Below are 144,179 nucleotides of genomic sequence, written 5' to 3'. Positions count from 1 at the left end.
CTAGTGGTTAAGGCACCGGCGTTCAAAGCTGTGGGCCCGGGGTTCGATTCCCAGCAGAGACATTTTTTCGGCATTGCCAATTTTTCAAAAAGGGCAGATAGCTCTGGGGAACCTTGATTTAAGCTACGCCTACCATTGTTCTCTTTATCCATTTCTTTCACAAAATATTAAAATAAAAGGGTTGCCAAATAAAGCTGTTTTACATGTATATTTTCACACATTTGTATACCCTCTCCTATACGTGTGCTGTATAAAAGCAATATAGCTTTGGTTCAGCTGAGGCATGGCGGCTTGTCATTGTTCAAAACCCACCTACACCCGACAAAGGAAATTATAATTGGTAGAGTGTCGAAAATCTGTCTATCTGACGGTTAATCTGATCGGGGTAGCCGTGGTCTAGTGGTTAAAGCACCGGCGTTCAAAGCTGGGAGCCTGGGTTCGATTCCCGGTAGAGACACTTTTTCCGCATTGCCAATTTTTCCAAAAGAGCAGATAGCTCTGGGGAACCTTGATTTAAGCTACGCCTACAATTGTTCTCTTCATCCATTTCTTTCACAATATATATATATATATATATATATATATTCAACTTAAATATTCAAAACCCCGCATAGATTAATTCTTTTTCAGACCTATGCCGCATGCAATTATCCGAATCGTCGTGTCGCTTATACGATCTGGAGAATTACTTCAAAAGTGCATAACGGAAAAGCTAAAGGTCTCCTTTGAGATGACACATCTCTTACCCTTCGGGAAAGGACATAGTTTTTCCACAGTGGGTACCACAGTGTGTGCACACAGTGGACTATGTGAAATCACCTTCACACCACCATATTTAAGCATTTCAAAAGTGTGAATTACATTTTCACGTAGTCGACTATTGAGCACACTGTGTACAGTCACGCTGTCGAGGTGTCCACAGTGTGAAAATATCTTCACACTCTTGAATTTGATCATTTTAAGAGTGTGAATGTTTTCACATATTCCACTACATGAACGCACTGTAATTACACTATGTGACTTTTTGTTCTTTCTATAGCATCAAGAATGAGAAGTAATGTTACAAGAGATCAACATACGGTATTTTCAGTTTGAGTGGTCTAGAACTATACATTTTAAGACATACAATAATTAAAAAGACATTGAAAATGATGTACTGCTAACATGATTTGTATGATTTTATATTTATTTTATATTATTTTGTAGCAAATGTACCCTACAACAAACCTTTTTACTAGTGGCTGTCTCTTTCGTGTGTATAATGTTACCGCATTGTAAGCGAATTCATGATAGACTCATGGGGGGGGGGATCTGCGTCTCCTCCCTCAGTTATTAACCAAATCAAATCATACCTGTGATAAACTGATAATAGATTCGGTAGATATGAAGTTGCAATTGCTACAAAGTGTTACATTAACATAAAGTATGAAGTACAAACTATAGCCAACTAATTATTGCAAAAAACTTCTTTTTAGGCATTTTCTTTTTCATTTTTCTATGTATTGCTTTAAATATCATTCCTCCTCGTCGTCTCATATCATGGTATAGGGCTGTTTTATCCTCTTATCATTGCAATCACATATTGAGTTCGAGTGTATAGTAGTCCGTAATACTAACCTCCGTTGTAAAGCCCTTTGTCATAGTATACGCTCCCGGTGTAAAATCCGGACGCTCTTTCCAGGAGATATCGCATCCAAGTATTTCCAGATCCAGGAAAACTAGCCAAGGCAGTCAGGGGATGGGAATGTGGTGTGATTAAGGTAGCTTTTTGACATACATCGTACGAAACATCTAAAAAAAAAAAAAAAAAAAAAAAAAAAAATGAAGACCGAAAAATATGGCCTGGGGGTGTTTCACAAAGATTTAAGTATGACTTAGATACCGCGTTTACATGTGATCGGCTTTTGGTTCAGAACCAATGCAGAATCGGCATTTGGTTTATCTTTCACTGCGTTTACACGCTGTTACAGCTCCTTGTTCAGAATCGGCTCGCGTGGCAAAAACCTGAAATGATCCGTGCACCAACAATATACCTCATAATAAAGACAACGCTGCATGGATCCGTGCGCTTTGAAGTACGTCATAAGTGTAAAGTAAATGAAATTCGCATCAATTGCCGATGCAGAATCGGCTTTCTGTTTGCACGCATAGGCAGCGGAAGCGGGGACGTGTCCCTCCCTAAATTTGAGGTGGGGGGGGGGGGCGATCCCCCCTAAATTTGTGGTTGACAACTTTTTTTTTGCATACGTCCCCCACCCCCCCCCCTCTATTTTTAACCTTTTAATATTTTTTGCTTGTCAATTTTTTTTCTTTGGTTGTGCAAAATTGCAGATTCTGAACCGAGAGCCGATGCAAGTTAATCGCGTTTACACGCAACAAAAAAGGCCGATTTTGCATCGGCTCCCTGTTCACACGGTAGCACCTTAAGATAAATTCCAGTTGTGGTAACGATCTCAAAATGACTTTTTACAGAATCCAATATAATGACCACCCCAGTGTTTGTTTATATGAATAAAAAAATATGTGCCGAAGGATTCTGGAAGAAATTGTGTATTTGCTGAGAAATAATAAGCGCGGATTTGGGCACCGTGACTTCCGTCGGGTCTTTATTCCAGCAATATAATATACACTGTCCCACGTGTGCCTATCTGTGTTGGCGAACTTCAGTGTGATTGTTTTTCAGCTTAGATATTATGATTTCACAAAGTTCAGTTTATTTAACTGTACCAGATCTAGATCGATGATATAGTAATACTTAACCTTGGTTTTACAGACTTTCTCACGAAATCAGTGTTTTACTGCAACTTCTGTCATTTAGCTTTAAAGGCCGAGTTGCGTGCGGCATAAAATGCATTACCACATTGGTCAGATCATGCAGAGGACACGCACTACATAACTGCGTATCGATCAATTAGATTGCGCGTTGTATTTCAGATACTTATATCTTTGTGAAACACCCCCTGTAATCCTTTGTCATGAACCACCATTATACATCATTTCAGTCTGTCTGCCCGCCATTGTGCATTGGTGATACGTATTATAGCATATCCAATTAGCCAGAGCTTCTGAAGGTTTTGTTGCATAATCATCAAACATTGTAATTCATTCTTCAATCTTGTGTCTCATAACGTGAGAGATCTAATTGTTAGGTATGAGCAATTCGATTGCCCAGTAATTGTTTTTTGCGTTAATTGCAATTTTGAAAGTAAAATTGCAAAGCATCACTACTGAAGTGTTATCGCACAGTAGCAACTATGTTTAATAACTGGATGTGGGTATACTTGGTAAATGTATTCATCACTTTTCTTTACACCCCCATTCCACAGAGAACAAGACCGCTGAAACACCTTTTAACCCTTTGCGTGCGACGGGCTTCCACAGAAGCCCAGCGAGTCGTTCACTTAGCTACGACGGGCTTCGACAGAAGCCGAGATATGTTTGGTTTAATTCAATGAAGTTTTTCAGCTTTTTCGTAATTGTTATGTACTAAAACTTCTGCCACTATTTCCTTTATAAACCTATTACGATAACAGATTGAAAAAAATATACAGCTACGTGGGGAAAAATCCTGAAAATAGGAAATCATTTCAACTTTACCCGATATTTCCGTTGGAGTCTGACGGGGAGGATAAAATTTGTGACGAGCACGTACGTGCGCGCACAAGGCCTGATCACGTGATTTGTTAATTCTGATCACGTGATTTGATTCATATCGTTGTTCTGATAGATATACGCTATCATCTTTTCTGCAAGATCGTCACGTAATAAGCTACGAGTTTATTCACCATTTTCGTCTTATTTGTTTAATCAAGAAGATATCACTGTAGATAGAATGATATCTCCTTGGTTTCATCGATCGATTGTATTTTCAGAAAAAACATAAAGCTTGAAATGTCTTAGTACTTTGAGCTGATCTCGGTGCACTTTTTAACTTTTTCCCTCCCCATCATCCCTCTTCTTCTCATTATTTTTGTCTAAAATTAATACTATTCTGAAAAAAAAGAGAAAAGAAAGCAGTTTAGCACACCATTCATCTTCTGCTCTTTTCAAAAGGGAAACGTCCATGTAGTTCATGATATCGGCACTACCCGAACAAAAGAATGTCTGGGCGGCCACTCAAACAAATTCCTTCCGAAAAGAGCAGGATACAGATGGTCAACGCCACGAACAAAAGGAAGATTAGTGTTTATCGGCAGGACAACCCATTGAATGCTTTTCGTACTTAGCAATACAAAAAGCTTTTATGAATACTTTTTTTCGACCAGCATACCGTATCTAAAAAAAAAATTCTCATTTACCGACAACACAGGTGCTTATGACATCCGTCAGTGATTCATATTGCATAAAAGCGCTTCCCCTGGGTGATGATGCATATAAGGATGAACGAAGAATCATTTAGGGAAATTATAGAAAAAAATATGTTCAGATGTCACGGAGAACGAGAGAGAATGAAAGACTGAGATAAAAGGGGAAATAGACAAGTGCGCTTTTGCTAAAAATCCATGAATATCTACTTAAACGAATAACAACATGGCTTTATTTTTTGGTTAGATTACTTTTTTAAAAAATCCCACAACGTTTGTTTGTCGCAACTCGGTCCTCAGACCCTTGCCAAACTGATGACTTTTTATCAATATTCTTGTTTGACCTTGCCCCCCCCCCCCCAGATGGAAATGTTCTGACCTACACTCTAATATTGCTTGTTTGTCTCCTCTCTCCGATTTTCTGTTTTTATTTGCTAGTAACGCGATAGAAAAGACAAGAATTGCTATCATGGCTCTTTTTGAGGGAATAGTAAGATAAAGAAAGAAACGTAGAAAGTGACAAGATGAGAGTTTGGAGGTATGATTTCAGACTTACAATTTTAGTCACTTTTATCGTTTAACTCTTGAAATTATTTCAGGATATTACAAATCGAATACCGGTGCGCAAACTTCAGGAACAAAATTATTTTATTATTATGATTGCTGCGTGGAAAATCGAATTAAATGAGACATATAATTTATGAAAAAAATCTAAAAAAGAAAATTACTTTTAGTGAAAGATTGAGGCCTCTGTCTTGCCATAATCCTAACTCCCAAGTTCACAAAAAATAATTTAGTCGTGCATTTTTATATGATGATGATCATCATCATATTGTCTTTTGCGAAAGATATCTACCCACGTTATCAATATAGAAAATGGAAGATGATATAGAATTTATTGTAAAATGACAGTTACAATAGTAATTTTAAAAGGTTTTCGGGACATTATTAGAGAAACTGGGGGAAAAAACCCCAAAATTTTCGACATGATGACCACAATGCAATAGGACGAGAGGCCCACAAATGCAACCATCTCCGATCAATACAAGTTGGCAAAAACGAGGCATTTTCTCGGAACCGTTTCCGATGAAGAGAGAGAGAGAGAGGGGGGGGACGTTAGATGTAATGTAAAATGACAGGTACTGAGAAGAAAAAAATCCGAAAGAAAGGATTGAGGGGGATGGGGGCGGGTATATATACCTCGTAATCCAAATCGGGAAGAATGAAAACGATACGGATATAATTTAAATGCGAAGAACTCAGATAAAAAAGGTATAGAAGGGAGGGGATATAGAAAGACGATATATATAAGGGAAGTGAAAGCGGTAGATAATACATTCAGTTACAGGTTAGAAACCAGAGAAACGGAAAACCAGGAAATCCCTAATTGGTACCGTTTTATAAATACATTATACATGTAAACTTTATATTGACAAATGCGCAATAATTTAAACAAAATTTACCATCCGCCAGTCAAATAGAAGGATTTCAGTAGCTTTCAAGTGTTATTGAAAATTTGTAAATTTTTTTTATATAAAATGGGCCCCTGGTAAACTTTTAAACCCCCCGCTTTCTCTCGTTCTCTCATCTGATATTGCTCTTATTTTTGTCTTCTATTTCAAAGGAAACAAACAGAAAATAAAGGAATTTAGAACACCGTTTATCCCCTGCTCTTTTGAAAATGAAAACGTCCATGCAGTTGTTGGTCTCGGCACTCCCCAAACAAAAGAAAGTCATGGCGGACGTTCTAACAAATTCCTTATAAAAAGAGCAGGGGACAGATAGCCAACGCCCTGAATAAAAGGAAGATTAGTGTATTTCGTCAGAATGACCTACTGAATGCTTTTCGTATTTAGCAATACAAAAAGCTCTTAGGAATACTGCTTTTCATATTACGACAGTAACATTAAAAAAAGTAAATGTTTACTCATTTATTGACAAAAACATGCAGGCGCTTAAGACATGGCAAGAACGTTTTCTTCTTGAGCATGACAGTGCTTTCTTCACAAAAAAGACAATTTCCCCTATAGGGATGTAAGAAGATGCAAGTGAGATAAAAAAAAAATAGAAAATGAAAATCGAGATACATATATAGGAGAATGATAAAACGACAGAAACGATGGAAGGGAAAAAAGAGGAAATAGACCAAAAAGGTATAATGTAAACCATAATGTGCGCTTTTGCTATTGCATGAATATTTACTTATAAAGAATTATAGAATACTAGTCCCCCACCTCAATTTGTAATTCACGCCATTTTATAGAATGAATTTGTCATGTTAGGTTTTGGAAGCTCTTCATCTCATTCTCTCTTTTTCTCCCATATGAAAATTTTTGCACTGAAAATTCGACAAAAGCATAATCAGTTCAAACGCTAAAAACTAACAATGAACTAAAAGTTTCCTTGCTGGAAATTGAGGAAATAGAATGAGAATTTACGTTGAGGCATCCACCAAAAAAAAAAATCACGTTTGTTTGACGTGTCCCGACAAACCCCTCTCAATCTTACACCTACCCCCCCCCCCCTCCCCTAAAAAAATAGTTTTCCTACTTTTTCGCCAGTTTCTTCCTTTTTTTTTTTTGTCTTTTGTTTTTCTGGCGAATAGCGTAGCAGAAAAGGATCCATATAAAGAAAAAACAAAAGACAGGTTGACCTTATATTTTTTTACGGCAAACATACTATTGGGGCGCTGACCCTGGTGAGCATTAGCAAATATTTGAAAAAGATGTAAATAACAGAATAACAGGGGCCGCTGAGCGTTTTAAATAATGGAGGGGTTGAGCTGAATGTGGGAGGGAGTGATCCGGCCCCTAAAAATCACAAATTTATGGACTTCACGTTTTTGTATACGTTTGCTGAATGGAGGGGGGGGGGGTTGGACTGACGCCTCCTACCGACCCCAACGAATCTGTATTTAATTGAACGATTAAAAAGATAGAGACAAAACGGGATACAAATTCTTTCATGGTTTATTTCTTACTTTTGTTTTCGGTTGTGAAAAAATCCAGAACGGTTAAAAAATGAATAAAATGAAAGAACAAAATAAAACACTTTTAATTTAGATGCTACAATTTCAATAGGTAAAAATAATTTACTTTCTCTCATTGTGACGAACAGTAATCGGTAGCATGGTTATTTTGGAGGGAAAAGGGAGATACAAAAAATGAAACGTAGAACGAGACGAGGAGAGCGTTGGGAGGTATAATTTCAGATCCACTATTTGAGTCACATTTACCCCCTTCGCTCTTTGAAATTGCAACAGGAACACAAATCGAACACTGGTATGCAATCTTCAGGAACAAAATGATTTTTTATTACAAACTATAATTCATGAACAGAAGAAACCAAAGGCGATTTTTAGTGAAACATTGAGGCCACCGTCTTGAAGCCCAGAAGCCAAAAATCACAAAATAGTTTCGGACTTTTGTTGCGCAGCATCATCATCGTACTTGCAAGGGAATATTCACCCTTTTTTATTCATTCTGGAAAATAAAGATATTTAGTATGCTGTGATTTCACCCAAAACGGATTATCGTCGTAATTATACACTTTGCAAATGATCTGTATACAAGGGGGAAAGAGACCATTCATGAGTAGCGTGACAATAGGCAATGATAAAAGCACCAGAGCAGACAACAGAGCGGTATTGATCGAACCCGACCTGTCCGCGCGTGCTGATTGCCCTTACGCATTTTTGTACACAGTGCCTATTGACTTGGGGAAAAAGCGAAGAATTGACAAAATAACAGGACTTTTTCCTCGTAAATTTCTTAACTATTCTGTTGATTTGAGAAGCGAGACCTTAAATTCTAGAAAGAAAAATGTCTGATCTTTCATCTTTACATTTACTAAAAATCCTGAAAATACTTCAGTTTGGCGCAATTAGCAATAGATTAGGAAAACACCGCCTCAGATCCAAATACCAGCAATGTACAAAAACGGCTCCGCCGCAGGGAGAGGTATCCGGTTTCGCGGGCCCGCACGCAAAGGGTTAAAGACCATGAATTCTGGTTGATCTTTCAGAGGTCTCTCAATGAATCTACAATGGTCTTTGAGGTCTTACACGAGTCCTGACCAATCTTTCAGTGATCTTCGTGGTCTTCATGGGCTCCAAAACTTTTTGAAACGGTTCAAAACAGTCTTACAACGGTCTTACAGGAAAATGGTCTTTCAGTGGTCTTTCAGCGGTCTTGAACTTTCAAAGGTCTTAATAGTCTTTTAACGATTTTTCGGCAGTCTCTCAAGATTTTTGCAGAGATCACTGTAAGGCTCATGAGAGATCATTGAAAGATCATTCAGAGATCATCGAAAGACCAGGAAAAGTTCATGGAAAGAATTCTGAAAGATCACTTGTTGCATAAAAGATCTCTGAAAAAACAAAGAAAGATCTCTATAGGACTAGTCTAAGACCAGTATTAAGGATAAATTCCAGTCTCAAAATGACTTTTTACAGAATCTAATATAATGACCACCCAAGTGTCTGTTTGTATGAATAAAAAATATGTGCCAAAGGATTCTGGAAGAAATTGTGTAATTGCTGAGAAATAAGCAAAATAAAGCGCGGATTCGGTCACTTCCGTCGGGTCTTTATTCCAGCAGTAATAATACACTGTCCCACGTGTGCCAATCTGTGTTGGTGATCTTCAGTGTGAACATGTTTCAGCGTATATTGAATCGATGCGTTGTAGAGTCGCTGTGACAGTACGTCCATTTCACTCAAAACCAATTAAATATTGTAACCTGAATGTTGTTACCTAGCGACAGCTGTTGCTTCATGCACCGCGCTCGGATGATCGCATATAGTAGTCATGCTTTGCTGCATGTATCTCTAAAGTGAATCAATGTCGCATACGAACCATGCAACTGAAGTAAACCATTTTAACACTTGTAATTTCAAATGTCTTGTAGCTTAGTCAAAAGATGGTCCTATTAAAGAAGGAATTAACGCCATCATTTCTTTGATTGAACGAGATCCGCCGCCTTGCGATTATGAGCATCTTCACGAGAAAATACAGGTGTTTTTACGATAGCGACTACCAAGGCGTATCTGATGATTTACAAACATGACAAAGGTACAACTTTCTTGGTTTTGGTTTTGTTCGCTGATGCCTTGTGTTAGAAATGCTTGTCAATCATTGTGCTTTAGATTTGAAGCAGCAAAATTAAGAAGCAGACGATTTTATGACATAAAATATGTTATTATTTGATCCCCACACTTCCGCACGCACATACTGACTTCAATAACACGATATGAGTCGCCTATATCTGGAATATCAGGAGGAAAATTGTAAAAATTTATTAAAAATATTTAAAAATATTTATCTTAAAATATACACATTACATACATACATTATTTTTTCCCAAAATAAAAAAAAAATGGAACTGAGATTGGCAAAGGAAAATCAGAACTGCACATCGAATTTTCACGATTTTAGTGATTTATTATCTGCTGCGCATACAGTTTATGCAATATCAATGTCTAATCACGAATTGCTTCTTTCAACTCATTGCCTGTTTATTGACGGCGGAACACGGTGGGATTTAAGTAGGAAGATATAAAGAGAATGTCATTCAGAACACAATGAAAGTAACGCGTTAGTGAAACCATGGAATAGGTCCATGGTTTCACTAACGCGTTAAAAGTAATAGGTCCATGGTGAAACTATTCGATGAGTGTCCATCTGTAATAGGTCCGTGGTAAAAATAACGTTCATTAACGAACGAGGCTCAAATAGATTTCTCTAGAAAACCAAAAGAAAAAGAGTAAGCTAATAAGAGATAGTTAAATCATAGAGCTATCTCAAGTAATAGCTCCATGGTTAAATGTTGGGAACGTCATGACACATCTTTATTTATTAATGAATTAATGTTGTTTTTACCTACATACAACATGACTTTCTTGTCGCATTTTTGTTTTCTATAACGGCGTGATTATTTGCTACCTCATAATCAGCTGCCCGACTTGAGCTAATAACATGGGAATTCCTGATCTTCATGTTTTTATGTCATCGTCTGTATTCTGTCTTGAATTCCTGCGCAATTCCTATTTTATTACCGCTTAAAGAACGTGATGCAAATTAATTGGAAATATATGTCAATTGTATTATATGATATGAAGTAATGTTGCATATACAATATACTGCTAGAGTTTTTTTATGTTATCATTTTATGTATATTATTAAAAAAAGGTTCGTATCAATTGAACGTGGTTTATTAATACATTCAAGTTAAAAACGTTTTTTCCATAAAATCATTGACATGATTAATAACTTTTTGTGCAATCATTTGCTTATCAATGCAGTGTTTGTTAGACTGAAATATGACAATTTCTAAAAAACATCAACACAATTTTTTTTTATATTAAAGTCATAAATGGATTCTACCTTTCTCTGAGGATTCTTTCGGAAGGCCTGCTAACATCCTTGAAGCATTTCTCACATATGAAGTGACCATATGATCACGGTTAAAATCCGTATGATTAAAGGGCCTAAACTCTAACGACCTGGTCATCATTCTGCAAGATCCTCTCCCGTAAGCATGCAACAGTTTCCGACTCGTACTGCATGGTACTACTTCACCATTAGTACTGAAATATTCCAGAAGTATTCCCAATACCGTTACTGATGCTACCAGAATGAAACATCCCGTAGTCACTTTCATCTTGGCAAAATAGATGTTGAAGTATTAGTTAAAAGAAAGGTTCGAATAGCACCGCACGGACGCAACCACTCTATGTTGAAGACGAATTACCCGATGCGGATGATATGAATGGGAATGTATCCTCTGTATTAGAATCTCTCTCTCTCTCTCTATACGTTTATATACATGCATACAGTATAATATGTAGACTGATAAAATAGTGCGTAAGTGAACGATTCATCATGTAAAGAGCTGGGTATGTATTCAATGAGTGATATGATTGATCGTGGAGATACCTTATAGTCAAATGTGACCGTTTGTTTTGTTTATAAAAGGCGCCTAGCAACCCTGTTAGCAACGTTTGTAGGCATCGTTTTGCTCAATCTCCATAATGTCTGCGAAATTAAAATCCTACAAACCAGTGGAATCGTTAAAATTTAGTATGGTTACGAATGTTTATTATTTACATTGACTACCGGTGTACAAGCTCATATCGAATTTAAAGGCAAGTGTCGGTTATATTACGAATTATCAGTCATTTTGATGAGTGATACAAAGTGCCAACATTTATGAAAATATAGCGTAAATTTAATATAGCATTTCGAAATCCTTATTTTCAATATCTTCATAATTTTTCATTGTTTTAAAAAACATCTTATTACATTTACTATAATTTATCCGAACTGATAACGTTCATAGATTAATGTTTCTCGGCTTTATGAGGAAATGACAGGCCTTCAAAATCAGGTTAATTTTTGTTATATTTCTAAAAGAAAATTGCTAGATTCGAACTACTATACAAACTTTTCGCCCGAAGGAGGGTTATCATCTCATATTGTTGTGTAAATGATACATAACAATACATTTTAGGAGTGTAGTAATCCATGTTAGATAACATTTTTCACGATGAGTTTCGGAATGAAGAGAAAAAAATCAAGTTCATTCTTAGCACGCGAGCCGCAGAATGATAGATTTTTAGCGTGTGCAGACAGGGCTGATCGCCCTGGCTGTCCGTTCAGATTATCCAGTCCGATACTGGAGTCGGATGGTTTATTCCACGTACCTTTTCCCCTCGCGATGACCACTGTGCAGTTACGGTGTTTAATTTTGATACTCAATCTGTGAAATTAATAGTTTAACGATATCTAAAAATAGGGCAACAATGCTCATAGACTTTGATATATTGATACATAGGGCAACAATTGAACGGCCAACAGTAGGCCGGGGCGACGGAAACCAAAGTGCGCAAAAAGTCATTTTGGGCAATTTCAGATTTTTAATATTTGTCATGCCCAGGGGAAAGACAACCCTTTGAAAAATATTTTTTGTTATTTCATTTCAGAATTTGCATTAAACCTAAAAGGAACGGGCTATTTGAGATGTTTTGAGGACTGGGGGGGGGGGGGGCATGATGCCCCCCCCCCCCTTCTGATCTCTGCCGTCATTCGCGCGATCACGCCGAAATTTGGCACGCACATTCTTTACCACATAAACTACAAGCTAGTATAAACAAAAATCTGAAAATAATTATTGTTTTTAATCATTATGAATAAAATATGCAAATTTATTCATAAAAAAATTATATGCATATTTAACACCTTATTTCACTTCAAATTTTATTCCCTTTTTGCAGATGTCATCTTTTTTATCTAATTCCAAGGTTTCCACAAAGAAAATTAGCAAAAGGCAATTTTTTCCTCATGTATTTCTTTGTTTTTTCATCTTTTGTTTTTCATTGTTTCTTTTCAATGGAAATTATTACAGACCATTTAACAACTTAATTAAACCCTAACATAATTTAGCATACCAATTAAAACGAAAAATAATCACCTTTTTATGAATTTCATCGCCCAAAGACTTTGTACACAAAGTATAAAAATGAGCCATTTTTCGGCATGACATTGCCCCATAAAAAGTAATGTGACGTCGCGATGAGGTACCTGTATGTCGCGAATTTGGTCTCAAAAGTTGCGCGAGAATTCAAAAAGTCATACAATTTTGCGGCGCTATCTTTTCCGCGTTTTGGAAATATCACGCGAAGCGTCGAGAGAGGGCATCATGCCCCCCCCCCCCCCAGTCCTTTTAAGGTTAAGGTTGTAAATTTCCTACTTCAAAGGCATCGGCTAACATTGATTTGACTGTATTCATTTTGTTTAAACAATAAAATTCTCACAGATTCACAATACGGGTTTAGAAAAAAATCACTCTACTGCACATGCTCTGATAGAATTACATGATAAAGTTTTGACATCCATTCATACTAATGAATTTTGCATAGGAATTTTCATGGACCTTTCAAAAGCTTTTGATGTTGTCGATCACAAAATATTTCTTTCCAAATTAGAACACTATGGGGTTAGGGGCTTACCACTTTCTTGGTTCAAAAGTTATCTTTCTGATAGATCCCAATATGTTGTTCTTAAAAATAGTTTATCAGACTTTTCCAGTATCACCCATGGTGTACCGCAAGGTTCCACTCTCGGTCCGCTATTGTTTCTAATTTACATCAACGATCTCATATATTCCTCAAATAAATTTGAATATATTATGTATGCCGATGATACTACTTTAATATACAACCAACCTTATAATCTTAATATACAAAATGATATCAATGTTGAATTAGATACAGTTACAAAATGGTTCAAATCAAACAGGTTGTTAATAAATCCTAGTAAAACTAATTATATTACTTTTTTCCATAGGCAGTCTTGCATTTCTAATTCACTCAATGATTTATTGCTTGAAATAGACAAAGTTCCAATTAAAAAGGTAAATAGTGTTAATTTTCTAGGTGTTTATATAGACTATAATATGCAATGGGACACTCATGTTCAAAAAGTCACCCAAAAAGTATCTAAATGTGTTGGTATCATATATAGGTTAAAAGACTCCCTTCCAACTTCTGCGTTGTTACTATTATACAATTCTTTCATGTTGTCATATCTTAATTATTGTGTTGTTGTTTGGGGCAATTGCAGTCGAACGAAATTAGAAAAATTATTTAAATTGCAGAAAAAAGCCCTTCGCATATGTATAGGATGTCATTATCAAGCCCATTCTGCCCCACTGTTTCGAAAAATAAAGTCTCTTAATATTTATGATTTGTATTAATTTTCTATTGCATTAATTGGTTTCTTTTATTTCCAGAATACACTACCTCTTAATATCCATAAAATGTTTACCCTTAATCACCGGATACATAATCGCAATACTCGTTTTAAAGATTCATTCCACCTATGGCCAGTTAAAACTTATAACGTATTAATGAAATGTGTCAGACATAATTTCCCTGTAATTTGGAACTCCATCCCAAGAGATGTAATTGAAAGCAAGTCTGTTAGGTCATTCAAAAAAGATTGAAGCAGTTTCTATATCTTAAATATGTATAGTTATTTTTGTCTTGTAGATTGACACCTTTTTATGTTTTTTTGTTTATATATCATGTTTAATTCTTTATCTTATTGTTTCTCTTTACCATGTCATGTTATTAATGTTTTGGGAACTGCGCTTACACAAGGCCACTTGGCTTGATTTAAGCAGTTCCCCATTTCATTTTAATTTTTACTTTTGCTTGTAAATATGTTGTTTCTCATACCTTGCTTTATAATTGTTTTTATCGAGAATGAAATAAATGCAAATCGAATTGAAATTGAATTGAATTGAATATATAAACTGGCATGGGTTCCAAAAGAAATCAACTTCACAAGCAAATAACACAAAGTCTACTCAGTCAAAGTGAACAAAATTTTTACACAGGCTAGCTTCAATGAGGAGGTTGTAGCCCCTCAAATCACTTGGTTCCGTAATCCAATGTCACAAAATGGCAAAAAAAAAAAGACCAGTGAAAATGACATGGGATTAAACCAAAATGGTAATTCTTTGCTTGACTGCTATTGAGTCCATGCATGCTTATGCTTTATCGACCTCAATAGCCGCCATTTTACACGGAAAAAAAAAAACGTAATTTGAATGGTGATTCCAGTGAAAAATAGGCCAATGACGTATATTTAGCACTAGTGAAATCAAACTACAATCACGAATTCAAATTTTACTCCAGAGGTGAATTACAGTAAATTTTCATTTAACCGGGAAACATGTATTTACGTGATTAACAACGGGGAGGCAAAGATGTTCATTCCAGCCAACACATTCTCGTTTTTTTTAATTTAATTATGATATAACTGATTGGGAAAGTGTATGAATATGATTGTCCATCTAACACTGAATCTATGGAGGGTACCGATTAAACGTATTAAAGGGTCCTTATTTTTAATAATCATTTTAGAAGTGCCACTTACTACACACACGAGTCTGTGTGAAATGTTTTATGTCGCAATGCGGGTAAATCATTTTTATCATCATTATTATCAGTGTTATAATTGTTAATTAAATCATTATTAATATCATTATTATTATTATTATCATTAGTATTATTATTATTAGTAGTATTATCATTAGTATTAGCATTATTATTACTATCATTATTATTTTTTCAATATTCATTATTATCATCATTATTATTATCATTATTATCATTTTATTTTGCGAAATTGGAAAGAAGTCACCTGGGTCATGAATAAAACAGTACCCGGTAAATTCACTTCTAGTAATAGGCATACAAGTTTCTTGAACTCGATAGATATACTTAATAGGATATTCAATACTGAGGTCACTAATAGTCTGTTCAGATATAAATTGATAATTAACTCCTACAGAGATTTGAAAGCAATGCATTGCTAATTTTTGGGTAAAACAGTACCAGGATATACACGTATATAGTATCTTGTTCTATTTTTTTTTGCAGTCAAGTTTGTAATCATATCTATTTGTTTTAATATGTAAATGTACATGTATATTACATTTCAATATCTCTTTATTCTCACCGACAGATTTGGCGTGAAGACGTGTTGAAAGGGTATTGAAACAATAAATGAACAAAGTTGGATATGAAGCCGTCTGTATATAGCTTATGGAAATACTAATTAATTTTCTGTGATTCATAAACTATCAGAAAGCATAATTTTTATCTAGATATTTTTCCCAACATGTGTTTACTTTTCATCGTTCCGGCAAATTAGATAATTTTTTACCGACATGCAATTTCATAAGTCAGAGTGTGGAACTCGGAAAAACAAACCTCTCTGTTTTTAGATATGCATATGTTTTGACACCTTAAAGATCAATTAGCATATCGAATCTGAACACCATAGCCACGGTGAGCTAAGCAACGTGGTGTAGTAGTTATCACTCTCGTCGCACGCCATAGCTTAGTTTCGAACGTGGGTTCGAACCCAAGCTATATCGTGTTTTCATTCAGCTGCATCCTCAACCCAGGTGAGGCGAATGGGATATACACGTATAACCAGTGGCGTACCTAGGATTTTCCACAAGGTGGGCAAATTCGTCCGCCAAAAAATTTGACAGAAAAAAAAAAAAAGGTCTTCAACCACAAATAAAAGATCTCGTCTGCCAAAAAATTTGACAAGCAAAAAAAAAAAAAAAAAGGTCTTCAACCACAAATAAAGGATTTCGTACCAGAAAAAAATTTGACAAGCAAGCAAAAAAAAAAAAAGGTCTTCAAGACTCGTCAGGTGGGCAGGGATATGTCCCTTGCCATGTGTTGTGACTCGTCAGAGGGGCAGTCCATTGGCGGTGGAAGCCAAACAATTTAAGGGGGGACCACCAAAATTTTTGACAAGCAAAAAAAAAAGGTTATAATATCAACCAAAAAAAATTAGGGGGACCGACAAAATTTTTTGACAAGCAAAAAAAAAAAAAAAAAAAAAAAAAGGTCATCAACGAAAAATTTAGGGGGGATCGTCCCCCCACCTCAAATTTAGGGGGGACACGTCCCCCCGCTTTCGCCGCCTATGGGGCAGTCTGCCCCCCCGTAGGTACGCTAGTGCGTATAACGGAAAGTGAAAGTAATATTTTAAAGTTACCTTGCAGGAAAGGAGTTTGCTGTGTGGATTATGTATCGTCTATTTTTTCCTTCTTCCTGCCTATCCAAGGAAACTTTACAATTTTTATTTTATTTTCCCTTTTTACATTTTTTCCTTTATATTGCAGCAAAGATGACCGTTTCCTTTTATATTGACGTTTGGCGTGATGTTAAAAAACTGTTTTTTGTTATGTATCTATCCCATGCTTGTTTAGATTGCGTTTTTGTTGCATGCCTTCGTTATTTTCGTTAAATTATTCTATATTTTTTATGTCCCAAAATACATGATGAAGATCTGTTACAAGGCCAAAAGTTTGGCAATAATAATAGTGATGAAAATTATAGAGATAATAATGACATGCTATTGCTTGCTGGGACTGACCTACCGATTCCCTGCTTTATAAATAGCAGGTGGGCGATACAATCTAAGCCGGAAAGCTGATTGGCCTAAGCAAAATGAATAGGTATTGTTTAACTTTGTGAGCAGCCGATTTAAAAAATTCTCAAACCAAGATGAAACATATGTACAAGTGCATGTATTAGAACTAATAAACCCTGAAAACAACCAGTATTGAGAATGAAAACCTAAAACTACAAGGCGAACCCCGATTTTGTAAATAGGCGTCTTATAGACGCCTAAATAGTACACATAAGTGTATGGGATGAAATTAAGATGGTGTTTTTGGTCACCTTATATTTCAATTTTTTGAAGCACTAAATAATTATTTTCGAACGCAATTTTTTCTGGACTTCATTTTTGTAACATATCACAGACACAGGTGACAAGTGTGACCTTCTAGCTCAGATTTTTTTAAAGTCAAACCAATGTTTAACCAATCACTTTAACTAGTTTAGTATACCATCCCCCCAAAAAAAAAAACGCAGTGTGTAATTGATAGGAACAGAATGAATTTCAACCTACATATTTTCATACATATGCGATTCAAGAAAATATGTCACAAGCTGCATTTGATTTGGAAATCAATTATTTCTCTGTGTAGGGCATGTTAAGAAAGTATCCTTTTGTATGGTTCAGAAACATGGACAATTAATAAGTCCTCAAAGGATAGACTAGATGCCACATATATTCGACTTTTAATGAGGTATTATAGTTGGAGAGATCACGAAACAAAAAACATAAAAATGTATGGAGATCTTCCACCTGTCTCCACCACGGTAATTAAAAATGAAATTTGCTGGTCACTGTTTCCATAGTGAGAAGGAAGTTATTTCTGATGTACTTTTGTTTCGCCCCTCATAGAACAAGAGGACGGATACCCTTAACTGTTGTTGATTGCAATTAATATGGAGGGGTACAAATAATTTTTTACATGATTTACCAACTTTTACGTCATATCGCAAAGCCTGGCGTACTATTGTTAATCCATTATCCGATGCGTCCAATTTGTAGTGTAGTAAAACAAAAAGTGTGATTCGAGACGTTCGACATAATGTTTGGATAGGGCAGATATGTTGACTTATCATAATCTTTAATCTGGCGGTTTTTCTCGAATAAAATGCGACACATGTGCCTCATCCTCATCTTAACAATAGTAAACCGTTACTAACATTCCCCGTCTTACAAAGAGTTACGGTTGATCCGATCAACCACAGCTATGGATGGCCAGCAACGTCAACATCTAATAGATTTGTTCAAAATATTATCTAGATATGATGTTTATTCATACATTCATCGTTTTCTTGAAGATTAAGTGTGATCATCACCTTTGTTTACTAAGGACATTGTGCAAATTTCCTGTAGAAAAAAAAATTGGCATGGATGGATTTCCATACAGTTGATATTGATTTGATAAATCGTCACTGTTTGTAAGACGGGTCCCTGATGAACAATGATGAGTCTTTGTAAGACGGGACCCTATTGTTTAATACCATGGTCACAAATATCAACTACAAAAAAGATTGCCTTAAAATATATTTATCTGTAATTTATGCTTTCCATCACTGATTAAAGGGATGGTCCAGGCTGGAGATATTTATATCGCAATGAATAAAGTAAAATTCACAGAGCAAAATGCTGAAAATGTCATAAAACTCGGATTACAAATAACGAAGTCATTCGATTCTAAAAATTTGCATTATTCCGGTGAAACAGTTCTAAGCATGTCTTTAGGAATATTCATTAGGTGGGCTGATGATTTCATATCCCCACTTGTTCTTTTGCATTTTATCATATGAAATAAGGATTATTTAAACAAATTCTAGTAAGAACTAAAACAATTGGATTGACAACTGATTACTTGCATTAGTTATTTATTGCCACAACTTATTTCATCATAATTGAGACACATCATTAACACATGTATGAAAAAATGAAACATTTATGATTTCATGTAATAACATAAGAAAGGGAAACATCAGCCAACCTAATGAATATTCATGACGACGTGCATACAACTGTTTTCACAAAACATTGATGAACTTTAAGATTCAATATAACTTTGTTATTTGTAATCCAATTTTGAGAAAAATTTCAGCATTTTGCTGCGTGAATTTTACTCTTTTTATTTAGATATAAATATTTCCAGCCCGGAACATCCATTTAACAACAGTCAATCAAAGGCTTACACATCAGCATCGTTTAGCGGTTTAAAACAAGAAAGTATAGTAAGTGATTGTATGACCGACCAGTCTTGTATTACCGAACGGTCTTGTATTACCGACCAGCCTTTTATTACCGAACGGTCTTGTATTACCGACCAGTCTAGTATTACCGACCAGCCTTGTATTACCGACCAGTCTTGTATTACTGAACGGTCTTGTATTACCGACCAGTCTTGTATTACCGAACGGTCTTGTATTACCGACCAGTCTTGTATTACCGACCAGTCTTGTATTACCGACCAGCCTTGTATTACCGACCAGTCTTGTATTACCGAACGGTCTTGTATTACCGACCAGTCTAGTATTACCGACCAGCCTTGTATTACCGACCAGTCTTGTATTACCGAACGGTCTTGTATTACCGACCAGTCTTGTATTACCGAACGGTCTTGTATTACCGACCAGTCTTGTATTACCGACCAGTCTTGTATTACCGACCAGCCTTGTATTACCGACCAGTCTTGTATTACCGACCAGTCTTGTATTACCGACCAGCCTTGTATTACCGACCAGCCTTGTATTACCGAACGGTCTTGTATTGCCGACCAGCCTTGTATTACCGACCAGTCTAGTATTACCGACCAGCCTTGTATTACCGACCAGCCTTGTATTACCGAACGGTCTTGTATTGCCGACCAGTCTTGTATTACCGACCAGTCTAGTATTACCGACCAGTCTTGTATTACCGAACGGTCTTGTATTACCGACCAGTCTTGTATTACCGAACGGTCTTGTATTACCGACCAGCCTTGTATTACCGACCAGTCTTGTATTACCGACCAGCCTTGTATTACCGACCAGTCTTGTATTACCGAACGGTCTTGTATTACCGACCAGTCTGGTATTACCGACCAGCCTTGTATTATACCGACCAGCCTTGTATTACCGAACGGTCTTGTATTGCCGACCAGTCTTGTATTACCGAACGGTCTTGTATTACCGACCAGCCTTGTATTACCGACCAGTCTTGTATTACCGACCAGTCTTGTATTACCGAACGGTCTTGTTTTACCGAACGGTCTTGTATTACCGACCAGTCTTGTATTACCGACCAGCCTTGTATTACCGACCAGTCTTGTATTACCGAACGGTCTTGTATTACCGACCGGTCTAGTATTACCGACCAGCCTTGTATTACCGACCAGCCTTGTATTACCGACCAGTCTAGTATTACCGAACGGTCTTGTATTACCGACCAGTCTTGTATTACCGAACGGTCTTGTATTACCGACCAGTCTTGTATTACCGAACAGTCTTGTATTACCGAACGGTCTTGTATTACCGACCAGTCTTGTATTACCGACCAGCCTTGTATTACCGACCAGTCTAGTATTACCGACCAGCCTTGTATTACCGACCAGCCTTGTATTACCGAACGGTCTTGTATTACCGACCAGTCTTGTATTACCGAACGGTCTTGTATTACCGACCAGCCTTGTATTACCGAACGGTCTTGTATTACCGACCAGCCTTGTATTACCGAACGGTCTTGTATTACCGACCAGCCTTGTATTACCGAACGGTCTTGTATTACCGACCAGTCTTGTATTACCGAACGGTCTTGTATTACCGACCAGCCTTGTATTACCGAACGGTCTTGTATTACCGACCAGCCTTGTATTACCGACCAGCCTTGTATTACCGACCAGCCTTGTATTACCGACCAGGCTTGTATAACCGAACGGTCTTGTATTACCGACCAGTCTTGTATTACCGAACGGTCTTGTATTACCAACCAGTCTTGTATTACCGACCAGCCTTGTATTACCGACCAGCATTGTATTACCGAACGGTCTTGTATTACCGACCAGCCTTGTATTACCGAACGGTCTTGTATTGCCGACCAGTCTCTTATTACCGAACGGTCTTGTATTACCGACCAGCCTTGTATTACCGAACGGTCTTGTATTACCGACCAGCCTTGTATTACCGACCAGTCTTGTATTACCGAACGGTCTTGTATTACCGACCAGTCTTGTATTACCGAACGGTCTTGTATTACCAACCAGTCTTGTATTACCGACCAGCCTTGTATTACCGACCAGCCTTGTATTACCGAACGGTCTTGTATTGCCGACCAGCCTTGTATTACCGAACGGTCTTGTTTTGCCGACCAGTCTTGTATTACCGAACAGTAATACTCTTCAGTCTACATGGTCTATGCTTAAAACTTTGCAAAATCCTGCCAAAGGGAATTTGAATAAAAAGATGATGAAAAGAGGCATAACCTTTTTTAATATGTTCAAAATAGCTGATCAGTGATGTTGTGAATTTCCCAGCATTTCCCACAGAAAACACACGTTTGTTAATAGGATATCATTTTCAAGTGACCAAAATATTTCACGCGCGAAAAGCGGTGCGACCAGAAGCTAATATTGAAATAAAGAAAACCGATCTTTGCACCAAATTTTACAATTCATATGTATTTTTTTATTCGTGGTGAAAGTTTGATAAATTTAAAGAAAATATTTCGTTTGAAATCCATTATTCCCACATAATTATTATTAAATAAAATGACGAAGAAACCCGTGGTAGACCCACTATTCATTCTTTCAAATGTTTGTCTTTTTATTTCAGATCATCTTCAGAAAACGAGTTATTTACATCAAAACAGGCTCTATAAATATATTTGGAACTAAATCAATCAAATAACAAAGGTAAAATAACTCCTAACTTACTAAATGAAAAGTAGTAAAAGGATAAGTCCACCCCAACAAAAAGTTGATTGGAATAAAAAGAGAAAAATCTAACAGGCATAACACTCGAAATTTTGTCAAAATCGGGTGCAAAATAAAACAAAGTTATGACATTTCGAAGTTTCGCATAATTTCACAAAACAGTTATATCCTCATCCTGGTCGGTATGCAAATGAGGGGACTGATGACATCATCCATTCACTATCAATTTTGTATTTATTATATGAAATATGAAATATTCAAATTTCCTCATCATTGTCATGTGAAACAATGCTTTATTCCTCCCTGAATATGTGATGTTACCATTGTTTTAAGATTTTATGGTTCTGTCAAGTCTGCAAAAACTGAAATATTGTATAATTCTCAAACAATAAAAAACAAAATAAATAATGAGTAAGGGACATCATCGACTGTCTCATTTGCATGTCACTGAGTTGTGCATATAACTGTTTTGTGAAAAATAAGCGAAAATTTAAAATTTCATAACTTTTTGTTTTACATCAGATTATGATGAAATTTTCAGCATTATTTTCGTCTCTATTGATTCAAATAAAAAAAATATGGTGTTGACTTGACCTTTAAACCAGAATTAAGAGGCATAAGGTTACACAACATATATGAAGCTGATAAAATTATACAAAATAATGGACGGGTAAAATTTTAAGATCAGGTGATTGAGGGTTAAGAAATCTCTAACTAAACCGAAAAATATGTACTTAAAGGAACAATTAAAAATGTGGTAAATGAGAGGGAAAGAGAATTTAATTCAAAAGGGAAGTTCTTTTGCTGTAAATAATTCAGTTTCTGAAGATGATCTGAAATAAAAGGTCGAAAATTTGAACTCGTATGGCTCTACTCGGAATTTTCTTTTTGTCATTTTATTTCGTTTGATATGTTCGATTTTATGATAGGTGTTCTGTAATACGAGCCACTGACATACTACATGAATATTATGGAGGAAGAGTATACCAGTATCAATTAATGACAACTTCCCTGGATAAACCAGGGAATACTTAGTGAGCCCCCGGATAAATGATAACAAGGTTGTGCGCACTACAATTTCAGCGGCCGTGGTGAGTATACACTGTAAACATGTTAAAAAAATGAAGTGCTATTTTAGCACTTCCAGTGCTTGTATAGTGACTGCACTACGAGTGCTGATTTTCTAGTTTAAATTTGAACTAAAAAAATCAGCACTCGTAATGCAGTCACTATACAAGCACTGTAAGTGCTAAATTAGCACTTCATTTGTTTACAGTGTATATATATATATATATATATATGTGGGGGGGGGTGGGTGTGCTAACCACATATAAAATCATAATCAGATATTGATTCTCACGTTTATTGAAAAAGCCCCCCCCCCCCTTCCTGCTCTACGGCCTCTGAGTTTGCATTCATTATTTAAGTTTCATGTATATTATATTCCAAGAGCCCAGTAGTAAAAAATGTAAAAAAAAATTAAACTACTGTGATTCTTTTAATAGACTAATTAATGTTTACAGTGACGTACAAATAAGGAAGGGGGGGGGGGCTCGGGGTGCTTGCCCCCGGAAATTTGCTACAATCAAGAAAAAAGAGAAAAGGAAAGAAAAGGAAAGATTAGATGGTGATCGAGACATTATGTTATTTTCTGACTATGGCGTCAAAATCTATCTTAAAATATTTTTGTTATAAAAAATGCATAAATCGTTGCTCGCTCGCAACTTTTTAAATAGATTTTGCCCGATAGGCCTACGCCATATCTGCCCCCCTCAAAATTTTGGGCTCATGACGCCACTGGATGTTTAGATAAGCTAATTTTACCTCCCTATAATAACAACAATAATAATGATATGCAACATTGAAATATAGCGCTTAATACCCATGTTTCTAAGCCCTGCATAGCCTAACATTCCCCGGCTTTAGCACAGCTATCCCGATCGGACACTAGAGCAATCAAGGAATTCCTTTTTATCTTTTTTTAGAAACCATTTTTTACACCTGGATGGAGAGTGGCAAATGCAGATAAACGTATTGCCAAAGAATGCTGCGGTGGGATTTGAACCCTGGACTTTCTCGTTTAATGTTCGGTGACGTGTCCACTGAGCCATAACACCTCTACATTTGTGACTAGCTACCCCAAAGTTTTTTTCTGAGAATAAAAAAAGGTGTTTGGGTCTTCAAAAAAGCTAAAATTTGAAAATTAGATCATCTTAAAAAGTAATTCTTTTTATTCAAGCTTAAGCATGTTAAGTGAACCTGAAGTTCAACTTTTTTTTTCTCCTTACATAACGTGGCTGTAACAAAAAATGACACCTCCCCAAGTCAAGAAAACATATGTCATGTACGCATAATAACTATAAGTATATGGCTTGAAAGAGTGCATGTGTCTTCTCACAAATATTTTGACACCATAGTTATGTCGTATGTCTGCACGCTTGGATAATCAGTATGCATTCTTTGCAGTGATGTAAATTTTGATTTGCGTCAAAGTAAGGAATGAATGCAATGAATAAACCCCAGAGGCCAATGATGTCATAATCCTGCATGAGTTAGTAAAACATATTTTCAAATCCCTTTCCAATGAAATTAAGTCGAGAATTGCTACTAAAGTTGTTCATTAAACAATTATGATGTAAATTACCGAACCAAATGTATGAAATAGATTTTAATGCAACCCTTGTAGGATTATGACATCATTGACATCTGGATTCATTCATTGCAGTCATGTCTTACTTTGACATAAAACAAACTGAAATCAGTGCAAAGAATACCTCCTGATCATCCTAGCATTAACACATACCAAAGAGATCAAATTATTTGGGAGAATGTACTCTTTCAGGCAATAGATAGTAATTATGTGTTTCATGATATCATTTTTTTTTCTTTAAATTGGGGATTTTTGAGGTGTCAATTTTCTTACTCGCTCGGTACACAGGTATATCAATTGAATGACTTTTTTTTTTTTTTTTTACATACAATCAAGTCCTTATGTTGGTTATGTTTTTATCAATTTTGACAAGGTATATATCTCCTTAAAGTTTTGGATCTGTTTTCCAATCTTAATAAAAATTCTCAAAATTAATTTTAGGCGATTTATTGTTGGTTGTGTGTGGTTTGTCACATGTTTTCACACTTAATTAAGGAGTGTACTTCAGATGATTGGTGTTTAGATTTATGAAGCTGGTATAAATGAATTATTAAAATCTGTATCCTGGCGTCTTTCTCCAAAATGACGCGACACCAGATGGTAATTATAACAATAGCAACAAATCAAAAACCATGAAATGAAAAAAAATAAATTGACTAGATCTATGGACAAATTTTTAGTTATTCGAATATGATGCTCAAATAATTAATGCTTTTAATTATTGTTGGTGTGTTATTCTACCAGTTTGCTGATTTGGTTTGATTTTGAGATCTTTGTTTTTTCAATCTTAAAAGCTGTTTGGATGATATTGTTTTTTTTTAATTATCATTAATGAATGTAAAAAAGGGAGTAGCATAGACAGAGCAAGCCACTGTATTTTTGTTACTCCCTCACATCCCATATTACTTTGTTTCTTTGTGTCTAATTTGCACAACTGTCGTTGTTGTTATTATTTCATTGCATTAATTCACAATGCAATGTATCCTGTTTTTAAGAGATGTGAAATAAGGGAAAATGAATTTGAATTACCAACAGCAGATCTAATCAGGCTGTCAATAAACTATTTAGTTACATCAGCGTCTTTCAGCGGCTTGAAAGCAATACATTAATAATTCACTGGGGAAAAAGTACCAGTATATATAATAATTTGTTATAAGTTCTGCTTAGTGAGTTTAAATCCATTATCTATCTGTCGTGCATAATTTACTACAAAACATCGTCATGGAGAGAAGTTTAATGGGTATTAAACTAGATAAACGGACGGAGTATGAATATAGATATGGAAAGATCCTAAATCAAATAATATATAAATTATGCGGCGCCATATGGTTATTACCATAATAAAAATATATCAAGTTCCATTAGAATTATCAATGAACCTCGATTCTGCACAAGCAACTCCTCCTTAGCATGCTTATTGATGCTCCAATGACAATGATTATAAACTGACGGCATGCAGCAAATCAAACACTTACACGTCACTATTTTCACGAAAACTTAATTTATCTTTGATAAATCTAATGTATAAATGCCCGTGTACTCTCGTCAACCGATCACATCTAACTAGCCATCGGCTAACGAGAGTTTGCTCACTGAACGCAAGTCGACAGGAAACCCGACATCACCGCCTTCATCATGAAGCTTTTGCTCCACTTCCTCATCTTAGGCCAGGTTGGTCTGATATCACTGATGGCAGTCTCTACCAACGCAAACCGATGTGAGGACATCCACGTCGAGGGGACCGGGACCAACCCATGGGTTACCATACCTGGTGTAAGCAGGTTCTGCTATGCTTATAGCAGTACTCCTTTCACTTGGGAGGCGGCCAATCAGCACTGTAAGAGTCTTAGTAGTCCGGGTAATGAAGAAGGGGATCTGACATCACTGGACAATCCCGAAGAAGCATCTGCCATGTTCAACTATTGGAGCAATGCCGGAACCAATCTAGAGTCGGTAAGATAAAACTTTTTTTTCTTTCACCCATCCCACAATGATTGATGGGAATCAGGAAAGCAGTTGGGTAATTATATAGGGACAAAAAAGCCAAAACGAAAACAACATAATCGAGGTTCGGTTTTTTTCAGGGCTATTCGTTGTTTAATTAAATAAAGTATAGAATCTGATGGAGAGTAGCTGCGTCTGGTGTCGAAAGACTTCGTTCAAGGGCTGAGAATCAGCGAGCGTTTGAAAAAAAAAAAAATATATAAATCTGGCGGGGGAAAATGGTGCCTTTTCACAAGTTTTTTTTCAATTTCAATTCATTTATTCTTTTCCATAAAAACAACAAAATATGTACATTTGAAATACACATGTATATACAAAAAATTAGATCAAATACATAAGCATAGTAAATTAATATTGTAAGTGATAGAAAAAATGGAAAATGGTACACCTGTAGAAAGCCGTTTTCTAAAAAAAGCCTGTGCATAGTATTTTTTCAGGAAATAGAGGAAATTAAAATATTTCCCACATACTTATAATAATAAAAATAATAATAATAATAGTAATTTTAATAATAATAAAATGATAATTATCATAACTATTATCTATTAATAATTATAATAATAATAGTAACAATGATAATGATAATAATAATAGTAATAACAATAATAATAATAACTAGAACTGCAATCGTATCAGAACGATGTGCATACATTGACGCCTGTGATTTAATATAGCGCAAGAAACAGAATGAGATAGAGAGAACACTCTAGATGATAAACATTTTTGAAATATTAGAGGGCGCTATTTCTGAAAGGAATGGTCACTGATGCGTAAAACGCAGTTGGATTATGTGAAATGATACAATTGGCAAATCCTGAAAATATGAGACCAAAATAAATTAAAACAAGGGAGTAATGGCAATTTTACTATTTTCCAACTTTGCAATAGAGGGTGCTATTTCTAAAGGTAATGGTCACTGATACATACAAAAACATTTGTCATTTGAGGGATGATACCATAAGCAAACCTTGAAAATATGACACCAAAATGAATAAAAACAAGAAAGTAATGGCCATTTTACTATTTTTCGACTTTGCAATAGAGGGCGCTTTTTCTAAAGGTAATGGTCACTGATGCGTAACAAACTAGGGAATTATGAAGGATGTTACCATTAGCAAACCCTGAAAATATGAGACCAAAATGGATGAAAACGAGGAAGTTATGACAATTTTACATTTTGCGACTTTTCAATAGAGGGCGCTATTTATTAAGGTAATGGTCACTGATGCGTAAAAAACGAATAAATTTATTTATTTCAGCAGGGTAGCCCTTTCAGTTACAAAACTGCTCTACCAAGGGTCCTGCACAATAAAAAAACTAATACATATAAATAACAATTTGCACAAAAAAAACTATATACTTAACTACAATTAAAGGAAAAAAATTAAAATCACATACAAGCAGAGTATTTATATTAATTTTAAATTAAATTAAAAACAACACAACTACATGTATAATATTTACATTAAATCAAAGTTAATACTGCTTTTTTTTAATTCGGAGTTAAGAGTTAAAATTCTAGATTGTTTCTTAGATATGGGTAAATATGTTACATTTTGCATATACTGGGGTAAACTGTTCCATATATTTGAACCATAAAAATGCAAAGATTTCTTGTAATACTCTGTTCGAGGTGTTTTGATTTTTAATGGGCAAGAATGTGCATATCGAGTTTGAAAGTTAATATCACGATAAACATTAATTTCCTTTAAATATATTGGAACTAAATTATCAATTGATTTAAACATGATGAGGTAGGTCTGATAATGTTGTCTTTGTACAATGGTTTGCCAGTTTAATTGGGTGCGAAGAACATTGGAAGGTATTGAAAAATCAGCATTAAAAATCAAACGAGCATATTTGTTTTGGAGTTTTTGTATTTTCTTCATATTGCACTTACTAGTTCTGCCCCTCCCCCCCCCAAAAAAAAAAACGAGGAAGTTACGGCAATTTTACATTTTGCAACTTTTCAATAGAGGGCGCTATTTCTAAAGATAATAGTCACTGATGCGTAAAAAAAACGTTTGAATTATGAGTGATGATACGATAAGCAAATCCAGAAAATATGAGACCAAAATGATTGAAAACAAGGAAGTTTTAGCCATTTTTACAATTCCCCGACATTGCATTTCAATAAATATGAGGTTTTTTTAACGTAGACTATTTCAGATTTGAATTTTGGACTTGAAGATGGCATTTTGAAGGTCAATTCATGTTTGGAGATGAAAGGGCAACTCGTAGGCAATATCCGGCAATTTGTGAGAAGTCTGTAGCATGCAGGATAAGGGAGACACGATAGGATTAAGAATGGTATGCAAATGGACTTGAAATATACCAAATGGCGCCTGAATGGTCAGGCATGAGTGATTTTGGAAAATGAAATATAAGGTGCACAACTAATAATGCTGGACAACACGTCTACCAAATTTGGATGAATTTGGAGAAGGGACGGAGCCTGTGGGCAGGGCTCAAAGCAACCACGTGTTAAACGAATGGGATTTTGTGGAAGAAGAAGCAGAAGAAGAAGACGACGGCATAGGAATACGGAACAACAACAATACATTGTCGCCTGCGGGCGTCAATGCAATAATAATAATACTTATTATTATAATTATCATTTTTGTTGCTGTTGTTATTTATTTCGATATCACCCATGGTAGCCAGCAGCTCTTAGCAGAGAGATGCTAACTGGTGATATTGGTCCTTGACTACACAGTATGTCTTTCTATGTATGGAACCTAATTCTCGCAGCAGGTGTTTTGGAATATGTCAAGTGCTTTTATTTTCCCTGTCATCATTTTGGACACAGTTGCATAATTTCCGAACGAAACTGAAACGTTTTTTTTATATCTTTGATCCTTTCGTGGCCACCGCCAAACCCGTAGCCTTTAGCATATGCAACAGAGACGGGCTGACCAAGCAGACGACGTTTAAACAAGTGGGGGGGGGGGGGTGTGCAAATGTATGCCCATATCAAAATGTTTCGCACTGTGACGTTTGGTCGAATTTGAGTTCGTTATTATTTTTTATCGGGGCCTATACACGATTCAATCTCCACCAAAAACCTCCTTTATTAATAATTAGGTAAAAATGTGATTTATTTAGTGCGTTTGGACTCACTCTCCACACTTCACTTTACCTCCCGCCATTTAGGCTATGCGATTGGTAATTTTGTTCAAAGTCTCGCCTGAATTTTTGTCAAAGACTTTTTTTTTCATATTAAGCTTTTGCATTAAAATATACATTGGGTATTATAGATTGTAAGATTTGTAAGATTTTAATGACTCTATCGACCCTCTCTCGATGTACGAGTGTACGAACATTATTTACAATACATGAATACAGAAACATAAGTGATAATTATACATGTATGTGAATGTCTTCTTGTATAATTATTTGGAACCTAATTCACGCAGCATAGGTATTTTGCATATGTCAAGTGATTTTATTTTCCTGTCATTATTTTGGACACAGTTGCATAATTTCCGAACGAAACTGAAGCGTTTTTTTCTGCACATGTGTAAATAACAGATAACATATTTACAAGTTAAGGCGTTTAGGATGTTTGACTATATATTTTCTAATTATTTGTTATAACATTTGCTTAATTTTTGTTAAACCGTATAAACATGATACATGTGCAATAATTCTCGTTGAAGCTCTCGAAATTTAACAATTTGTAAGTGGTCAATATACGCAGGTGACTGCTCTAGAAAGGTTCTTAAGCACAGAATATGCCTCGATGGGAATAGGTTTAAGAGGTCACTGTAGGTAGGTGGCTCCTATAGATATGTTTTTATACACACAATCTGTCTCCATGAGAATCGGTATTACTGGTCAGTATACAGTGCGTTCTACACTTCTACACACACACACAAAAACACAAATCGAAACTGAGATTTACCGATGATATATCATAACTTTAATCACAAATACAATAGACAAATGACCTATCACTGTAAAGTTCCTTTATTCATGCACTGAATGAGGTATATCAATTTGAAGAAAGGATACCAACACGTTGAGCTGGTGGTATCTGAATTTCAAAAAGAAAATCACATGTCGAAACAGGTCAATATCGGCTCTTTGATGTGATACCTCAATCACAATAAATGGCCGAGAAATAACAAAGTTTGTATTTCCATAAATTCATAAAGAACGTGATTCCATCGTTTTCCTACCGAAGCTGTCGCACGATTAACAAAAGGCTTTATGCATGGCTGATCGTCAACAAAACGGGGTGTCGAGTATTAAAGTCTGACCGGTAGACTATAATACCTCTTCATTTTATGAGATTATAGGAATTCAAGTCTGATTTCGAATAAACATACCTTAATTATTTGTGTACGATTTTCTGTGATTGGTGTAACAAATTTAAGAGTAGATATTGAACTCTAAAAATCTATTTAAAACTCTTTAAAAATGTGATTTTCTTGTTGAAACTCGGATATCGCCCACCAAGTGACTCTTGGTATCCTCTTTTCAAATTGTTTTTGCTCAGTCATGCGTGAATGAGGAATAATAAAAGTTATTCCAGGGGCCCCGTTGCATCAATCTTTTGCCATAAAAAAACCCTGCCATTTTTTTGCCAGAGTTTTTTTAGTGAGTAATTTTCAGTGGCAAAACTTTGTTTGCCAGAGTTTTTATGGCCAAAGTTTTATGCAACGGGTCCCAGATGGAACAAAAAAGTGCCTCGAAGTTTTACAATTATAAGACATTGTCTATTGTATTTGTGATTAAGTATTGATAAATCATCGATAAATCTCGCTATCGTTTTCTGTGGAACACACTGTTTATTATGCACGCGGTTCCTATAAACAGGTGGCTACTAACACCGTGTAAACTGTAATTGTTCTTGTTTATTTCATTATCGGCAGGATATGATTTTTATGGTAAATTTTGTCTTAAAGATAAATTCCAGTTGTGGTAACGATTATAAATGAGTTTGTACAGAATCCAATGATCACCAAAGTGTGTGTTTGTATAAATAAAAAAATATGTGCCAAAGGATTATGGAAGAAATTGTGTAATTGCTGAGAAATTAGCAAATGGGCACAGGATTCGGGTCAAGCGTCGGGCCGACATTCAAAGCAATAATAATACACTGTCCCACGTGCGCTTATCTGTGTTGGTGATCTTCAGTGTGAACATATTTCAGCGTAGATTTCAAGATTTCCCAAAATTTAAGTTTATGTAACTGTACCAGATAAATCCTTGATGCAATAGTAACAATGAAGCTTGGTTTCACACACTTTCTCGTGAAATCAGTGTTTACTGCAACTACTTTCATTTATCTTTAATTTGTAGGGCTATTGGATTGGTCTAAATCGAGGCGACGTCACCGGGCAAACTAGGAGGTGGACAGATTACTCAAGGTTGAGGATCAATGACCAAGCCTGGCAAGAAGGAGAGCCAACCAACAACTGTGCGTATGTGGCCAATGAGGGCGCTACTGACGAAGAAAAGATGAAATGGAAGACCGCATCTTGTTCTACAGTAACTAAACCGTTCATCTGCGAGAGGAAGAACTACTTATAAATTGAGTTGATATTGAATAGTATCAATTAAAACTAAGTAATAAAATCGAATTCTGCATGATAATGTGACAAAGCAAAGATATTGTTTAATAAACTGTGACTGCAATTCTTGTAGGGAAATATCACAAAATGACAACTCCAATTATTCTCCACTGTCAGAAATTACGTTGGCATATTTTTTGTTACATCACAGCCAACAATACCCCTGATTATCCAGGCGTAATAATAGTTATACAAGGCCTATGTACAACGGGTATCACATTATTTGGGAGAAATTGCTCTTCTTAGGTGTGTATAATGGTTGTGTGTTCATACCTTATATTTCGCTCATTAAATCAGAATTTTCGAGGAGTAATTTTACTCTCATCCTTTCGGTATATAACCCGTTATAAAGTATAAGAATCTCCCCCTGACATTTAAATTTTCTGACGACGGAAATAGGGCTATATTTGTTTCAATCATTTTAATCACATAAGCTACACTTTCAGTTAGGATTGGGGGCTCTACACGCTTATAAGTCTTAACACACTGCCCTATTGATAGATATGGGATACAATGATAGCATATGAATTTATTTAAAACCCTCTTTACTATTCGAATTCCAACCGTAGGTTATGTCCCTAAAGGTTGTTAAATACAATCGTCCTCTTAGTTTCAAGCAGGTTGATTTCATTAAACTATAGAAAATAAAGTTTTTATGTCAGTAGATTCTGTTATTGATTTGTAAAAATGGTAAACGGTTCCAAAACAAGCTCTATATTTGGGTTTTCTTAAGGACAATTCCATCAAAAGTGGATTTGAATAAAAAGAGAAAAATCCAACACAACACTGCAAAATTTCATATTGGATATAAATAAGAAAGTTACATAATTACATATGACATTTCTAACTTTCAGATAATTTTACAAAAAAACAGTTATATGCACATTATATTCAGAATACAAATGAGGGGACAGATGAGGTCATCCACTCGCTAATTATTTTGTATTAAATTATATTATTTCCAATAGTCTCCTCATTCTCTGTGAAACAAAGTTTTCTTCCTCACTGAAAATGTGAAATTACCAATGTTTTATCATTTCATGGCTCAGAAATACTGGTCCGTATTGTCAAATCGATAAAAACATAATTATTGTATAATTCAAACAATGAAAACAAACATAAGAAATAGTGAGTGAGAGACATCATCCATTGTCTCATTTGCATGTCACTGAGTTGTGCATACAACTATTTTGTGAAAAATAAGCGAAATTTTAAAATATCATAACTCCATTATTCTGTATCCGATTTGAGGAGTTATTCTTGTTTGATTTTTCTTTATTAATTCAACGTTTTTTTTTGGAGTACAATTGGTTTTTTAATGGTCTGTATTCTTTCCAGCAGATGGACCGCTTCAGAGATAGGTCTGGTCTAATTGTTGTTAGGTGAACACTACTCACAGGACATATGAGTATTACACTAAATTGGTATAATACTCACATGGTCTGATTTCAGCATCGTCTATTAATAATATTACTTTCCCAAAAGATATCGCCAAATCATTTTAATCAGTGTGAAAAATTTCACTCATAAACCTTTATTCCAAGCTTCTATTCTCTGATTCTAGTTAAAAAAAAACGGTTTCCTCTTTTAACATCAGATGTAATTAACGTTTTCAAAAAGTGTAGGACATTGTTGGATATGATATGTAAGATGCTTGAATAGCGTAACGCGAAAAATACATGCTAGGTTCAGCACCCAAGCACTTAAAAAATTCTGTTCAAATCAAATATCAACCATTCAAACTCCTTCCTTCTATTATTGGACATTCTCAATTCATAAACGGGAATAACGTGTGCTACCATGGTAACAGGGCCTAGAGACGCAGAAGTAATATAACAACAGTGATGTTTACATGTCAGCAACGACACCTCAAGAAGATTGGGCAGACGCAAAGGCCAGAAAGTAGATCATTGTGTGTTTATTTATGAATAACACATTTTATGATATTATGATAAGTACGGACGCAGAGAGCGCATGCTTTTTGGGGGTACCAGCGCAATTGATGAAGGGTCCGTTTCATCATGGACCTATTATGGTTTCATAAACATTTACAACTATTATAATATTAATACCAACGAACGTAGAGGGCAGCAACACACAAGCGTGTTGCTCTAAGGACGGTCAACTCCGCTCGAATTTTGTGACCACTTTAAAAAATAAGGTGGGGTTTTGGGAAATTTGTCGAGTTGATTTTTTTTCATTTGCTAATTTCAAATATTTTTTAATGAACAATTATTAGATCGGTTATTCTGGGTATAAATATTAAAAATATTACTTTTATTTTTAAAGAAAATATTTAGCTTAAATAATCATGATTTTGACATTTTTCCTCATTTTGGAATATTAAGCCTGTGACGAGGATACCTCATATCTCTTATTTTCTTCTGCTGAATTTCGCTGCACCACTAATAAATGCATAGACAACCACCGTAATAATCGAGGTCATTTTTCTGGCCTGGGTGCGCCGAGTCTGGGCCGGTCGCGCAGCTAGCTAGTGACGTTGATGATGCGCTGGGGCTTCAGGCGACTCGTCATAGATCTAGCAACTTAGACAATGACGTCTAATTTGCCTGGCCTGATTTGAAGTGTAATGGCTTCAGGGCTGATGTTTATCAACGATGATTGTTCAAGGTTAGATTTCAAATTTTAAATGTCATTTGACTTTTAAGTCTATAAATCTGAAATAAAGGCGCTGTATCCCCGAAATCCGGGTCTAAATTTCAACTCTGAGTCCGAGACCATGGCATGGACGGCGAAAAAACAACCCATGCATCGGATGCATTGCATTGGCTGCGCGCTGCGCTGCAGCTGCACTGTGATGATGGGTTCAGCGAAGAGCTCAGAGAAAATAAGGTGGTTATATTCAATCCCGAAATGCTTTGCGAGTGGTCACAAAATCGTCTCGACGCAAATCACCTAATACAGCCGTCTGGTGAAATCGCTGATATCAACAATCACCGATTTGGTAATGATTTTAGTTTCCTGAAACTTATATTTGTAAAGTTTTAAATATCAAAGTATGTTTTATATGTATGTATATTCATCAACATATTTTTTAAGTTATCTTTGATATTGTTGTAGTCATATTCTTTCATATTCGTTTTTTGATCGCTACTAATTTGTTGTTGTATTTGATCGGCATTTGATTTCGTTGGCATGAACAATAAAATACGCGCGCAGCTCAGCTGCATGCGCGTATCGAGTTGACCTTCCTTATAGCAACACGCTTGTGTGTTGCTGCCCTCTACGTTCGTTGGTTGGCATGAACAATAAAATACGCGCGCAGCTCAGCTGCATGCGCGTATCGAGTTGACCTTCCTTATAGCAACAAGCTTGTGTGTTGCTGCCCTCTACGTTCGTTGATTAATACCTTAAGGACGTTCCACAGTTATGTTTGTGCGCATTATGATATGCGCATAGTTTACACTCTGCGCGCTGACGTCACCATGGATGAACAGGTGATTAATTAGCTGCGGGTATGAGCTGATTTTTCTCATCTTCTGCACTTTAACTGCAGATCCGATGCATTATTTCATGAAGCTAAAAAATGGAATTATTCCATGGACCATTCAAAAAAATATTCTCTACAATTTCAAAATACTTTACTCTGCAGTGCTGCCAAGAATCACGAATTTTACCCCGAGTTTGAATAAATGGTAGAGTGGTTTTGATTTTTTCTTCACATAGATACAAAGCATTGGGCGCTTTTTTGGTGTTTTAAAAAGCACATTTGCTCTAATAAAAATGCAGATAGTTTAAAAACAAGCACATGAACCCCTATTTTTTAATGTTTGGACCTCTTAGGTATACCTTTCTGTACAACTCTGCAAATTTTGGTGAAAATGACATGGATTTTGAATAAAGTGCAGCATTTATCGTACGTTTGTAGTTTGTGACTGAAATTTTATATTTTTTAGATTGGGATTTTGTTATCTTTTACGCCATTTTTAAGAACTGACAGTGCTGTTCAACTTAAAATTGCAAACAAATAGCACTATAAATAGATTCTCAATTCTAACGATACAATTATTAACTCTCTTGCGAAATTTGATGTATTTTGACTGAGTAATAGAGGTTTAAACTCATTGTAGTAATCTTGGTTTAAGTGTGAATGGTTGCTATATTACCTTGGTATTTGTCATAATTGCAAAGCTACCATTTTTTTTTTCTATTTTTTTGAAACTGACCACTGATATGATTGGAACCGTGGCTTGATTTGATGATAGAAATACATAGTTGATTCGGTTACACTTCGTAATTCCGAAGGTTCGTAATTCCGAAGGTTCTTTATTCCGAAGGTTCGTAATTCCGAAACACGTAAATTGCCTATAGCTCGATGTTCGTTAATCCGAAAACGTAAAAGGGTTCGTTAATCCGAACATTTGTGGCGTAATTCCGAAGGTTCGATAATCCGAAAACGAAATAAGGTTCCATGTTCCGAAGGTTCGTTAATCCGAAAACGAAATAAGGTTCGTTGTTCCGAAGGTTCGTTAATCCGAAAACGAAATAAGGTTAGTTAATCATTTAGTTTTCGGACTAACGAACCTTCGGAATTACGAACCTCATTTCTTTTTCGGATTAACGAACCTTCGGAATTACGAACCTCACTTCGTTTTCGGACTAACGAACCTTCGGAATTACGAACCTCATTTCGTTTTCAGACTAACGAACCTTCAGAATTACGAACCTTCGGAAATACGAACCTTCAGAATAACGAACCTTCGGAATATCCGAACCTTCGGAATAACGAAGCTTCGGAATTACGAATGTATACGAGTTGATTCAATCATACCATCATTTGCGAAAGCTTAAGACCACCTGAAAAAAATTTGGGGTAGCACATGTTTATCACAGTTTCATTAAAATCTGACCTGTATATTATTCGTTGGTGTTGATTACGTGTATGATCTGAATGGTTAAAGGGAAATTTGTTAAAAGAAATTATCGAGTACCTTGACTAATCATTTTTGGGTTTTCTTAAACCACATTTTGAAGTAAAGATACCTTTGAAATAAAAATAATAAGTCCTTTATCCAAACCAATCATATATAAATCATAATAGGCCGGCTTGTAATGAAACTAGTATTCAAGTATACTTTAGGGCAGCTGAAACAGTGAAGAGGGGGGGGGGGGTGGGCTTCAGCCCCCTCCCAAAACTTTTTTTTACAAAACCGTGTGCAAAAACGCAAAAATGACCATCTTGTAAGTTTTTTTTTATGGTCAGCTCCCACTACTTTTGGCTCGGCCTCCCTTTGAAAGTTTTTTTCTGCGGCCTCTGCAATTATGAATATGTGCTAATCATACACATTTTCAGGTGGCCTTAAAATTTTGCAAAAGGTTTACTGATTTATTGGTTATGAACCTGATCCTGATTGATATGTTGATTTTATCATGATTGATTAGTTATTGATTGATTCTTCGGTTTATGAACTAATTGACTGGATGGTTGATTGATTGACTAATTGATTGATTGCTAGATTGCTTGATTGAGATAGTATCGAAAAAAGAACACTTGTGATGTCACTAAACTACAATTTTAGAATCCATCACTATTTTCAATTAATAAAAAGGAAAAAATAAACGTGGAACAGTTTATTGATATTACTTAGAGGCCATTAGTGTACCTACTGGGGGGGGGGGGGGGCAGTCTGCCCCCCCTGACGAGCCACAACCAATGCAAAGGACGTATCCCTGCCCGAGCTTGAAGACCCTTTTTTTGCTAGTCAATTTTTTTTTCTGGTATGAAATCCTTTATTTGTGATTGAAGACCTCTTTTTTTTGCTTGTTAAATTTTAGGCGGACGGTTTTGCCCCCCACCCCTGTGGAAAATCCTAGGTACGCCACTGTTAGAGACTAGACCATCCTGAATTCCATGCTTGTTTTTATAGTTTTTTTCAGCAATTACTCAATTCCTTTAATACCAAATTATTTGGCATATAAACTTTAATTATATATATAATTTTTTAGTGTTCATTTTATCTAATTTTGTAAGAACTCATTTTGAAATCGTTACGACAAATGACACTTAAGAATATTTACCCAGAGTAGCCACTTAAGCTGTTCTTCCAGTGGGCCCTTCATGGATAACATTACATATTAATATCACTCTTTTTTAAGGATGAGCGCCTAACAAGAAAGCAAGAAGTCAGTTCATGACTCGGCGAGGGATACTCATCTTTAATATTTTGATGGATCTTCATTAAATCATAAACAATATGCTTATTTTGTTGATCTCCCTTTACTAAAACCAATTTCCTGTCAGAGAAAACTACCTCTTTTTAACATACAAACAAGTTGAAAAACCACCCGACGACCAAATCACCCATTTTCCAATGCTTCAGAATTAGTTTATTTTCGCCTAGGCCTAAGAAAAGAAAAAAACCTCCAGTTTCGTTACAGAGTTAAAAAATTGCCTACATTTTCGCACAATAGCATCATAAACCCAACAAAATGTAGGTCAGTAGACTTCTAACACCCCCCACGACGATTCAGCGGAAGTGTTTCTGAAATTTCAGAAATCTTTTACGATCTATACATTTATAAAGGAAAGATATTTCTCTTTTCCTCCCTTCCCTGAAAGTAATATCTAGGCCGATGGATATAATTCCAATTCGGATTAAACGTGCAAAGATAATACTCATTTAGCATTAACCAAGAGATCAGTGTCTAGTCCACATCTTGATCATAACCGACACTGATGTATAAAATTCGGAAAGTGACAACCAATTCTAACAAGTTGTGTGTCCACATAGGTTGTATTAGGGTCGTTTGTATAGGGAAATTGTAAGAACATCGCAACCAATGATTCATTAGTTGACTGTCAGATAATAATATTTTATGATGTATGACTTGGTTATAAAATCGAGAAAGAGAGAGAGAGAGAGAGAGAGAGAGAGGAGGGGGGGGGGAGAAAAGAGGCATATATAATAATAATAATAATAATAATATAGTATATTTCTAAAGCGCCAAATCCACATTGATTATGTGCTCAAGGCGCTGAAATATACTTGGTATATTATCATTACCCTGGCTGTAGCTGAGCTGCCATATAGGCGCCAAAGCATACAAAGAATTAATCCTACCGGGTGCCCATTCACCTCACCTGGGTCGAGTGCAGCACAATGTGGATAAATTTCTTGCCGGAGGAAATTACGCCATGGCTGGGATATACTCAGTACCCATACTCCCCTTACGGTCACTCAAATAGATAGTACAAGGGACCGTTTCATCAACATTTTTCTCTGCCAAGTTGTCAGATCTGAGATCTTTCCTCGATTCTGCTTCGCCGAGAACACAAGACACACTGTTACTATGGTAACTGTCATATAAAATGAGACTTGTTGGATGAAAAATTCCGACACGTCCTTTCATGAAAAGCTCTCCTGATCTACGCAGAGAGGATGTCCATTCCTCATTTTATCGAAAGGAGAATAATTAAGAAAAAAAGGTTAATACTGAAAGTAATGATAATACTAATAATAATAACTGATAATAATGATAATAATAATAATGAAAATCAAAATGATAACAATATTATTTTTAACAATAACGTCATTTTTTACCCAGGGTAGCCACTTTAGTTCTATAAACTGTTCTTCCAGCGGGCCCTGCATACCATGATAATGTTTTTATCACCACGGCTATTATTATTATTATTATTATTACTTATTATTTGTACTGCACTTTTCCCATTAGGCCAAAGCGCTTACAATGAATTAATTAAATGTAATATTTTAAAAACTACAAAGTACGAAAGAGATGAGTTTTTAATGACTTTTTGAAAATTGCTAATGTTGGAGACTGTCTAATTATTAGTGGCAGGTCGTTCCAGGATTTTGAAGCCGACACCGTAAAAGTTCTGTCACCAGCTAATGTACGAGTTAATGAATATGTGAGGCGAAGGTGATCACTGGCCGACCTAAGTGCTCTAGTTGGTGTATACAGATTCAAGCAGTTACTTAAATACTGTGGAGCCTGTTTATTCAGTGTTTTGTAGACAATCAAGAGTAATTTGAACGTAATTCTCTGTTTAAAAGGAAGCCAGTGAAGAGAATTAAAGAGTGGTTGGGAAGGATGATCTCGGGAAACCTGTAAAATTATTCGTGCTGCCCAATTTTGTAGTCGTTGAATACGGATTAATTGATTAGAGGGAATTGTAGAAAGGAACCCATTGCAATAGTCGATACGAGACAGAACCAATGAACGAACAGCATTGTGACAGGCAGACTGGTAAATGAACCTTCTGATTCTAGAAATGTTCCTTAAATAAAAAGTGAATGTGCTACAGATATGAGAGATATGGTACGACATTGACATGCGGGAATCAAATATGACACCAAGGTTTCGTATTTTTTCTGATGGTCTAATGAGTGTACCATCAACATCAAGTTGAACATTTGGAAGATTGCGCAAGTTATAAGTAGAGGCCGCAACAAAAAATTCATTTTTTTTGTCATTTGATTTTAGCTTATTCACTATCAACCACTGTCTTATATCTGATATTATACAATTCTGGAGTTTAACCAGTGCATTATTGAGAGCTCCAGGAGTCTTCGGATCAAAAGAAACGTATAATTGTATGTCGTCAGCATAAAAATGATAATTGATACAGTGATTTCGGATGATATCACCAACTGGAAGAGTATGTATTGAGTAGCCTATGGGTCCGACTATTGACCCCTGAGGGAGTCCAAATTCTAGAGTTATGGGATTTGACAATGTGCCATCAATATCAACTTGCAAAGTCCATCCAGACAGGTATGATTGGAACCAGGATAAGACTGTGGACCTAATGCCTATTCTATTGAATAACCGAGACATGGAAATGTTATGATCTATTGTATCAAACGCGGCAGATAAATCTAACAGCACCATAAAAACTACATTATTTGAGTCGAGAGAAAACATGATGTCATTTTTTACTTTGATCAGAGCTATTAAAACGGGTTAGGATTTTTTTTCTTCTAGTTTTGCCTAGACTCTTTGAACAGCAATATAATTGTCGGTAAATAAATGAGGAGCCGATGACATCACGCACTCGCTATTTATTTTGTGTCTCCTAAGACTTACATTAAATATGAAAAATTTATTTTTTCTTGTAATTTTATCATAAAATTTTATCATAAAATATTTTTTCATGTCTAATTGTAAATTATGCCCCCCCCCCCAAATCTCGATTTTTTTTTTTGCCCCCCCCCCCTCCCCGGGGTCAAATCTTTTCCCCAAAAGAATAAGAAGCTCACTAAACGAGCTAGGAGCGACCATTCAGAGCTTGTCATGAGCTTGTCACACGGTTTTTAATTTGCAGAAGTGAATTTGAACGATAAATATAAACACATTAATAACCGGAGATTAGTTTACCGGAGGTGTACAAGACATATTACTTTTATTTCAACTTTTTTCTTCTATCATCGGTCAGGGGTAATATATAGTTTAACGATTTATTTAAATTTATTATTTTTCATTTATTTTCTTTATTTACTATTCTTATTATTATTTTGGGGGCCCATACGCTAGTGATGAGCGATACAAATAATAAAGTAAAGCAGATCACCTTAATTCTATGAGACAGGTGAAAGTCCTTGCGAACAGAAGCTTGTTTTCAATAAACCACTTTAATCTTTATACTGTCTAATCACAATACGTTGAACATTGATATATGATATTCTCATTTTACTGCCCGGTGAATATACTGGTTGCTAACTTGTCTCTTCCATTTTCAAACACTCACTCATCCACACCCACCTTCACACACCCATCCACCCTCAAACACACACTTTTTTTTTCAATATGTTTTTATTAAGGATTTCATTCAAATGAATTACATAAACGGCAGATAAATACAAAACAAAATACAAATCTTCATTTCATATCAACAAGGATATGCAAAAAAGTACATATATATTTACCAAGAACTGAAGCAAATAAGGACGGAATGAAACTCCTTAAAATTATACTTTTATATCTGAAAAAAAAATAACTCAACTGAGTCCCCAACCCTCTATGTATTTCAATAATAATTAATGTTAAATGGCTATATAAATGATTTGCACAGAACAGAAATCAACCTAAATGTATTATCATTGCATCCCATTTTAAATCAAGCTTCAACATAACTTTACATAATTATACACACATACACACACCCACCTTAACACCCATACACACATGCACATACCACGCATACGTAAACAAACATAATATATACAAATCTGCATAATGAACGTTTAACATTTTGGCGCAATAGGATACAGAAAGAAAAAAAACCTGCAAATGATATTGATACAAGAGAAGGGGAAATTGAAAAGAACTAGTAAAAAGAAAAAAAAAAACATCAACATACACACCAGGATTCACACTCGCACCACACTAGACACATCCCACCTGTTCACATTCAAATCCCTTTTCACCTTCAGTTCATCCCATTTCTGCAAATGTAAACTTAACTTGCCTGACTTCGTTGCCAGGCGTCTTTCTTCTTCTATACAACCCGTTATATATTTGTGTATTTTAATAAATGACGGTACCCGGCCTTCAGCTCTGGAATTAAAAATTGCATATTTAATAAAAAGAATAACAGAATTGACACATTTAATTCTACAAGAATTTCCAGGTAACCCTAAGAATATTTCCCTCCAATTCAAAGTTCTTAATTCAGCTAAACAAAAATGATCAATACAAAATTGCCAAAGAGGTTTAACTTTTATGCAATCCATGAGTATATGAAAGTACGATTCAGTTTTTGTACAACCAAACGAACAATAATTATCTCCCACGAAACCAAATCTCATCAAATGCTCTTTTGTATATATTGCTCCATGTAAAAGCATAAACTGAAATTCCCTTTGTTTTCTTATAAGAGTTGTACTCCTGGGGGGCGTTTCATCAAACAATTAGTCGGTGGTTTTCTCCGACTAATTGTGATTTTCACCGACTAATTTCATTTTCACCGACAATTTTGCCATCACCGACTAAATTCCATTTCATGAAAATTTGTCGGTGATTTTCTCTGACAAATTATTGGAAACCACCGACTAATTTTGTCGGTAGCCTTCACCTACCGACAAAACTTATTTTCACCGACTAATCAGCCTTTTATGGACTTTAGCAGCTAAAATCGATCAATTTCAGTTGATTTTGAGTATAACATTTTAATAAATTGCTTATTTTTCATTTCATTAAGAAAATTCAAAGAAAATGTATTCATTTTTAGTCAATGACAAATAAAAAGTAGACATTTCAAGCATCATATTTTTATCTTTAAAACTATATTTTCATAAATTAATCGATACAATTTGATAGGAAACACCTTCAAATGTACACATTTTTTCAAACATTCATGTTATTTTCTTCAACCCGAATAAATCATTGTGCATTTTTTAATCAATAATGTCTGAAAACTGTGACCTCATTGACTTTTGTACAAGTTTTTCAATATTCATTAGTGTTGTTGGTGTTGCTGCTGCTGTTGTCATCGTGGTTGCTGGAATTTCTGTTGTTTTTGCTGCTGCTCTTGTTGTTGTGGGTGTGGTTGTTGCATCTCTTACTGCAGTTGTGGTTTCGGCTGCTGATGATGTTGTTGCTCCTGCTGCTGTTCATGTTTATTGAAGTAACTGAAATGGAATTGATTTAAAGAGCATGTGATATTTTACTAATAAACATATTAATTCACATCATTATTTATATCAAAGTCATTAATTCCTAATTTAATTGTCATTGTTAAAACTTACATTTTTTTTTATGTTTCAAATAATAACTTTAAATTCTAAATGGTTAAAGTATCGTCACCAAAGCCTTATTAAACAACGAAAACAAACAAGTTAAACAAAGAGATGCATAAGAAAATGATTAAAATGTACATGTATACACAATTGATTTTAATGACTTGGGTTTTTCTCATTGGTTTACCAAAGAAAGGGAGTCAAAATCCAAAATTATCACATTTGGTCTTTATTTCTTGATTTAGAGCAAAATGCTGATTTCATGCAAGAGTCATGTTATCATAAATAAAAAAAAAACCAACATCAGGAGCAGCAGCATACCTGCTGATTTCTGAAGTGAGTGCACAATCAACAGGCAAGATCCTGAGGCACGCCCCCCCCCCCCCCCCCATACCAAGATCATTTGAATTAGTGAGGTTTAATGACTGCTTCTGTAGTCATTACATTTATCTGATTTATACAGGCCTACAAGAGATATAAAAGAAATTGTGTTCTTTTTGGGGTAATCTTCCGGTATTCATCCCTGACAAAGCAGATGGTGATGGTGTGTGTGGGGGGGGGGGGGGTCTAATATGAATGCAGAACAATGGAACATTCATTTACTACTTTGGCAATAGAAAGCAAGTCACACAATCTAGCATTGATTGATATTGTTGTTTTACAACTGTCCAAGAAATATCACCATTAATAATTTAAGCATCTAAGCACTTATATATGTCATTTTTTTCTTCAAATATTGACTGGTAGAAGACCAAATAATAAAGAGAACAGTACCGGTAATTTTTTTTTTTAATGTGACTTTATTTTCTTCGCCAAAATGAGGCAGTAATAATTAAGAGTGTTTTACCTTACAATTGACATCACATTTCCTGCCTTCTTGTCTGGCTCTCCTAAACCTTCAACCATTTATACTTGGGTAACTTTGTATCTCATGTCTGTCTGAAAAGTTTGGGTGAAGCCTCCACCTGAAGGAAAAATAGTATTGAAATAACTAATTAGAATATTTGCCATAATCTTGTATTTCTTCTCACATTTATATGTACATGTCTAAAAACAGGAAATAAAACATCTTTTGATAACCATACAGGTTTCATATAGAAGGGGGTAAATAAAGGGTTCAAGTTTTTATTATGTTAATCAAAAATACAAACAATAATAAATGACATGCTCTGGCTGAGAAACTTAAATAGAGAAATTATTCCTCACAATGTAGCTTGTATGTACATACACATGAGAAAGTAGTGATAAATGGATTGAGGGGTGAGAGCAGGGGCTGCGGAAACGGGGGGGGGGGGTGGTGCATGTTAGCTGCAGGGTCAGCGGAACAGTTTCTAAAGTGAGCGAGCTCACCATGCAAAACATCATAACCAAATGGTCATTTCCAAAACCATGTACAAAAATTTAAAATTGACCATCTGCTAATGATTTTTGCATGGTCAGTCCCCCCCCCCCCACTTTTGGCTCAGCCCCCTCACTTTCAAAACCACTCTGCTGACCCTGCAGCTAACATGCAAAACATATTGATTATTTTATATGTCTTTCATGTTTATGTAATATTTGCATTACAAACTGACTTTGAGTAGAAAATCTGGTCAAAGTCTGATTTCATTGTCATTGATGTGGGTTTTAATGATTCAACATTCTGCAACCCCCAAAATATCCTTCATTATTTTGTAATCATTATCGCATTTACTAGTCTACATGTTACCTGTGGTTGCATTTCAATCTCAGTATTTCTTCACCCATTGCCAAATCTTCTGCCACATGTTCATCAGATTGGCCGCTGGCACATTCCTTGCTGTAGTAGACCAGTCAGAGCCTAGCTTTCTAGTTCCAGACCCGTCTTCTTCTGCATATTGTTAAAATGTCCATAGTCTGAAATTAAAATATTAATAATATCACATTGATATACATGTAGCAAAGAAAATATGTAGATTTACACAGTGATCATTGAAAAATACTGCACTTTCAATGAATATTGTTGACATTTCATAAAGGGGAATGATCAAATATACCAATCATTTTTCTTCTTTTATTATCCTGAAATTTATAGAATTTACCAACAAACGGTCAACAATTTATCCTTGTTAATTCATATAATTTTCAATTGATTATAAACAAGACGGTCATTAACACATTAACCATACAAATAGTAAACCAGTTTTTTCAATAATTTTTTTAAATTCAAATATAAAAATAATTTTTTTTCTAACCCAATAGCGCTTGGATACCTTGCCGGTTAAAAGCCACAATCAAATTAATGAAAAAATATGAATAGGCTCCTAATTCATAACTGCAGCAAATTGCATCCCCATCAAACTGTCAACTATTTCTGGACTGTGACCTTTGTTCAATGGAACTTTAATGAGATTCAAGACAGAAAAATACTTGGGATTGATGAGATCCATTACATATTCTCCTATAAAAAAATGTTCTAGTGAAGAGACCTTTAACCTTTACATGCTATTTAAGGTTAGGTGTGACTAGACTCTTAACATTATGTGGTAGGACAATATTTTTCAAAAAATAGATTAAGAGACATTATCAACAATAGTTTAATTTATTTACCCCAATAACACTGATGCTATTGCAGATTCAGTGTCAAAATTTATAGGATGCTATATAGTAATTTGTTTAAAAAAATGACTAAGAAAAATAAAAGCAAAACAAACTTCATAATCGCACACAAATGAGGAGCATTATATCGTCTCTCCCCAATTTGGACAATCAATCTTTTTTAAAAGGGAGCTATGCAATGGCTCTTTTCACGTGGGTGCGCAAAGTCACAGATAATTAAAGATAGATCTAGGTCTATATAGGCTATACCAGTACGGCCACGGGCCGGGAGCACCATTTAAAACATGGATCTAAATTCTAATTTTATTTAAATTCTTATTGGGTGTGAATGCACCTCTGCCACAATCGCATCACCCCCCCCCCTGAATCCTTGCCAGCCGTCAAGAGCCTTCACTTTATTCGACTTGTGACTTGCTAAGCCTATATGCTAAATAAGTTGAGAACATTCTATTTACCAAATTACCACTCAAACTATTACCATGTGATTTAGCTCCTGTTCAATTCCAATATCTGTAACACAGAATTAGGATGTCCCCATTGGATATGTGTACATTAACAATTACACAGGCTGGTTTGCCTGGTGATCGAGGATATCTACGACCACACCGAGCAACAAAATCAATCCAAAACCAAAGGAAATGAAAAATTATGAGATGTAACATAGAATGACATAAAGGTAGAACAATATAAAGTATTCTCTTTGCAAAATTTATAAAATTGCAGCCATGTGCGGATCATAAAAACGTGTATGGACAGCCGTGTCGTTAGTTTGGACCTGAGATAGTTCTACAGACACAGAAACACGGGTATGGGACTAGACTAGATTATGTGCTGTCAAGTTTATCGATCGTATCGACAGGGTTCCTGCCAGAAGATTCTCTCTTCTTGTAATTCGTTTGATAATTACGCACAACGAATAATTCAATCACCTTACATACAATATGAACGACATTTTGAAGGGTTTTACTTACGGTAAAATCCTCATTCACCTCTCCGGGGACCTTCTCTTCTTCTTATTTCTTCGTTTCACTTTGCATCGTCGCGTCGAAAACATCAACCAATTTTAAATCTTCTTCACGACTTTGGGAGAGGGCGTGGCCTAATTAGTCAGCGAACCTCGTTCAAGACGATTTGTAAAATAAAAATTCACTGACAATAGTCAGAGAAGCTCCGAGAGTTTGATGAAACGAATTTTTGTCAGCGCTGACTAAATTGTCAGCGCTGACAATTTTAGTCAGCGCTGACAGTTATCGGACGAAAATATTGATGAAACACCCCCCTGATATATTCAAATAATTTACAAATTTCTACATCAGTAAAATCAAAATCACTGTGACCATCCTTAAGTGTTAACTTGTATAGCTCTTGTAGCTTAGTAATAAACAAGTTATAAATTGTTTTTGATTTAATTACTTCAAAAGCTGTTTCCTGTTTTCCAATATTCATACTTATCCCAAAGTCTACCAAATCAATTTTTTTAAACTTTATTAAACTATTAAAAATTTTCCAGCTTGCTGGTATAACGTGCACAATATCTATTATTTGGAGAAGTTGATTTGCGGTAATACCGAGATTTTGAAAAAAAGTCACAGGCTTCAAGTGGCCATTATCAAAGATTTGATCAACGCTAAATATTCCTTTATTAAAAAGATCATTGTCAAAAATTGTTTTACCTTTTATACAAATATGTTGATTATTGAATATAATAGGGTTAACCTCCTCTTCAGAATAACGAAATCTCCTTAAGTCTTGCCAAGCCTTCATCATTTCTGAATAAAATGGGGGCATTTTTATATTTAATTTTGAAGTGTCAAAGTCACATAGAAACATAAATCTCCCCCCAACTGATCGAAAACAAAAATCAAAATACAACTTCCATCCTGCATCTCGTTCTCCGTAAAGTAATCGCTTAAGCCACATTAAACGTTGAGACTTTACAAACAACTTAAAATTCATAATTTTTAAACCCCCTTGTGAGTAATCCTGGTACATTATAATTCTCTTTATCCGATCTTTTCCGGACCATAAAAATTCAAATGTGATCTTTTCAACCTCAGCATACAACCACTGAGGAACCACTATTAGTGACGAAACAAAGTTTAGCCTTGATAATGCATATGTTTTTAACAAGTGAATTTTCCCCATAAGTGTGAGATCCCTTTGTTTCCACCATCCCAACAGTCTTTTTATTTTACTAAGTATTTCTTTGTAATTCATGTCTTCTTTTATTATAACATTAAGAGAAAAGTAAACACCTAATATTTTAATATGCTGAACAAAATTCCCAAACAACTGTGTCTGAGGTCTGTCATTATCCCGACCCATCCACAAAATATTAGTTTTTCCTTTGTTTATTTTTAGACCACTAATTTTCTCGAATTCTTCAAAAAGGTATTGAAGACGATCTAAAGAGTGTGTATTTTTAACAAACAATGATATATCATCAGCATACAAAATTTGCTTTATTTCACGGTTCTGAAATTGAATTCCTTCAACCTGTCTGTCTTTCCTTATTGCCAGAGCAAGTATTTCAATACAGAGCAGAAACAAATATGGGGAGAGGGGATCCCCCTGTCTTACCCCTCGCTTTATATTAAAATAACCGGAAGAAAACCCCCCATTCATAACACTACTAGTAATATCCGAGTATAAAACACGGACCCACGAACAGAATGAGTGCCCAAATCCAAATAGTTTAAGGATCCTAAAAAGAAAATCATGTGAAACAGAATCAAAGGCCTTTTCAAAATCAACAGTGATTAAATATCCAATATTTTTGAAATTAGATTGATATAACATATCATCTATTAATCTTACACCATCCCCAATGTTTCTATCTTTCACCCTCCCACCCTCACACACCCACACACACACACACCCACCCACACACACACCAACCCTTCTTGACAACATACACGCATACACCCTCACAGACACAACCACACCCACCTTCACGCACCAATCCACCCTCTAACACACACACACACTCCAACCCTTCTTGACAACATACACGCATACACCCTCATAGACACATCCACCCCCACCCATACAAGCTCACACACAATTCAATTCATTTTTTTCAATACAAATTGAAACAAAACAAGAAGAAAACAACAGATTAACCATATACATTCGTAATTCCGAAGGTTCATAATTCCGAAGGTTCGTAATTCCGAAGGTTCATAATTCCGAAGGTTCGTACTTCCGAAGGTTCGTAATTCCGAAGGTTCATAATTCCGAAGGTTCGTTAGTCCGAAAACGATGTAAGGTTCGTAATTCCGAAGGTTCGTTAATCCGAAAACTAAATGATTAACTAACCTTATTTCGTTTTCGGACTAACGAACCTTCGCAACAACGAACTTTATTTCGTTTTCGGATTAACGAACCTTCGGAACAACGAACCTTATTTCGTTTTCGGATTAACGAACCTTCGGAACATCGAACCTTAATTCGTTTTCGGATTATCGAACCTTCGGAATAACACCACAAATGTTCGGATTAACGAACCCTTTTACGTTTTCGGATTAACGAACATCGAGGTATAGGCAATTTGCGTGTTTCAGTATTACGAACCTTCGGAATTACGAAGTGTAACCCAGATTAACAACCGCAACGTTTAAACGGCGAACGTAAACGGAGCAACTAGAAAAATACTTCACAAACCTGTTCAATCTGTATTCATCCATTTTAAACCATAAGGCAATGGAAAGATTTGCAAGAGACGTGCCAGTCATAGATCACTCTTATTTTAACTCTCTTCAGGGGTACATCATATCACTGAAGGAGTGGGTTTAGGGGCTTTACCTTTTTCTTAATACCAACCACCTAACAGGTTGGCATGGATATTATCGTTATCTTCACAAATAAATTATAACTTTCTTGTGTCCGTGGACTTGAGGGTTAATTGTATCACATGAATGGGCGTTTTCAGGGGGCGGGTTGTACCCAAAATACAAATTGCAACTTTTGTGCCATCAAGTTTTTCATGAATTATGAAGCGACTTCACGCAAAATAGTCTTATCTGTCCTATTCCGGCATTCCCCTTTCGACTTAAACAAAAATAGAGTATATTTTGTAATGGTTAATAATTGAAAATTAGGCTGGAACACGTCTTCATGCAATGTCTCCCTAATTTCTGGAAAATAATTTGCAGAACCGGGCGGTATAGAATGATGCTTAAAATAAATCCCTTTATGGGGGTGGGGCGAGGATGGTGTGGATAGGAACAAATTGCACTTTTTGTTTACCTGCTATGTGGGGAATTTGATACCGGGAACGTTACACTCTAGAGAAAAAGAAGGGTGAGGAAAATAGAATAAAACAAATTTAGCACGCTTTCTGAAAAGGTTTGAACCCTTCCGGTATCTGTCTTTATGGCATTCCTGACATGGTAGTCCACAATGCAGTGATGAAAGAGAAATACGCATGCGCAAGATTTGGGAACCCATCTTCCATCATGTAGATGGGGATAATCAATTTAAGGAAATGTAGTTTTGTTTAGATAGCGTCAAAAAGGTTCCAGAGAAAATAAGGTTGTTAAAAGTGTATCATCGCCTTATTAATGACCTCCTGCTTGTAATGGATATGCAAGGACGCCCTTTTATTTTCCTTCCGAAACTTCTCCAGCAAATATGCAGGTACATCACTTAGCAGGATCAAGTGCAATTAAAACGCCCTCCAACACACACTTTTTAAAGAAGAGATTGTATTTTTGCTTTGATCCTTGAAATAAAGACGGTCTTAAATTTCAAAGTTGAAAACGTTTTACTAAATTCAGCTATGATATCATCAGCTCCGTGGCACCGGTTATGAAGCGGATTTCCCAACAAATCTGGTACTGGAAATTACAAAACATTTCTGAAATCAGCTATTAAGGGTTTAAACGTTCCATAATTTAAAAACAAATCAGTCAAATTGACTAGATCAGAAGTCAGCTGGGTGCAATTGATTGTCTAGTCACATTTCTGACATATATTCTAGTCAGAAAAAACTATGATCTCGTAAAATACGACTGGAAAATAGTCAAATATTAAATAGAATAACAGTTGCACCCAACTGACCCTATTAACTAGTCATTTTTGACTGATTTGTTTTTAGAGTGGGGAAGGTGTGGAAAATTGAGAAATGTAACCAAAATTGCCTTCATTTTGTAGTGATTTTTTTCTTGCTTTTCAAATTTACATCAGCACCCCTAGCACACAAAAAAAGAATCGTTCCCAGGGCCCTTACGTTAACACCCTGAATTGCTTAATATTACATCCTAGAGATTGAAGATGTCACCATAAAGTGTTGAGGTAACAACCAAATGTGGCTAGGTGACTAGAATAGCACACCATCGAACACTTTATGAAGGTATTTGTTGCATTTCTACTTCTACTGAATGCATATTATAGCATGTTGTACAATGTACTAGGCAAACTGTGAAATACTAGTCGTTCGTGGACGCATTGTTGTTGTTTTTTGTGGATGTAAATAAAAACCCAATTCAAAAGAATTTATGAATAATACAGACATCAAAGTTGGTATCTCATTTAATTTTAAACCACCATGTCACTTTCGTACCAACGACCTTCCTCTGATCATGCGCAGAGTAGAACTACGAACCGGTGGGTGTTTAATAAAGCTGTTCGTAAGATACGAATGACTTTGCGCACGACTGGTGATCCTTTCTTGCGCTATGTGATATTCCTGTGTAATTGAGTTATGACCTAAGAACATGTTCCAGTCGTGCGTAAAGTCGTTCGTAACTTTACGAACAGTTTTATGAAACACCCACCTGGCTTATTGAGTGGGCCATATATTGCGGCTTAGGAGGAAGTTCTAAATAGATGCGACTGGTCACGCGCGCGCGCGCGCGCGCGAGAGAGAGAAAATTTTTCTTTAAAAAATATAATCGTTGGATATATTGTGACATACTATTTTTTTTTGTTCTTTTTTGTATCCTTTCTTCTTGGTTGTGAACCCCCCCCCCTTTTTTTTTCTTTTTTGGAGGGGGAGGGGCATAACCTGCACGAAATGAGTGTGCACGAAAATGCTCCCTTACAAGTTTGCAAGGTATTGCAAAATGTTTTGAAAAAAATGGGAAAGTAATCGGCGAAGATTACGTCGCATCAAAATACAGTGCCACCGGTTCCTAAAACATAACATCACAAAGATCACAAGTGCGCTGGCGGATGGTGTAAGTTACATAGGAAACGCCAAGAGTTTGTTTACCAATATTAACTACCAGCGTCTTTACCTGACTATCATTTTCTCCCAATCGTTCAACACATTGAGACGTTCTCTGAAATATTAGTGCTGGTGTAAAAAAAAAAATTCATCTTCGTTCGGAGAAGCCGTAAAGGTCTGAGTAGGAGCAATGAAGACTCTCCTTCTATTATCTATCCTATGGGCTTCCCTTGCATCGGGTGAGTCAGAAACAGTTAGATCATTCATGATAATTATTTCATTTTTGAGTGAAGGAAAATCTTAAATGCTTTGGTATTGGCTATTCAGGTTCAATATTAATCAAAAGAACGGTACAACAAGATAATTATGATATTAAGAACACTCAATGTACCTCAATGTTATATGAATATAAGAAGGACTTAAAACCATGGTAGTTAATTTCCTGCAAATCAAGGCAGGAATTATTTTTGACCTACCACCCCAAAACCACCAATAAGTCGCCGGGTAAGGTTTTCTGTAAATAGCCAAAATAGTAATTTAGTCTCTAAAAAAAAAAAAAAATAAAATAAAAATAAAAATGAAAGAACAAGTCTTCTTCGTACTGTTAAATAAAAGAAAAGATACAAGAGTTTATTGGACACTACTTTTTCGGACTGCTTGGAAGTTTCACAATATGCATTCTCATGCTTGAGTGAACCCCAAACTTCAAACCTTGCTTTCTCCGTTTTTAAGCTCTTGCTGAATTTCATCTGCATTCAATCAAATAAAGTTGTAATAGTTATTGTTGGTCAATTTTAACATAGGCCTAATATATCATTTTAAAGCTAAGGAAATGAATTTTCAAGCTCAATAAAAATCTCAATATCAATTTGGTCGACTTATTGTTGGTTTTGGGGTGGCAAGTCACATTTGCGTTTATGTATAATGAGGATTTCGGTAAGTTCATCATTAGTTGTGGTCAATTTGGATGTAACATTCAACAGGGCTATCCTCTCAGATTAAAGAGTATCATTTTGTGCCGAACAAAGCAATAAATTTCGACATTTAACAAATTAATATGATTATTTTTTTTTTATTTCAAGCGGTTTATCCCCTTAATAAACTTAATTCTGAGTCGAAAAACCATTCGAATTATTTTTGCTTTTCTCTTTTTACCGATTATCTCTTCTATAATCCATGTTTTTTTTTTTACTTCATTTTTCTGCAACACATGCCTATCATATTTTGCGAGCCCCCCCCCCCCCCTTCCTGGTGTGCATTGCCACTTGGGCTTCAAACGCTTTGTCTATTTTTCGTTTGGGGTCATCCCATGACAATCTAAGTCTAAGTCTAGTGCATCTATCAAGTGAACATGGATGATTTCGGGACAATTGTTATTTTAGACTATTTCGTCCCAAATCCAATTTTTTGAACACCTCGCACTTTGTTTCATATAATGAATCGCCATTTAAAAAGAGTGCAAAATGATTAATAGGTAAAGTGCAAAGACTATCTGGGGGTTTATAACGAGAAATAGTGAGTTACCGCGAACGCTTTCAAGAACATAGAAAATGTATTGTCAAATGCCTTCATGACAATAAAGCATCCAAGAAGTCTTTGTCTAATACATGGCTAATCAAAACAGCAATTTCGCCTTGGACTCTGGACAAGCTACATATTTGCAATATTTCGTCAGCTCCGAAACTTAGGACGACCTGCTGCTCAGATTACCAATTTTCGACAGAGACCATTCAGCTTTTCATTGTCATTTGAAGGGCGTTTTCAATATTTTTACTGCGCTCTAGGATTCGTTCTACGTAGCAGTCCAAAATTTCGCAAATGAGTGACGGAAGACCAACGGTAATAAGGGGGGGGGGGCGATGGTAGACCAAGGGGGTTTAGCAATGGTGTTGTGAGTCGATTTGAGAGCTAGACAAAATGTCATAACTGCGTGTAGACGTGAATAGTCGCAAACCTCATTACATATTCAATTCAATAAGACTCAATTCACTTTTACAAACCATTTTCAGATCTAATTACATTATTTCTGCCAACATACAATTGAATAATATTTCTCATTTAATTTATGAGTTTCTACATGTATATCTTTGTAAGTGTTTGCAACGTTGTATTTTTGTCCCAGTGAAAGGCGAATTTTCCCTTATGAGGATAATACAAGTTCAAAACTGATTAATCAATCACTCACTCACTTAATCAACCATTCAATAAATCAATCCATCGGTGAACAAATGAATGAATGAATCAATAAATCATCTAATCAATCAATCGACCAATCAATCATCAACCAATCATCTATCTATCTATCTATCTATCTATCTATCTATCTATCTATCTATCTATCTATCCATCCGTCCACCTACCTACCTGTCTATCAGCAAATATATGATTCGACCAATTTATCAATCGACTAAGGGGGTGTTGCAAGAAAATACTTGCAATCAATCGCAAATTTTCTGTTGCAATTCTCATATTAATAGATCAATTTTAACTATAGCAAACCAGATCACACTCCTTGTTTCATGGAGCAGATTAGCAATCAGTCACAAATTTGCAATAATTGCACGGCATGTGCATGATTTCGGGAACGAAAATAGACTTGCAATTGATAGCGAGTTTCTTGCAATGCCTTATAAGAAATAAAATAATATTGAATGATTACATGAATACATAGATAAATATATGTAAATAAATAAATAAACAACCAAATAGATAAATGACGAATGAATAAATGAATAAATAAATAAATATGCCTTCTCTTTTTTTTAAGGACATGCTATAATTTGTAGAACGTGCGCTGGGATGACTTCTGATGATCCAAGCTTCCCTATCCCTGTAGTTCCCGGTACAGTGACGTGTTCAGGGACTCCTCAAGATAAGACTTGTGAAGAAGGCGTTACCAGCTGTATGACGACGATTGTCGCGATGCACTTTGCTCGTGCATCCGGTAAGAATAGACCAGTTCGTAGTTACTTCAGGGACAATTTCGGTCAAATGACCTTTCAAAACTTTCATTATGATAGGCAGATTTCAAAGCACGATATTACGTAAGCTTGCCTGACATAGCAGGATGAATAAATTGAATAGACCAGGTGACTAGAATAGCACACAAATGAACACTTTATGAAGGTATTTGTCGCATTCCTACTTTGAATGCATATCGTAGCATGTTGCACAATGTACTTGGCAAACTGTGAAATACCAGTCGTTCGTGGACGCATTGTTGGTTTTTTTTTATGTAAATGAAAACCACAATTCAGAAGAATATCTGAATAATCAAGACATCAAAGTTGGTGCTTATCTCATTAGATTTTAAACCACCATGTCACTTTAGTACAAATGAACTTCCTCTGATCATGCGTAGAATCTTTTGATCATGCGCAGAAAGGAACTACGAACTGGCTTATAATATAGCCTTTGGATGATTCTTTTCCTATATGAGTTCGCAAAATATTGCATTTGAGCCTTTTCGAAGTTAGCTAATGATTAATATGTCTCGAATAACCTTTCCCATTTTATCATCAGCATGATCACTAACACTTACACTAACACTAAACGTTACTTTTATGGTAACTTGCCATCCAATGGTATCTTTCATGGAATCCTTGATTTTGATTGGCTGGTGAGCATTGTTACCATGGTAGTTACCATTGGATGGCAAAGTTACCATAGTGGTAACTTTTATGCAACGGGACCGAGGTGACGAGAAAAGTACGTCAGCGTTTCAGATTAGAAATGGTTTTACCTTCCGTTTTTGGCCCGTGTTTATCATTTTGGCTACTGTAGCATATCAATGATTAGAAACATCAAGCGACGCTTACATAGGAAATGATATGACAATTTACTTCCTTGACTACCTTTGAGGAAATTGAGTAATAAAAAAAATTCTCAAATTATAACAAAGTAAAATCTATGCCAAAATATTTTTTTCTGCGGAGAAAATAAAGCACCTACGTAATTTCACTATGGGTTTTCAATAGTTCAAGTACGGCCTTAAAGGGTTGCGGCGGTGGTCGCGCACGCCACTAAGCTATGACCGGCCGTTCATGCTTGCTGCAGTAGAAGATGCAAACGTTGGTCTCTACTTCACTTTCCAAAATACATGATCGTACATGCTAACAAGGAAAGGATCAAGCTTAAAGAAGTTGATGATTTTAAGTAGTTACATGAATTCGGGTGATACGACTCAAGACAAGACTTTCGTTCTTGCATGAAATGCATGTAATAAACTACATTTGATTTTGGAATCCAATATTTCTCTATCAACATTTTTTCCCTGTTAAGGGCATGTGTACAATGTAAAATGTATACTTATGTACGGTTCAGAAACATGGGTACTCAATAGGGTCATCTTACATCTATACCTCTACAACCGTAATTAAATGTAGAATAAGATTTGCTGGTCAATGTCTCCGTAGTGAGATAGAAGTTTTGTTTTATGTACGTTTGTCGCACCTCCCTCATAAACCCAAAGGACGGAGACCTTTTAATTTTGATGATTGTGTTTGTAGGGATAAAGATATTTTGTTACATGATTTACCAACTCTCATGTCAGATAGCAAAGCCTGGCGTGACATTGTTGATTCATTCTCTAACGCGTCCGATTGGTAGTAGTAAGTTTTTGACCACGGATTAGCCGCTATATCTTATTCAATGACCTTACATATTAAAGTAGACATTTGTTTTTGTTTCAAAGTAAACTCTTATCAGACAAGTAACTATTGAATTTCATTGACATCTATTTTCACCCTTGTTTACTTTTTATTCCTTGTTCCCAGCTTTTAAAAGCCTATTTCCCCTTCCTCTGTGTAGATTATAACTAACAGATAATTTTGTGATACACAGTATCAGTTGGAATAAGTACAATGAATTTTGATGTTCTCTACAAAAAAAAACAACGTTTTCATAGGACCACTGACGCTGACCCAAGAAGTTCGGGACTGCGGACCCTGGATATCTGGTGTTCTTCCTTCCGGGGACACATGCGCAGGAGAAGATATTCTCAAGACCATCCTGGGTCCAACTGACGCGAGTTCAATGTTTCCTCCAGAACTTGGACTGACGTATGAGAGCCAGGACGCCAGCATCTGCTTATGTGACAGCTCAGACAATTGTACACCGCCCTCTCCTGGAATGATCATCAATTCAACTGATACCACCGAGGAAACTGTACCCCCAGTAACAAACACTTCAGGTAAGAAATCAAATAAAACGGGTTGTGTGGGTTATTAGTTTGGCAGTCAAGAGGTCAAAGAGAAAATACATCGATTCGTATTCTAACCTTTTGACAAAGCCTCACTGTCGTGTACAGGATAAGGTTTTTAGTAATTTCTAATTTGCTTTGATACTGTTTTCTTTTACATTGTAAATCGATTTTTATTTAGATTCGAACTCACCGACTGAGGGCGCATTGTTTTTTTGGTACAGTCATGGAAAGCGTGTCGCTTGTCAGTTTAGTTGTTAATTTCTATAATTTCGTGATACGAGCCCAATGACGTAAGTTCTATTTTGTTCATTTTGAAGTTAAGTAGTTATATTCTCAGATAAGCCGAGTGGCATGCTGAAATACGGTTTAAGTTATTACGAATTAATATGGCAAAGTTATGTAGGCTCAGTGAATTTGTTCTAATGAAAACACCGTATACGTGTACATGCATGCATTATGTAATAGAAAGCGTACGCAGCGGTATACGTAGTTGTGTATGTAACTTGAATTTGGCGCCTTCGGGCATGTGAGGTTTGCATTGTCATATGTAAACATAAATAAGTAAACAGATACGCATTTAAAGTAGTAGTTGATTTCTTTTATTATGAAAACTGTTTTACAGAAAAGGTGAATTTAGGGCGCATTAATCAATACATGATATTTACAGTATGCTTATACTTGATATGACCTTGAAACATGTCAAGGTCATTCTTGGTTATTGAATAATTTAAGTTGTAATGCAAGTCAACGTTATTTGCCTGTTTGGAAATCTGTGTACATTATTTATATGTGTCATGACTTGTTGTCATTTCAGCTTAAACAAGTATTGTTTATTCTGTTATTAAATTGCAGATTGAACCAGTCTCATTGTGCACACATCAACACACTATAGACTCGGTCTGATTCTTGGGTTTGTTTGGTTTCGACGTATCACACGCCACATCTACAGTTCAATGTCAGCTTGAGTGTCTTGAGTGTCATCCTCCTTTAAGTACGTCACTGCAATGGAAGGCAGCACAGATGAAGAAGTCACCTTTAAGGTCAATAGTAAGTCGGAGGATTGTGTAAAGATGGACAGTGCCAAGATGCAGAGTGACTTTATGAACAGAGATGACATCAGGCCCGAAGACTCTGTGAGTCAGAGGGGTAGTAGCAGTACCACGTCAGCTAGTTGGAGGCTTCGAGCTAGGGCTAGGAGAGCTGCCTTACAAGCGGAAGTTATGGCTCTGCAAGAGCAACAAGAGCTTGAGCTTGAGGAAATCAAGTTGAAACAAAGGAAAGCTGAACTTCTTCTTAAAATGAAATTGAAGGTAGCAGAGGCAGAAGAAGCTGTTTATAAAGGTACACAGTCAGATGTCAAGGTCAAAGGAAAGACTGATCCTTTAGAACAGGACAAGACTGAAGAATCTTGTAAGCTTGAACCTTCCAGGGACAATTCGACAATGCCGGCTAAGACAAAACTGACACCAACTTGTGACAATTCTTCAACCAGTGAAAGTGATAAGATGATGGGTAAGATGCATTCTGACATTTTCCATCACTTACAGCAAGGACAGAAACAACATCAGCAGCTGTTGGAAGCTATCACCATTTCCACTGCCAACATTATGTCATTTGATGGTAACCCTCTGAAATTTTATGAATTCATGCGGTCGTTTGACAGCGTCATTGGTAGATCTTCATTGGACAATAACACCAAGCTACTCAAGTTATATCATCTGTGTAGTGGAGCTGCCAAAGACATCATCCATTGCTGTCTAATGATGCATCCAGATGATGGATACTTACATGCAAGGACACTACTGACTGATCGTTTTGGGAATGCCTTCAAAATCTGTGATGCCTGGATCAAGAAAATCACAGAAGGACCAGTGATACAGAACAATCCAAAACAGCTGAGAGAATTTGCTGATCAACTAAAGACCTGTGGTGAAACATTGATGGCAATAGGAATGCTTCAAGAGATAAGCTGCAGGAATGATTTAGTAAAGATAATTGAACGTTTGCCATTCCACCTGAAGAGCCGCTGGGTACGTCATGTGAAATCCATCAGAGATGTTGGACGACAGCCTAATATCCAAGATGCAGTTGATTTCATTACCGGTGCAGCTGATGAACTCAATGATCCTGTATTTGGAACACTACTAACTGGTGGCCCAAAGAGTTCTAGTGGTGGAAGGACCGACAAGGCAAGAGCCTTATCAGGTAGAGGTCCAGTCAGCACCTTTACCACTATTTCCCATTCAGGTGAGAATTGCATCCTTTGTAATGCTAGACATGATCTTTTCGGCTGTCAGGACTTTAAGAACATGAAACCCGAGAACCGTTTTGAATTTGCTTTCAAGAACAGGTTGTGTTTTAATTGCCTCTTACCTGGCCATATTTCTTCTAGATGCAACATAAACAGGACATGCTCTGTAAAAGGATGCAATCAAAGGCATACCAAATTCCTCCATACTGGGAGAGGTATATCATCTCGACGCCCCACGCTGTCAGGTATAAATGACTCATCTACCCAAACTGACAGTGATGTATCTTCCCATGCCAGTTGTGATGCCATGGGGGCCGGAGTTTGCAGAGTCGCCCTTCCAATTGTGCCAGTCACTGTTAGTATCCCAGATGGAAGAGAACCTATTGAAACCTTCGCCTTGCTGGATCCTGGTTCCACAAACTCATTTTGTCTGCAGGAATTAGCAGATAAGATCAAGACAAAGGGTAAAAGGAAGATCGTAAAGGTATCTACATTGGAAGCCCCTAATCGTATAATGGAATGTGAATCAGTCAAGTTGAGGGTGGAAGGATCTGCTGGTGCATCAAACAAGAAGATTGATGTTGAATTCTTAACACGTCCAAGCCTTAATATCAGCGCTGGAAATATGGCCGTGGAGGAAGATATTTCAAGGTATCCGCATCTTACTGGTATTGATCTTCCTGTCACGAGGGACAGCCAAGTAACCCTACTTATTGGACAAGATGTACCCGACGCTCTATTGCCACTTGAAGTCAAAGCAGGTGCTCCTGGAGAAGTTTATGCTGTTAAGACGGCACTTGGATGGACATTAAATGGACCACTGGGAAATGGAGGTTTACAGAATTTCCAAGCCTCATCTAGTTTCATTTCTGATGCTGGAAATGTGCTATTGGAAGAACAAGTTCATAAATTTTGGAAGTTAGAAGGGACTGAGTACCTTCATGATGAGGAAAAGGGCATGTCCGTCAATGATAAGAAAGCCTTAAAGATATGGCAGGAAGGTGTATGCAGAGATGGCGATCATTACCAACTTCCTATTCCATTAGCAAAGAGGCCTGATGATCTTCCGAGCAACATTCAAGTGGCAAGAAACAGATTGGAATCCCTCAAGAGACGGCTAGAAAGGGAAACCTGTCTTCACGCTAAGTACAATGAAGGGATGAAAGCTTTGCTGGAAGAAGGCTATGCTGAAGAGGTTCCAGTTGAGATTCCTAAAAAGGGAGAAGGTGTTTGGTATTTACCTCATCACCCTGTATTCAACCCTAACAAGCCTGACAAGACAAGAATCGTATTTGATTGTGCGTCTAAGTGTGATGGAATTTCCTTGAACGATGCAGTACTTCAGGGACCAGATTTGACGAATAACCTTCTTGGTGTTTTGCTTAGATTTCGCCAAGAATATGTTGCTATAATGGGAGATATAAGAGCAATGTTTCACCAAGTCAGAGTTCCCTGTGAGCAGAGAAACCTCCTCCGTTTCCTTTGGTGGCCTGAAGGAGATCTCACTCAACATCCAAAGGCTTACAGGATGTGCGTACACCTGTTCGGCGGGACATGGAGCCCGAGTGTTTGTAGTTTCGCCCTTAGACATACAGCGGAAGAACACAGGGCGGATTTTTCTTCGAAGGTGTTGGATGTGGTCAGTCGTAATTTTTATGTTGATGACTGCCTGGTCTCCTGCAAAACAGAGAGTGATGCGATCGACCTCGTAGCCAAGTTGATGCTCCTGCTCAACAAGGGTGGATTTCAGTTGACTAAATGGGTAAGCAGCAGTCCAGATGTGATCGAATCAGTGCCTGTGGAAGATCGAGCTAAGAATATCGTAGGACTCGATTTGAATCGGGATGCCTTACCTGTGGAGCGGGCTCTCGGCGTAACATGGGATGTCGAGCAGGACTGCATCACGTATAAGATCATTCCTAAGGGCAAGCCATTAACAAGAAGGGGAATTCTGAGTGAGATAGCATCCGTATACGACCCCTATGGATATGCTAGTCCATTTGTATTGATCGCCAAGAAAATTCTTCAGGATCTAACAGCCCTTAAGCTTGGATTTGACGACCCAATCCCAGATGAATACCGAACCAGATGGCTGAAGTGGAAAGACTGTCTTCCCATGATGAGCAATTTCAGGGTGAACAGGTGTTTCAAGCCTTCTGATGAAACCAACAAATTCCAATTACATCATTTCTGCGATGCTTCTGAATCAGCGTATGGTGTTGTGTCTTATCTGCGCATGACAAGTAAGCGAGGACAGGTACATTGCAGCATAATTCTGGCAAAATCAAGATTAGCACCTTTGAAAAGGATGACAATACCTCGCTTAGAGCTCATGGCAGCGATGCTTGCGGTGACAATGGACAAAAAGATCAGAAAGGAGCTGGATTTTTCCATGAGTGAATCAGTCTTTTGGACGGATAGCACAATCGTTCTTCATTACATCGGCAGCAAGAACAAACGTTTCCGAACGTTTGTGGCTAACAGGATCTCAGCCATACAGGATGCATCAGAACCAAGGCAATGGAGATATGTAAACACGGAAAGAAATCCAGCAGACGATGCCTCAAGAGGTGTATCGCCGGACAAGCTCACTGGTAGATGGGTCCAAGGTCCAGACTTCCTGTGGACTGACGATACGAATTGGCCTGTACGTCCTGCTGATCTCCGGGGTGTGCTACCAGATGATCTAGAAATGAAACCTACGATAGGTGGCAGCTCATTTGCCACTCAATCAGAGGAGATGCCTTTGGAGTCGTTCATCAACACATACTCCTCATGGTTTAAGTTGAGGAGAGGAGTGTGTTGGCTCCTGAAGTTCATGCGGTGGTTGAAACTCAAAGGAGATCCCCAGATGGGCCAAGATCTGAATGACTTCAAGAGAATAAGCTACGATGACATGCAAGATGCCGAGAAGAGAATTCTGCATTTTGTACAGAAATGCTACTTTCAGAGAGAGATGGAGACATTGACCAATCCAACAGGCAGGGTGACAAAGTCAAGTCAACTCTACAAGCTTGATCCAAATATAGAAGAAAATCTAATCAGAGTTGGTGGAAGACTGGAGAGATCAGCACTACCACTTGATGCTAAACATCCGGTCATTCTGCCTAAGGAAAGTCACGTCTCAGAACTAATCTTGAGAGATGTTCACGAAAGGGCAGGGCATAGCGGAAGAAACTATGTACTTGCCGTGCTCCGTGAGAAATATTGGTTACTGAGTGCTGGAACAGCTATTCGGAGTATGATAAGCAAATGTGTCATATGCAGGCGCCAACGAGGAAAGATGATGAATCAAAGAATGGCAGACCTTCCCGAGAATAGGTTATTACCTGACGAACCTCCATTTTCAAAGGTGGGCATCGACTACTTTGGTCCATTTGAGGTGAAAAGGGGTCGCCGCAGGGAGAAAAGATATGGAGTCATGTTCACATGTCTAACTGTGCGTGCCATCCACTTGGAAGTCGCTCATTCTTTAGATACAGACTCTTGTATCAGTGCCATTCGTCGTTTCATTGCACGCAGGGGTAACGTCAAGGAGATCCTTTCCGATAATGGTACGAATCTGGTGGGCGCCGAAAGAGAACTGAAAAGAGAAATAGATGGCTGGAACACTGCTAAAATCAGTGCAGACCTGCTTCAAAGGAACGTCAAATGGACATTCAACCCCCCTACTGCCTCCCACTTCGGTGGGGTGTGGGAACGACAAATTGGGACTGTAAGAAAGCTCGTCTTGTCCATAGCTAAGCAGCAGGTGCTATCAGATGAAAGTCTATTAACACTCTTCTGCGAGATAGAGGGCATTGTCAACAATCGGCCTCTGACAAGAGTATCTGATGATGTTGATGACATTGAGGCTTTGACTCCCAACCACCTGCTTTTGCTGAACAGGAAGCCACATCTACCGCCAACATTGACAGATAAGTCGGATGTCTACTCAAAAAGGAGATGGCGTCAAGTACAATATCTCGCAGATGTCTTCTGGAGACGTTGGTCAAGAGAGTACTTGCCGCAACTGCAAGAGAGAGAAAAGTGGGTATCTTCACATCGCAATCTACAAGTTGGTGACCTGGTGCTGGTTGCCGATGGAAACACTCCGCGGAATTTGTGGTTACTGGGAAGAGCTCTCAAAACTTTCCCAGACAAGAAAGGCTTCATCCGTAGTGCGGAAATCAAGACAAAGAATAGTATGATTGTTCGACCTATCTCAAAGTTGTGCCTAATTCTGGAGGGAGATCAGTGATTGTTCTCAATTTGGAATCCTTGAATCAGGAGATATTTCGATTATGTGATAAGAAAGATATTTTTGGAAATATATGTTATTAATGGTAATTGGATTATCAGTTGTCTTCGCATGGATAGGATCATTCTGGTGCAACGATCTATGGAATTGTCGCAACATGAGCACTTTGAAGTCGTTAATAATCGTCAAAATATGAAATCATGTGGATTCTGCTTCGTGAAAGCATTACTATATATTCATCAAAATGTAATATCATAATGTCGACAGTGATTACATCAAGTGTCAAACTGATTTGTATCATCGCGGGAAGTTTATAGCGTGATTGATAATCTTGTAAGCTGGATTTAACAAGTGACTTTAACGCGGTCAGCGTATCAACAGTAGTCTTACCAGTACTGATATCTGAAAACTGAAATGAGACAAGAACTAAGAAGCTAATGTAAAAAAAATTACAAGAAATGGACTTGAAATTGTAACCTGATTAAGAAGACTATGAATCATTACCTGTGGACTGATTTCTCAGAATATTCATGTTTATTCATGCATATGTAAAAAAAAAAAAAAAATAAAAAAAAATAAAATTGCATGTTGTCATTTTTCAAGAAATTTGCTCGGTTGACATAAAACATGTGACAAAGTTTATATGGGTTATGTAAATTTAGAAAATTTATAATTTCCAGTGTGAATTGTAAATCTGATTTAACAGGATTTAAGCTACAGTGAAAACTTGAATACTTTTGTATTTGTTTTAGGTCACCATACTCAAGTTGAATGTGGTGGAAGAAGAAATAACCATAAAAAGGATTGTTTTAGAAATTCAGGATTTTTTGTTAGTACAGAAAATCGACATGTCATGCTAAGCAAATTTTGTGCAGATTAGACAAAAGACAATACTAGAAAGTTATTATATGGTGATATGGTATTCAAATGATGGTTTAGAAACATCAGTACTGTCAATTTGATATGATAAATGAAAGATATGCAAATTTATTTTGAAGCAGAACTTCAAAAATGTATTGAATGTTATATGATCTTGTCAATGCATTCTTAGAGCTGTTTGTATTGAGTCAGACAGGAAGAGTTAAACTCTTAGTGAGAAGTTAAAGTCAGAGTTTATATATTGTATTTTGCAAAATGAACGTGTTGAGAAACGGCAAGTTTTTATGATTGCTTGTTTAACATAGTAATTTTCTCCTAGTGTCACAGATGTCCTTTTTCTTAGCCAGAAGGAAGATGTCGTTTTGATTAAACATTTTCCAGTGTCATTCCTGGTGTATGGAATTGTAGTTACAAATCAGTTTCTTTTTGTGTCAAATGTTTTACCAAAACGATGCTCCTTCAGGCACGGAAAGTTGGAAGCTCTGAACTTGGTCGTTGTCATGGTGACGTTAGAAGAATGTTCATTGCAGTATACTTAATGCTATTTTGGATTTGGTATTTTCCATCTGTTCTTAGGAATGCTGAAAATTATTGGCTAGTGAATGCAGTTGGTTAAAAGGTATTCTTCATTATGAAAGGATTTTTTTATAGGTTAAGGCCTAGTTAATCAACTGAAGTTGTGAATTTTGGGTTTTGATATAACAAATATTTCAAAGGTGAAAGTTGTTAAAAAAAAAAAAAAAAAAATGAATATAGTGAGTTTTTATGTAATTTTGATTTCGTAAAAGAATGAATTGTTAAATGTTCAGAAAGGCTTCTCATTTAAGGGGGCCGGGATGTCGTGTACAGGATAAGGTTTTTAGTAATTTCTAATTTGCTTTGATACTGTTTTCTTTTACATTGTAAATCGATTTTTATTTAGATTCGAACTCACCGACTGAGGGCGCATTGTTTTTTTGGTACAGTCATGGAAAGCGTGTCGCTTGTCAGTTTAGTTGTTAATTTCTATAATTTCGTGATACGAGCCCAATGACGTAAGTTCTATTTTGTTCATTTTGAAGTTAAGTAGTTATATTCTCAGATAAGCCGAGTGGCATGCTGAAATACGGTTTAAGTTATTACGAATTAATATGGCAAAGTTATGTAGGCTCAGTGAATTTGTTCTAATGAAAACACCGTATACGTGTACATGCATGCATTATGTAATAGAAAGCGTACGCAGCGGTATACGTAGTTGTGTATGTAACTTGAATTTGGCGCCTTCGGGCATGTGAGGTTTGCATTGTCATATGTAAACATAAATAAGTAAACAGATACGCATTTAAAGTAGTAGTTGATTTCTTTTATTATGAAAACTGTTTTACAGAAAAGGTGAATTTAGGGCGCATTAATCAATACATGATATTTACAGTATGCTTATACTTGATATGACCTTGAAACATGTCAAGGTCATTCTTGGTTATTGAATAATTTAAGTTGTAATGCAAGTCAACGTTATTTGCCTGTTTGGAAATCTGTGTACATTATTTATATGTGTCATGACTTGTTGTCATTTCAGCTTAAACAAGTATTGTTTATTCTGTTATTAAATTGCAGATTGAACCAGTCTCATTGTGCACACATCAACACACTATAGACTCGGTCTGATTCTTGGGTTTGTTTGGTTTCGACGTATCACACGCCACACTCACTATGTTCTCTGTCAAGTAGGGGCTAAACGAGACTAGCGGTCGAGAAGGAGAGGTGGCGAGACCTTGGTGAACGCGCGATCCATCTACTGGCTCGTTAACCGAGTAGGGGGGATTAGTCTCCCCTTACTAGTCTCTCGGTTTCTGATATGCACATTATTACACATCGTTTCCATGGATAGATCTACATAATATAAATAATTGAAATAAATCTCAAAGAGTAAGAATATTTTTTTCTTCCATAATACGATTAAACAATACGGTTTTATAAAATAATTGTGTCAATACTTTTATAAAACCGTATTTTTTTATATAAACTGACTCATCCTGCTTTGATCCACAAATCACAAAAGTAAATGATAGGTCTAACTGCAGTCTATAACAATCACTTTCTTGTTTAATTTTAGAGGCCCCGTCTGTCTGCCCGATAGTCGGAGAGTGGTATGTAGATTGGGACAGTTCCTTCGCCTGCCTATCGCAGTTTCCGATCAGCGAACCTTTCGCAGTCCCTGGCCAAATTCTTCCTCGCTTGGCAGTTTCCGATGTCATTGAAGCTGCCGGCGCTGCTTGGAAAGCCACGAGCCTCATAGAAGCCGAAGGCGAGGTGTGCGTTCGAGTACTCCCTCAATTGACTGTTGCTCCGGGTGGACTAGACATCGTAAGAGGGTATTGCGATCCAGTCTTGGCGTTTTTGAGGGAAGGGACATCTTTCGACGCCCTAGCACACTGTAGGTATATTCTAAACATAACAGGAGCGACGTCGTCATACATGCCACAAACCTTCCCATCGACACAACCTTTAACATCTGTATCAAATGCACTACGCCCATTCGACTTCTTAGATCACATTGAAAAGATCATTTATAATCTTGTCGGTGTATCCTTCAACGATATAGACAATGTGTGTACAGCCCGAGTTGGAATCGTTGAATCTGAGTCAACATTGAAAGAGCTTACAACCGATTTCCTCGTGGCGTTTACAAAAGTCTTGATCCCTAGAGCCGCAGAGTTGTGTGAAACTTGGGATGACCTTGTTAACGGGATAGTTGAGGTAGTTCAAGGTGATCCCGCCCCTGACATGTATGGCGTGTTTCAGAATGCCTCCAATCTGCTGGCGCATCTGTTTGGTTTCACAGACAGGAATTCCCTTTGTCAGGAGATCCAAGACGCTGTTGCCTCACCTCCCGAATCTTCTGCACTTGGTCATGTTGCTTTGTTTATAACCAACAGCACACTTGACATTTTAACCGATGTCCATCGTTGTTCAAGCATTGTCCAAGAAGCTTTGGATATCTCCCTTGCTCTTACTCCAGAACTCACACAGGAACAGGTTGAATCTGCCCTGTTTCAGTACACGGGACTCAGCAGCGTACAGGACGTATGCCAGGAAATAGAAGATGCTTTCCTTCCTGAAGGTAGGATGACGTCCTGAACTTGATACAAAATTATACTAGTAAAATCACTTTCTTGTGTTGGGCTGTGTTCCATTCAAAAGTTCAAATCTTATATCATAAGTGGTATTTTGATGGTATATCATTTCTCCTCATTGGCTAGGTTTAAACAGGGACACGTCCCTGGTTAAACATAATAATTCGTAAAGAAACAATCACGTAAAACTGATGACATGCGTTCGCATAAAGTGGTATTAATGGGAACTAAAAAGTGAAAGTTACTTTTATCACTTACCAAATCTGTAGAACTACATGTGAAGAGTTTAGTTGCAAAAGGGGTTAGGTCCACTTTGGACCATTCCGAGAAAAACCATGTTTTTATTTCTCCCATATTGCAATATTCTTATGCGAGACTGAATTTTCATGATACCATACCATGAGAACATACAATTTGGTATAAAATATATCTACCTGTCTTCATATTTTTAAAGATATTCTTTTCCAAAAAAAAAAATTGTGTGGACCTAACCCCTTTTGCAACTAAACTGAAATGGTCCTAACCCCTTTTGAATTTTTTTTTTTCTTTGCCATTTTAGGTCACTTTTTAATAGGAATTTCAAAGCTACTTAAAATCTATACATTGAGACATAAAAATCAAATTTGATGAAAAATGGACATAACCCCTTTTACAAGTGAGCTCTTCATGTATACAATACAAGATTAATACAAAATGAAAAAAAAAAAAACAGTACTTAAACAGGTATTAATTTCTTGTCCCCGAGCGAGTATTCTCTGTCGGCCTCCATACCAGACGTAAACAGTTCTCAACCTACGATACAAAATAACTTATTCATGTGTTTATTTTCAAAACTGCTTGATCAGTTGAAGTAAGGCTTGTCGGTGGGAGCGACAACACGGAGGGAACCGTTGAGGTGCTTTATAATGGAGTTTGGGGAACCGTGTGTGATGATTCCTGGGATATTAGAGATGCCAACGTTGTATGCAGGATGTTAGGTTTTCCCAAAGCTACCCGCGCTCCATTGCTTGCCCATTTCGGAATCGGGACGGGGGTCATCTGGCTGGATGATGTCATGTGTAGCGGGGTCGAAGAGAACATAGCCGACTGCCAGCATCGGGAATTAGGAGAGAGTGACTGTAGAGTTCACGAAGCTGCTGGTGTCGTTTGCCTTCCCCAAGGTAAACTTGTTCGCGAATACCTATACATGTGAAAACAATGATATAACAGTGGCAGTTACGATTGGACAATATATTTCTATATTTTTGGCCTATGCATGCGACCTCAAGACATGTCTTGATATAGGAAATCATTAGGTGAAGGGATTGAATGCTGTAAATTAAATAATGAAATGTTAAGGTCAAATCAATGTTAAAGAAATGAGAACAAGACTTGCTACACATGAAAGACATTGAGAAAATAGATACATCCAAAGACTGAACGAAACGAGAAGAGAGAGAGAGAGAAAGAGAGAAAGTAAAGTATACAAATATTTTATTTTGTTGGTTGTAGGAGGTCTACGCACAATAATTTTTAATTCAAATATTTTTGTCTCTTGTTATAAGAACCTGCCATTACTGACATACGCCTTGTTGATGGAGGAAGTGATTATGAAGGAAGGGTCGAGATTGAGTTTGAAGGCCAATGGGGGACCATCTGTGATGATGACTGGGATTTAGACGATGCTTCTGTAGCCTGCAGGATGCTTGGATTCACCGGTGCGACTGATGCTCCGCTATATGGCCAGTTCGGCCCAGGATCAGGTACTATCTGGCTTGATCAGGTTGGTTGCACTGGGAATGAGACCACTCTTGCGGATTGTTATCATGACGGGTTTGGAGAGACCAACTGCGACCATGACGAAGATGCTGGTGTCATTTGCATTCCTCCAGGTACGGTTAATCCAATATAATAACTTGTTCTGAAAGTTACCAAAGGGCTTTTCAAAATATCCAAGGAAGATGTATGATTCCCCATACCGGTGAACATTGTTTGAATTGCATGCTTGATGTTGCTTGCGCAGATTTTCAACAGACATCCATCTTACATAATCTTGATAATTGCTTCAGCACTTAAAACTAATTAACGCAATATTACACGAAAAAGAAGAAGAAGTAGAATAAGAAGAAGGTAACGAAAACTAAGAAGAAGAAAATGACGGAGAAGAAAAGAATAAGAAAAACGAAAAAAGAGTAAAGTTCGTTACACACGATGCGATTTCTTGCGATTACAAATAAATTGTAATAACATTTGATATGAACATTCCAACCAATACAATATTGAATTCAGAATAGTGGGAGGAATTCTAAACTCGAAATTCAGTCTAGTTCGAGCCTCTAATGTAGGAATAAATGCAAATTTAAATCCGACCTTAATGACGTCATCATCGGCTGCGACTTGAAGCCGATTTGGACTTTACTCTGACCACTGGGATTGCCGCGAAGCAAAATTATGATTTTATTATTTATAACACAATGCCGAACTTGCCGAAATAATTGGACTTCTTGAAACTTACACATTTAATGAAAAAAGTGATTTATTAAAAAAAATCACATCGCATCGGATCGGATCGCATAATATGCGCAAGGCTCAAAAGAAGAAGAAGAAGGAGAAAGGTAATTCTTGGCGTTCTTGGTCACCTTACCAATTAATGATAAACAGTTTTACAACAAGATGTCAAAATTACCATATCCTTCTTGTTTTCCTTCACCTTTCTTTAATACAGTCCCACCTACACCATCTGTTGAAGTGAGGCTTTTCGGTGGAGCTGACAACACGGAGGGGACCGTTGAAGTGTTATACGATGGACAGTGGGGAACCGTCTGTGACGATTTCTGGGACCTGAATGACGCCAACGTCGTATGTAGGATGCTTGGATTCCCTGGGGCTTCTGAAGCTCCTGGCTATGCTCGATTCGGAGAGGGTTCGGGTGAGATCTGGCTCGATGATGTGGTGTGCAGCGGCATGGAGCAGAGCATTGCAGAGTGCCAGCATCCTGGATTCGGAGTGAGCAACTGCGGTCATTATGAAGACGCTGGGGTCATTTGTGTTGCCGAAGGTATAGTCGTTTGGGAATTCGGACAAGTAAAGCCGGACATGCTTGCTTTACAAACATTGCAATGGGAAATAAGGCGTACGTTAGAGTAGGATTATGGACTTCCAAATTCCACCTGTGGAATTTATAATCTTATACAGTTGAGAAATGTTGACTTGGAAAAAAGGAGGAAAAGAGAGGGAGTAAGATGGGAGAGGAGGATGGGGTAGGGCTGGGCTGGGCGCACTTTAAAGGACGCAGTGACCCACAGACATGGCAGAGTGTGGTCACATTGTGGAACAAACTGCGAAATCCTCCTCACATTATTGAATATATTATGAACATAATTAGCAGTGTAAAAATTCACACAGTACACGATTTTCAATAGACCGGTTTACTAATGTAGTCGAATTTATGGATGTTTCTTCCCACGGGGCCTAGTGACGAATTATTCCAATAACCTGTACCTCAGAATGGTATTTCAATACTTGGAATCCACTTTGCATACATTAGTTGTTGTTATGTCGGGCAAACCTCGGGCAAGCTTTCCGGTTGTTAGGGGCAACGTTTGTTAAACTGGGATGCATAAAATTTGAATATGTTAGTAAACCGGTCTATTGGTCCAGTGCCAATTCGTCCAATTACCAACTCGTCTTCTATCAATTGGTATACCATCAGTTCGTCAACTACCCCCAGGTCGAACTGCCATTTCGTCCAATAAACTTTTCGTCTAATTACCAGTTCGTCTAGTAGCCGTTTAGTCCGTATATTCATTTGGTCTAATTTGACTAAGTGCTAATTGTGCGAAGTTAATGAAAACAAAATGAGTATTACACACCAACTGGTTATGATATGAAATGGTAATAGACGAGCTGGTGATTAGATGAAGTGATTATTGGATCTAATGGCTGTGAGACGAAATGTTGATGGACGGAACAGTATTAGACGTACTAAAGGTAGACCATGTGATGGGCGGACGAGTTGACGTTTGACTAATTTGCAATTTGCCGATTAACACACTGTGAACTTTCACCGATTTTTTTTTTCTCAAAGGAATTCCCAAAGTTGAATGCCGTGAACAGACAAGGCAGAAGGAAACACAAGCTTCTTTCACCTTTATTTCTTTATACTATTTTTCAGAACATACGATTACGGACATACGTTTGGTTGGTGGAGAGAGTGACCTTGTAGGAAGGGTCGAGATCGAATACGACGGAGAATGGGGAACCATTTGTGACGACGTCTGGGGCTTGGACGATGCCAACGTGGTTTGTAGAATGCTTGGATTTGATGGGGCTTCGGGGGCACCTGGATCAGCGCGCTTCGGCCAGGGTTCCGGTATTATTCTCCTGGATGATGTAGAATGTTTGGGTAACGAACTCAGCCTCACAGAATGCACTCACTTGCCGTTTAAGGAGCACAACTGTGACCACTCAGAAGATGCAGGGGTCATTTGTTTCATCGCAGGTACTTTTATCTCACGTCTTTAAATAATACTTTCAATATATTTATATATATCTTTGAATAAATATATATAAACCTAATTTTGCAGTGGCGGATCCAGGTAAGGCACATCCGCCCACCGAGACACAAATTTATTTGTTAATGTGAATATGTCATGCACATGCAAGCCAGCATTTTTTTTTTCATCTTTTATTTTATTAATTTTTTTGCTTGTCAATTGTCACGTGTACAAAATTTCAATTTTTTGATGTTTTTTTCCTTTGTATTTGCCTCTGAGATTGTATCGAAACCAATTATCGAGCCTCATATACATAATATGGAGGGAATGCCTCTGTATTTCATGGCCAATTTACCTTTTTTTCAAAGCCAAACCGTTGACAGCCTACCTGAATATGAATATAATTTCCCATAGCGCATTGGCCCATTACTAGTAGTCGATATGGCAGTCTCATAGGCTCAATAAACCAACCTTGAAATATTCTTTCCGATTTTTTGTCTCGATTCATATTCCTATGGGGTCCTATAACAAAATTCAGCTTGGTTGCCCGAACGGCAACTTTGGGCAATTTTGCAAATGTGCATGAATCCAAAATGGCCGCCAGATGCTACCTTTAAAACTTAACTTTTAAACCCCTTGCCCCAGAACGACGAGGAATGCAAAAGTGCGCCCCTAGAAAAAGTTAGGTTGCTTCGCTTCCTTGCTTTCGAGCTTCTTTGAAAATTTGTGTTCGTCTTGTCCGCCAAGGAAACGAAAAAAAAAATATATACGTACGGCTACAGATTTTGCATGCCAAGGGTCACCAAATTGATTCACGGGGCCCCTAACATAAAGTAATACCACTCACCGTAGAACCCATTTAAAGGACAAGTCCACCCCAACAAAAAGCTGATTTGAATAAAAAGAGAAAAATCCAACAAGCACAACACTAAAAATTTCATCAAAATCGGATGTAAAATAAGAAAGTTATGACATTTTAAAGTTTCGCTCAATTTCACAAAACAGTTATATGCACATCCTGTTTGGTATGCAAATGAGGAGACTGATGACGTCATCCACTCACTATTTCTTTTGTATTTTATTATAGGAAATATGAAATATTCTAATTTTCTCCTCATTGTTAAGGGAAACATCGTCTAATTCCTCCCTGAACACGTGTAAGTAGCATTGTTTAATATTATATTGTTCAGTCAAGTTGGTCCTTATTGTCAAATGTGTAAAAAATGAAATATTGTATAATTCAAACAATAAAAAAACAAAAGAAATAGTGAGTGATGGACATCATCGACTGACTCATTTGAGTTGTGCATATCACTGTTTTGTGAAAAATAAGCAAAACTTCAAAATGCCATAACTTTTTTATTTTACATCCGATTTTCATGAAATTTTTAGCGTTTTTTTTTTTTTTGAATTTTCTCTATTTTTTCAAATCAACATTTTTCTGGGGTGGACTTGACCTTTAACGACTGATTACAGTCACTACGATATTCAATTAATGGCCGACCTTTGTGTTATGGGATTGCGATGAGTCGGTTTGGAGTTGGCTTCACAGTGCATCTGCACGATAATTGTATTGCTCGTACCATTGCCTTTGCAGAGCCGCAGACACCGAAGCCGTCACCATTCTGCACGATCACTGATATTCGGTTAGTTGGGGGTGGCACGGATCACGAGGGACGGGTTGAGATATACTACAAAGAAGAGTGGGGCACTGTCTGCGACGATGGTTGGGGCATCGATGACGCGTCTGTGACCTGTAGAATGTTGGGTTTCGATGGTGCTTCCGATGCGTCAGGTTTGGCTGAGTACGGAGAGGGCTCGGGTAGGATTTGGCTTGATGACGTGGAATGCATCGGGGACGAGACAACGCTGCTGGACTGTGACCACCGTACCCCTGGACAACATAATTGTGGCCATTCTGAAGATGCTGGTGTGACATGTTTTTCAATAGGTATATATTTATTCATTTTTTTTGTCTCGCCTACATAACAGAGCTTTTCCGACGGAGTCGGCGTCAACATCAAATCTTAACCGAAGATTAAGATTTTGAAATGGCATCATAACTGAGAAATTGTATAGACCTAGTTCGTGAAACTTGATCAAAAGATTAATCAAGTATTACAGAACATCCTACCTGAGTTCCAGGTCACATGACCAAGGTCAAAGTTCATTTAGGGTCAATGAACTTAGACCATGTTGAGGGAATCAACATAAAAATCGTAACCCAAGGTTAAGTTTTTGAAATGTTATTTTATCTTAAAAAGTATATAAAGCTTGCTCCTGAAACTTGAACATAGGAATAATAAAGTATTACTCAACATCCTACTTTGGTAATGTTGAGGGTATTTTTGGAATTGTCATCATAACTTAAAAAGTTGATTGATCTAGTTCATGAAACGTGGACATAATAGCAACCATGTATCCTTGAATATCCTGTGCGCATTTCAGGTCACATGGCCTATACCAAAGATCATTTAAGGTCAATGAACTTTGGCCATGTTGGGGGTATTTGTTGGATCGGCATCATAACTTATGAAGTTTATGGATCTACACAATGTAGTTCATGAAACATAGACACAATGGTAATCAAGTATGAATGATTATTTTGCACACGCCTTAGGTCACATGATCATGGTCAAAGATCATTTTGGGTCAATGAACATAGTATTCTATTATCATACAAATAACATTGTACATTTTTTCGACGCGATTGAGGATTCTAAAAACAGCCATCGCAGACGGTTCCCATCGGCGGATATTCTGTATCATAATTTTTCACTTCGCCCCCCCCCCGATCCGAAACATGGATCGACGCCTCAGGTTGGCCCTCAGTAGGCCTAAAGAAAAAAAAGATGAACAATATCTTATCTCCTCTTTTCCATCGATATTAAATGACTCTCAATCCACATACAGAGCCGACTATACCGGAAACAACACCCATGACAACGATACCAACGACACCGAATCCACCATCTCCCATTGAGGACATCCGACTGAGCGGAAGCACTCTCTCATCGGAAGGAAGAGTTGAAATCTTGTACAATGGAGAATGGGGGACTATTTGTGATGATTATTGGGATGAAGATGATGCTGATGTAGCTTGTAGGATGTTAGGTTTCGAAGGAGCGACTAGTGCTCCAGGCCAAGCCCAGTTTGGAGAAGGTTCAGGACAAATCTGGCTTGACGATGTGAGATGTGCTGGAACTGAGACCAGCCTAGCTGATTGTCCCCGTCCAAACTTCGGAGTCCACAATTGCGGTCACTCGGAAGACGCTGGAGTCGTTTGCCTCAATACAGGTAATCATTTTAAACAATTACTTTTATACAATTTGAGCAACATTAATTTACCGGGAGTTAGTGAAGGAAATCTATACATTTTGATTTGGAGATTTTGATTTTTTTCACATTCGTTTGATGGCATCTTATAGAATCGGTACAGAAAAAATATATTTTGACTGGCAGAAGTATTAATATAGTTAGAATATTATCGTTATCAGTATCATTGTATTCATTTTACGTGGGGGAGGGGGGGGGGTTGTGTTTGACATTGTGCATTCGCATTTCCTATAAAAGACTTCAATACAATTTCATCAGAGTATGGTTAAAATGTGTAGGGTATGGAGTGGCTCTCGGACACTACGAGCATAGAACGTTTGGGAGCTATGACTGTGGCCACAGCGAGGACACCGCGACCATGTGCATCACAGCATGTAATTTATAAACATTGTGCATGTGACGCCATATTTTCATAGCACCATCCCAAGAAAGTATTGATCCAGCATGCCCATTTTATTAAGATAAGTGGACAAAAAATATTTTATTCAACACGAGCACGTTTCCTTTTTGACCCCCTCTCTCTATTTCTTCTTCTCTGTTCTTGGCCATCCTATTGAATATAGTTACAACAACCATCTATGCAACAACTGTATCACCATGGACAGCACCCGTACGATTGGTCAACGGTGGTTCACCAATGGAGGGTCGCGTGGAGATACTGCACAATGGCCAATGGGGGACAATCTGCGATGACTATTGGGACTTAGATGGCGCCTCAGTTGTCTGTAGCATGCTAGGCTTTGGCCGGGCTTTAGATGCACCAATAAGAGCTCACTTTGGACGTGGAACGGATCCTATATGGCTTGATGACGTCATGTGCGTGGGAGAGGAGTCCGAGTTGGCAGACTGTCCGCGCAACGCATTTGGAACCAACAACTGTGCCCATTCCGAAGATGCGGGGGTTATTTGCTCAGCAGGTAGCTAATCATATACTGCTTTTCTTTGGTACCGCCTTGTTTGGAGCTCCAACGTTATTGACAGTTTTCGTGTCCACTTATTTCTGAAGTGACTCACTTTTTTTTTATATTTCTGTTTATCATTGTGTTTTAAAGTTGCCGTTTAGTTACACACTTTATCGAGAAAAAAAAAATGCTGAACCCACACAACATGAATGTGTTTATATTGTCGTATGTTGTACTCAAAGAAAGACGTTAACAGATGAATAGTGGAATCTAACATAGATTGGAGTCTACCTTACAACCAAATGACGTGAAATAAATATAGGCCTACCCTCCTGTATAATCGTTAGTAGAAACACCAATAGTATTGCTAGACGACTATTTGTCCAATTTTGTTAGGACTCTAGTCATCAATGTTTTATCTATTTTTTAAAAAACAAATTAGGCCCACCACCTACATTGCCACAACAAACGGTTCGTTTGGTTAATGGTGATTCTGACAACGAGGGACGTGTAGAGATCTACCACAACGGGGAATGGGGAAGTATCTGTGATGATGACTGGGGCCTTGATGATGCTACAGTAGTTTGTCGGATGTTGGGTTTTGATGTGGCCACAGAAGCACCGGGATCGGCACGGTATGGGCAGGCTTCGGATCGTATCTGGCTTGACGACGTCCAGTGTTCGGGAACTGAAGCAGACATAAGGGATTGTTCACACAGAGCCTTCGGATTTCACAACTGTCGTCACTCTGAAGATGCAGGAGCTGTTTGTTCTTATGCAGGTGATAAACTTATAACACACACGATACAATGTCAAAAGACTTGTTCTATTCATTGTCTTTACGTCTCAAGGTGGACTCATCAAATACACAACTGATTCTAGGCCCTGCTCTTGTTTTCTCTCATCAGATCATAGTAACGTTAAAAAGAAAATGCTGTACATTTTTATTAAACGTCCTTAGCATATTCGGTATCTACCTACATGGGAAGTTTTTCATATTGCTCGTATTAAACGTTAACGGACGAGTTTCCGCACGACTGAAATATGGCAAAGTCAGATAATAATGGATTCATCTATTTAGCACACGAACGGGCCAGCATGCAGTCATGCGTCATATCATCCGTACAGCTTTATTAATGCATTGAATAAAAACACAAAATGCAGTTTTCCTGAAATTCAATAAAATATTCATATCATTGTGACTAATTAACATCCTATGTCTTTAGTTTCAACGACAGCACCAACACCACCAGCCCACACGATTCGTTTGGTCGGCGGCAATAGGGACAACGAAGGACGAGTTGAAATCCTCCACAATGGCGAATGGGGAACTGTCTGTGATGATGCTTGGGGCAAGACCGATGCTGATATTGCGTGTAGAATGCTTGGATATTGTGCTGCATCCACTGCGCACGGCTCAGCTTATTTCGGAGCTGGGGAGGGCCAGATATGGCTCGATGACGTAGCATGCACAGGGGAAGAGACTGATCTGTTAGACTGCCCTCACCGGGGAGTCGGGATTCATAACTGCAATCACAACGAAGATGCAGGAGTCGTTTGCTTTACCGATGGTACGTAGTTAACCAGTAACACAGTTGCTAACTGGAAAATATGGTAGCTTTAATCTTTCTTGTTTTTATTGTCTTTATTCTTATCTTTATGATTATTATTCTTTAACTTTTTACCAAATTTCCACCCATTTTCAATTGTTTGTTTGACAAATATATCATTCGTTCATTAACCCTAAACAGGCTGTGGGGGAGGGGTTAAATCAACCCCCTCAACATTTTCTGCGATCATTCTGTCGCACGAAATTTTTTGACCACGCCACTTGCGGAGTTTATACTTTATAGTCTCGCGCATTATTTGAGACCAAATTTACGAGGCCCGGGTACGCGGTTCCGAAAAAACGCAACATTTTGTAAGTGCATCCAAAAATTGACAAAAAATTGTTCCAAAATGCGATTTGGTGTACAAAGTCAAGGCAAATTTAGTTTTCTCATCTTATTTATAAAAATATAATTTTTACTTTAAACAGCTGAAATCAAATGGTTTTAGCATAATTATGCTTTTAAAAGGTTGTGCAGTAATTCTGGTTAAAAAAACAAAGAAATACATAAGAAATTCATAAAACATTAAAATACATAAGAAATTGATTTTCACACTGAAGTTTTTTTTCATTTGCCATTGTTACAAATGCTACAAAGAATATTTTTTTTACCAAAAATTAGCATTCTAGCAGCTTTATTTAGTGAATTAGAGCAAAAAGTATGATTTATGCATAAATTATCATAATTAATTCATATAAAATAAAATCTCGGGAAAATTTTACCATACAGCCTTGTAGATTACATTGCAAACTACCAGGGTGCAAATTTTTGCGGCGCTCGCGCGATCGGCAAAAAAAAATCCCGGCCTAGTTAGGATTAACACCATTATTTTATATTAATTTTATTCATATCATATCATTTTTATTAAGGATATATTTAACTATTTTTATTCAAATTTCACTCAAATGTCTTATTTCTTGGTATTTATTCATGCCAATATCATCTTTCTTTAATTCTTTCTATTTTTCTCCTTTTGTTTAGATTTATTTAATTAGTAATTTGATTATGATGTTTTTTTTACTACCCCAAGGTTCTTTTAATTTAATCATTTTTTTTTGCTACGGTATGATCAGTGTATTTTCCCACTTACCATAATCACTAGTCGCTTTAAGACAAAGTCCTGTGTTGTGCAAGGTATTTTGACGATTGGTGGAAATTTGAAAATAAAAATATTAATCATTTGTCTCACTTAGGCATATTATTGTAATTAACTCATTGTACTTCCCAAAGTCAATGATTCCACGGGCTATACATGTACTATCGAGAAGTCGTGATTTTGTAAGCTTACCGGCATAAATATTATCTCGTTTATAATAAAAAAAACGTCAAGGAACTATTTTTACTAGTAATCTTTATTGTAGGCAGGTTTTGACCTAAATAAATAAATGAGATATATCTTTATAACTTTTATGCAGCCTGGTCTACAATATGGTTGTTCCGAGAGGTTGAAGACATTTTAAGCAAATAAAACAAAATTAATATCAAATGTTGATCAATGCTATTAAAACTTCGCTCTTCGAGTTTTTATCACTTTGTTTGGAAATCAACCAGGATTTGATTAGTCCATCTCGTAAATCGTGCTGTATGCGGTTACATTTTGCAAGCACACACATAAATTAACGGAAACGTTATTTGTTTATGTTAGTTCAGTTCAGTTAATTTATTTATTCATTTCTAAAAAAGGAATAATATATATCCATCATACGCATCGAATACATACATAAGTTTAAATTTAAAAACAACTTAAAATAGATATATATTATATCTTGGCGTAATTAGGCCTGTGTAATAAACATGAGAAATGAAAAAGGATATATAAAATAACAAATGATAATTTTGAGGCTAGTACATAAAATAATCAAAGCAAATATGATAACTTATGCTACAAAGGTGAGATCAAGAAAACGGATAAAAAAAAAATAATAAACAGTACAAGATAAGCAAAACATGTATGAGGTGATAATACATTTTGTATAAAAATGTAACATAGCTGCAAAATTAGGAATATTTTGAATAAAAGTATTTTTTAATGAAAAGTATTGATTTATTTATGTTACGTGTTTTTCTTCATAAATTACATCAACTATTATTTTAATGCGACAACAGGGGGGGGCATAACAAAAATCCATTAACATAGAGTTTTTGTCCTGATTCTTACTTGTCTTTCATATGATTAGCGCCGCGTCCTGTGTTTAATGACATTCGATTGAGCAGCGGAACCTCTAACAACGAAGGACGAGTTGAAATTCTGCACGAAGGACTATGGGGGACGGTTTGCGATGACTATTGGGGCATAGAAGACGCATCGGTTGTATGCAGGATGCTCGGATTCTGTGCTGCAAGCAGCGCACCCGGTCAGGCTAGGTTTGGACCCGGTTCAGATCCGATTTGGCTTAATGAGGTATCATGCACTGGAAGTGAAAACGACCTAAGGAACTGTCGGCACCGAGGATTTGGATCTCATAACTGCGGTCACAACGAAGATGCGGGGGTTATCTGCATTCCTAGTGGTACGCGTTGAGGATATTACATATGGCCCTCCTCAAACCAACTACAAGTCGCCAAGCAAGATACTGGCCAACTCTAATTTGAAAAAAAAAAAATCAAAAAGATTTTTTCTAAAAAACAAAACAAAACAAACGAAAAAAATGAATTGAGGAAAACTGACATACATGCAAGAATTACTCTACCAGTCATTTCCCCCATTGTGTCAAAGTTAGGAGTTCCTATATGTAAGTGAAACCGATTTGAGGATCTTAACTTGTGATATGTATTATATATTAATAGGTCTACACATTTTCGGTTTTGTGGCGGAGCTAACCGTATAGATATGTAAAGAATATAAACAATATTTTTGTATCAATGCAATGGTAAAAATAATAAAAATGACGATTACTACACACCATTACAGTGGTCCTTCTCATATTGCTTATGGTCCATGCAAACCATGTTTGGATCAAGGAATGCCATGCAATATTGTCCTAGCCATGAAAATGAAATCTTAAATGTCGTACTTAGAAAAATAAGGGTGGGTTTATTTTATGGGGATGGGGGGGGGGGGGTGGCAGTCACTTGTAATATGTGTCCAAATTAAACAAGTTTGATGGTTATCTGTATTTGTGTATTTTAGTTCATCTTAACATGACGAACCTACAATGATATAAACAATGGCTTATTTTTGTAAATCCATGTACAACGCATGTCAGTCATAACAGTAAAACAGGTAAACAGAGAACACAAACAACATACTTCACATCATGTGTCATGCACGCTTTGGTAATGTAAAAAAAAAAATGGTCTGGACACACTGGTTTGATACACCTTTTGGTTATAGTTCATTCAAACAGAGGTCCGAGAAGGGGAAGGTGGTGGCATCCTAAATAAACGTTTCATGGCTTTATTGATTTAGAACAGGTCGATCGAAATTGTTAGAATGAACCTTCACGGTCATTGGTAACTCTCGTTTGTTTTCAAATTTTACATCTTTGAACACTCAGCCAGCATACCTGAGCCCACAACTCCAGATGTCACTACGACTGAATCAGCACCGCCACCAACGACAACCCCATTGGTGACCACAGGTGAGTATTAGAATAAAGATTAAAAAATAAATTTGAAAGAATGGTACCAATCACAATGGGAATCTAATTGCGAACTTCGTATGGGAAGATTTGCTTGTTATATCATGATTTATGATACAGTCATGCCTGCTGAGATACTCCCGACCTTTCGTTTGAGGACGCGCACGCTTATTTACGACGTTAGTTGATTTTGGAAGAGACTTTTTGGGCCCGTCATCATGGTCGTAAAACTCTGTCCTGCAATGCAAATTGTGTGACATGATATTTTTTTTTCGTTTCGCATCTGCGACGGAAACATTCAATATGCGTTTCGTGTGCAAAATTATGGTTGCTACTATGGTAACAGCGATGTATCCGATTGAGGACGACTTTCCATACAACTCACGCGAAATGTTCGGCTGGAGAGGTTGATCTGACCCATGAAATCAATTGCCAGTGATACACCAAGTAATATATATGAAGTAATATATTCGCAATATTTTTACACAATGAGTTTACAGTAATGTCATTCTTCTCATTCTTCCTCTCTTTCCCGCTCTCTCCATTTTCGAACTTTTTTCTTCTTTATTTCCCTCTCCTCTCTCACTTTCTTTATGTTTCTTTATCTTTTTTTGGATATCAGTCTCTATATCCATTGTCAATTATCTATCCAGATCAGTGGCGTACCGTGGGTCACGGCATTGAGGGGGCACCAGCAAAAATTTTGAGTCACTTAGTGAGCGCGCGAAGCGCGCTCAGTTGCCAGGTATACTGACCTAATAGAGACACTTGATTTTAAGGACAATGCCATTGAACGGATATATGTATCTCAGTGACCAAATAATGCGAGCGCGAAGCGCGAGCTGAAAATTTTTGATATTCAGACCTAATAAGGGACATTATAATCAAATTTTTGTAATCATAATACGTATATCTGTCTCGCTAAACAATGCGAGCGCGAAGCGCGAGCTGAAAATTTTGTATATATTGACCCCAAACAGTGACATTTTAAGGACTATATTTTAGGAATCCATTAAGAGTACACATATCTCACCATAGTCATCTAATGCGAGTGCCAAGCGCTTGCTGAAGTTTGTTAGAATAACATCTAAACACATGAAGCACTTTTTTGTAGTCATTGTAATCATGATTATCATACGCATCTCACTAATCAAATATTGCAAGCGCGAAGCGCGAGCTGAAAATTTAGATAATTCAGATCAGAAGTGGGGGCATTCTAAGGCTTGCTTGTAGGAATTCAGACCATACGTATTTCACTAACCAATTGATGCGAGCGTGAAGCGCGAGCCGAAAATTTTTTGATATTCAGATGAGAAAAAGAGACATTTTAAGGACTGATTTTAGGAATTCATGGAGGGCAGACATATTTCACAAATCCACTAATGCGAACATAATCACGGACAGGAAATGTTTTTTTATTAAGACCTTAACATGGGGCAATCACTTTAAGTAGTCATGAAAAAGAAGCGTATGTCACTACATAAAACAATAACTCGAAGTGCGATGAAATATATTTGGTGTATATTGACTTGAAAACGGGAGGTTTTAGTACAACAGGATTATATATCTCGTTAAGCAGACAATGCGAGCACCAGGAACAATGAAGACATAGGCCCTGGGCAAATTATGTTTCATAAAGTTATGATGAAAATGTCTGTTATGTAATGTAACATAACATAATTATAATATAATATAACATTATAATGAATAATAATGTCTTCTTTCCTACTACGTTTCTCTTCTTTTCTCCCTCTTTTTCTCCTTTTCCTCCCCTTTTTTTTTTTTTTTTTTTTTTTGGGGGGGGTCAGCCGATTGGGGGGGGCACGTGCCCCCCCATGCCCCCCCCCCCCCCCGTAGTTACGCCACTGATCCAGATGATTCCTATGTTTATTGTGTATATTTGTATATATAAGTTGTTTCTCCTTTTTTCCCTTTTTTTATGAAATACTATTTTGTTTTTGTATATTTGATTATATTCCTTGCATTGTATATTGTGTATTGTATTATTTTGTACCTCTTGTTTCGAACAAAATATTGGCAATTGCCAGTGAAGTTCCAATAAATTCAATTCAATTCAATTCAATTCACCAATAATCCACATTAAATGTAATATCGATTCGATGGACTGTAATGATCTATATCTAAGCCTTCATTCAGTAAGTTTTTCCTCACTCAATATGTACTCGATTTGTTTGAAAAACCACTTTCTTATCCATGCCATAATCTATTTTAGGTCTGCATTTCGATTATCTCCAGCCATCAGTCGTAATATACATGCATGTATGGTGCGGGTGTCGCGGAAAAGGATTTTACACACGAAAAGCAGATCTGTAGGGCCTGTAACCCCCCTGTAACACAAAGCTTAGCATTGATTGTAGAGCAGTTTTTTACGTTTGATTCTATTGACTATAGAAAAATAAACAAAGTTTGAAAATGAATAATTGTTGATATGTTTCATCATTTTGTCTTCATCCTAAAAAAGTTTAATTTTGAAAATGAAAGATGCGTGAGAGTGAACCAATTGAAATTTCGTAACACTTTTTCAGAACAATGGTGTTCAGTGACGCATGAGCGTGACGAGCTAAGAGTGCTACCATAAGAAAGGTAATGAGTTGATCTATCTGTTGATATAAACCCCACTATTGCCACAGTTATATTTTTGAAATTATTATTGATCAAATTTGGGTTTCCTTTTTTTCGATACACCCTGTAATGCACAATCAATCTTAAAAATCAAGTGTATGATTAAGCGTTAACTTTTGTGTTAGGGGACCCTAATATTAGCGTCCGTGAGGATTGCGAAAGGTCCCAACTGACCCCTGACCGACGAAATATATTCCGTCATTGCATTTGGTAGGTTTGTTCATGTGACTTATTAGTGGCATCTTCGTTGCTTTACAGAACCGTCTGAGTTCGAGATCCGCCTTGTGGGAGGCAGCTATCCCTGGGAAGGTAGGGTAGAGCTTTTCTACCAAGGGGAATGGGGGACAATCTGCTCAAGCTACTGGGGTAAAAGAGACGGAGACGTGGCTTGCAGGATGCTTGGATTCAGCAGTGCCTATGAGGCAATAAGACCGACAGGCGCCCGCTATCCAATGCCCTTCGGTGAAGGCACTGGGACAATCCATTTCAGTAAATTTGGTTGTGACGGAACTGAAGAGAGCCTGGCCGACTGTTCACATTCTGGATGGGGAGAACATAACTGCTATCATTACGAAGATGCTGGCTTAATTTGCAACAGTCCAGGTACAACCGTTTAAACCTTCGTTATCTTACTCATGTTATTTCTATATTTTTTTTTCTTCCTTACCTTTTTCAGACTTGAGCTGCTCTTGTTTGTATTCTTGTTGTTTTTTCCTTCTATATACGGGCTTTTGAATGGGGCACAATTTTTGAAGAAATACAGATCTATTGGTTTCATAGTGTTAAGTGGGAATTGATGCTCACTTTATAGCAGGGTATATATACAAACTGATGTTCAATCAATGGAACTAATAGTTAATGAACCGACATTTTCGTTTGTAATGCCAAATATCTAAGTGTAATGTTTTGCATGGTCAGCCCCCAACACCTGCAACACCTCGACCCCGGAGTCTAGTAGTGAAGGTCAAAGTTACATTCTTTAGTCTGTATCAATATTCCGAACAGACCCAGTCAGCGTTGTCGTTCGTCTCGTGAATGGCAGTAGCAAGGCCGAGGGACGAGTTGAGGTGCTGTATGACGGAGAATTCGGAACCGTCTGTGACGACTCATGGGATACGCTTGATGCTGCCGTTGTCTGCAGGATGTTGGGATATGAGGGCGCTTCTCAGGCACCAGGATCTGCTCGTTTCGGGCAAGGTAGTGGGGACATTGTCCTGGATGATGTGGTCTGCCAGGGGACAGAGGATAACATTGCAAGCTGTGTCCACAGATCTTGGGGTGAACATAACTGTGGCCACACAGAGGATGCCTCGGTTGTCTGCACCGGAGAGTGTAAGTGTTTGCGAATTACTTTCTGTTACTTCTGTGCTACCATTTGTTATTGCTAGTTTATCTTTGAAGAAATAAAGTTCTATTGGTTCCATAGTGATAAGTGGAAATTGATGCTCATTTCAAAGTTAGTAACTTCATAGCATAGCATATCTAAACTGATGTCCAATCAATGGAACCAATAGCTAATGAACCGACGTTTTCGTTTGTATGAGGTTAGAACACAAACATTGTTACTCGATAGTGTATCTACTCTGGATTATTAGTGGCTCACTGGCAATTAAATTCATGGGTCACAGTCACCTGCCCACCTAAACCGTGTCGCAGACATTTATCTACATAGCTAAAATCCGTCTTGATTTTTTTTTTAATTTATTTCGTATTTCCACTTGCACATACGTCTAGCCATGAGATGTATGGGGGACAATTGCCCCATAGGCTTACTGTATTATTTCCCCTAGAATGGGGTCTTAGATTTTAAATCACCCTTTTCTCGTTACGAAATTGCACCATTAAGGTGTTGATTAATGGACCCGTATTCTGAAGTCGGGTTTATTTTAAACTCAGGTTTAAGGTTGTGGTTTAAGTATGGATAGCCAATTGTTACATAAATCACTAACAGTAGAGGTATAATATTTCAGCTCATTTGGCCCTCAAGCCATTCTTAATTGTCTAGGAAGTATAAATAGATAATTGTCTTCACCATCGATGAATCAGGAAAGAGCACAGTAAACATAATAAACATTCAACTTAATAAGAAATTACATTCCGTCATGTCCTTACATCCAGCTGGCACAAAAAACGGTAACGGTTGTGCATACAATGATAATTTTGGGTGGCAAAGTTGTAACAAAATGTTTAAAATGTATCTGTTTTATTCCAATTAGTTAAAATGCAAAAGAAATGTACCGCATGGTCATTTTGGTTTTGCCTTTTTACCTTGACACAACGTGAAAATTAGCATTTCTGCGCATAACAATTTATGCAAGCTTTACAAAAATGGACTGTGCTCAAGTGTGGCATTTTGTCTTTCATTTGATAGATGAGACCCAAACCCAAGAATATATGTGATAAAATCCTAATTCGTCCGCCCAAAAATTTGACAAGTAAAAAAAAAAGGTCTTCAACCACAAATATAGGATTTCGTACCGAAACAAAATTAACAAGCAAAAAAAGGTCTTCAGGCTCGTCAGGGGGGGGGGGGGGGGGGGGGGGGGGCAGGGATACGTCCTTTGCATGGGTTGTAAGTCGTCAGGGGGAGCCCCCCCCCCCCCCCCCCCGTAGGTACATTGTACGCTAGTGTAACATCTTCCGTTTTTACTTCTACTTTTTTTTAAGTGAACTTGCCCGTACGTTTGGTGAATGGTGAGACCGCTAACGAAGGTCGAGTGGAGATTTTCCGATACGGGGCCTGGGGCTCAGTGTGTGATGACTTCTGGGATATGAACGATGGTCACGTGGTCTGCCGTATGCTCGGTTACGAACGTGCTGAACGCATCTGGTGGGGCACAGCCTACGGACCGGGATCTGGTCGTATCCTGTTGGATAATGTCGAATGCACTGGTAGTGAGGCGACACTGGACGACTGCGATCGCCCACCTTGGGGCGTCCATGATTGTAATCATTACGAGGATGCTGGGGTTGTATGCAAGTAGTGATTTTTCAGGTGAATCTCAAACAATATTTTTTGATACACTTCACTGGGCTATTTCGCAGATATATCCCTAATGTTTTACACTGTTAGCTTAGGATTTTTAAGGGAATACCTATTGATTGAATGTTAAGCCATTGCTATACGGATTCAACTTTTAAGAAACAAAGAAACAAACACACAAACAAAAAACACTTTTAGCAACATCCTCGCGTTGAAGCTCAGGTAGGACCTCAAGAGTTACCTTTTTCGCCAATGTTGTTATAAAATGTGCGAAGCTCTTGCATTTTGATAATGGATGGTACAGCATCTAACAGCAGTGGGACTATGAGTATTATGATCCTCGAAAAATATCAACCTTTTGGTGCTTTCATTGAAATAAACTTATGCAGAACAAATTATCGAATCATTTTGCAAAATTTGCGGTCTTCTGACAGTAGTCATAATCAGGTGATAAGCCAAAAGGCCTCATAAAACTAATCAAAGGAATTAACAGAACAATATATACATAATTATTCATATTATATATATACATATAGTGAAATAGATCAAATACGTATCTTCACTCAAGGTCCCTCAGAGCTGTCATCCATTGTGAATCAAAGGTTGAAAAAATGCCTCCGCCTGAAAACGAACCCGGGTACCTGGCTCTGATCCCAAATGCCTTAACCACTTGACCACGGAGGCGGGCCAACAGTTCTAATTCTTCTTCTTCATACCATTAAAATTTGAAGTTGTAAGGTTAAACAATAAAAAGAATGCAAATGTTTCTATGTACCCATTTTTCGGATTGCCTGGAAGTTCCAATGAGATTGTACTGTGTTCGAATCTTAAGCTTGAGTGAACTCCGAAATTCAACATTGTTTATCATTACTGTAACTTTGGGGGTCTTACTGAATTTCTGCTATATTTGTCTTCCGCAGGTTATTGATGATCGATCTTGACAAGTTATAAATAATTTGAAAGCATTGGATATGTTTTAAGAATAAAAATTGTTAAAATAAAAAAAAAAAAAATTTTTTTTTTGGGGGGGGCAGGTTAGTGTCTGTTTTGAGGGACGAACGTTTTCATATTATAATGCCTTTTTTTTCTTTCCTTCTCTTTCAGTTGGAATAGGTTGGTCCTTATGGGAATATTTGCCACGAACTTCTGGTGATGAAGACAACTGATGTGCACTGAATACATTTTTTCTCAATATTTATCCTTGGATTTATTCATACCTATCGTTTTTAGGTGTTTAAGGGATTTATTTACGTAATGCTTCATATGGATAAGAGTTATTTATTTTGAAAACTGAAAAATGATGTTGAGGTACAAAAAAAGATACTTGTTTAGATAGATGTACATGTTATATTTTCTTTATAGATCATTCAATTATGATTGATGCCATTTTTCCTTGAATATACAGAACCTATTTCTCTACAAGCTATCCAGAAAACCATATTGATATATCATTTTAGGTCTGACGACGTGCATGATCATGACAGTGACAATCGCATAGGAATATATTTTTTTTCAGAGAATATTGATAATATTTACAATAAAGCAAATATTAGAAAACTTTTAACGCAATTAAAGCCTTGTTATTATAATTTTTCTAGATCCATGAAACATTATTAATCAAATATGGTTAGTAAAAATGCTTATTAAACCTTAGTAAGCCATTGTTCGTTTCATTTTATATTTTTAGTGTACAGTAGATGGTAAAGACAACGTAGATATTAAATACGATTTTATTACATTGCAACCATCATGTAAAATTGTCGTGGCTAAATATAACTGTTATAATATATGTACATGTACCTGCAAATTATAACGAAGATGCACCGAAAACTGCTCACCTGGAAATGCTACTCTTCACCTTATCTGGAAACAAATATCAAATTCATATCTTTGCATCGACCTTTTGCAGGTAACTGCAATTATATTCACAAATCAATAATCTGTTACAATACATGTACAGTGAATAAGAAATCCAATGAAACGAATTGCTTATTTATCTTTATTTCTCAATTGGCCTTCATACTAATATTTTCTTAACCAGGAAACTTATAGAAAGGCACATTTACTATAATTTTGGAAATATGATATAAGCTCTTTAGTGCATTTCCCGCAGTATCACCTACTATATTATTTTAATTTCATATACAGTAATTTTAAATTTCAGACATCAGTACGATTTTTGTGTGATTCTGTCCATTGATTATTTCAGTGTACTTTGAAAAATATAATTACAATATATAAGCTTTATCTCATATCGATGTTTATCTTTCAGTCAACATGGTCAACTTCATTTGATTATTAAATCACTTTGAAATATACAATATCATCAGTTTGACTATTTCGTGTATTGGCGAAAAAGATATCCATATACACGTAGCATAATTACGTGTACCCAAGACTCTTTTGCAGATAATATTTACCACGAAGCATACATCAAAAGTGATAAGATGCATTTTCAAGAGGTAAAAAAAAAAAAAAAACATAAACTGTAAATGAACAACCAAATCATCAACAACACGTCGCATCATCAGATCCAATTCACATCAAAAATTGTGGTGTTAACCGGTGTACATAGAGGACCACACCAATTACTTTACACCGGTGTTAAATTGATGGTGTTAGTTTTACACCTATAGGTGTTATTACAACACCTATGGTTGTTATATTTACACTCTTTGGTGTTATGTTCAATCTCTATGGTGTTATTTTAACACCTCAGGGTGTGGTCCTCTATTAACACCAGTTGGTGTCAGTTTTAACACCATGTTTGTGTTTGTGAGTGTTGGCTACGATGTCATTGAAGATGTTTGTAGGTTGTTCATCTATTGTCTTTAAAGGTTTCCAAATCGAACATAGGCCAGCCGACCCATAATTAACCCAGACCCCCCCCCCCCCCTTCTCATTGTACGTTTAAATGATTTTTATTTCAAGAGCATTGGCACCTGTACGCAATCCCCCCTGCAAGCTACAACAAACACATCGAAATTAAATGATTAGGTTTTTCATTTCAAAACCAATAAAAAGAAAAGGTAATCCGCATAGCTACATTATATTTGATGCGCAATTACCAACGCTCAAGAACCTTACGATCCTCATCATATAATCTCTTACAAATTCCAGTTGCTAAGAAATCATGGAATCATTGGAATTCACTTCCACAGAGTTTGAAAACTCATACTTCAGTGACCACCTTCAAGGGCAACCTGAAATCATCCCTGTTTTAAGAGTGCTTTTTGATAGACATTGACTTTAATATTGTTCAGACATGTGTATAGCTTTTGTTGTTGTTCTGCTCTGAAGCGCCCTGAGCATCTAATCAATATTGAAAGTACGCTATACAAATTTAATGTATTATTATTGTTATTATTATTATCATCTAATTTATAACCAATTTTCTTTCACAAATTGCCGGTTTCAGAACACTTTCGCACGATGCCGCTTTCCATTGTCGGCGTTCGTCATCACTAGCGCCCTCATTGGTGACATAGGCACAGTTTGCATTGGTATCGTTTGGCCATGCACCTCCTTGCCAGTTTGTCCTCCCTTTGATGCTCGTCCAGTCGGTCCATTTGGTTCTTCCCAAGCCGGTTCCATGGATATCCGTCAATCCGATCCAGTAACCCTAAGAAGGAATGAGGAGGAACAACATATAGGTCTAATCATAAACGATAAACATGTCCCGAAAAGAATGGAGAAATGGGTGTAAGATGTGACCTGACTCCTGCAACATGATCATGATTTTCAAAGATATACACTTCAACTTTTCATTTTAGCAAATTTGTATGATGTTGCTTTCTCAAGGATTTTTGTATACATAAAAAAAAAAAAAATATTTGAATGTTTATTAAACACGTACACAGTTTCAATGCTGAAAACGGATCGCGTCGGTAACAACTATGCTGTAGGGAGTATGGTGAATTGATAGCGATGAACGATAATTGGGACACTACCTCTGTGTTAAATAACACAGATTGTTTCTTTTAATTTGTTATCATGTTACAAAATTTATTTCTTATAACTTTATCCAAAATATTAATGAATTTCGCTACATGATGTAGTTTAATTGCGTTCTCAAATTAAAGCTATCAATGTTCACTGATTGTTTTCTGATAAAACTGAATGATGATAATGGAACATCAAAGGCTAATAATAATGATGATGTTAATAATGATGATATACTAATTTTACGAAGAATAACAGTAATTGTAAAAACGATAATAATATCAACAAAACTAACGCGCTCATAGGATATCGTCAAGTCGAGGATAAAAACTACTAACGGAAAAGAACATCACAAAGTAGGCCCTAAAGTAATTTCTTTTTTGTTTAAAGGTCAAGTCCACCCCAGCAAAATGTTGATTTGAATAAATAGAGAAAAATAAAACTAGCATAACATTGAAAATTTCATCAAAATCGGATGCAAAATAAGAAAGTTATGGCATTTTAAAGTTTCGCTTATTTTTCACAAAACAGTGATATGCACAACTCAGTGACATGCAAATGAGTCAGTCGATGATGTCCATCACTCACTATTTCTTTTGTTTTTTATTGTTTGAATTATACAATATTTCAATTTTGACAAATATGACCGTAGGGTCCGACTTGACTGAATCATAGAGTATTAAGCAATGCTAATATCGCATGTTCAGGGAGGAATTGATCACTGTTTCACTTGACAAGGAGGAGAAAATTAGAATATTACATATTTCATATAATAAAATACAAAAGAAATAGTGAGTGGATGACGTCATCAGTCTCCTAATTTGCATACCAACCAGGATGTGCATATGACTGTTTTGTGAATTTAAGCGAAACTTTTAAATGTCATAACTTTCTTGTTTTCCATCCGATTTTGATGAAATTTTCAGTGTTATGCTTGTTGGATTTTTTTCTTTTTAATCAAATCAATTTTTTGTTGGGGTGGACTTGTCCCTTAAGGAATCTCAAAATAAGTACATGTATACTCACCAGAGATGGATTAGTCGTTATCGTTCCCCAGTATTCATATATCGCCATTCCTTCCTGGCTGTCATCAATGGACACCAGATCGCCTCCTTCCAGAAACTGACAGATTTGGTCAGCGAAACTCCAACTCACTGGAAAGAAGTTGTAATAATAGCAGTAACCTGGGTACAGGGGGTTAAACTCCCATGGGCTAGGACACTGGCATTTGGCAAATCCCACCAGCAAAGACGATATGACGAGAACCACAAAACCATACATTTTGATTTCTATAAAATATATCCCCTAGCCTGCAAAAGGTTTTTTCCAATGCTGCGTGCAGGAGAGGACCGGGTCAGTCAACGATAAAGTACAAATAAAATGTATTGGAAATACTGTAGAAGCTTCATTAAGTATTTACCTCGACACCAAACTATTTATATACAGCACGATATACTTTGTTTTGATTTTGAGAAAAGGTGGTGAATTGGGGGCTTCACTATGATTGGCGAACAATTGAATATCCCAGTCGTGCTCAAGACGCAGTCACAGACGCAATACCGACTCCAGACCGATCAGAGCTATTAAGTGATTTCCAATGGGACATCCTCAATCGATTTGATATCGGTTTCATTGGTGTGACTGCAACATAATCATACAAATGACGGATCAAATACTGAAAAGCATGGCATCGAATGCCAATATTTTGATCGAACTGAAATCGGTTTGCTGACATGTAGAAAGGTGTTTTTGACCTCAAGATGTATATGAAGAGCTGTCCCTGACCCTTCTGCTAGAATGCACTCAGCTCGCCATGGTAAGATTGAGAGAGAGAAAAATGTATTATTTTCAATATTGTTTTTTTATAAATATTCCTTCACGACCGTTTAAAATTGGATATGTAGTATGTAAGTCTGTAAAAAGCCGATATGTAACAAAAGAAAAAATCCATTGCAACTTTTCGATGATTTTGATTGGGTTTTGAAGCTTCAAAATGCATGTTTTCAATATTTTAAGGAGAGTTTTATATTTTAGTGAAAAAACAATTTCCTGTATATGCTGCAATAATTTTTGGATGTACCACAAATGTACATCACTTAATGTTGAATGTGAGCATATTTAGTTGATCAAACTCATGGCTAATTTTAATGCTTTATAATAAGTATTTCTTTATTTTGTCTATATGTTTTCTATTTATTTTCGTCTTCTTCTTCTCCATCATCATCATCATTATGATCTTCTTCTTCAATTGTATCCTCCTGCTCCTCTTCTTCTTCCTTTTTTCTTTCTTCTTCTACTTATTCCCTCTCTTACTATCCTTTTATTCAAGTTAATTTCCTTCCTTTGCTTGTTCCATCTTCCTTTTTATTAATTTGTTTTTATTATTTTCTTCAAACAGTAAATTCTTTGTTTCATTCTTAATAATTCTTTTAATCTACATTATCTTTATTTATAATACGCATTTTTGCCAAGTTTGAAAATGGTTAAGGTTTTTTTTTTAAGGTTTTAATTTTAATTCACTTTGACAACTAGCACGGAAATATCACAGTACCTTTTATTTTGAAGCATTAGAAGTTAGGAAGCAGGCAGCTCAGCCCATAAACATAGGTACGCAAGACTGAGGAATGTAGCGACATACCATTTTGTCATCACCTATAATAGAAATACTTAAACAAAAAGTGTGTATGCTGTAAATACAAATATTTTTCAATGTTTTATTTTATATATGTTGAAGACAAGAGGGAAATTGGGAGATATAGAAAGATGCGTGTGTGTTGGGGAGAGACTAGTATCCAGATATATGGAATGAGAGAGAGAGAGAGAGAGAGAGAGAGGGGGGGGGGGATAATGAGAGGACGTGCCTGCAACGCAATCGAATAATTAAGAAACCAATAGACAGTGTTATTGATTACGCCGCTAGGATGGGTCTATTGTTCACAAATATTTACATTTAGCAAGATGCGTCTTATGATTTTTCCCGGAGAGGTCAGTTCGTCTGAGTTTTCAGTCTGGCAGCTAAATTTGAAAGGTCTATATAAACAAAACGAATTCCACTATCATGCTTATATGCGTTAGATTATTTCAATCACTGGACCTAATTATGGCGGTCGCATGTTTAAATCAATACTTTATTTATGTACAGCAAGACGAAGTTTCAAGTAAAAACCTACAAAAAAATGTCACTGTGATTATGAAATTTTAGGAAATCGAAACCAAAATCGAGGTATGGATAGATATCCCGGACATGGAAGAATGAACTCCAGGTATATATCATTTTCTTTTATTGTTGACCGGATTGCATGATCCTTAAAAAAGACACACACACACAAAACATTAAAAAAAAACATAATTCACGGTTGGTCACCATTAGGCCTGCCAAACGTCAATGATTTTCGAAGTGCTCCGATTTCAAAAAGGACTGAAATTCATCGGAAATAATAAGTAAAATGTTAAATGATGTTCAGTAAACAGCGACGAATAACAAGTTAAGCCACCCTGGGTAAGAAACACAATCTCTACCATTAATTTGAAATTCCTATAATTGAAGTGGTAACAATGTCAAGGGGAAAAACTATAACATCAAAGTACTATTAACGACAACAGAAATAAATGAGATTGCATTAAACATTTTTATTAAAGCCACACGAGTGCAAAACAATCATATGACAAACATATTTACTTCATACAAACTATTACGTAAATACCAGTTACGTTATAAATATATGTATATAAAAAGTATATAGGTGCAATATAGCCTTTGCAAAAAATATCAAAGAGGTTATGTAAATTAGAAATACCGATTTGTTTGTTGCTGCCTTGTAATGAAAATGCTTACGACCATTACGCTACTGCCGTAGGCCTACAAGCTACTTCTGAAACGCTCTAAATCGTGAGCTTTGGAATTAAACAAATTTTTACATTTTTGTATAATATCATATTTCGTAATGGATAGAAATTAATATGTATGAAGAAATTTCCACAATTCCCATCATTAAAAAAAAATAGCGAAACATTCAAAGTATAAGTCTAGAAATAAAATTTGATCGACGTAAACCCATTTGGTTGGAGGTACATTATTTAAACAAAATTATGACACAAATAAAATAAGAACAGAATCACATGACTTCGCAAAACTGCAGAACGGCCCCCATCCCGTCTCCATCGATTTCACAAAATATTTGTGAACTATTTCTCGTTAGGATTGTGAGTTGGTGCGTGAGTGTTTTTTTTTTTCATCAGTTGCAGAGTAAACATCTACCCTGATGTAAATTAAATGACATTTACGTGAATTAACCAAAGAATGACAGATGAAAACGCATACGATGATAGCGTAGTAAAAGCTAAAACATTGAGATGCCACATTTATAGAAGAATGAGACGTTAATAAAATGGATAAACGTCGTGTTGTAATTCAAATAACTGCACGACGTAATAATTTATATCGTGTAGTAATTCGAATTACAAAAACATGGCGTAATTATGTACTTAATTCGAATTACAACGATATAAAATATTTACGTCCTGTAGTAAATCGAATTACGACAAGGCTTACGCTCCTCTACATACAAATCACTGTCCATATTAAAATATCAAAATAACAAAAGTATAAACAGAATAAAAACTATATCGCAAAAGCTTTCATCAGACTTCAAGTTGAGAATGGCAAATACACGGCTAGTTCATTACAGGCATATATACCAGGCCATGCTTTATATCGTTTTATGTAAAAGTATTGGTTTAGAGCGCCCCAAACACTGCAACCATTTTCTTTGCCATTGCCATTTACCATTGTCTATCGCCATGCATATGCAAAGAAAAGAAACCGAGTGCTGCCCTTATCTGTCTATACGAGGCTATTGGCGTAGTTCATGATGGGACGAGAGAGAGAGAGGGGGGGGGGGGGGGGGACTTGACCCCCACCGATTTCTCTTTTTTTTTGTGCGACAGCCTATAAGAGCGGAATATCGAAAAATCACACAAACAAATTCGCCGCCTGTGATTGGTGATAACAAGAACTGTGAACATCCAATAATTACAAAAAAGCAAAACCTGTACAAAGAATTTGAAATGTACAACGCCGATTAATTGTCTACATATTCAAATCGTAATAAAAGCTATACGCTCAATATTGCACACTCCAAGCCGAACAACATTATAATACTGTAAAGTAAATCGAAAAAAATGTAGAACAGAACAAATACCAGACATTGTAACATGTATGTACTAATCTATAGCTACAGTCGCACACATGAAACCGACTCCGCACCTATAAAAAATGTTACGTCATTTCGAATGGTTATTGGTTTATTTAATTGGGGCATCGATATCCACACGCTTAATGGAGCTTGCACGCACGCACACAATTCCATGACGCACGCTCGTTCGCACGCAGGGGAGGCGGAACGTATTTTTGTTGGGCGGGGGGGGGGGGGCGGTGGGTGATGGGGGCAAAGCCAAAAAGAAAACTTATATGCCAAAAAGGGCATTTTGGTGCAAACTGATTATTTCACCATGAGATTATCATCTGAGTGAAGGAGTTGTGTGTTTTGTACTAGTTAAGTTTTAAAGTGATTTCAGATCGATAACATATATATTTAGGTGTTTTTTTTTGTGAGCGAGCGGTTTGGAAAAAAAATCAAATCTGAAGTTGTAAAACTTGATTTTGTGTCAATTATGGACCTAATTACTCTTAAAATGGCATTCTATTGGGATGTTGCGAGAGCGAATCACGAGCTCAAACTTTTGGAAATTCCATGTAATAAGAAATGAAAAGTAAACATTCCGAACAGTGTTTTTATAATCATGAAAAACGATGTGAATCTAACTAAAGAATTAACGCGAGCGCGAAGCGAGCTGAAGTTTTTAATATTTTGACTTGAAAACGAACCTTTTAAAGACTGCATTTAGTGACTCATTAATAGGATACGGGCTACATATCTCACCAATTGAAGAATGCGAGCGCGAGCTGAAAATTTGTGATATTCTAACCAGAAAACTGGATATTCTAGGCATTTTATTTAACCGGGAACAGAATGACTACCTTAATAAACAGTAATTGGTGCGAGCGCAACACACAAGCCAAAAATGTATAATACTCCAACCTGAAAACTTTGCATTCTATGCATTTTTGTAACCATGATAAGGACGAATACCCAATAATAGATGCGGGGGTGGGGGGGGGGGGAGCTACCCCCCCCCCCCCCCGGTTTCTGCCGCCCCTGCTCGCATGCACGACCTTTGAGGCCGATAAAAAAAGTACTCCATGACACAACAAACCGTATGTGATCGTACCAACTCGTAAAATACTTCACGTACACACACTCACACGCAATATAAAAAGTATGTAACTCTGTGCGCACTTGACCTTTTGGAGTACCTTTGTTGTTTCCGGTGGTCTCAAAAGAGCGCGTAGAAGCTCCATCCATTTTATTGATATCGATGGTTTGGAGTCAGTTTCGATGATGAGTTGAATGTAACATAATAACTGTATAGTGGTAAATGTTCATAGGCTTAAATACAAGATACATTATTTTACATAATACATATCATACAATACAAATATACATAGTCCAATCAAAAGCACACCTGCTGATTTCAAACAAGTGGAATGCCTCTGGCCGTCTCACCTGCATCACGCGATTCAATATAGCAGCAGTGCTGATTTTGAAAACTACTATAACTCGCACAAGATGTTCAGTGATACTTGGTTACTCTTATTTCCACGTTTTATGAACTAGACCAATACACTTATAGAGATATGATGGCAATTCAACAAATACCCCCAACGTGGCCAAAGTTCTTTGACCTTACATGACCTTTGACCTTGATCATGTGACCTGAAACTCGCACAGGATGTTCAGTGATACTTGATTACTATTATGTCCAAGTTTTATGAACTAGACCAACACACTTTCAAATTTATGGCTGTAATTCAACAAATACCCCAATTTGGCCAAAGTTCATTGACCCTAAATGACCTTTGACCTTGATCATGTGACCTGAAACTTGCACAGGATGTTCAGTAATACTTGATTACTATTATGTCCAAGTTTCATGAATCAGATCCATAAACTTTCAAAGTTATGATGGTAATTCAACAGATACCCCCAATTCGGCCAAAGTTCATTGACCCTAAATGACCTTTGACCTTGGTCATGTGATGTGAAACTCATGCAGGATGTTCAGTGATACTTGATTAACCTTATGTATAAGTTTCATGAACTAGGTCCATATATTTTCTAAGTTATGATGACATTTCAAAAACTTAACCTTAGGTTAAGATTTTGATGTTGATTCCCCCAACATGGTCTAAGTTCATTGACCCTAAATGACCTTTGACCTTGGTCATGTGACATGAAACTCAGGCAGGATGTTCAGTAATACTTGATTAACCTTATGGCCTAGTTTCATGAACTAGGTCCATATACTTTCTAAGTTATGCTGTCATTTCAAAAACTTAACCTCAGGTTAAGATTTGGTGTTGACGCCGCCGCCGCCGTCGCCGCCGCCGCCGCCGTCGCCGTCGGAAAAGCGGCGCCTATAGTCTCACTCTGCTATGCAGGTGAGACAAAAAAAGTTTTAGTAATTGCGATTCGAAAATTAATGAAGATTCTGATAAAATTAGCCAACGTCTGGGCCCAATAAAACATTGTTTATACACACAAATATCATACTATACAAAATATAATACAACCCCAAAGATGACCACCGTGTTGGCGGGTTTCAGTAAGTGCGCAGTTAAAATTAAAGGATTTTTAAAAATACAAAATTTATATCAAAATTGGAAGATAAAAATGAAATTAGCAAACTTTTGGTTTAAGAAACGGTTTATAAAATAAAATGCTAGGATATGAGGTCGTTTTGAACTTCATTTATAACTGCCATTTCTATTCAATTTATATTCATAACGTTTATTATATATAATTCTAATATTTTTGCAATTTCAGTAAATAGCTTGGTCGTGGCGTACCAGTACTACCAAGTATTAAGAACAAATGAGATTAAAATGATATTATTCGGTTGGACTTGTTGCTCCTTGTCTTTTGAATTCTCTATCCATCAAACTTCGTATTTGTCACATAATTGAGACATTCAAATCTGAACTGAACACCCATCTTATCCAGCAAAGTTATATTGGAGATAAAGCTGGTGCCTTTCAATATTTTTTATAGATAAATGACAGTATGCAAAATGCTGTTCATCATCATCATTATCATGTAAGATTTTTTTTTTACTTTCGTGAAATAATCAGTAAGTGGCAAATTGCAAAAAAAGGGAAACAATAATGATAATAACAATAATAATAATAATAATAATAAGAATAATAATAATAATAATAATAATTATTATTATTATAACAATAAAATGAATGATACATTGATGACCCCTTGTACTAAGACCAGTCAATATAAAAAATGCAAATAAAATTACACAACACAACTTTGCATATTTACAGAAATTACACAAGCACCGTTTCGCCATTATGCTTGATATCACATTGCACATTGCACCGATTCCATTAGAAAATTGAAGGCATTTAAAATGACCCGTGGTAGTGCGAAAATATATGTTTGTAGTCTGTAGCAAGAATAAAAGTGAAGATAGCCTTTGATTGGTCAGTTATAGATGCCTAGTCCACGCCTTCCTGCTCTGCGCGAAGCCTTGCCTTCTGCGGACAGAACATAAAAAAATATAACATATAAAATTGTCTTTGACAAAAAAACAAAAGTACATAAATATTCAATTTGAAAGATGGCCAAATCAGTGAAATGATAATATACACATTCTTGGTCATCGATGATGGGTAATGAAGAAAGAAGAAGAAGAAGAACAACAACAACAACAACAAACAAACATACTTCTTGTTTGGTTTTCCTCCCGTGGCTACAATTTATACGGATACTGTAGCTTCTTATAGAACCTTTTAAAACCAACACTTCACATAATTATACGAATCCAAAGTATGGTCATTGATACTCTTTTGCTTATTACATATCCGCGTTAATAATGATCATTATGTGAGTCAACACAAACATCAATTAATTTAACAGCAAGTGTTATATAACTCAGTTATAACACAATAATAATACTATGGTGACTGAAGACTCCTCAAATGCCTTCACAGACCGGGGATACATCATACTGATTATAACTTTGCAGCCCTTGCAGCTTAAAATGAGAAATTGCTCGACATACCACCCCCCCAAAAAAAAAAATGTATATGATTAGGGCGATAAGGCCGGTTACACTTCGTAATTCCGAAGGTTCTTTATTCCGAAGGTTCGTAATTCCGAAACACGTAATTTGCCTATACCTCGATGTTCGTTAATCCGAAAACGTAAAAGGGTTCGTTAATCCGAACATTTGTGGCGTTATTCCGAAGGTTCGATAATCCGCAAACGACATGAGAATCGAAGTTCCGAAGGTTCGTTAATCCGAAAACGAAATAAGGTTCGTTGTTCCGAAGGTTCGTTAATCCGAAAACGAAATAAGGTTCGTTGTTCCGAAGGTTCGTTAGGTTTGTTAATCATTTCGTTTTCGGACTAACGAACCTTCGGAATTACGAACCTCATTTTTTTTTCGGATTAACGAACCTTCGGTATTACGAACCTCACTTCGTTTTCGGACTAACGAACCTTCGGATATACGAACCTTTGGAATAACGAACCTTCGGAATATCCGAACCTTCGGTATAACGAAGCTTCGGAATTACGAATGTATGCGTATAAGGCCTTTATTTTGTATGTTTACATACGAATCACAGGGACAAATGAAATAGTCCAATGATGGCAATATTGATAGAGTGAAAGAATAAATGAAAATGCCGATAAAATACCTCTCTCATTTTCTCTTTAATCTGATCTTCCTTCAACTTCTGCTCCTCGTATCGATAGAGGGCGGACCTCAGTGGCTCCACAACGGAATCGTTAAGCTGGGTAAAAAGCTGTAGAATTATCATAAACGAGATGCGTGATGGTAGGGGCAGCAATATTATGTAACGAATGTATAATCAAACGTATTAGGGCCCATCTTACAAAGAGTTATGATTGATCTAATCACCCTCAAGTATATGGCAATCCATCAATGTAATTTTTCTTTCAGGAAATTTGCACAATGTCCTTTTTAAACAAAATAATAAATGAAACCGAATGTTTAAGAAAACGGTGAACGTGTGGATATACAGCCTACTAATAAAAAAAAAATGTAGAAACAATATTTTGAACATGCGATTTAGATGTTCACGTTGTTGGCTTTCCATAGTTTATCTTTGCACAGAACTTGACAATTTTCTGAGTGACAAAGTCAATAAAGCATGCACATAGCGAGGGGCGCCTTTCTTTTATTTTCAGACCAGTGTATGGATGACGGGTATATAAATAAAAGCGTGAAACATATGTAAATTGTGGAATATCCAATCTAGCATTAAAAAGACACTTTAATAATTTATTTCAACATATATTTTGTCTTTGCAAAGGGTAGCAAAATACAATGCCAAATCCCCACAACTCCATTCCCCTGAAATAAAGGTTATTTTCAAAATTCAAGGGCTTGACCCCAACATTAATGCATGTCTGTTTTGGTCGGACCGACAACCATTCACCCTTGCTGGAATAAACACCACGATATACATGTAGGTGCAAGTAAGAAACATATTATATTGTTTTCAAATGTGCCCCAAGGCCTCTACTTTGGACTTGATATGAACCGGAAGGATATATTGGATGCAATGTTGTAAGTACACACTCCGCCCCCCTCCCTTTCCTACTTTAATACACACCCATCTTCCGCTAAAAAAAAAATCCATAAATTCTGTCGCGTTGACTGCAAATAATATTAAGTACAAAAATATGTGTGATTTGTCGCCCAGAGGAGCGAAACAAAATACAATCAAAGGAAAGGGTGAGAATTATTGGAAGGTTTTAATAATATAGTTTTATATCATATATATCACACATTATTATTGTTTAGTTATTAATGTATATTGTAATATCAACCATTGGAATTGGGACAGGAGGCTTCATGCCACAGTAATTCAGTAAACTTTTCCTTTCTCTGGCGTTCCAATGATTGATATTTCTTATTTTGTATAGTTTATACTTTTGTATTATTTGCCGAATAAATAAATAAATACAAGAAGGGATGTGGGACATTTCTCTTAATATTTTTGATGAATCGAAACACAACTACTTGGAGACAAAAAAAACACATTACAATTGTATACTATTCGAAACTAAACTTAACTAGTCATCATTTCTATAGGAAGATCATAAAACCCACCTTTGCAACCACTTCAAACATAGGAATAAGAACAAACTTGATGAAACCAACTTGAGCGGTCGGTTTAGTGACTTTATCACGGTCCATGAAGGATGCAACTGGTAGCCCCTCAATCTTCTCTCGGTCGCTCTGAATAAAATAAAATAAAATAAAAATTTGTAATTACAAAATCGAGTTAACTCCCAAAGTATAGACCATGTTGATCCGAACTGAAACGCGTAGCTTGCATGCGCAGTATACACACATGCATACAGAATATATTTGAATAATTATGCATAAGTTGAATCTATTGAATTTTGTAGCAACTACACGTTTTTTTTTCTTCACATCGTACATAAATATATAGATAAAGCTATAAACAATATGTTCATTTATATTAATTGCTTTCGCATATTTTCTATGCGTCCAGACATTTCCTGTTTTGTGATACTTTACATATACGCGCACTCCAAACATTTCACGCCTCATCGATTTTCTGAACAGCCAATGAAGCATTTGTTTACAAACTACTAACAATGAAATCTCGCTTAGCCTTGTGTTTTTTTTTGCATAAAATATTCTTGGATATCAAACACTTCGATACTTATATTTGGAATTTTTAATTTTTTGGATTATCATCTCTAGACAATTCGGTTAAATTGCATGTGTTGTTTAGGGTTTGAAACATTTGTTTAGAATCAGGCGCGGACCCGGAAGGGGGGGGGGGGCACAGGGGGCACGTGCCCCCCCCCCCCCCCCTTTGAGAAGCAAAATTAAAGTTTGTCAGTAAAAATGCCATCAGAACAGACGTGTGCGCCCTCTTTTGAAATTGAAGACCATTAAAAAAAATTCCTTTTTTTTGCGGGTACGAAATATGATTAATTTGTGGTTGAAAACCTTTTTTTTTTTTTTTTGCGTGTCAAAACTTTCCTCCGAAAAATTTGCCCCCCCCCCTTTTGGAAAATCCTGGATCCGCCCCTGTCCTGTTTAGACTGTTTAAACTACTGTAAGGTTCATAATTTTTCATGCATCTACATTGGATCATTTCTTGAAATCATGCTGGTGAGTTAATCAGCAGGTTTTAATAATAAAAATTTGTTTATATACAATTGTTGAAATATGAAAGGTTATGTAAATTCTATGAAAATATTTTCAAAATATAAACACAAGACTGCTGGTTACTAAAAACGTATTTTAATTAATATTCCCAATATTTGTTTTAAATATCTTGTCCAAACGTGTTTTGGTTCTTTGCTTTTTTCGAAACATTATTTCATTTTAAAAACGTAACATCTGTTTTTTGCAGAATGTTACCATTCAAATGTGTTGGACTATACATTAAAAAAAATTGTAAAGCAAAGGAAATACTTTATTGCATAAAAATATTTTTAAGAATGAATATTTAGCAGAAATTTCAAACACCTTTCGGAAATGTTATTAAAGCATGATAGCTTAATCTTCCTATTTGACTTGAAAATATTTCAAAGAATTGAATGATAAAAATACAATGTCTTTTAATTTTTGCATAAAACACACATGTTCATAATTTTATTTCCTTTTTTTTTTTTAATTTTCGATACCGAAACGATTATAAAGGGGTGGGGGACAGCAGTTGAATATTTTGATCTCGAAAATGTCAAAAAAAAATGTAATAGACGTTTTCATATCAAAATTATAATGATATTAATAGAGAAATTAAAAAAAATAATCGAACAAAATCTGCTACTCTGAAATGTGCTACCCTGAGGAGACCCAATAAACATGCATAAAGGAATGTGTTTCCTTTTCAGCTATATATAAAGTTATTCAAATTTCATTTCAAATATTTACTTTTTACAAAAAAAATGTTCATGATAACTGCTTTACCAACCTGCATGAAATATTCTTCGAGTAAGCAATCCACCCACGGCTCCGATACATCAGATGGACGCACCTCGTTGGAAATATCACAGCACTTGATCAAAACCATTCGAAGCTGGATATGACAAGTTGGAAATAATATGAAAACGAGTGAGATTAATGTAATTTATTGACAGCATGCATAGGTTGAGTCATCTGACACCGTTGTTACCATGACAGTATTGTATTTGCAAGTTAGAGGAAATTAGTTCTGCGTAGCCACCTAGCCCCCTTAAGAAATAAAGAATTACATGTAATTTCAAAGGTGCTGAATTTAGACATGAAAATGAAAGCACATTAAAGAATTCAACAGAGCAAATTTAATTAAATATTCAGGGAGCCGTGTAAATAAGTGCATTAATTTCTGTATTGGCAAGATTGAAGAGGGCATTGAGAAAGTGGGAAAACGCCATCCTGATAAAAAGGGGGAAAATAAGAATTAAACGAATAAAGACTTTCGTCGGCCTGGTGCCAGTTAATATAGGGGTTCCCGTCCATTTTTGTCAAAATCTCAACCGATTTAATGATGTAATAATTCAATTTGCAACTAATTTGAATGACCTATGAGATCAGCATTTAGATAGCCAAATAATTAATTCAATTTAATTCTATTGGCACGCGATTTCATGGTTAACTAATTCAAACATATATAAAGAACGATCAAATTAAAATAGCTGAAGAAGTGTTTTCAAATTCGCACCGGTACCCTCCTTGCGAACGTTTAGGAATTCAAAATCATTAATATGCAATCACTTACAGGATATGGACATGTTTTCGTTGTTTTTTCTTACTTCTGTTGGATAATTTTGAAAATGAGTTTTACTTCTATTATTGGATGTTTACAAATTTGCTGAAATGTATCATCCATCTGACAAACCATCATCGGAACAACAACTTGTTTTTGCTCCACTTTCGTAACATTAGACTGTGGTCAATACCATGTTTCTTATCCCTTCCCCAAAACGATATAAATTACAATTATGTAAAATAAAAAGAACAAGATGATGAAGAAAAAATACCTCCCATTGTCAAATGTCATCTACCCACTCATTGGCGGATAATAAGTGTTACATGAATTACGTCCTTATCAAACATAATGGAATAAAATGATACTAACTGAAAACATCAAAAATATAAAAAGATAGAGTAAAGTAAAAAACAATATTGTATAACGTAATAAAAAAATGAACACAGAAACATGTTATCTAAAATTTGGATGTTTTAAGTGCAAATATGTGTGCCGATAAATGAAATTGAAAATGGTATTTCAGGCGGAATTAAACAATCAGTTCATCGTCGCGAAATTAAATGACACCTTTGAGCCATTAATTTGAACGAATTTCTCTCTAAATTAGAAATCAAAGTAATGATATACAGTGCGTATCAAAAAAAGTTTACACTTAAAAAAATCCTGTAAAATTGTACATTTGTAATATCTTGAAGACTTTTCCACATTTTAGCATTGGTGCAGATCCATTTAAGCAAATGACGATATAACTGTCGACAAATATTTCCGCTTGAGTGAGCACCACTTACTTTTGAAAAGTTAGTGAAAAATTATTTGCGCAGAACCTTGAAATAGTTATGGGAATAAAAGTAGACCTTAATCATGAAGAACGCGTGTAATTTAGCTTGGAAAATTGATTTGAAGATATCGTTTACCTGTTTAACTTGTTTCTTAGCCCAAAACACTTCGAAGAGTGCATTGCACCCCACCCCACTCCCCCACACACCGAGGCCATTGTGACGATATTTGCTTTACACTGAGCTGTGAATTACATGAACTGGCTAAGGCTTGATTTCCATTTTGTGAATCATTGTCAAGCTTTGGAAAATGTGAAGAAACAAGTATTAAATAAAAAATGAATTGTAAACCCACTTTAAATGATAAAAACTTAGTGAAAAATGCTGGAGATGTCTGATATAAACTTTTGTTCAGATTCAGTTATGTCCTCAGATCCAGCAGGCACAAAAACAGTAAAGGTTGTGCTTACCTAGTGTTGACATTTCAATTTGGGTGGGAAAAATGTTACAAAATGCTTGAATGTATCCGTTTTATTTCAAATGACTAAAAATGAAAGGAAAATGTATGAGAAATGTTTCGCAGGCTAAGTTTGATTTCACCCTTTCCCCTTGACACAGCGTGAAAATGAGCATTTCTGCGCAAACAGATTTCTGCGAGCTTTACAAAAATGGACAGTGCTCACTCAAGTGTAAGACTCTGTAAAAACTTTTACTTTCATTAGATAGATGAGACCCAAACCCAAGATTATATGGGAAAAAAAATTACCCATATTTTGTAAATTTTTAGATTCCCAGGGCTTTTTCAAAGTGTAAATTTTATTTTGATACGCACTGTAGAACGGAATTTAATGGTGAATAAATGAAAAAATGAACCATGTGTGCAGAGGCTGGACGAAATATTTCGAATTTGAACGTCCTTTCATTGATTTGAATGCAACTCTGGTGAAATTGGACGGGAAAACCTATAGTAATATGGTGTATCAAATGAATATACTAACATAGTTAAGATGTTCCTGGTTTTCAAAGTCAAAACCACCTTCCACCTGGGCCTTAAACTGGTCCAGAATCTCAGAGTGACGAGCCATATCGGTTGCCATGATCAACATGATAATACCCTGTAAAAAGAACATCATTTAAGTCCGATAATAAGAACATGAGAAATACACTCTAAAATAAAACTAAACAAAACTTAATACTCAAAGATAGGCGGCGCAACTATAGCTCTTTCCTATAATAAACGACTGTTTTCTAAACGAATGCAATTTGGTTAAAAAAGGAACAAAAATAAATCAAAGAATTCTAATTGTGCAACCCAGTCTTTCATCCTAACGATCTAATCATATTTTAGCAATTCTTCAAGAGTGAGTTTGAATGAAAAATAATGATTAATTTAGGAAGAAACGCAAAAAAAAAAGAAAATTCAAACTCACCTCTCGCAACAGTCAATGAGCAGTAGTTCAATTTCAATGACTATTTTTAATATAACTCTGTATTCGCCTATTTTCAAATTTGGAGGGGAAAACGTTTGACTGATTAGGTAACGACGGCATTAAATCCCTATGATACATGCGGTTTTAAGAATCAATAATAACAACCTAAATACTGCAAAGAAAATACAAATTATACATTTGGAAAAGACATTTTTTCAATTTCGGTTGGATCGCCAATGTATGCCATGGCAAAATTTTCCGTCTGTCATGTCGCGTTAAGCCCCTTACGTTACCTAACTAAATCATGATTACAAAGCGCTCATCACGGAGGGTTTTGAGAGGTTGGCCATTGATGTTGATTTCGACCCACATCCATGTATGCTTATGAAACGTACATGAAATCATTGCATCTGATTCGCTGGGAGCAAAGTAGTCACTTAGAATTACCCACAAAACTTTTCCAATGGGAGCGATTCATGTACTGTATTGCAGTGATTCCCCCACCGCCAGATGCTATGAGGTAGGTCATACTGTAAATCTCGCATCTGATTTGCAGATGCTAATATAGTCACTGAAAATTTCCGAAAAACAACTACATGAATCTTTCCCCCATTGAACAATTTGTCCTGTTGCTGCATCTGATTTGAAGATGCCAATATAGTCACTGACAATTCCCGAAAAAAAAACTACATAAAACTTTCCCCTATTGAACAATTTGCACTGTTGCTGCACTTACCTGTCGGATATCCTTGAACTGTTCTTCGGGTACGTTACGGAAGATGTTACACTCTGGATTGCTGATGATCTTGAAGGCTACTGCACAATGGTGATTTTCTAACGGTGATATGTCGTTGTACCGGATAGCCAGATCGGTACGGGCATTTATCTGATACCTGCAGGCCGAATAAATACGGTAAACTATTTGATCTAAAAGCCTGCTATTACAACAGCCACAAACTATCTCCAGGTAAGACGCATCTTCCTCCCCATACAAAAGACGATATTTCAAAATAATTGAGACATTAAAACATTGTAAAAGGAAGACGTGGGAATAAAACACAAGTTTTTTTAGGTAAAACAGTCGATACAAGACTACTGCAAATGACAAATGTTTGGAACACTTGTCATGACGGATGTATATTAACATACTGTAACTAAGCATCATTTGGCTGCCAATTTCATTTTCTCATCTGGCCTTTTTCCTAAGGTGTTTAGATCGATTTCGCTAATTTACAATTCTACATATGCATTCATAATGGTTGGCAATAACAATTATCACATGCCCAACAAATTGCCCAATAGATAAAGATGGAAAAAAAATACCAGTTGTATTATCCACCTAACGATCATACTGGGACCCATTATAGACCAGAAATAAATTATACAATTCAGGGGCCGCGGAACGGTTTTGAAAGTTGGGGGCTAAGCCAAATAAAGGGGGGGGGGGTGACCATGCAAAATCACATATGGCGATATTTAAGTTTTTGTACACGGTTTTGGAAAGTGCAGGGGCTGAAGCCCCGCAGCGCCCCGTTTCCGCGGCCCCTGTACATTAATACCTGAACGGTGGGAGAGGGGGGGGGGGGCGGGCTGACCTTATAAAAAAGAAAGATGATAATTTATATCTTCTCGTATTCGTTAACTGAAAATGTGTGCCTGGGGGGGCACCACTGAATCATTGTTATTATAGTCAACCTGTGATGAAAAAAATAGTAATTTCAAGGAAGCCATATGGTTGTGCACGCACCACACCATCTCCCTACACATAGATGGACAAACAAGCATCCGAACTTTGCCATTTCCCGACAGACAAACACCTTGGTAATATTCATAATTAGTGTTACGTTGAGGACGCGTCAATGTTAATTCGAACAATGATTAACTATGAATGTATGCACATTGGTGCTCTAAACAGACAGTAGAATGCAAACAGACACCTGATAGTTGCGACGCCGTTTTCCTAGATGAAAGGGGAGGACCGCTAAAATTTGGATAGTAAAATAATTGTTCGAAATGGCACTCAATGCAATATTTTGATCGATAATCATTTATTTCCTCTAATCATGCGAATTATCAAATGCCAATTACGTGGAAGATCATGATTTTTTTTTAAATATCAATATCTTATTCTCAACACGATATAATCATGATAACATATACCATGTTACATTGTGATGTCATATTCAATTTCTTATTGCATTTTGGGAAAATTAGAATTATATGAATTTGTTTGTCCTTTATTTGTGCACATGTTATAATAGTGATTTTTATTCATTGTATTATGTCACAGGACTGCAATGTAAAACAGCCACTGTGCTGATCGTTTTTATCCTGTTTAAATATACTTCAACATATTCAATATTAGTTTTTTATGTTTACGTCAAATTATTGTTTTATTTTGATGATGATCATTCAAAATCATGATTTGATGTCAATAAACTTTGAATTGAATTTAAGTGAACTATCATTAAGTTATTGTGCATTAATTATTGTGTAATAATTTTATTTATCCTACTATGAGATCTGTTCACATTGTGTGCTATATGATTTTTTTTTTTTTTTTTGGGGGGGGGGCAAATGTATGTCATTGCAGAAGAAATAACGCTTCTTCTATGTAGTCAGATATTTCTATAATATGTACCATCCAAATACTATCTGTTCAATATTCTAGTAGTAAACATTTCGAAGTTGTTAATGAGATTCGTGGGAAGAAAGGACGGAGAAAGCTTCATAATGACGATGGTCAACGTCACACTACTTGGGTCGGATTTCTTAAGATTATCCTCGAAAGGAAACCGTATATAAAAGGTAAAAGGACAAACATGAACGTGGTTGACTGTAAACACCGAACAGCATAGCTAGGCTGGAAAGAATAAACTGTCATGTATCCCCTTTCCACTGGATACAGAAAGCGAAGTTCTTAAAGGGATGGTCCGGGCTGAAAATATATATATTTAAATAAATAGAGTAAAATTCACAGAGCAAAATGCTGAAAATTTCATCAAAATCGGATAACAAATAACGAAGTAATTGAATTTTAAAGTTTATCAATATTTGTGAAAAACAGTTATATGCACATCGTCATGAATATTTATCAGGTGGGCTGATGATGACATATCCCCACTTTCCTTTTTCTTATGTTATTACATGAAATCATAATTGTTTCAAACATGTGTAAATGATGTGTCTCCATTATGATGAAATAAGTTGCAGCAACAAATAACTAATGCACTTTTTTATCAGTTGTCAATCCAATTGTTTTAGTTCTTGGTAATTTTTTTTTAAATAAACCTAATTTCATATGATAAAATACAAAATAACAAGTGGGGATATGACATCATCAGCCCAGCTAATGAATATTCATAAAGACATGCCTAGAACTGTTTCATCGGAATAATGCAAATCTTAAAAATTCAATAACTTCATTATTTGTTATCCGATTTTGATGGAATTTTCAGCATTTTGCTCTGTGAAGTTTACTCTACTTATTGAGATATAAATTTATCCAGCCTGGACCATCCTTTAACCTTTCAGATTCAAGGCGAAAAGTGAATGACAAGGTATGAACAAATAATATACAGGGATCTCATGCAGTCTTGCACAGATCCACACCGTGTTCAGATTATCCCCCGCTTAACGGGACGTCCCCAGAGGGATCTGCGTATATGGCTGTGTAATTGTTCCAGTCATTTTAACAATTGATGTTCACTTCCAGCAGCTTTATTGCGATCGAGCCAATCCCTTAAACATGCCTGTGAAGACATGTGTATATAAATTAGGAAGTTTGTTTAATCCAATCTCATTTTCATTGGTCTTTCTTTTGCTATCCTTATACTGTGACTGTGGACAAACCCCTTCGTGATCAAACTATTTTTTTAACTATTGACATGTGCATAGTAAAGAATTTAAGCAGTGAATTGTAAAGGTTTGATCTGTTTCTTTCGGAAACCAGTTTATATAAATATTAATATATATCATTTCACAAGATGTTTTTTTTATTATATCTATTACTGGAGTTTACTTTTAGTTAACGGGGGAGGGGTCGAATATTTCCCCACGCCCTTCGACGAATTTCGTGATTGCGCCGCCACGTATTTTTTTTCCACCACTGAGCGCTCGCTGACGTTGCGCGACTTTTGAAAATATTATTATTATTATTTGGCACCCGGATACACAGTTCCCAATTTATGCAATTTTTTATGAGTGCCTGTCAGACTAAAAATTGGTCAAAAGCATGATTTTGTGTACAAAGTCAATGCAAATTGTGTTCTCAGCCGGAAATTACAAATGTATACTGATTTTCACTTTTGGCTGGTTTACATGGATTTATATTTAAGCTGTTTATGATTGCAAGAATGTGCCCGATAATGTTCATGGAAAATAAAAGAAGTATGAAAATGCTGAAAAGCAATGTAAGGAAATGAAATTCACAAAACAATAAAATACAGAGGAAATTGTGTGTCATCATTTTCTTTAAATTTGATGGAAATGTCAAGATTAACATTTGAAAAATGACAACATATATCATACTAGTGTTTAAAGTAGGTTGAAGGCAAAAATAAAAATCTGTTTCAGTTGAATTGAATAATGACTGTTGCTATGACATATTGAATTTATAATTGGTACATACGTGTTGTTGAAACCAGGGTGGTCCAAATCATGGCACACTGCCGCTGTGAGGAGAATACCAAGGTCCGACAAACAAAACTTGGACTGGAGATCGCACAGGTATATCATACCATACATCATCTGCGTCACACAAAAGCAGTGACGGAAATTGTGGAACGGGTTATTACGGTAGTTCTCCTGGACACAGAGCTATACGGAGGCAAATAAAAAAAATACGTATAAATATATATTTTGTTTTGTAATAATATGTATCAATCATTCAGTTCAAATTCAAAGTAATGGTACATTGTAAAATATTACAATTCAATATATGATGCGGAGAACGATATTGAGTATGATGCTACCAGTAATATCGACCCAAAACAAATTGGAGCAAGCTATTGTTTCTGCGTCAACCCCCTTAATGAAATTAAATTCGTATTTATCATATTAAAAGGAAAAAAATGATGATGCGAAGTAATTACATAGCACACATTCATTGTAAAAATAATACTCACAATTGATAGATTAAAAGACATGAAATAATTATTTTGCCAAAAAATAAGCAAAAAGGAATACACAATATGAATCTTCCACTCTCGTTTTTTTTTTTTTTTTTTTTTTTTTTTGGGGGGGGGGTGGGGGGGGGGTTCTTGGATTCTTGTCTCAAAGTAACACGAAAGGATTGGGCTCGCTATAAAACAATTATTGACAGTAATGATATAAGGCAGTCAAGATTTACGTTAGAACATTGCAATCCAAATAATGCTCTTCAATTACTCACCAGAAACCGCCTGAGGACGATCGGATTCATATGAAACTCGTTTACTAAACCCAATTCATGGTACATATGCTCCAGGAGACACAGCATCTGATCAAAATAAATCGAATATATTTTAGAATTGTCTAAAAAATTTTTTAAATAAAACCGATGGCTTGTTTACCATTACTCTTATAGCTTCGGGGGGGGGGGTATTTTTGCAATACTAAATCCGAAAACTGCTTCATTAAGGCCCCTAAGACATTGGTGGTGTTACTGCTTGCTACTGTTGCGATTTTGTGCAATATATTTTGTGACCAAATGATCGCACGAGCAATTGTGAAAGCCCCTATATGCTGATTTTTTAAGCCCCTTTCACAATGTTCTTTCTTTTATTCTCTTTGCGGACGACTCTAACTTATTTTTTTTCACATAAAAATCCTCTTCACCTTGCTAATATAATCAACTCTGAACTAGAAAATGTCACCCAATGGATAAGAGCAAATAAATTATCAATAAATATTCCAAAAAACAAAATATATGTTGTTTAGCAACTCTATAAATACACTTCCTGTTGATATTATTTTGGATGGAACTCCCTTGGAAAATGTATCCCATGTTAAGTTTCTTGAAATAACAGTCGATAATAAGCTTTCATGGAAATTCCACATAGATAACATACGTAAAACTATTACACGCAACATTGGTATAATTAACAAGCTTAAATTTTGTTTACCATTATCGTCCCTGCTTACATTATATTCATCCCTTATATTGCCTTATTTAAATTATGGAATTTTGGCGTGGGGTAATACACAACAAACACTCTTAGACAAATTACTCCTATTACAAAAGAAGTCTCTTCGTATCATAAGTCACACAGCATATTTGTCTCATACTGACCCATTATTTCTTGAACATAAAATATTGAAAATTAAAGACTTATATTTGTTTAATCTCGGTCAGTTTATGTATAACTATAACAACAACAACCTCCCAAATGTATTTAATTCAATGTTTCTAAAAAAAAATCAATCCATTCATAACTATCCAACAAGGCGATTCCATTTACCACTTTTAAGAACTTTGCTGGCTCAGAACACATTTATATATGATGGACCGAAGTTATGGAACTCACTTCATAATGATATAACAACTGCAAAATCTTTGTACTCTTTTAAGTCTAAATTCAAATAATCTCTATTAAAACCTTATAATATACTCCCAAATTAAGTCTAATTCATCATCTCCGTCAGGTCATCATTATTACTATAAATACTATAATTCAAACATAAAATAATCATTATCCTTTTTTATTGAAAAAAAAAACCAAATCTGACACAAGTCCTTCTCATGTGTGCTCGTTATTGAACCTCATACTATTGAACCTCATATTATTGTGTCTATCCTCTCCTCTATTTTCTCTTCCTTTCCTGTCCGCTTATCCGCCTTCCTACCTGTTATTTGTTCACGGCATCAAACACATTTTTCGTGCACTATATTTCCAGGTTATTTTATATATTTTTTTTCCCTTTTATACACATCATTGAATCCAGTTTGCTTGAGTCCACGATGGCATATGTTCTACCTACGTTCAGCAGCACCCATCCATCTTCTCAGGGCATTCTCCCCCCCTTTTTTGTTTCTTCTCTTTTTCTGGGGGGGGGGTGGGATGGGGAAGGGTGGATATATTTTAGGACGGGTTGTTTTGTCCTTTATCAAACTATATTTTTTGATTTGATTTGATTTGATTACATATACCTGTATTTGTACTATGTTATTTTGTTATTTGTTGTGTTATCTATTTTTTGAGGGGCCCACATTGTACAAGCATTGCTTTTTAGTGGGTCCCTCCATTTCCATCTTAATTTAATTTCTATTGAAAAATAGTATACATATTTAAAACATACAATGTGTTGCCCAAATTGTCTAAGTGTTTTTTTTTTCTTCACAACATATGTATTATTTTTTTTTTTTGCAACGGATATTTATGTTTATATATGGTATATAATTTGTTTTTGTTTGATGGAAGTGAAATAAATAAATAAATTTGAATTTGAATTGACGTATGACCATTTGCGACCTTTAGGTCGTTCGACAGGCTGCAACAGGCATCAATCGCTAGTCATCTCATAAGATCGCACAGAGGCTTTCACAAATGCAACAGCTATCGTACAACAAAAACAACAAGTAAACCCCGTTGCACGATTACGTCGCATAATGCTCTTATTGTGCTCGTGCGATCACATGCGAGTGTTGCACGAGGGATCGCGAGTGGAACGGTCGCATACATGCGAATGCAACGGTAGTGCAATGTTGTAAGCCGTTGCGATCGGTCTTGCAACAGTCTTATGGCCTATATATTATCGCACACAGTCGCAAGACTGGTCTCTGTACATGTAGGTCGCTAGCACATGTGCAAGTGTTGTACGACCTCCAGTCGAGTAAATACGACTACTTAGTTGTGCCACCTCTCGCATCAAGTCGTACAACGTTGAACAACACTCACTCGATGATCTCCAGACCGATGGTACGATCTGATACGAGTGAATCGATTGTATTTGATTGCGTTTGGATTTTTAACATCTTCAAAGTTCAGATGCGACTTGTCACGACCACCTCGAGTTCGTGCGATCGTCTACAACGACTGCGAGTGCTCGCAAGACACCAAGGGATCAATCGTGCAACAACAAGAAAAAAACTGTTGCAGGTGGTCGTAAACAGGTCATACGTCAATTGTGAAAGGGGCTTAACTGTTTACAACCGTTGCGATTGTGTGCAACATATATTGTGACCAAATGATTGCAAACGATCGCACGAGTAATTGTGAAAGCCCCGTAAAGCCCCTTTCACAATTGACGTACGACCTGTTTACGACCACCTGCAACAGTTTTTTCTTGTTGTTGCACGATCGATCCCTTGGTGTCTTGCGAGCACTCGCAGTCGTTGTAGACGATCGCACAAACTCGAGGTGGTCGGAGGTGATCGTGACTGGTCGCATCTGAACTTTGAACATGTTCAAAATCCAAACGCGATCAAATACGATTGATTCACTCACAACAGGTCGTACCATCGGTCGGGCGATCATCGTGTGAGTGTTGTTCAACGTTTTACGACTTGGTGCGAGAAGTGGCACAACTAAGTATAGTCGCATTTAGTCGACTGGAGGTCGTACAACACTTGCACATGTGCTGGAGACCTACAGAGACCAGTCTTGCGACTGGGTGCGATAATATGAGACTGTTGCAAGACCGATCGAAATTACGGCTTACTACATTCCACTCCCGTTGCATTCGCATGTATGCGACCGTTCAGCCCCTTTCACAATTGACGTCCGACCAGTTTACGACCGCCTGCAACAGTTTTTTCTTGTTGTTGCACGATCGATCTCTTGGTGTCTTGCGAGCACTCGCAGTCGTTGTAGACGGTCGCACGAACTCGAGGTGGTCGTGGCTGGTCACATCTGAACTTTGAACATGTTCAAAATCCGAACGCGATCAAATACGATCGATTCACTCGCATCAGGCCGTACCCGGGGTCGTACCATCGGTCGGGCGATCATCGTGCGAGTGTTGTTCAACGTTGTACGACTTGGTGCGAGAGGTGGCACAACTAAGTAGTCGCATTTACTTGACTGGAGGTCGTGCAACTCTTGCACATGTGCAAGCGACTTACATGTACAGAGACCTGTCTTGCGACTGGTTGCGATGATAATATGGGCCATAAGACTGTTGCAAGACCGATCGGAACGGCTTACAACATTGCACTACCATTTCATTCGCATGTATGCGACCGTTCCACTCGCAATCCCTCGTGCAACACTCGCATGTGATCGCACGAGCACAATAAGAGCATATGCGACTTACTCGTGCAACGGGGTTTACTGGTTGTTTTTGTTGTACGACAGCTGTTGCAACTGTGAAAGCCTCTGTGCGATCTTATGAGATGACTAGCGATTGATGCCTGTTGCAGCCTGTCGCACGACCAAAAGGTCGCAAATGGTCGTACGTCAATTGTGAAAGGGGCTTAAAGCTGTTCGCATATAATACGTGATAACAAAGTTACACACGACAGTGCAAATGACTGGAAATCATTTTGTGTTGAAACTGGCATACTGTATGCCATTTTTTCCAAATTTTCACTGGTGTTGGTCAAACTCCTAAGAAAGGGTCACCAGTCATTCGTTAAGTCACTCGTTACTTATGAAAGCAACACCCGTTTTTGTTTGTGAAATCATTTCCAATATCATATCTGATGAATACGATTTGAATATCAAAAAGCAATTCAATAATTCAAAAATGATTAAACCTGATTTCAGTCAGTATACAATTCAAAATTTCGGAATGAAATTGCTAACTACGAGTGGCGGGTATGAAACCGTTTCTCTTGTATAAAATTGCTCATTTCGGAAGATAGGCGTTCTAAGGGCAGTTTTGATAAAAATGACCGTTTATAATATAAAAATTAAAATTAAACTTATCACAAAATATACTGATGGATGAAAACAAAACCGGCACCTCACTTCTAAAAGATCAGCATGTTAGATCTTTGGCATGCTTGGAAAGGTTTTAATATGTTGATTTGGTGAAATTCAACAATGGCAGCTTACCTCATTCGATTCCCAATGCCAGATATCAAACGTGGGTTTCTTGAGGTATTCCTTTGTCTCCCTCGAAAGTGTATACTGCAGAGAAAAAAAATAAACGTACAAAAAGACTTTTAAGAACGTACGGCGAATCTAATCACTTCAAGGTCTTATTGAAAACCTTTCCCCCTTTTTGTCAAATTCTCTATCATTGCCTTATGAATGTATAATGAGCAAGATGATTGCGTATTTAATATCGGAGATAAAGCTCATCCCAAACGCACACACACCCACACAATGATGCTCGCACATACACACACATTTTCCTACCGTGGATATTGTATCATAGAAAGGGAAATTGTCACAACTTTTCAATGTTCTAAGCCCTGATTTATGAGACAATAGTAAAAAAAAATGAGATATACATGTATACATAAATATATATATGTATATTTATATATATAAACATATATTTATATATATATATATATATATATATCCCTGATTTATAAGAGAATAGTAAAAAAATGAGATATACATGTGTGTATATATATAGTTATATCCATAATATTTATTTTAATATTATTATTCATGTATGCCATAAATTTTAATGCCTCTAACGTGTGTAAGATGTTTGACTCCATGATTTCAAACGTCCATTAGAAAAAAAAATCTCGGGGTGAATACATTGAAAGAGGCAATTCAGGAGAAAAAGAATGAGTACTTGTTTGTTGCCATGGATACCAAACCTAATGACAGCAGGTGATGAATGCTGAAAGCCGTTTCTCGATTCCAAATGAAATAAAAGAACCCATTAAACGACAAAAATTACATACCGCATAAAGCATTAGAGACACCCGCACAAGAAATTATACAGCCGCAATGGTTGTCAAGTTAGCATCAGCCAATTCAACCACTTAAAGACTCACCAACGAAATGAATAAATGGCTTCATAAGAACAAATATCAAGCGAAAATACATTTGGCGAAACCACAACAGTTTAAAATCATTTTATCGTTGATATTTGAATTTCAACTTACAAAATATTGCTCATGAGTATATATATATGGACGACAAATGCAGGTCCATGATAAAGTGTGACCGATGAGGATCGATTAAATTTTCGCTTATTTTGGTCACTTTTCGATGGAATTCCGAGATGTAAATTGCACATGAGACGAGCTCATGTTTAAGCATTAATATGCCGCGTTCAACTCAATTTGGCTATAAGACTCGGTAGTTCTTATGTTCATAACAAAACTGAATTGTCTTTTATTTCCGACAGTGGCGCAGTTATTCGTTTTTAAATCTTTAAGCTTCTGCCCTTTCAGTAATTACCTTTTATAGCGCCATTATACACTCTTAAAATAGTTACGCAAAAAATTACTTTTAACCAACCCTCGGCAACATACTGTCCACACAACTATCGGTTCAAATCTGCCCCAATTGGGTAATAAAAACTAATGATTGCCCAGAATATATATTTTTAACAACATACATGTACATTACCGAACACATTGGACAGTGTGTTGCCGAATTTTTAAGTGGATACTGACCCTACTTAATCTTTCAAGGAGCATTTCATAAAACAATCAGTGTTTTTTACTGTCAATTTTATTCTGAGCCAATCGGATGCAAGAATTTCAGTAGCCTATAACATTTTTGCTTCATGAAATACTGCCCAGTTCATTGTATTTCATGGTCAGTAAAAACTTCACGAATGATTGCTGTGATTTCCGTTAAGCATTCAAGGTTTTCTTACCTTTGGGTATTTTGGGACATCACGCTTTGCGACGATCTGTGTGTCGTTCCCCAGGGCGGCTGGTATGGTACATTTACAGAAATTTGCATGGCGACTAGAAAGTAAACACAGAGGAGAGAAAAAGTTATTATGGCGAATTTCTATGAGGCGCCGATTGTACCAATATTATATAGAACAATTATTTGTTATATAATCATTATTTATTAAATAATAACTATTATTTATATATAATTTACATTTTATTTGTAAATAATTACTATTATATAAAATAACATTTCTAATTATTTATATATAATTCCAAGTAATACTTCATTATTTGTAAATAATAATAGTTCGACATTTCATTATTTATAAATAATGATTATTTGTTTTTCATTATTGATAAATAATGATTATTTGATTTTCATTATTTATAAATAATGATTTTTTTTTCATTATTTATAAATAATGATTATTTGTTTTTCATTATTTACAAATAATTTTTATTTGTTTTTCATTATTTATTAATAATGATTATTTGTTTTTTTTTATTATTTATAAATAATGATTATTTGTTTTTCATTATTTATAAATAATGATTATTTGTCTTTTATTATTTATAAATAATGATTTTCGTTTTTCATTATTTATAAATAATGACACTACATAATTTATTATTTATAAATAATTGCAATTCGTTTTTTCCATTATTTATAAATAAGTTTTCTATTATTTATAAATAATTATTATTTATTAACAATGCCAGTGCACATTTCTTTATTTATAAATAATTTGTTGAGTTTCCCATTATTTATAAATAAGGATTATTTGTTAAATAATGAAAACGTCTACTTCATTATTTATAAATAATTTTTTCGAGTGCGCCATTATTTTCATTATTTATAAATAATCATTATTTAATGTTCGAGTTTTCCATTATTTATAAATAAAGATTATTTGTTAAATAATGAAATATCTACTTCATTATTTATAAATAATAATTTTGTTTCAATATCCCATTATTTATAAATAATCATTATTTATAAACAATTTTTACAGTTTTCCATTATATACAAATACTCATTATTTATATACAAATAACCATTATTTATTAAATAATGGAAAACTCGCTATAGCATGCAAATGTGGGACCGCCCATGATTTGTATATTCATGATGCGATTTCCTTTTTCGTGATTTTTCTTCACAAATTTTTGTCCGTTTCCTCTTCATAATGGCATTTCTTGAAGCAATTTTATAGGGATATGGTCTGATTGTAATATTCTTCATTTTCTATATAACTTCGTCTTCGTAGAAATATCAAAAAGTGTAATTTTATACGATTTTTCCTACAGTTCACAATCCCCGTAGGCGCGCGTGTATTTCACCTTTTCTCTCTGATCGTAGGAACAACCCAAGGGTTCATTACATGTTGTCGCGCACAGAAAAATTAAGCCATAGAAGTTGCGTGTTGTGGACACCAGAAGTGAGATCCCAGCACGCGAGACCCACTTGTTAGAGATCCACTGACCGGTGAATCGACGAAATGCTCTTCATCGAAATATTACGTTGGTTGGTCCCCGGAACCGTCGGGCGGAATTTAGCCCGAAATCCGGATCCTTAATGGAAGTGGATCAAGTGCATATGAGCTGAGAGAGTGAGTTAAGTGCATCAGGCCCTTCTACTTTCTATAATTTTTTTGTTTTGTTTTTGTTAAGTTAATTTTTCCCAAAAATGCTCGCAACGACAATACGGGGGCATGATGACCCCTAAATTTTTGAAAACTTATTTTTCTATTGAAAATTTTCACAAAATTCATCAAAAGTGTGCACGAAAGCCTTCATATTTCACTTTTAAAACTCCAAAAAGTGCCCAAATGACAAGCTTGGTCGCTTCGCTGTGTCGCTTTCAACTTGAAAACGAGTTTACACGCATGCTCCCCCCCCCCCCGAAAGAAATTCTGTGTACGGCCATGCTCAAAAGAGCCTGGCATATTGATTTATATATACTTTTTATTTTCATTATTTTTATATTTTTTTTCTCATTATCACCATGGCCTCACGCATAATTTTTTCAGGGGGGGGGGGGTAGCATGACGCGCGTAAACTTTCTATAAAAAAAACCTTGAAAGCGAGACAACTACGCGACCAAGCCAAAATGACAAGCTTGGTCGCTTCGCTGTCTCGCTTTCAACTTGAGAGCGTTTACGCGCGTCTATCCCCATATCCCGAAAGAAATTCTGTGAACGGCCATGCTGAAAAAGAGCATATGGCACCATTGATTTATATATACTTTTCATTTTCATTATTTTTATCACATTATCATCATGGCCTTATGCAGAATTTGTTTCCGAGGGGGGGAACAGGACGCGCGTAAACTTTCTAAAAAAAATCTTGAATGCGAGACAGCGACGCGACCAAGCTAAAAAATGACAAGCTTGGTCGCTTCGCTTTTTCAAGATTTTTTTCAGAAAGTTTACGCGCGTCATACTCCCCCCCCCCCGGAAATTTCTGCGTAAGGCCATATAGTCTGGTCTGTTAGCGGAATTATGTGGACACGGTGGACAAAAGCATTATTTTTTCTCCAGACCTTTGTTTATGTATGAGAATTAAAAATGGGGTATGCTCCAAAAAATCTGGCTGCAGGAACAGTGAAAAAATGGGTGAAAATGTCAAAATTTATGAGTTTAGATTGGTCTGATATATAGACTAGCGCTAGTGCAAAACTCAATAGCAGTGCATTATTTTGCATTGGTTTAGTTCTTGAATTCAGACCCTTTTTGACCAAATATTCTGTTTGTCCTCACATCTCGATGCACTAAATATCTGAATGCAGATGCTAAACAAGCCGAAGGGTGGCGATGGAGGGGGTTGAATGTTGGTGTGTATGTACATATTTTGGTCTTGGGGTAAAGATGTGCAAGACACATTTTTTGCATGTGTTGGAAATTGTGTTGCCATGGTAACAGTGTATTATGGCAAAAATAAGGTACAAATCTTGCAGTTAGAACAACTTCCTCTGTTGTCATCCGATTCTCATGATATTTGGCACACACATTGGTCTTGAGGTGAAGATGTCTAAGACACATTTTGTGTGTCTTTCAAAAATCTTGTTGCCATGGTAACAACATATTATTTGGTGAAAATTGGGGAAAAAATTACAATTCAAACTGCTTCATCAGTTTTAAATCAATTCTCATGAAATTTGACACACACATTGGTATTAGAGTAAAGATGTACAAGGCACTTTTTGTATGTGTTTCAGAAATTGTGTTGCCATGGTAACAACATATTATATGGCAAAATTTAGGTAAAAACCTTGCAATTTGAACAACTTCATCAGTTTTGAACCATTTCTCATGAAATTTGGCTCATACATTTGCCTTGAGGTAAAGATGTGCAGGAACCATTTTTTGTGTGCATTTGTCAGAGAGTATATTGCCATGGTAACCACATATGATAGCCAGAAATGCAGGAAAACTCATTGTGGATCAAACGACTTCCCCTTTTTTTAGTCAGTGCTCATAAAAGTTGGAAGAAATATTCATCTTTGGGTAAAGATTCATATTAAATTCTAAACTGCATTAAAATATATGAGTCACCTTCAGTAATATTTCTAGGTTTTGGGGGAGGAGCGGGATTGGTCCTTAAAATCTGACATCAAAATAAAGGTTAAAGGCGGTGTCCATTAACACTCTTGAAATAAAACCCCTCAAGGGCATAGGCTGGGGGTACACTGGGTGAATGTGAAACCTTCCGCTGTGGCAAAGGAGTTCCAACACTGGCAAGCAAAACAAAATGTGTACCCCTTCTACTTTCAACGGCTAATTTTCCAAACCTTAGTTCCACCTCCCCAAGATGTGCACCCCTCCCCATACCACTTCTATCTCCCCATGCTCAACCAGTCTACGCCTTTGCCCCTCAGGGGTCTTTGTATTTTAAAGCGAGACATTACTCCCTTTTTTTGGGGGGGGGGGGGTCTTTAGAAAATGACCTCATAAAAGTTAAAGTTAAAGGATTATGACTAGGAACTTAACCCCCCCCCTGAAAAAATAGGGGGCTGAAAACTGCCCCCCCCCCATTAAAAGGTAAGAAGAGTCATTTGCACTTCAGAGTTCAGACCATTCATTTGATGTTTAATGCATTCTGCTTTGGTAAAAAATTGTTTACAGTAGCCAATTAATCATTGTTTATTTATATTCTCCTACTCAGTCTTTTATTCATATTCCATTCCTACTCTTTCTTTTTAACTATATCACATCACTCTTGATTTTGAGCTTCACCATACCATCTAATGTTTCCTCTCTCCTTTTTTTACCCTCTATCTCTCCAAGTATATTTTCTCTGACATTTTATGAAGTGTACCTTTAATCATACAACTAATTATAGAAATATATATATACAAAAATCTCTGCACTTGTTTTAGAAATTCACTTGCAAATCCATGACTCAATAACATACCATATCAAAAATATGTATATGTGCACAATAAATTTTTGCCTTCTATTTTCTTTCATTTAATTTTTTCAGTATATTTCTGTGACAGCCCCTGCTTTATACATCCTACATCTCCAATTGTCAAAAAATGAATATTATGTTTCAGTAGCAAAATTGTTGGATGCAAGATCTGACTGTCACAAAAAATGCAAATAATTTTCCATTGGAGTAAGGACGAACGTATTCACTGTTCATTGAGCAAATGATTACTTTTATTTCTCTACATATATTCTAGTCATATCCCTTTCAGATGGTGGTAACTGCAGGAATGGGAAAACTCAGTGATATAACTAAAATTTTCACAGAGGATTTTCGGAAAACAACTAAATCCATTTTTTTTTAAAGCAACAGTTATTCCATTCTGAATGCTGCAACTATGAATTTGATGCACCTTTACCAAAATATAATATCATGACAGCCATTTCTTCAATTCTTTAAACTAGACATTAAATATAGCTAATAGTATTATTTAGGACAGAGTGTAGCCAAAATAGAGTTTAAAAGATTATGAAGAAAAGAATAAATGTCATGGTATTATATTTCAGTGTAGGTGTAAGCATTCAAAATGGAATAATTGTTGCTAGATAATAATGAATTAAAATAGCAAAAAGAAGCTGCTGAAAACTGCTTATCTAAAAAAAGAGAGCCAATGGAGTAAATTAGAAAGTCAAAAAGGGGCCTAAGCTTTCGATCCTAGCAGAATCTTCGTCGGAGGCAAAAACCATGGGGGGGGGGGGGAGAGGAAACAAAACAAGAAGGTATGGTAAAGCTCTAAAGTGCAAGAAGTGCAAAAAGTGATGTAAGAAAGTCAGAGTAAGAACTGAAATGAACAAATACTGAGTAGGAGATAAATAAAACGTTGATTAATTGGGCACCGGAAATGATCTTTTATCAAAACCAGAATGTTTTAGGCTTTAAATTAATACGCTGAAGTGTAAAGGATTTTTCTCCCCCCCTTTTTTTTTTTGGGGGGGGGGTCAGTTCCTAGTTGTAATTATTTCCTTTTACTCTTTATGTGGCAATTTTCTAAAGCCCCCCCCCCCCCAAAAAAAAAAAATGGAAGGGGTGCTTTCTTTAAGAGTGTTTAAGTTCCTAATGGCCATGGCCTTTAACCTTCTATATTTTTATGTTGTCAGTTTTTAAGGACCTCCTCCGCCCCCCCCCCAAAAAAAAAAACCTATAAATATTATTGAAGGTGATTAATACCATGAATACCCTGCGCTATCTTATGATGTTAAAGGGGAATCCAACCCAAATAAACATTTGTTTTTAGAGGAAAAGGAAAAATCAGACAATAGGTCAAAGTTTGAACAATATCGGACAAACCATAAGAAAGTTGTGAATATATAAAAGTTGTAAACATTGGTAATCACTATATACCCATGAAGACTTCAAATTGGCCGCATATGTGATGTCATAATGATGTAAGGGAAGGACCACTCTTCCATGTACAGAAATAATTAATGGACTAAAATGTCTTTTTCAAAAGTTTTACTTCAAATTGTATCTTTCTTTCATGAGGACATAAAACATTATACTAACAGGTTTATATTACGGCCCCAATGGAATTTAGGAGAAAACCAAAAATCAAAGTACAAGGCCAATGGGAAAGTTGTCCTTGCAGCCTCGCCCCTTGTCATAATTTACTTACCCATTGTCAATTTGAAATCTACATACTAGTAGCCTTAGGGATCTTAATTTTAAAGCAGCCATAACTTTATTTTGCTTATCCGATTGCTTTCAAACTTTCAACATTCTTATTTTTCTCCTTTTCCACACAACATTTTATGACCAAGGCTGGATTCCCCTTTAACACTGAATATGAATCTTTACCCAAAATTAATATTTGTGTAAACTTTTCTGAGCACAGGCTGAAAACAGAGAAGTAGATTGATCCACAATTGGTGAGTTTTCCCTGCATTTTTTTCTGGCTATATGTGGTTATCAAGGCAATGCACTCTCTGACAAATGCAAAAAAAAAAAGGTTCTTGCACATCTTTATCTCAAGGCCAATGTGTGAGCCATATTTCATGCATGAGAATTGGTTTGAAACTGATGATTCAGAAGTAGTTCAAATTGCAAGGTTTTTACCTAAATTTTGTCATATAATATGTTGTTACCATGGCAACACAATTTCTGAAACACACACAAAAATGCCTTGTACATCTTTACTTTAATACCAATGTGTGTGCCAAATTTCATGTGAATTGATTGAAAACTGATGAAGCAGTTTGAAATGTAAGGTTTTTTTCCCAATTTTCACCAAATGTTTTGTTGTTACCATGGCAACAAAATTTCCGAAAGACACACAAAAATGTGTCTTATGGGGTGTTGCAAGAAACTTGCGATTGAACGCAAATCGAACGCAACTCCCAAAATTGAGCGTAAGTCCTCCGATTAAACGCAAATCTGCAATTGAACGCAAGTTACGTTCAATCCTGTTGCAAGAAGAAGTTGCGTTTGATCAATTGAACGTAGATCAAGCGCAAGCTTTGCGATTGATTGCAAATCGAACGTAACTTATGTGAGATTTTGGAGGACGCGCAAAATTTGCGTTCGATTTACGTTCAATTGATTGTCCATAGGCTTGTGTACTAAAAATTCTGCAAAAAATTTTTTTTTTGTATTTTGTTTTGAAAACTTGTGTAAATTATGCCATTTTCAATTTTCCATGGGTTTTTTTCAAGAAAAACTTGAAATAATGTTATTTTCAATCTTTATAGGCCTCTTCAGCAATTATGCCATTATTTTCACACAATTTCAGTACATTCTCTCCTAATATCATTTTAAAGTGTGTCAATCACCAAAAATATTCTGCTCTTGTTATCAGAGGTCATGGAATATTCAAATTGTGATTTCTGAAATAATTTGTATGAAGAAATGTCGAAGAAATAATAACTCTCCATAGGCACAAAAGCCACTCTTTATTAAAACACTTCATGCACTGGCAAATGCTTATAAATATATCTGAGGGTTTGCAGTAAATACAACTCAGAATTTATTTTGCAAGAGCACTAAATTGCTTAAATGCTTTCATTCATACATATCATAATGAATAACATGCCCAATTAAGTTATTTTAGTTTGATTTTCAAATAAAACATACATTTCAGGAGATTGCTACACTTCAAAATCTGAAGCTCTCTTTAATCATAAGATTGCATCGTAGATATATATCACACTTGCATACAGGGATGAGGTCGAGGCTGATTCTTCCGAGTCATGAGGCAGCTTGAGAGAACTTCCCATAGATTCTGTACAGTGACTCGGACCAAGGCCAGCAAAATGTTGCCCCGAGGTCAGCATTGACTACATCCCTGCTTGGACTTGAAAAGATCCATTGATCTGTGCACAAAAAAGAACACTGCTCAAGACATTCATTATTGATGGACCTTTTATTTTTATTTTTCAATGTTTCTTGCTCCCGAGGAATTACTTCTGAGATTCAGTTATATGAAATAAAATTTCATATCATCTACATCCAAGTGTTTCACCACAGAATGTCTTGTTTGAAATTGACGTATCATGCAGAAGACCACAGTCCTTAAGGTTGGCATGAAGAATCCATAGAAGTCCAGTCAGGAAAGCCACAAGCGTCTCTGCTTGAAGGAACAAATCTGGTTTCCAGAAGCAGTCTAATTTGAGATGAATTTGGAGAGCTTCATGGAGTGAAGATTTTAAACAAGCAACGCCCTCATTCTGAAGTCCACTCTAAATGATCTTACTACAGACAGGAGCAGCTCTGAATTCAGTTCTGATAATCAACCTGTCCATAAAAAAATAATAATATAGGAAATAATGCAAGCCCATAACTATACATACGTGTAGCTTGGGTTAGTTCAAATTTTGTCCTTTCAGTGCAAAAACGCCCTTAGCAAAACATTTTTGTGCACCCCATTGGTGCAGAAATGCCCCTATGCCTGCTGGTAAGGGCGTTGTTTGCACCGACATGATGATATGATAGAGGGAAAGTGGCTTACTCCTGAGACCATAGTAATTGGCAATTTGCCATGATGTAATCTAAAAAAGTGTGAACTGATTGTTTTTCCCCAAATAAATGAATCATGGAAATTAAAATATGCAATAAATTAAATCAATGAAAGCAAAATACACACTTTCATACAGTACACCTTGGATGAGCACAACAACCGCCCCCTCCCCTCCCCCCCCCCCCCCATCAATGGGATGTCTTCATTGCTGAGAAGTCCAGTCAAGATAGAGATTTGTGTTTGCCTTTTTTTCATTTTGCATTATCCTTTGGTCAATGTGTACAGATTTCACCCCCATCCGCATTACAATCATGGTGAATTATTAATAATAATACAGTTTACATGTAACCTACCATTCAAGAGTTGATAAAATGAATCAATCAGCTGGTTGCAAGAACACACATGGTAGCAGACACAGTTATGGTGGTTCGGTTTATTCCAGACTTCCTTGTCATAACTGTAGTAAGCAATTAAAAGCAAAAAGCAAAGAGATAAAACATGTTCATGAAATTAATATACAAGTTAAGCTCAGTTGCCAGTGTGTTAATCATTATAGTAGTCCCAGGGTGTTTTGATTAAAGTCACTTCTGTCCTGGGGAGGGGTACTATGGTTCCTCAGCTATGGGCGGCACAATAAAAAAATTATGAATCATACCTTTTGCTTTAATTTACTAAAAAAAGCTTGTAATAGAATGCTCAACTTTGGTGTTCATATTCCTTTCTAGAGCATTCCTAACAACTTTACTTTAAAAAATCTGGTATAAAAAAAATCCTTTCATGTTTTTTTTTAAATATTTTTTCTTAACTTCTTAAATGTATTTTTTTTTTGTTATTTTCAAGACAAAGTTCATCAGTGACATTAAATTATTATTGTCAATAAAAAAAATTACCCAATTAACTTTTTACATGTAATCATGTTTTTGTCTGACATGTACTTAAACAAACACAATGTTGCAAAATTTCCTGACCCTGTACCTGGGAATTGCAAATTTGGTCTCAAAAGTTGCGCGAGACTTAAAAGTAAAACGCCAGTCAGTGGTGCGGTAATAAAATTTTGAGTGGCAGATTTATTCTGAAAAATGTGAAGGGGGACCATATGCCCCCCCCCCCCCAGAGTATTGTGCTTGATGTAAAAGGATGTAAAAAAAAAATCATGATTATGCATTCAATATTAATAAAATGATAATGATGCACCATATGAGACACCCTTTTACTGTAAGCACCTGGAAAAGCATTGTAATCATCCATTAAACAATTTAAAGTGAAAAAAAAATCTGTCATCTATATAGCACCTCATGTGCTTGCATAAAAATCAAGTTAAGACTAGAGTCAGTTAAATAGTAGCCCGGGGGGGGGGGGACTCACAAAATAATGCATATGGGGATGTGCCGCTGGAATGGGTCGCCTTTTTGGAAGAAATCCCTAAACATGGGGTATGATTTTATGCTGGAAAATCCCTAAACATGGCCCAATTTTTAGATACTGGCCTTAAACATGGGTCCATATTCTACTCTTGTCTTTGGTGCAAATACAAAATTACCTTACATTTTGGGCGATAACTTTTTTCTTTTTTTTTTGCTTGTCAAGTTTTCCAGGCGAAAATGTGCCCCCCCCCCCTTGTGGAAATCCTGGATCCGCCCCTGTAATGAATCCCTAATAATGGGTACCTTTTTAGCCGAAATGACCTGTAAATATGGGTACGGGTTTCAAACCTTCAGCCGCACACCTTTGTCCAAACCAAATCTAAGTACCTTCCCCCCGGCATAGTAGACCTACATATTGAATCTAAAAAATAGATTTATTTAGGCTTACATGTAGGCCCTATATCTTTTTATATTTATATGTGATGGATATTAAAAATGTGACTCATACGGCACATCATTACAAATCAACGACACAAATAGACTGTCCTTGCAAAGAACCTCTTGTGCAATCTGCCCGTAAGAAATTTTAAAAAGAGCCCCGGGCGGGCAACTCCCTGTTCAATGTTAAAACTTCCCAAAGAATGTGGCAGATGTGGCCAATAGGTTTAATAGCCCAATAACATCTTTAAAAATAATTAATAATATAGGCCTACATGTAGACCCCCTATACCTTTGTTGTTTTTTTTGGGCCTGGCGAAAAATGTGGAGAACCCCCTCCCCCCCCCTCCAAAAAATTAAAAATAAAGGAATAAATAAATAAAATAATATTAAATAAATCTAAACAATTCCTCCAAAGTCAAGAGCAAAATTTTCATTCTATCCCAGGCCAGGCAAAGGAAAGTCATAAAAAGGGAGGTTAGACAGACTCTTAAAAAAGAGAGACTAATGGAGAGGATCTAATAATGGAAGTCTTTGATTTAAAGCCTAACGTTAGATTAAAAATCCTTTAAGTTAAAAACAAAAAATTGCTTTCTGTCGAGTGTTTCTCAAAAGTTGTGCTTGTGGCCATTCGACTGCATTGAATCCATTTACTGGATGGTTATTAGCCGTTGAAACTTATATAACTTAAAAATCATTTCAAATATGAACAATAATAATCTTTTAAGGTCATTTTCGATGTTTCATACATAATTAGAGCCTACAAATTTACTTGCTTCAGGGTGATTTTTAACAGCACTGCACCGGGAATGTCCTGCCGTGTTGTTGGTACAACAGTGCATTACCGACACAAAAAGTCAAGTGTGGGACTGGGTTTAAACTGTGTGGTAAAAAAAAATTTGAAGGTGAAATTTCGACTGGCGATAAAGATACATTTTCACATTTTACAAAATAATTTTTTCCCTGGCATAGGTCTAAAACATATAAATTCTCTGAAAACATACATAATGGAGAAAGAAAGCAGTGAAAAATGAATATTTTCTACTTACTCTCTTCCACAATCACGATTATTGCAAGGATTATTTTGCTTCATCAGCTAGTCTTGTGCTGCAGACCCTGTTTACAGCTGCAAATCGTCTGCAAATCAGCTGCAACTTGCGTTCAATCGCAAGCCTTTTTCTTGCAACGCAAATTGGCGATTGATTGCTAGTTGCAGTCGATCGGGATCGGCTGCAAAGTTGCAGTCGATTTGCAATCAATTGCAACGTAACTTTCTTGCAACACCCCATTAGACATCTTCACCTCAAGACCAATGTGTGTGCAAAATTTCATGAGAATCTGATGAAAACAGAGGAAGTAGTTCTAACTGCAAGATTTGTACCTTATTTTTGCCATAATACACTGTTACCATGGCAACACAATTTCCAACACATGCAAAAAATGTGTCTTGCACATCTTTACCCCAAGACCAAAATATGTACATACACACCAACATTCAACCCCCTCCACCACCACCCTTCGGCTTGTTTAGCATCTGCATTCAGATATTTAGTGCATTGAGATGTGAGGACAAACAGAATATCTGTTCAAAAAGGGTCTGAATTCAAGAACTAAACCAATGCAAAATAATGCACTGCTATTGAGTTTTGCACTAGCGCTAGTCTATATATCAGACCAATCTAAACTCATAAATTCTGAAATTTTCACCCATTTTTTTCACTGTTCCTGCAGCCAGATTTTTTGGAGCATACCCCATTTTTAATTCTCATACATAAACAAAGGTCTGGAGAAAAAATCATGCTTTTGTCCACCGTGTCCACAAGTAGGGTGTTTATGACGCTAACAGACCGGACTAATAGTGATAATGAGATAAAAATAATGAAATTGAAAATAATTTCTTTCGGGAGATGGGGGCAGACGCGCGTAAACGCTCTCAAGTTGAAAGCGAGACAGCGAAGCGACCAAGCTTGTCATTTTGGCTTGGTCGCGTGGTTGTCTCGCTTTCAAGGTTTTTTTTTTAGAAAGTTTACGCGCGTCATGCTCCCCCCCCCCCTGAAAAAATTCTGCGTGAGGCCATGGTGATAATGAGAAAAAATATATAAAAATAATGAAAATGAAAAGTATATATAAATCAATGTGCCAGGCTCTTTTGAGCATGGCCGTACACAGAATTTATTTCGGGGGGGGGGGGGAGCATGCGTGTAAACTCGTTCTCAAGTTGAAAGCGACACAGCGAAGCGACCAAGCTTGTCATTTGGGCACTTTTTGGAGTTTTAAAAGTGAAATATGAAGGCTTTCGTGCACACTTCTGGTGAATTTTGTGATAATTTTCAATGGAAAAATAAGTTTTCAAAAATTTAGGGGTCATCATGCCCCCGTATTGTCGTTGCGAGCATTTTTGGGAAAAATTAGCTTAACAAAAAAAAAAAAAAAAAAAATTATAGAAAGTAGAAGGGCCTGATGCACTTAACTCACTCTCTCAGCTCATATGCACTTGATCCACTTCCATTAAGGATCCGGATTTCGGGCTAAATTCCGCCCGACAGTTCCGAGGACCAACCAACGTAATATTTCGATGAAGAGCATTTCGTCGATTCACCGGTCAGTGGATTTCTAACAAGTGGGTCTCGCGTGCTGGGATCTCACTTCTGGTGTCCACAACACGCAACTTCTATGGCTTAATTTTTCTGTGCGCGACAACATGTAATGAACCCTTGGGTTGTTCCTACGATCAGAGAGAAAAGGTGAAATACACGCGCACCTACGGGGATTGTGAACTGTAGGAAAAATCGTATAAAATTACACTTTTTGATATTTCTACGAAGACGAAGTTATATAGAAAATGAAGAATATTACAATCAGACCATATCCCTATAAAATTGCTTCAAGAAATGCCATTATGAAGAGGAAACGGACAAAAATTTGTGAAGAAAAATCACGAAAAAGGAAATCGCATCATGAATATTCAAATCATGGGCGGTCCCACATTTGCATGTTATAGCGAGTTTTCCATTATTTAATAAATAATGGTTATTTGTATATAAATAATGATTATTTGTATATAATGGAAAACTGTAAAAATTGTTTATAAATAATGATTATTTATAAATAATGGGATATTGAAACAAAATTATTATCTATAAATAATGAAGTAGATATTTCATTATTTAACAAATAATCTTTATTTATAAATAATGGAAAACTCGAACATTAAATAATGATTATTTATAAATAATGAAAATAATGGCGCACTCGAAAAAAATATTTATAAATAATGAAGTAGACGTTTTCATTATTTAACAAATAATCATTATTTATAAATAATGGGGAACTCAACAAATTATTTATAAATAAAGAAATGTGCACTGGCATTGTTAATAAATAATAATTATTTATAAATAATAGAAAACTTACTTATAAATAATGGAAAAACGAATTACAATTATTTATAAATAATGAAGTATGTAGTGTCATTATTTATAAATAATGAAAAACAAAAATCATTATTTATAAATAATAAAAGAAAAATAGTCATTATTTATAAATAATGAAAAACAAATAATCATTATTTATAAATAATGAAAAACAAATAATCATTATTTATAAATAATGAAAAACAAATAATCATTATTCATAAATAATGAAAAACAAATACAAATTATTTATAAATAATGAAAAACAAATAATCATTATTCACAAATAATGAAAAACAAATAATCATTATTTATAAATAATGACAATCAAATAATCATTATTTATAAATAATGAAAAACAAATAATCATTATTTATAAATAATGGAATGTGGAACTATTATTATTTACAAATAAGTAAGAATTACTTGGAATTATATATAAATAATTAGAAATGTTATTTTATACAATAGTAATTATTTACAAATAAAATGTAAATTATATATAAATAATAGTTATTATTTAATAAATAATGATTATATAACAAATAATTGTTCTATATAATATTGGTACAATCGGTGCCTCATAAATTTCACATGAAGCATGCGGTTGTTTCATGAAGCTGTTCGTAACTTACGAAGGAATAACGCACGACTGGTGACCATTTCTTTTGCTAAATAATATATATAATATACTTTCAACTTCCTTAGCACCTAAAATCTTGTTCCAGTGCGTAGAGTCGTGCGTATCTTAACAAACAGTTTTATGAAACATCTACCGGTGTGCTCTATTTACCATGTTCACAATATAGGTTGATGCAGAATTTACTAACGATCATAGCAAAAATAGTATTCAGGGTATTGACAAAATTTACTGGTTGAAACAATGAATGGGGCTTAGTTAGATCATATAAGATAAATAAAATGGATGATTCTCTCCTGTAAAAAGTACAATAATAAAAAAATGAATTAAAAATATCAGACTTGTATTTTTGAGATATTTGTGGAAACGGGAAGTACTAATTCTTACTATTGGTACTGGCAGTATAATTGAACATCCATGTCAATTTTCATAAAATACATTTCTCTTCAATACTGAAAGCCGCTTCAGCAATGGTTGACTTCGTTTTGTGATATACGCGATTTCCTCCATTCAAATAGCAGAGAGAGCTTGCAAGTCAAGTGATTTCTTTTATTTATACTTAACTACAGAATGAGTTGTTGCCATGACTACCTACCTTTTTGCTGCAAGTAGTTCGTCCTTGATTGCTCTTATCTCCATCTTACATTTCTCAATCTCTATGGCTTTCATGCCCTCCACTGACATGGCAAAGATACAGGTATGAATGGGAGGAAAGATAAAACTAAATGTCCTTAATATTCTAAAGAGGGGTTGATACGGTCGAAACACGTTTTGTCTTGAAAGAGTTCAAACGCAAAATATGGACAGCCGCGCAGCAGATACTCTGTTTTAATATATCCACACAGTTCCTTTATATTATAATGCAAAGCTTGATTTGATAGAACTTCGCTTTTCAAAAGAACTGGTAACTGCTTTGCTTCTTTACAATTATTCATATCAAGTTTGTCTTCATAAGATGAAGGCATGTAAAAGTTACAATACACACTTAACATTTACTAAGCTCTTTATCTATAACTGTTATTACAATGACAAACAATCATTCTGTCCACTCTGATTTGTTTTTAGAATGTACGTTGTGCCCTGCCAGACTAGTGGGGTGGGGCAAGGGTCTATTGACTTACCCTAACTTCCCATATGTATTTTTCCCAATGCCACGAATCGTTGTAGCCAATTAATTTTAATTGTTGCTGTGGCGCCTTGTTCTGATTCATTTAGATATGACAATAATTTCGGATAAAGACGAATACTGTCCACTTTCTCAAATCATGTACCGTAAAAACATTTTCAAAAGTCACTCCTTTACATTAATGGGACAATTGGTCAGATGAACAAATAGCAACAATTGCTTTTGCTTGGCCTTTGCTTGATTCCGTATGTATAAAAATGAGCCAACAAATGCTTTTGCTAGTAAGTTAAGCAATCGCTAACTGATTGCTAGCATTTCCTTGATGGTTAAGCTATTGCTAAAAAAGCATATGCATAAAGCGAACATTTTGCTAGTGCATTTAAGCACTTGCTTTTTGGGGGGTTCCTTTTTCAAGCTCCGTCAGAGCAGCTTGAGCGTTTGCTTGATCAGGGTATTCGCGTTCTTTAATCATGTTTAAGCAATTGGGAGATAATCCCAAGGTGTACCGTAACCTGCATACGTACTTGTTTTCTTCCTAATAAGTGCAAACCGAATGCCAAATATATAAATTTATCAAAAAAGAAACGAGTTAGTATGACACCACGTCTGAGGAAAAGATGTTAAAGGAAACAAGCGGTAATTTGCACTGCCACACCTATATGTTCGAGTCCTGTCTTTTCTTTAAGTCCTGTGCACACCAGCGTGACGTCCCTGTTGTTAAACCGCTAGCAATTGCTTTCTGAAGGCAAGAAAAGGGTTCAAGCACTAGCAAGGGGTTATGCATATGAAATAAAGCAATTGCTGAAACACGATCTTTTGATTGGCTAGCTATTGCTTTTGCTTGAAGCAATTGCTTGCCAGCAATTGCTACTTTTTACGCATCTGACCCAATATATATGGACAATAAGGGTATACTTTTTTTTTCTGGTACTAAAACAAAAGAGGAAAATAGTAAAACATGCAGGAAGTACAATACAAAGAGAAAGGAATTTGGATCGGGAAAGGGATGCCTCAGTTGTGTAACTATACTCTCATTTCCTTCAAATTGAATCAGAAACCGCACTTCATAATGTGGTTCTGTGTCTATCTGGCACCTTTTTAAACCTTAAAAGGTTAAGCATACAAGCCAGGACCCACCCCCTCTAAAAAAAAATATATCAATGGACTATAGAAGAAACGAACAAGATCTTGGTCGATATTCCCTTTCAGAATCGAATGCCCAATATAAAATCGAATTTTACAAGTTTTACCATGTCGAAAAAGAGGGAAAAAATAGATTGAGGGGGAGGGGGGACAGTCCACACTTACTCCTTGCCATGTGTGTAGTATTATTATGATTATCCTATATTCACCGTTATTGATATATACATAGGCGAAGAATAAAAAATATGATTCATTGTACTATGATAAGTACATCATTGCATGTACGATAATGCATAATGAATGAAACATATCTGAAGTTAGAAATATACATAAATATAAATATACAGTGCGTCCGAGAAAAAAAACGATCCGAGATTTATCGATGATTTATCATAACTTAATCACAAATACAATAGACAAGTGACCTCCTATTGTAAAGCTTTGAATCTCCTCTTTCATCTGAAATTACTTAGATTATTTCTCATTCACGCATGAGTGAGCAAGGACAATTTGAAGAGGGGATACCAAAAAGTCACTTGGTGGGCTGTATCTGGGTTTCAAAAGAAAAATCACATTTTTATTTAAAAAAAAATTAATATCTGCTCTTTAATTTGATATCTCAATCACAGAAAATGGTCAAGAAATAACAAAGTTCTGCTTATTTGAAATAAATATTAAATTTCAATAATTTCATAAAATGAAGAGGTTTTTCAGGCTGGCGTTCCGAGTCACTCGACACTCCGTTTTGTTGACGATCAGCCATGCATTAAGTATTTTGGTAACCGTGCGATAGCTTCTGTGGGAAACCGATGAAAACACGTTTATTTAATGAAATTATGGAAATACAAGCCTTGTTTCGAGGGAACATAACTTTTTTACTTCTTGACCATTTTCTGTGATTAAGGTATCAAATACAAAAGTAGATATTGAACTTTTTAGGAATGTGGTTTTCCTTTTGAAATTCAGATCCCCCCCCCCCCCCCGCAAAATGAGTTTTTGGTATCCTTTCCTCAAATTGTTTTTACTCACTCATGCGTGAATGATAAATAATTTAAGTAATTTCAGATGAAAGAAGAGATTCTAAGCGTTACAATGGTAGGTAACTAGTCTATTGTATTTGTGATTAAGTTATGATAAATCATCGACAAATATCGGTTTCGTTTTTTGTGGGACGCACTGTATATACAGTGCGTATCAAAAAAAAAGTTTACACTTTGAAAAAGCCCTGGGAATTAAAACATATACAACATATGGGTAACTTTTTCACATATATTCTTGGGTTTGGGTCTCATCTATCCAATGAAAGTAAAAATTTTGACAGAATGTTACACTTGAATGAGCACTGTCCATTTTTGTAAAGCTTGCAGAAATCTGTTTGCGCAGAAAAGCTCGTTTTCACGCTGTGTCAAGGGGAAAAGGCAGAATCAAACTTACCCTGCGAAACATTTCTCATACATTTTTCTTGTACTTTGAGTCAATTGAAGTAAAACGGATACATGCAAGCATTTTGTAACAATTTTACCACCAAAATTAAAATTTTAACACTTAGTAAGCACAACCTTCACCCTTTTTGTGCCAGCTGGATTTGATGACATAACTAAATCTAAACAAAAGCTTATATCAGACATCTCCAACATTTTTTCACTAAGTTTTTATCATTTAAAGTGGGTTAACATTTCATTTGTCATGTAACACTTGTTTCTCCACACTTTTCCCAAACTTGGCAATGATTAACAAAATGAAAATCAAGCCTAAGCCATTTCATGAAAATCACAGCTCAGTGTAAAGCAAATATCGTCACGATGGCCTTGGTGTGTGGCGGAGTGGGGTGGGCGCAATGACACTCTTCGAAGTGTTTTGGGCAAGGAAACAAGTTAAAAAAGGTAAAAGATATCTTCAAGTCAATTTCTCTAGCTAAATTCTATGTGTTCCTTATGATTAAGGTCTACTTTCATTCGCATAACTATTTCAAAGTTCTGCGCAAATCATTTTTCACTAACTTTTCGAAAGTAAGTGTTGCTCACTCAAGCGGAAATATTTTTCGATAGTTATATCGTCATGTGCTTAAATGGATTTGTACCAATGTTAAAATGTCAAAAAAATCTTCAGGATATTACAAATGTATAATTTACAAGACTTTTTCGAAGTGTAAACTTTTTTTTGATACGCACTGTATATTATGCTAAATCCGCTTTCGACAAAAATGTCCTTATTGCGATTTCAACAATGCTCTAATTTATCTCACGTTTCCGCGTGATAGGACTGGCCTTTTTTTTTCTTTGTAGATTGTAGATGGCAAACTTGTTGGAGGGTGGCGAGAAAATAAAAAATAAATTAGTAATTAAAACTAATATTGAGCAAACAAAGGTTAAAGTAACTAAAAATTATCATGCGAAAGTAAAACACACCAAGCTCTGATTGAGTAAATAAATAAAATCCATAAGAACACGGTCGGAAGTACAACGGTGATTAATGCAAGCACTCGGTAACTTAATTCACAGATTGAACGAAGGTGATAAAATAAAAATAAACTAAATTATAAAATACTTATTGTCTTTTACTAATGGTAATAAGGCATATGGAGAGTAATTGTTGCAACTTTATTCGTGCATTATGATACTTAATGAAGTTGTATGAAATTGGTTCGTGAACTCTGTATTCATGGTAGGTAAACATGGTAAGTTGGTGGATCGAAGTATCTTCATTTTGAATTCAGTACATTGCCTTTCAGGGATGTGTTTAAGTTTGAAAAGAAAAGGTTCGGCACCAATAGGCTTTTAATATAGAAATAAAATTGTTTTTATCAAACATTAAATAGGTCGAATATCGAAGGAAATTGAATGAAAACGACTATGTCGAAATACATTTCAATTATAAAATTAAAGGTTATTGATGGGTTTGAAAACTTGTCATGGTATCAGTGATTTATTTTTTTATTCTCAAACAATTTGTTTGGCTGGAGTAATACAACAGTAAGAACGTAGACTATAAACACACCTTAAGTGGCATCTTTAAATCGTAAGGGAATCGCGTGAGCTCTGTACGACCTCCGTAGAATTCCTGTCCCACTCATGGACACGATTTGTAGAAATTTGCTTGGTCCCCTAGAATGTCCAGTATAAAATCTCACAACGACCTTCTAAAAAGGCTTTAACAAAAATCGTAGCACACCGTCTTCGACGGAGCTCTATAGGCCTATATATCATGTATATTGCAGGCTATCCCATCGAACGATAGAAACTAGACGAAATGTTCTCTTTTAGCTCCAGTTGGTTCCTAATAATTCTGATTTTATTTAAAGCATAATGGCAGAACATCAATGTTTGTTTAGGTAAGCAAAGAAGGGATTCTTACCCCTTCTTCCTTTTAGTGATTTTTTTATTTATTTATTTGTTTAGTTATTCATTTATTTATTTATTTATTTGTTTAATTATTCATTCATTTATTTATTCATTTCACGTTTCCTTTTTCCTATTCAATCCAATTTCTAAGAGGGTCTAATGATGTCCTACTCTGTCAAGGTGTAAAATTTGAAAGGTCAAGTACACTCTGAATATTTATAGTGCTAAATAAGCACTTTTAGGAGTTCGTGTATGTCACCGCAGTTAAGGTGCAATTAGCGTGCTACACTGATATGACTAGGCAACTCCAAGTGACAAAAATTAACACCTAAGGTGCAGTCACTCCATTTTTATAGGCCGTAATACTACAACCATCACTACAATTTCACAGGGAAGTGTTAAAACACATTTAGGGTTTGTAATTGTTCCATGAAACAATAAATATATTGATTTGTTTGTTGTTGTTTTGTCGATTCTATTTATCGCATCCTCCCTTGCAAAGCAAAGCAATTACAAACTTTACACTGCACTGAAGGTCATGCAAGAAAATATTGATATAACTAAAAGGGCAAGGGGGATGCGAGGAATAGAATTTAAAAAAATCAATCTATTTCTTGTTTCATGGAACGATTACAAACTTGACACTGCATTGAAGATCATGCAAGAAAATATTGATATAACTAAAGGGCTACTGCAGGATAGGTTGAAGTTAGTAGATTTTTTCTTTTTTTTTCTGCTTACATTGGTCTTCAGGTACCACTTGCTCGTTGCCTTCAAAGATAATCGTAATTTAGATTATTGTTAACAACATATGTACACTCTAAAAAAATATTGGGTAAAAATGCTCCATGAGGGTATTATCATGTGTCCAACCAACATTAGGCATTTCTTTTGGGCATTTTTATGTATCAAGTGTGATGGAAATTTTGCCCATTCTAAAGTAATTGTTGCTTATTTTTTTAACCTAACTGGACAATATGCTTCCCGCATTGGGTAAAATACTACCCAAAATTGGTTGGACACATATTTACCCTCGTGGTGGTTAAAATTTTACCCATTTTTTTTTAGAGTGTACCTGTCCGGAAATCAAATATAGTTTCTGGCTTTTGACGTTAATATTTCATCCAATATCGTTAAAAACCGAATTACATAAAATATCAAAGTGTTGTATGAGTATTCGTTTGATTTGTGAGAAGGGATATTTGGCGATATGTCGGGCAATGTAGAAACCAAAATAGAATGAATCTTACTTTCGATTCTTTGCTGCATCACGTTCAGCCGATTAAGCATCTCATCTTTCATCTCATTGATTCTAAAAGCCCTAGAAATCAAACAAGAAACAAGAAGGAAAGAGAATGTAAATGAATGTATGCTTATTTCGTATTCAATCCAGGGCCCCTGTCTTAAAGCAAATACGAACCAATAGCGCCATCTCGAGTCATCAAATACACATACCTGGTCAGTTTCATGACCCATAATGCTAGTGTAGTCTAGAAATATAGACCCGCTTGGATGATAACATGCTAATTAACCAATCAATGCATATATACCACAATAACTATGTTACCAAGTAGCAAAACAATTACTTTTCCTCTCAAAACATCTTAGTTCGTCTATACAAATACAATTATAGGTCAATTTATGCTCTGTAGTATTAGTAGATATCTGAAAACGTATATTTTAAGACTATGTATTTATAACACACAGTCAATGAGAGACCACACACAGTTCACTCCCTCTTTACAGGTTATTTCCATTACTAATGGCACTAACCTGCTGATACAAATATACATAAATTGATAAATCACATGACAATTTTTAAAAATGAAAGATAATGATTCAACATTGAAATTACACATGCATTTAGCACTCGAATGAAAAACCATTTAATGAAGAAGTGTAACAAATAGTACGTTTCATGTTCAGTTTCAAATACCAAACAAAAATGTACTTAAACTTTCATAAATTCAACAATGGACATCATCAAATACAACAGATGCAAGATATACTTGCCCCATCAGGGCCCTTGCATAAAAGTAAACCATTATGGTAACTTTGCCATGCAATGGTAACTTGCATGAATTCGTGGATTCTGATTGGTTGTTGAGCACCGTTACCATGGTAGTTATCATTGATCGGCAAAGTTACCATAATAGTAACTTTTATGCACCGGGGCCCTGATGGGGCAAGTATATATTGCATTTTGCTCCATTCAACAGAAATATGGCGCATATGCATCTGACACTTTTAGCAAATGGACACGGAGAGTATTCTTTGAAAAACATTATGACTTTCACCGACACCTTTTATAACAATACGAAATCATTCCGTCTGATTGGCCCAGAGCAGATTCGTCAGTGAAAATACCTGGGGCCCGTTGCAGAAAGAGTTGCAATCAATCGCAACTGTAAAAAATAATGTGCAACTTGATTTTCAACCAATCAACAGCGCGCATTTGGGACTTGCAATTGATTTTTTGGCTTGCGTTTAAACCCAACTCTTTCTTCAACGGGCCCCTGAAGAGATGCCTAATGATATATTCCCCCGACATTAATGCTTAGGCCGTCATGTTAATTATGGAGAGTGAATAGTAGTTTCGACCATCCCTGTCCTTTGCCCATTATTATACGATAATTGATGACCTCATTAAAAATTAAACATTACAAGCAAAAATATAACTCACACCCACATCCACACACACACACTCACCCTCCCCCACACATATACGAAATACGAAAATTGAGCAGCAAAAACCGGCTATGATAAAATAGAAGACTGGAAGAAAAAATACATAACAAAGAGGAAGACCTACAAGAAGAGGAAGAAAATGAGGAGGGGAGAAAGTATGTCTAAGGGGATGTAGAACATAAAAGGGTACTAGAATATATACGATGAATATAAACAAAATGCAAATAAAAGGGAGAAAAATAAGGTAACATATAAGGACAGTGAAGGGATTCTCTTACTTTGTCATTTGTTCAGAAACGTGTGTAAGAACTCCATGGAGCACTTCGTCGTGAGCTGTTGAAGAAAAAGAAAATAAATAAAGAAGTATTCATTATGTTTGTAATTGGTAATTTGGTTATAATTGATGTAGGTGGAAGTAAATTGCAGCAAAATAACACAAACACGTCACGCTTATTCGGGATAATGGTTTTACTTCTACTATTCTGTCAGATCGCAAGCACCTGCGCTTAAACATGTTACATGAAATAATGAATATAACATTCATGGCCACATCCGTCTTGTTTCAATAAACTCCTTCAACAAGGCGTCAATCCACACTCTTCTCGGGTACTAAATGGTTATTTGATACGATATGAAAGCAATTCAAGCTTCTCCAGTATTTGCCGTACATTGTGTGAGAGAAAGACTAATTGAATCTAATGACCGGGGTAATGATTAATCCGTTAGTGCTTCGATACATGCACTATACATTATTTTCATTAAATCCCTAGAATATATCACGTAAAGTCATGTATACAGTACATAATTAAAATTCTGGTTTTATATGTATTGTGTATAATGATCTTTGGAAATTATTCATACTTAGTCATATCCATGAAATTACAAATATATCCCTTAAATAGACCTATACACCATATTTACGATCATGAGACCCCATCATCATTATAATGATTATAATCATCAACATCAATACTGTTACCAGAAAGTTATAGATTGTTTCCAGTAAGCATTGCAAACGTATGTCTGATTATTAAATACAATTTCTTCTATCACGTTTCTTTTATCAAACATTCGCGCCAAGACACGGCCAAGCATCCTCACCCACAAGTATAAAAATATATATACCAGCTTCGTTGCCTTTACAGCAAATATATGACTATTTCTTTATATTTTTTTCATTTTGAAAAATTAAAATTATTATTTTTATCTCCATCAATCATGTCAATGGTTCCACTTTGAACTTAAACACAATTGAAACACAAATGCCACCTTTACCTCTGATATATTAACTGAGAATGACACTATTTTCGAATATGTTACAGGTGTATGGTAAAATTGCTGATCAAAGTCATAATGGTATGAACATGATCAAAGATAAATACAAGGTTCAACAAATGCATCAATTTCTGCCATATACGCGTGTTGCCAACCACCACGGCTTGTTATAATCACTCGGGTCGCGTTCGCGTTCGAAATCACTCGGGTCGCGTTCGAAATCACTCGGGTTTTGGATTTTTGGCGATTTTTTTATTTCGATGCGATTTTTTTTTCTAACGGTGTCTTCAATAGGACAAACACGCTGGGAAAATAAAATGAAATTCAAATTCTAGTTTCGTTTTAAGCCGGCAAGTGCCTTAAAAAAAAGGCACTCGCCTACTGCTTAACATAACAAACAAGCAAATCAGCCATGTGG

The 144,179-nt window shown here is 36.1% G+C and overlaps 4 protein-coding genes and 4 long non-coding RNA genes across 9 annotated transcripts in view; 2 read left to right on the top strand and 6 right to left on the bottom strand.

Moving 5' to 3' along the window:
* The window catches only part of LOC129266507 (uncharacterized), an 11,757-nt gene extending 660 nt beyond the window's left edge, over positions 1 to 11,097 (bottom strand). The window contains exons 1-2 of the long non-coding RNA XR_010294317.1: positions 10,688 to 11,097; positions 1,618 to 1,791 (exon numbers count right to left, since the gene is read on the bottom strand). This is a non-coding gene — a long non-coding RNA (uncharacterized LOC129266507). The remainder of the gene's footprint in view (positions 1 to 1,617; positions 1,792 to 10,687) is intronic.
* A 15,228-nt stretch (positions 11,098 to 26,325) lies between these two features.
* Positions 26,326 to 33,069, top strand: LOC129266511 (C-type lectin domain family 4 member G-like). The gene is made up of 2 exons (XM_054904366.2): positions 26,326 to 26,790; positions 32,149 to 33,069. The coding sequence occupies exons 1-2, from the start codon at positions 26,473 to 26,475 to the stop codon at positions 32,377 to 32,379; spliced, it is 549 nt and encodes a 182-aa protein (XP_054760341.2). The 5' UTR covers positions 26,326 to 26,472; the 3' UTR covers positions 32,380 to 33,069.
* Positions 33,070 to 41,920: 8,851 nt separating this feature from the next.
* LOC135154919 (uncharacterized) lies at positions 41,921 to 47,769 on the bottom strand. The gene is made up of 4 exons (XR_010294316.1): positions 47,689 to 47,769; positions 45,849 to 46,015; positions 44,988 to 45,105; positions 41,921 to 44,032 (listed from the first exon to the last, which is right to left on the bottom strand). It is a non-coding gene; the product is annotated as an uncharacterized LOC135154919 (long non-coding RNA).
* Positions 47,770 to 52,965: 5,196 nt separating this feature from the next.
* On the top strand, positions 52,966 to 90,426 carry LOC129266510 (deleted in malignant brain tumors 1 protein-like). 2 transcript variants are annotated; one of them, XM_064103952.1, is made up of 19 exons: positions 52,966 to 53,125; positions 55,654 to 55,830; positions 57,793 to 58,077; positions 67,555 to 68,562; positions 69,421 to 69,735; positions 70,120 to 70,446; positions 71,280 to 71,612; positions 72,729 to 73,055; positions 74,648 to 75,001; positions 75,964 to 76,347; positions 76,950 to 77,303; positions 77,731 to 78,069; positions 78,515 to 78,859; positions 81,076 to 81,408; positions 82,396 to 82,479; positions 85,381 to 85,725; positions 86,128 to 86,454; positions 87,790 to 88,117; positions 89,210 to 90,426. In XM_064103952.1, exons 1-18 carry the CDS (start codon positions 53,077 to 53,079, stop codon positions 88,104 to 88,106), a joined length of 6,003 nt encoding a protein of 2,000 aa, XP_063960022.1. In that variant the 5' UTR covers positions 52,966 to 53,076; the 3' UTR covers positions 88,107 to 88,117; positions 89,210 to 90,426. The 2 variants fall into 2 exon arrangements, with proteins under 2 accessions (XP_063960022.1, XP_063960023.1); XM_064103953.1 differs by lacking the exon at positions 69,421 to 69,735 and having other exon boundaries at positions 52,989 to 53,125.
* LOC129266609 (lithostathine-1-beta-like) lies at positions 89,299 to 93,405 on the bottom strand. The gene is made up of 2 exons (XM_054904452.2): positions 93,074 to 93,405; positions 89,299 to 91,727 (listed from the first exon to the last, which is right to left on the bottom strand). Exons 1-2 carry the CDS (start codon positions 93,326 to 93,328, stop codon positions 91,482 to 91,484), a joined length of 501 nt encoding a protein of 166 aa, XP_054760427.2. The 5' UTR covers positions 93,329 to 93,405; the 3' UTR covers positions 89,299 to 91,481.
* A 2,252-nt stretch (positions 93,406 to 95,657) lies between these two features.
* On the bottom strand, positions 95,658 to 121,406 carry LOC129266509 (high affinity cGMP-specific 3',5'-cyclic phosphodiesterase 9A-like). Its single transcript, XM_064104217.1, has 11 exons — positions 121,381 to 121,406; positions 119,872 to 119,965; positions 118,134 to 118,208; positions 113,549 to 113,635; positions 112,787 to 112,974; positions 108,893 to 109,049; positions 107,725 to 107,841; positions 105,174 to 105,278; positions 103,325 to 103,453; positions 101,883 to 101,990; positions 95,658 to 100,715 (listed from the first exon to the last, which is right to left on the bottom strand). Exons 1-11 carry the CDS (start codon positions 121,404 to 121,406, stop codon positions 100,677 to 100,679), a joined length of 1,125 nt encoding a protein of 374 aa, XP_063960287.1. The 3' UTR covers positions 95,658 to 100,676.
* Positions 121,407 to 127,287: 5,881 nt separating this feature from the next.
* LOC129266667 (uncharacterized) lies at positions 127,288 to 131,401 on the bottom strand. The gene is made up of 3 exons (XR_010294499.1): positions 131,185 to 131,401; positions 128,687 to 128,790; positions 127,288 to 128,110 (listed from the first exon to the last, which is right to left on the bottom strand). It is a non-coding gene; the product is annotated as an uncharacterized LOC129266667 (long non-coding RNA).
* Positions 131,402 to 134,783: 3,382 nt separating this feature from the next.
* On the bottom strand, positions 134,784 to 142,821 carry LOC135154918 (uncharacterized). Its single transcript, XR_010294315.1, has 4 exons — positions 142,765 to 142,821; positions 141,049 to 141,119; positions 140,540 to 140,569; positions 134,784 to 134,865 (listed from the first exon to the last, which is right to left on the bottom strand). It is a non-coding gene; the product is annotated as an uncharacterized LOC135154918 (long non-coding RNA).
* Positions 142,822 to 144,179: the final 1,358 nt, after the last annotated feature.

The sequence above is a fragment of the Lytechinus pictus genome, chromosome 8 (assembly GCF_037042905.1).
Source record: "Lytechinus pictus isolate F3 Inbred chromosome 8, Lp3.0, whole genome shotgun sequence".
Taxonomy (NCBI): Eukaryota; Metazoa; Echinodermata; class Echinoidea; order Temnopleuroida; family Toxopneustidae; genus Lytechinus; species Lytechinus pictus.
This window is presented reverse-complemented; position numbering and strand designations above follow the sequence as displayed.

Bases quoted from the DNA above. Each gene is read 5' to 3' on its own strand.
- LOC129266509 (XM_064104217.1), bottom strand. From the start codon at position 121,406: ATGAAGAGCATTTCGTCGATTCACCG. The intron at 119,966-121,380 runs GTCAGTGGATCT...TTTACTTTCTAG, and splicing joins AGCATTTCGTCGATTCACCG to TCGCCATGCAAATTTCTGTA. The intron at 112,975-113,548 runs GTGAGTAATTGA...GCCTCCGTATAG, and splicing joins TCGTCCTCAGGCGGTTTCTG to CTCTGTGTCCAGGAGAACTA.
- LOC129266609 (XM_054904452.2), bottom strand. From the start codon at position 93,328: ATGTATGGTTTTGTGGTTCTCGTCATATCGTCTTTGCTGGTGGGATTT. The intron at 91,728-93,073 runs GTGAGTATACAT...ATTCCTTCTTAG, and splicing joins TAACGACTAATCCATCTCTG to GGTTACTGGATCGGATTGAC.
- LOC129266510 (XM_064103952.1), top strand. From the start codon at position 53,077: ATGAAGACTCTCCTTCTATTATCTATCCTATGGGCTTCCCTTGCATCG. The intron at 69,736-70,119 runs GTAAACTTGTTC...TCTTGTTATAAG, and splicing joins TGTCGTTTGCCTTCCCCAAG to AACCTGCCATTACTGACATA. The intron at 86,455-87,789 runs GTAAGTGTTTGC...CTTTTTTTTAAG, and splicing joins GGTTGTCTGCACCGGAGAGT to TGAACTTGCCCGTACGTTTG.
- LOC129266511 (XM_054904366.2), top strand. From the start codon at position 26,473: ATGAAGCTTTTGCTCCACTTCCTCATCTTAGGCCAGGTTGGTCTGATA. The intron at 26,791-32,148 runs GTAAGATAAAAC...TTTAATTTGTAG, and splicing joins CCGGAACCAATCTAGAGTCG to GGCTATTGGATTGGTCTAAA.